Raw genomic sequence first — 144179 nt, forward strand, 5'->3', positions numbered from 1 at the left:
ATATTCAAATGAAAAGTTCATATAACCACAGTCATCATCACAATCGGGCAGGTGAGCCATGCAAGACTTTTCTCAGACTAATGACCAGGAATATAAAACAGAAGCCAGCAGTTAATCGGAAAGATGACCTGAAAGCAGCAGGAACAACAGTTACACAGAGAACAATAAACAATGAGCTTCATCACAATCATCTCCATTCTTCCAGAGATGCATGTGTGAAACTTGCACCGAAGTATGTAGTTAAGGGGTGTTTAATTACAATTCAATAAGGTTCAGTTAGAGAAAATGTCCTCAAGCAAAGGTCCAGAACATCATAATGTCTAACTTGCGTCATGATTCAGTGCCATAGACTGTTTACTGAAGTAGCCTAGTAGGTATATCAACATCTTATACAGTCAACAACTGAATGTCACATCAAATGAAGTACAGTTCAGTCATATTTCAACAACATTTATTGTCAGTTTTCTCTTTTAGAGCGCGCCATGTGAAATAACTTCCCTCTGACTCACTTTCTTCTCTGACTGCTACGTCTCGCCTCGTCCCTCCCCTGTGTGTGCGTCACTCACTGAAGTTAGGTTAGATCCATCATTTATGTTGAATAGACTCTCCCAAAATGTTATGCTGCTGCACTGATGTTGAACCGTGTGCTGCACTGGGTCGGTATGGCCAACAGGTCAAAACAAGCTCAAAACAAAGTGAGCGCTGTGCCCTGATTGGTGTTCTGGCTTTGCACTACTTTCATTTTGACATGTTATGTTTTTATACACACAGAAACCAAAGGGAACGACAGATTTCATAATGTGGAGTAAAAAGTGAGATATTAGACTTTGAAATGTAGTGGAGTGAAAGAAAAAAGTCACCCAAAATGGAAAAACTTCAGTAAAGTACAGATACACAAAAATAACTACTTAAGTACAGTAAAGAATTACATTTACTTACTGTCCACCACTGATGCAGGCAGTCTACAGAAGCTTGTCAGTTAGTCTGTATAGGTTTAACCATAGTAACCTGTGTGATACTGATTGTTTCTCAGGGTCTGTTTAGAGGAGTAAGCTCTGAATTATTCAGTAACTAAGGAATTAATCACTGTTGTTATTAGTGTCTGACTCTGCATTATTCTACAGCAGTGGTCACTAACCCTGGCCCTGGAGCTCCACCTTCCTCCAGTGTCTATCTGCCACACCTGCTTCAGCTAATTCGCTTCTTCAGAAGTCCCTGATTGGCTGGATCAGATGCATTAGTGTCAGGTAAGGACGAGACAGCATTTTAGATGCAGGTTGGAACTAAGCTCTGCAGGAAAGCAGCTCTCCAGGAGGAGGGTTGGGGTTACAACCATGACCTCTCAAAGGGCAGTTTGAGTGTTTTTTTGTCTGGTTAAATGTTTTTTCTCTAGATAAACTGTTGTTCTATATAGTACCAAAGTGTATAATATTGTGACGTGGGGGGTTCTCAGAAGAAACTTGGATGATTCGAGGTTCTGATCCATAACTCAGACAGAGAGGGGAAAACACAAGTCGAAGTCTAGCTCTTGGTTCTTACTGTTAACTGGCTCCCGTTCTAAGGCTAGCTCTCGGCATAGCCCTCACAGTTCCTAGCCCTGCCTTTACAATAAGAGACCACAGCAGAATAAACCCAGTGAATAAATGCAGCTGAACTAAACAAACTTAAGTTAACATGCACAAGCATTTCTGAATGAAGTACCCTATTATTTTTAGACTAAACAGAGCACAGCCGTCCTCTGACACCACTGTATAAATGGCCTATACGGATCAATCTGCTGGACTGGTTCAAAGTCAGAGTGGAAAACACTGGCTTTGTGTTTAACTGTTCTGGACTTTGGATTAAAATCCTTTTGCTTTCAGTGATGCTACAACTCATTTTACAACTTATGCTTATTTTATGTTTATTTTACTAAAACAAATGACTGAACTTTCCATTTGGTCACTAACAAAACAATCATAACTCTACCGACTTTCAGTAGTGATTGTTTTGGTGGCGACAATTTTAGCTCATTTTGAGCAGAACTCAAAAATGCAGCCAGTACATGACCAGCAAACACAGCTTTAAACAGCTGTTCACACAGAAAATCATGTTTTTCTTTAAAACACAAAAAAATGACTTAATTGCAGAAAATTCATGCTTCAGTGGTGACAGTTATTAATGTTCCACACTGACTTTCAGCCTTTGGGACACATTTACTTCAAAACAATGAGATCTAACTGCTCACCATAGTCCACTGTAGTCATGTGGTCATTTTGCAGTCGGCGCCATGTTCTTATGCCCATATTAGGAACTCCGGGTCTGAGCTCCATTTCTCTACGGCCAGAATGAATAGGATTTTTGAAAAATCGCCTCTAGCGCCCCCTGTGTTAAATAACGATGTTCAGAACCCGATACGTTTTGTCCTGTGAACATTCCTCTCTCGAATATCACTGGATCCTCCAAATTACGAGGTCGTTAAAGAGCTGAAATAGGAATATTGCTACATGTGAGCTAAAGCTACTGCACACTGAATTGACATCATTAGACTGGCAGCATGCTTTGTCAGTTTAGTAGCGTACTTCCATGTACAGACTGAAGGCAGATGAAAAGGAGTCAGAACAAAATCAGCAGGTTTCCCTGCAGTTCTCTGTTCTTCATCCGATGCTCAACATGATAGATCTTTCCTTTTAGCTGGATTTAAAAAGCTCTATAAACATACCTGAATTCGGGCTGATCCGGTACAGACTCAGCTTAATAATCACTGCTCAGCCCTGATAAACTGATTTAGGCTCTCAGAATATCATAATTATTATTTTAATGCTGGTAACATTTCTCTGAGGACATTTTCTCAGGACATTCGCCAGCTTTTTGTTCGACTTTTCCTATTCCACCTTAAATGGTGCAGCAATTACATTCTGAACTGCTGCACCATTTAAGGTGGAACGGAAAAATTCGAACAAGCAGCCGGCGAAAATGAAGCTGACTTCAGCTTCATGGAGGGTTGAAAGGCCTGATATAAGGAGGTTTCTCTATTTTCGCTTAACAGCCGAGTAACATTAACTTATTTTTGCTGTTTCACACCGACAGGTCAGTATTTTGTCTTGTTTACTAATGTTTGTGATAATTAAACACAACTGCTGCACCATTTAATGTGGAACGGGAACATCCAAACAAGAAGCTGCGAAAAACCAAGCTAAATTTAGCCTCATAGTTTTAATGCTGGTAGTACTTTTGATAAGGTGTTTTATCTTTTCAAAATATCTGACCCAGAGGTTTTATTTACAGGTATATCTGTAATTATGCACTACGGTAGAACATTTTGATAAGATAGCACAGCTCGTCAGAGCACCACCACAGCCCACCTTAGTTTCGTGTATCTTAATGACATCAAATTGATGGGCAGTAGTTTTAGCTCGCATGTAGCAATATTAGTATTAAGGATGTTTAACAACCTCGTAATTCAGAGGATTTTGATAGAGGAATGTTCTCAGGACAGGATGTATCAGGTTCTGAACATTTTTATTTAACACAGGGGGCACTAGAGGAGATTTCTCGAAAGCCCTATTCATTCTGGCCATAGAGAAATTGAGCTCAGACCCAGAGTTCCTAATATGGGCATAATGAGGACTACAGAATTACGCACGACTACAGTGGTCTATGAGGGACAGGGATGCACTCACTTCCTGCTCTAAAATGCTGGGGCGTGGTTTAAATAAGGCTCCGCCCACAGACTAAAACACTTTTTAAAAGCGTAACTTTAGACATACAATGCAACATAATAACATAAATATGTTAGTAAATATCTAGGATCCAAATACTTCATTTCCTTTTTTAAGTAAAATGTCATTGGAATAGAACAAGATGCAGAAAACATTGGGCATATAGGCAAAAGCTTATTGAACAGGTATTTCAACAGGCCTAGCGCTGCTAAATAACAGCTAGAATAGTGGTGAAGGGCACCAATAGCCATAAAACTTCGCTCCATGGTAAACAACAAACCCACACTGACTAACTAACACAATAAAACACGGTCAAAACATAAACACATCTTAAACAAACAAACGACAAGATTAACAACAACAAAAACAACAGCAGCCAACGTCTCTTTAACAGAGGTGGGAGGCGCGCAGTGCAGATTTGAACACCACACTCCTAAAGCCTCTTCTGACACGCAGAGCGCATGGCTGACGCCACGGTAGTTTTATTAATGTGGGACTGCAGTTTGAACTAATCCAGTATAATGCTCCATATATGGTGCTATATTGTCCCATATATGTTGTTCTATATAGTACCATAAAGGGCTCCACCACTGTTAGTCGAAGTCAGAGATCCTGTTGGAATTTGTCTGTTTTCATGATTTCATATGATTGGTCAATTTTACTGTCATTTGAAATTGGTCTCTCATTGAATTACTGTTGCTTGGCCTTCTGTAATGCTATAGCTGGACCACCAATCACCAGCATTGTTTCCAGCAACAGCAGATACAGCAAAATTCTGATAGGGGGAGACAGAGGGGCTTCTTTAATTTAACCCTTTACATTTCAGTACAAATTGAAGGTTTGAAGGATTTTGTTTGCATTAATTTGTATTGTTTAAATGTTGATTTTCAAAAATATGTTCAGATAAAATCCAAACTGCTCAATTTTAAAGTATTAATTGTAGAATATCTTAGGTCCTCTCTGAGGGCATAGAGGGCCCTGACGGTTCCCCTCTGAGTAATACGTGTTATGGTATTTGTAGCTTGTTGCTGACTACTCAAAGAACAGGATGTGGGTAATGTGGTAAAGAGTCTAACTTCTAGATCTTAAATTACTCCATCCATGACCTATAAAATACTGTGGTGGGGTCAGTGTATCCACATTTTCATTAAACTGAGTAACTGAGAGTCCAGTGCAGGATCTCTGTGAGAAATGGCTAAACTCCAGACCGTGTTTATCCTGCAGCTGCTGTTTGGTGAGTTATATTAGCATATTAATTGATTTAAAGAAGAAATAAATGTTTCTGGACAGTGTTGTGGCAATTGTTTTGGATTTAGCGTGAGATTAGCACATCTGAAAACTGAGAACTGTATGCGTACATGTGTAGCGTCATCATACCATCACTCAGATCTGTGGATAACAATGAATTGATGGTGGTATCTTCAAATATTGTTGGGTTGGATGAAGTTTTCAGTGAAGCAAGATATACTTTTGCGTTCTTCACCTGTTCACCAAAGCTAGTGAGATACTGAATGTATCTTCATAAACAAAAGAGAGAACTTTTTGGATTCAAGCCTCTTTAGTAGAAGATCTAAACCTACGTTCTTCTCCCTCTTGCAGGAACCTTCAGACTGTGTATCCTTCAGAGAACTTCACCTGACCTCAGATCTGTCCATCCTGGACAAAACATCACCCTGCACTGTGACATCACTGCAGATTATGAGATATCGTGGTATCACCAGAACTCAGAGGAGATGAAGCTGCTGGTTTCTGCTGGAAAAGATAAACTGAATAAATCATTTTCCCTCAATCATAATGTGGATGAAGATCACTATGATGGAGTAGAAAACTCAGGTTCAGTCAGTTTAGTGGTTATTGGTGTTAATGAGACTGATTTGGGGCTGTATTACTGCGGAGGCCGAGGACAAAAGTCACTGCTGCAGTTTGGAAGAGCCATCAGACTGACCTTCGCAGGTTAGTGCTAATACGTTATTCAGTTTTTTTTATTTAGGCTGCTTTTACTTATTTATATATGTATTTATAGACTTACTCAATCATAAATCTATAGATTCCTCTGCATTTTTCAGTCAGAACTAAACCTGGCATCTTCAAAAAATAACTTTACAAGAGAAGAAGAAAATGTTGTTAACTTTCAGTGTAACTGAATGTAAAGAGATTTTATTTTATAGCATTTGGGAGCTTTTCATTGGTCTGTTCATCATAAAATTTGGACTAAACATAAGGGATAGCTGGCATTTTAAAATTATGTAAAAACAAATGGAGGTACAAGGTTTTATTTCAACAGTGGCAGTATAACATTTACTCATTTTCTAGCTCATTCCAAACTGATTCAAAGACCACGAGACAATAAGGCTTGTGGGTCTATTACACTTACTAATCAGTTATCAACCTTACAGCCTTTTATCCAATAACTAATTTGAATAATTCAGATTCTACTATAAATCAAATATGAAAGAGTTCTGCAGTTATGACTGTCCTTTGACTTTATCAGGTTAATGGGGACATACACAACAGACAACATTAAGTAGATGGTAGTAGCTCATTGTCACATCAGGTTAACTAATCTGGCTACTTTTAGGTGGAAATATCAGTGTTATTAATATCTTATGGTCAGTGGTGGACAAAGTACAAAAATCCCATACTTGAAAGAAAGTAGAGATGCCTTTCACAAAATATTACTTATATGAAAACGAAGTAGTCCTTACTTGTTTTTCCATATGCTTAAAGTATGGAGGCACTTTGTTTTATGCAGGCCTAAGTATCCGAAATGTGAAGTACAGTAAGTTATTAGAGTGATTATTGTAACCCTTTGTTTTGCAGTCCCCTACATACTAGACACTGACCAGAATTATAATATGGAAAGTTCCAAAACAGACTAAATGACATGAAAAGGGATGTGGAACACCAAATACAGTTAAAGGTGTTTTTATAAGTGGTACAGTGTGCTCTGTAGGTCTGCAGTTAAGTATATGTGAGAATTTACAGACACAAATCAACTTATGGTTAGAATGAAAAGTATTTGGTCAGGGCTCTACTTGGTGGTCTCACTTTATTTGGATAGCACACTGTCGATTATCTACGGTACTCAACTGTGGTGATTCTCGACAGTGTTAAGAGGTTAGGATTAGAATTTGGAAAAGCATTAGAGTTAGAACCAGGGTTAAGGTTAGATTTTGAGTTAAAGTTAACCCCTCAAACTCCCTTAAAATCCCAGGACCAATGAATCCCTTTAAACTCCCATAAAATCCCAGGACCAATTAATCCCTTCAAACGCCCTTAAAATCACAGGACCAATTAAACCTTGAAAGCCCAGGACCAATTAATCCCTTGAAATCCCTTAAAATCCTAGGGCCAATTAACCTCTTGAAATCCCTTAAAATCCTAGGGCCAATTAACCCTTAAAATTCCAGGGCCGAGTAACCTCTTAAAATCACTTTAAATCCTAGGGCCAATTAATCCCTTAAAATTCCAGGGCCGATTAACCCCTTGAAATCCCTTAAAATTCCAGGGCCAATTAACCCCTTAAAATTTCATGGCCAATTAAACCCTTAAAATCCCAGGACCCATTAACCCCTTGAAATCCCTTATTTCCAGAGCCAATTAATGTTAAAGCCAGGACTACGGTTGGGACAAATTAAGATGAATTTTGTTAAACAGTTAATTTAGCCCTATTAGAACTAGATTATTTGACCAGAGACAGCCCAGTAAGGTACTTTGTAAGAGATTCAACTGCCCAATTCATATGAGATGATCTGTGTAATTTCCCTAGATTGCCCCAGATAGCCTAAATCGAACTGTCATATCCCAGACACTATTTCAGCATTAAGATTAGAATAAAATGGATCCAAACACACTAACAAGCAACTAATATCCAGATCACACCAGATAGAGTAGCATTAGGCTAGTAAAGTTGGCTCATTTAACCTAACAAATGTTGCACAGCACTACAAAAATTACAAGATCTCTTGACCATCACTAAATTGTTGTAGATTACAGCCCTGTGTTTGAGGATAAAGAAACTGTGCCAAGAGCTCCATTTTAGCAACTAGCCTTGTTTCCCAATCACCAACTGAGATGCTGAGGTATATTAGCATGCTGTGCTATTACATTACTGTGAGGGTGAATAGTACTTCTATTACTAAAGGAGCTCTGAGTTTGACAAATTATAGAAAGTAATTCACTCTGAAATAATTTCTTGGCGGACTTTCCATTGCAGACATCACAGATTCATACTGGATTAAAAGTACTGATCTTATAAATAATCACTCAAATTGTAGAACCTCCCCAGATTCAACTAACCTCTTATGCTCGTGGGTATATTTTGGTTTTTCCAATTGAATTTTCATGACCAAATCGTAAGGCAAATTATTCAGTAACTGCATGAAATAAATGTAAATTTGTGTTGTATTTATTTATTTATTTATTTTTCGTAAAAGTTCCCCTCAGATTAACAGAAAATGTGTTTTATGATCACACATATTGCTATATGCTTACAATTTACTGCTGAAAGCCAAAAATCTTAGACGCTCTTTGTATTATTCTGAAGAGACGCCATCTGTTTATAGTTTATAGCCCAGATTTGTGGAAAAATGGGTCGACTTTCAGTACAAAAAAAAAGTTGTTTCTTTTATTCTAAGGGTTTAAAATTACATCACCCATCTATTTGACTGGAAAGAAGACAGTTACAGCTCTCATACAACCCCCACCTTTAGAATGTAGCTTATGAAATATGAAAGTTATGAAGAATATGAAGTGCGTTTTGGAACCACCGGCGGTGCCAAGGCATTTAAAAGGCTAATCTGGCTCCAATACAGCTTTAGTTGAAGTTAAATATAAGTGTCTATGAAATGTTTTAAGTGCAATATCTAAAAAAAAGTGCCACTGAGTTGGTACATTTTACAATTAAAATACAGTTAAAACAATGAAATTTGTTTACACATGGTTTAAAACATCTGCAGTATTTCACTTGTTAAAGCAGTCAACACTACAGTGCAGTCGGCTGTCAGAGGCTGAAATGGTTCATGATTACTGACTGCACACAAATAAAACATTACTTCAACACCACTGCTTTCTAAAATATGCTTTGAAAGAACCATGCTGATGTAACACGTTTTATTTGTGAGCAGCTACGTTCCACATTCCTACGTTTGTAAATTCAAAGTGCCATTTTTTTCAGGGTACAATATACACCTCAGTTCTCAGAAATGGCTCTAAAAGGGTCCCACAAATAACCCCGCTGTGGGCTGTTACCTGTTGTTAATACCATAAACATAAATAGAAAAAGAACATGCTCTCCTGTATGATTTCATGTGATCACATTTAAAAAAATGCATTAGAACTTAAAGTGAGCTACCAAATGTAAAGTTAATTGAGCTTCTAATAGTAAGTTAACAGAACAAGAATCTGTATTTTACTCTGTCTACTTAATATTTGCAGTTCAAATAACCGACATTTTTAAGGCAGCCTGTTGAGTTGGGTTGTACAGTACTTCAGTTAAAAGACCAGTTTTTTAGTGTAGACCTTCCTCAGCATCACTGTGATCTGTTTATCTGTGTTTGTGTGTCTCAGAGGGGGATTTTCAGAGTAACAGCTCTTCAGCACAGTTAGATTCTGAACCTTCTCCACATCCTGCACCTTACTGGATCATCATTATAGTCCTGACGTCTGTTTGTTTCATCTCTGTCCTGATGAACCTCATCTTCTCATGGGTGTTCTGTTACCGGGTGAAAGGTGAGAACTTGAAGGCCTCCATTTACCTAATTCAAAATCAGCTTAGCTCCCTCATCCCATTACTGTAGGTGATAACCAGTACAAAACATGATGAATAAAGTAGAAAGATCAGTTATTTCTGTTTTCTTTCTTTGCATTTGAGGTTTCTGTTAATGTTCTCAGTGAATCAAAGCATCTTTTGTTTCAGGAAAGAGCCACAGAGATGCCAACGCTGATGACTCCATCGAAAAGGTACCAGAAACTCTCGAAATACTGATACATTGATCTGGCTACTTTTAAGGTATTATCCTTTAAAAAGTGAGCCACATGGGAATTTTTAAAGGATGTCGTTTTCAGCTCCCTAAAGAACCATGTTTGAAAACATTTGTGTATATAACAATACAGGTTTAAAGATCCTTTATGTAATGTAAATGTTCTCCACCAGGGTTCTTACTTGAACTTGTACATGTACATTTACATTTATGGCATTTGGAAGGCACTGCAAGATGCAGCAGAATATAATCAATGATTAAGTAATAAACACAAACATAAAAAACAAAAAACCTCTAATGGGTTGTACAGTCCACCGCTGTTTGGCTATAGAGTCATCCTCTATTCTGTTGTAAAGTCTGCCTCTATTCAGTTGTAGAGTCCAGTTCTTTTGTAGAATCCACCTCTATTCATATGTAGAGTCTGCCTGTATTTGGTTGTAGAGTCCAGTTTTGTTGCAGAATATAGTTCTATTCATATATGGAGTCCACCTCTTTTCGATTGTAAAGTCCCCCTCTATTTGGTTTTAGAGTCCCCCCCTATTTGATTGTAAAGTCCATCTCTATTTGGTTGTAGAGTCCCCCTCTATTTGATCGTAAAGTCCATCTCTATTTGGTTGTAGAGTCCCCCTCTATTTGATTGTAAAGTCCATCTCTATTTGGTTGTAGAGTTCCTCTCTATTTGATTGTAGAGTCCACCTCTATTTGATTGTAGGGTCCCCCTCTATTTGATTGTAAAGTCCACCTCTATTTGGTTGTAGACTCCCCCTCTATTTGATTGTAAAGTCCACCTCTATTCGATTGTAAAGTCCCCCTCTATTCGATTGTAGAGTCCCCCTCTATTCGATTTTAAAGTCCACCTCTATTTGGTTGTAGAGTCCCCCTCTATTCGATTGTAAAGTCCCCCTCTATTCAATTGTAAAGTCCACCTCTATTTGGTTGTAGAGTCCCCCTCTATTCGACTGTAAAGTCTACCTCTATTTGATTGTAAAATCCACCTCTATTTGGTTGTAAAGTCCCCCTCTATTCAATTGTAAAGTCCACCTCTATTTGGTTGTAGAGTCCCCCTCTATTCGATTGTAGAGTCCCCCTCTATTCGATTGTAGAGTCCCCCTCTATTCGGTTGTAGAGTCCCCCTCTATTTGATTGTAGAGTACCCCTATATTTGGTTGTAGTCCCCCTCTATTTGATTGTAAAGTCCACCTCTATTTGGTTGTAGAGTCCCCCTCTATTTGATTATAAAGTCCACCTCTATTTGGTTGTACAGTCCCCCTCTATTCAGTTGTAAAGTCCACCTGTGTTTGGTTGTAGGCTCCCCCTCTATTTGACTGTAAAGTTCCCCTGTATTCTATTGTAAAGTCCCCCTCTATTCGATTCTAGAGTCCTCCTCTGTTCGATTATAAAGTCCACCTCTATTTGGTTGTAGAGTCCCCCTCTATTCGATTGTAAAGTCCACCTCTATTTGGTTGTAGAGTCCCCCTCTATTCGATTGTAGAGTCCCCCTCTATTCGATTGTAGAGTCCCCCTCTATTTGGTTGTAGAGTGCCCCTCTATTTGATTGTAAAGTCCACCTCTATTTGGTTGTAGAGTCCCCCTCTATTTGATTGTAAAGTCCACCTCTATTTGATTGTATTTTCCCCCTCTATTCTATTGTAGAGTCCACCTCTATTTGATTGTAAAGTCCACCTCTATTTGATTGTAGAGTCCACCTCTATTTGGTTGTAGAGTCCACCTCTATTCGATTGTAAAGTCCACCTCTATTTGGTTGTAGAGTCCCCCTCTATTCGACTGTAAAGTCCCCCTCTATTTGATTGTAAAGTCCACCTCTATTTGATTGTATTGTCCACCTCTATTTGATAGTATTGTCCACCTCTATTCGATTGTAGAGTCCCCCTCTATTCGATTCTAGAGTCCACCTCTATTCGAATGTAGAGTCCACCTCTATTTGATTGTAAAGTCCACCTCTATTCGATTGTAAAGTCCACCTCTATTTGGTTGTAGAGTCCCCCTCTATTCGACTGTAAAGTCCCCCTCTATTTGATTGTAAAATCCACCTCTATTTGGTTGTAGAGTCCCCCTCTATTCGATTGTAAAGTCCACCTCTATTTGGTTGTAGAGTCCCTTTCTATTTGGTTGTAGAGTCCCCCTCTATTTGATTGTAAAGTCTACCTCTATTTGATTGTAGAGTCCCCCTCTATTTGATTGTAAAGTCCACCTCTATTTGATTGCATTGTCCCCCTCTATTCTATTGTAGAGTCCACCTCTATTTGGTTGTAGAGTCCACCTCTATTCAATTGTAGGGTTTCCCTCTATATGGTTGTAGAGTCCCCCTCTATTTGATTGTAAAGTCGACCTCTATTTGATTGTCTTGTCCACCTCTATTTGATAGTATTGTCCACCACTATTCGATTGTAGAGTCCCCCTCTATTCGATTGTAAAGTCCACCTCTATTTGGTTGTAGAGTCCACCTCTATTTGATTGTAAAGTCCACCTCTATTTGATTGCATTGTCCCCCTCTATTCGATTGTAAAGTCCACCTCTATTTGGTTGTAGAGTCCCCCTCTATTCTATTGTAAAGTCCCCCTCTATTCGATTGTAGAGTCCATCTCTATTTGATTGTATTGTCCACCTCTATTTGGTTGTAGAGTCCCCCTCTATTTGATTGTAAAGTCCACCTCTATTTGGTTGTAGAGTCCCCTTATGTTTGGTTGTAGAGTCCCCCTCTATTTGATTGTAAAGTCCACCTCTATTTGATTGTAGAGTCCCCCTCTATTTGATTGTAAAGTCCACCTCTATTTGATTGTATTGTCCCCCTCTATTCTATTGTAGAGTCCACCTCTATTTGGTTGTAGAGTCCACCTCTATTCGATTGTAAAGTCCACCTCCATTTGGTTGTAGAGTCCCCCTCTATTTGATTGTAAAATCCACCTCTATTTGATTGTAGAGTCCACCTCTATTTGATTGTATTGTCCACCTCTATTCGATTGTAGAGTCCCCCTCTATTCGATTGTAGAGTCCACCTCTATTTGGTTGTAGAGTCCCCCTCTATTTGATTGTAAAGTCCATCTCTTTTTGATTGGAGAGTGCCCATCTATTCGACTGTAAATTCTACCTCCATTTGATTGTAAAGTCCACCTCTATTTGGTTGTAGAGTCCCCTTCTATTTGGTTGTAGAGTCCCCCTCTATTTGATTGTAAAGTCCACCTCTATTTGATTGTAGAGTCCCCCTCTATTTGATTGTAAAGTCCACCTCTATTTGATTGTATTTTCCCCCTCTATTCTATTGTAGACTCCACCTCTTTTTGATTGTAAAGTCCACCTCTATTTGATTGTAGAGTCCCCCTCTATTCGATTGTAGAGTCCCCCTCTATTTGGTTGTAGAGTCCCCCTCTATTTGATTGTAAAGTCCACCTCTATTTGGTTGTAGAGTCCCCCTCTATTTGATTGTAAAGTCCACCTCTATTTGATTGTATTTTCCCCCTCTATTCTATTGTAGAGTCCACCTCTATTTGATTGTAAAGTCCACCTCTATTTGATTGTAGAGTCCACCTCTATTTGGTTGTAGAGTCCCCCTCTATTCGATTGTAAAGTCCACCTCTATTTGGTTGTAGAGTCCCCCTCTATTCGACTGTAAAGTCCCCCTCTATTTGATTGTAAAGTCCACCTCTATTTGATAGTATTGTCCACCTCTATTTGATAGTATTGTCCACCTCTATTCGATTGTAGAGTCCCCCTCTATTCGATTCTAGAGTCCACCTCTATTCGATTGTAGAGTCCACCTCTATTCTATTGTAAAGTCCACCTCTATTCGATTGTAAAGTCCACCTCTATTTGGTTGTAGAGTCCCCCTCTATTCGACTGTAAAGTCTACCTCTATTTGATTGTAAAGTCCATCTCTTTTTGATTGGAGAGTCCCCATCTATTCGACTGTAAATTCTACCTCCATTTGATTGTGAAGTCCACCTCTATTTGGTTGTAGAGTCCCCTTCTATTTGGTTGTAGAGTCCCCCTCTATTTGATTGTAAAGTCCACCTCTATTTGATTGTAGAGTCCCCCTCTATTTGATTGTAAAGTCCACCTCTATTTGATTGTATTTTCCCCCTCTATTCTATTGTAGACTCCACCTCTTTTTGATTGTAAAGTCCACCTCTATTTGATTGTAGAGTCCCCCTCTATTCGATTGTAGAGTCCCCCTCTATTTGGTTGTAGAGTCCCCCTCTATTTGATTGTAAAGTCCACCTCTATTTGATTGTATTTTCCCCCTCTATTCTATTGTAGAGTCCACCTCTATTTGATTGTAAAGTCCACCTCTATTTGATTGTAGAGTCCACCTCTATTTGGTTGTAGAGTCCCCCTCTATTCGACTGTAAAGTCCCCCTCTATTTGATTGTAAAGTCCACCTCTATTTGATAGTATTGTCCACCTCTATTTGATAGTATTGTCCACCTCTATTCGATTGTAGAGTCCCCCTCTATTCGATTCTAGAGTCCACCTCTATTCGATTGTAGAGTCCACCTCTATTCTATTGTAAAGTCCACCTCTATTCGATTGTAAAGTCCACCTCTATTTGGTTGTAGAGTCCCCCTCTATTCGACTGTAAAGTCTACCTCTATTTGATTGAAAAATCCACCTCTATTTGGTTGTAGAGTCCCCCTCTATTTGGTTGTAGAGTCCCCCTCTATTCGATTGTAAAGTCCACCTCTATTTGGTTGTAGAGTCCCCTTCTATTTGGTTGTAGAGTCCCCCTCTATTTGATTGTAAAGTCCACCTCTATTTGATTGCATTGTCCCCCTCTATTCTATTGTAGAGTCCCCCTTTATTTGGTTGTAGAGTCCACCTCTATTCAATTGTAGAGTCTCCCTCTATATGGTTGTAGAGTCCCCCTCTATTTGATTGTAAAGTCGACCTTTATTTGATTGTCTTGTCCACCTCTATTTGATAGTATTGTCCACCACTATTCGATTGTAGAGTCCCCCTCTATTCGATTGTAAAGTCCACCTCTATTTGGTTGTAGAGTCCCCCTCTATTTGATTGTAAAGTCCATCTCTTTTTGGTTGGAGAGTCCCCCTCTATTCGATTGTAAAGTCCACCTCTATTTGGTTGTAGAGTCCCCCTCTATTCTATTGTAAAGTCCCCCTCTATTCGATTGTAGAGTCCATCTCTATTTGATTGTATTGTCCACCTCTATTCGATTGTAAAGTCCACCTCCATTTGGTTGTAGAGTCCCCCTCTATTTGATTGTAAAATCCACCTCTATTTGATTGTAGAGTCCACCTCTATTTGATTGTATTGTCCACCTCTATTCGATTGTAGAGTCCCCCTCTATTCGATTGTAGAGTCCCCCTCTATTCGATTGTAAAGTCCACCTCTATTTGGTTGTAGAGTCCCCCTCTATTTGATTGTAAAGTCCATCTCTTTTTGATTGGAGAGTCCCCATCTATTCGATTGTAAAGTCCACCTCTATTTGGTTGTAGAGTCCCCCTCTATTCGACTGTAAATTCTACCTCCATTTGATTGTAAAGTCCACCTCTATTTGGTTGTAGAGTCCCCTTCTATTTGGTTGTAGAGTCCCCCTCTATTTGATTGTAAAGTCCACCTCTATTTGATTGTAGAGTCCCCCTCTATTTGATTGTAAAGTCCACCTCTATTTGATTGTATTTTCCCCCTCTATTCTATTGTAGACTCCACCTCTTTTCGATTGTAAAGTCCCCCTCTATTTGATTGTAGAGTCCACCTCTATTTGGTTGTAGAGTCCACCTCTATTCGATTGTAAAGTCCACCTCTATTTGGTTGTAGAGTCCCCCTCTATTCGACTGTAAAGTCTACCTCTATTTGATTGTAAAATCCACCTCTATTTGGTTGTAGAGTCCCCCTCTATTTGGTTGTAGAGTCCCCCTCTATTCGATTGTAAAGTCCACCTCTATTTGGTTGTAGAGTCCCGTTCTATTTGGTTGTAGAGTCCCCCTCTATTTGATTGTAAAGTCCACCTCTATTTGACTTTATTGTCCCCCTCTATTCTATTGTAGAGTCCACCTCTATTTGGTTGTAGAGTCCACCTCTATTCGATTGTAGAGTCTCCCTCTATTTGATTGTAAAGTCCACCTCTATTTGATTGTATTGTCCACCTCTATTTGATAGTATTGTCCACCTTTATTCGATTGTAGTGTCCCCCTCTATTCGATTGTAGAGTCCACCTCTATTCGATTGTGAAGTCCATCTCTTTTTGATTGGAGAGTCCCCCTCTATTCGATTGTAAAGTCCACCTCTATTTGGTTGTAGAGTCCCCCTCTATTTGATTGTGAAGTCCATCTCTTTTTGATTGGAGAGTCCCCCTCTATTCGATTGTAAAGTCCACCTCTATTTGGTTGTAGAGTCCCCCTCTATTCGACTGTAAAGTCAACCTCCATTTGATTGTAAAGTCCACCTCTATTTGTTTGTAGAGTCCCCTTCTATTTGGTTGTAGAGTCCCCCTCTATTTGATTGTAAAGTCCACCTCTATTTGATTGTATTGTCCCCCTCTATTCTATTGTAGAGTCCCCCTCTATTTGATTGTAAAGTCCACCTCTATTTGGTTGTAGAGTCCACCTCTATTTGATTGTAAAGTCCACCTCTATTTGGTTGTAGAGTCTCCCTCTATTCGACTGTAAAGTCCACCTCTATTCGATTGTAAAGTCCACCTCTATTTGGTTGTAGAGTCCCCCTCTATTCGATTGGAAAGTCCACCTCTATTTGATTGTATTGTCCCCCTCTATTTGATTGTAGAGTCTCCCTCTATTTAGTTGTAGAGTCCACCTCTATTCGATTGTAAAGTCCACCTCTATTCGATTGTAAAGTCCACCTCTATTTGGTTGTAGAGTCCCCCTCTATTCGACTGTAAAGTCTACCTCTATTTGATTGTAAAATCCACTTCTATTTGGTTGAAGAGTCTCCCTCTATTTGGTTGTAGATTCCCCCTCTATTCGATTGTAAAGTCCAACTTTATTTGGTTGGAGAGTCCCCTTCTATTTGGTTGTAGAGTCCCCCTCTATTTGATTGTAAAGTCCAACTCTATTTGATTGTATTGTCCCCCTCTATTCGATTGTAGAGTCCCCCTCTATTCGATTGTAGAGTCCACCTCTATTCGGTTGTAAAGTCCACCTCTATTTGGTTGTAGAGTCCCCCTCTATTTGATTGTGAAGTCCATCTCTTTTTGATTGGAGAGTCCCCCTCTATTCGATTGTAAAGTCCATCTCTCTTTGGTTGGAGAGTCCCCCTCTTTTCGATTGTAAAGTCCACCTCTATTTGGTTGTAGAGTCCCCCTCTATTCGATTGTAAAGTCCCCCTCTATTCGATTGTAGAGTCCATCTCTATTTGATTGTATTGTCCACCTCTATTTGGTTGTAGAGTCCCCCTCTATTTGATTGTAAAGTCCTCCTCTATTCAGTTGTAGAGTCCACCTCTATTTGATTGTAAAGTCCACCTCTATTTGATTGTAAAGTCCCCCTCTATTTGATTGTAAAATCCACCTCTATTCGGTTGTAGAGTCCTCCTCTATTCTATTATAAAGTCTCCCTCTATTTGGTTGTAGAGTCCCCCTCTATTTGGTTGTAGAGTCCCCCTCTATTTGGTTGTAGAGTCCCCCTCTATTTGATTGTAAAGTCCACCTCTATTTGATTATAGAGTCCCCCTCTATTTGATTGTAAAGTCCACCTCTATTTGATTGTAAAGTCCACCTCTATTTGGTTATAGAGTCCCCCTCTATTTGATTGTAAAGTCCACCTCTATTTGATTGTAGATTCCCCCTCTACTCGACTGTAAAGTCTACCTCTATTTGATTGTAAAATCCACCTCTATTTGGTTGTAAAGTCCCCCTCTATTCGATTATAAAGTCCACCTCCTTTTGGTTGTAGAGTCCCCCTCTATTTGATTGTAAAGTCCACCTCTATTTGGTTGTAGAGTCCCCCTCTATTTGATTGTAAAGTCCACCTCTATTTGATTGTATTGTCCCCCTCTATTTGATTGTATTGTCCCCCTCTATTTGATTGTAAAGTCCACCTCTATTTGGTTGTAGAGTCCACCTCTATTCGATTGTAAAGTCCACCTCTATTCGATTGTATTGTCCACCTCTATTTGATTGTAGAGTCCCCCTCTATTTGATTGTATTGTCCCCCTCTATTTGGTTGTAGTCCCCCTCTATTTGATTGTAAAGTCCACCTCTATTTGGTTGTAGAGTCCCCCTCTATTTGATTATAAAGTCCACCTCAATTTGGTTGTAGAGTCCCCCTCTATTTGATTGTAAAGTCCACCACTGTTTGGTTGTATGCTCCCCCTCTATTTGACTGTAAAGTTCCCCTGTATTCGATTGTAGAATCCCTCTCTATTCAATTGTAAAGTCCACCTCTATTTGATTGTAAAGTCCACCTCTATTTGGTTGTAGAGTCACCCTCTATTCGACTGTAAATTCCACCTCTATTTGGTTGTAGAGTCCCCCTCTATTCTATTGTAGAGTCCCCCTATATTCAATTGTAGAGTCCCCCTCTATTTGATTGTAAAGTCCACCTCTATTTGATTGTTTTGTCCCCCTCTATTTGATTGTTTTGTCCCCCTCTATTCTAGTGTAGAGTCTCCCTCTATTTGGTTGTAGAGTCCACCTCTATTTGGTTGTAGAGTCCACCTCTATTTAGTTGTAGAGTCCCCCTCTATTTGGTTATAGAGTCCCCCTCTATTTGATTGTATTGTCCCCCTCTATTCGATTGTAGAGTCCCCCTCTATTCGATTGTAGAGTCCACCTCTATTTGGTTGTAGAGTCCCCCTCTATTTGATTGTAAAGTCCATCTCTTTTTGGTTGGAGAGTCCCCCTCTATTCGATTGTAAAGTGCACCTCTATTTGGTTGTAGAGTCCCTCTCTACTCGATTGTAAAGTCCTCTTCTCTTCGATTGTAGAGTCCACCTCTATTCGATTGGAAAGTCCACCTCTATCTGATTGTAGAGTGCCCTTCTATTTGATTGTAAAGTCTACCTCTATTTGATTGTAAAGTCCCCCTCTATTCGATTGTAGAGTCCACCTCTATTTGGTTGTAGAGTCCCCCTCTACTTCATTGTAAAGTCTACCTCTATTTGGTTTTAGAGTCCCTTTCTATTTGGTTGTAGAGTCCCCCTCTATTTGATTGTAAATTCCACCTCTATTTGATTGTAAAATCCCCCTCTATTCGATTGTAAAGTCCCCCTCTACTTGATTGTAAAGTCTACCTCTATTTGGTTTTAGAGTCCCCCTCTATTTGATTGTAGAGTCCCCCTCTATTCAGTTGTAGAGTCCACCTCTATTTGATTGTAAAGTCCACCTCTATTTGGTTGTAGAGTCCCCCTCTATTTGATTGAAAAGTCCACCTCTATTTGATTGTAAAATCCACCTCTATTCGATTGTAGAGTCCACCTCTATTTCGTTGTAGAGTCCTCCTCTATTCTATTGTAAAGTCCTCCTCTATTCTATTGTAAAGTCCTCCTCTATTCTGTTGTAGAGTCCCCCTCTATTTGGTTGTAGAGTCCCCCTCTATTCTGTTGTAGAGTCCCCCTCTATTTGATTGTAAAGTCCACCTCTATTTGGTTATAGAGCCCCCCTCTATTTGATTGTAAAGTCCACCTCTATTTGATTGAAGAGTCCCCCTCTATTTGATTGTAGTCCCCCTCTATTTGATTGTAGAGTCCACCTCTATTTGATTGTAGAGTCCACCTCTATTCGATTGTAAAGTCCACCTCTATTCGATTGTAAAGTCCACCTCTATTTGATTGTAGAGTCCACCTCTATTCGATTGTAAAGTCCACCTCTATTTGATTGTAGAGTCCCCCCTCTATTTGGTTTTAGAGTCCCCCTCTATTCTATTGTAGAGTCCCTCTCTATTCGATTGCAAAACCCACATCTATTTGGTTGTAGAGTCCCCCTCTATTCGATTGCCAAGTCCACCTCTATTTGGTTGTAGAGTCCCCCCTCTATTTGGTTGTAGAGTCCCCCCTCTATTTGGTTGTAGAGTCCCCCTCTATTCTATTGTAGAGTCCCTCTCTATTCTATTGTAAAAACCCACCCCTATTTGGTTGTAGAGTGTACCTCCATTTGGTTGTAGATTCCACCTCTATTTGATTGTAGAGTCCACCTCTATTTGGTTGTAGATTCCACCTCTATTTGGTTGTAGATTCCACCTCTATTTGATTGTAGAGTCCGCCTCTATTTGGTTGTAGAGTCCACCTCTGTTTGATTGTAGAGTCCACCTCTATTTGGTTGTAGCATCTTCCTCTATTGGATGGCAGACCCAAGAAAATGATTTTGCCTGTTATCCCAATTACAAGCACTGCTGCTTTTTATAGACAGCAGTTTGAAAAAATGTATAAATGTAAAATGAAAATGTTATTAAGGAAAAGTTACATTAGAATTTGCTTTTTAGTTCTGTATCAAAAATGTACCACGTTTTGATGCAGAAATGACAACACATATCGTAAAAAATGTTACACACCTAGAAGACACATTTGTCCAGAGCAACTTATAGTAGTGCTTCATTGTCCACTGAGAGAATGTATCCTATCCCGTACAAATAGTTTACAGTCCAAACTACCGTTGATCTCAGACACTACTAGAAAACAAAAGCCAGTGCTGATTTTTTCAAGGATACAAATACAGAATTAAGACACAATACGTGCAAATACAAGATGTTTCAAAAGGTGCTAGATTAGTGTTCATTTAAATACTTCACAACATTCTTTAAACTTTAAAAAGGTTCCTCACACTCACACATCTTATTTACAAAAAGTATAGACATTTAATGCTGAATCATTAACGCATTTGAAATTAAGCAGTTTTAATTGGACTTTACCCAATGGTCTACTAACTGGGGTGAACTGTCATTCTTTCAGTGTTCATGTAAGAGCAGAAAGAGTTAAAGACTGTCTAGATTTGGGGTTGCCAAACCTTTCTAGACCAAACACACAAAACAATATACGAATAAGGAAGGTAGACAGGTTTCAAATCCACTGTACTATTCTATCTATTTTATAACATAATACACTAAACAGAACATAATACATTATACTTTCTTACTAAAATATTTCAAAAAGACGACTTTAAGGTGAGACACCACAGGCAGAAATGAAGTGGATTCATCAATCATTTTTTAGATTTGGTGTGTCTTTTCTTCAACTGTAATCATAAAAATTTCAAAGCTCAGTAGAAATGTACTCATTTCCGTATGCTTAGTTAATTCATGTCCACTGAATTAACTATTAATCTAAATGTATTTTCCAAAAGAGGCTGATAACTGATAGCTTTAATGAAGGTTTAGCTCTGCCGGCACTTGGCACAACCACGTTATATCATACCTCACCGAAAAGCTTGTTTTCTGTAAAATCCAAATCTTCCAAAGGTCGCAAAGGCTAGATTTTTGTTTTTTTAAAATGTATGCATATTTAAGTACACTGCTAAAAGAGATGGTTTTTCAAGGGTGTAAAGACAATGGTTCTGTATAGAACACTCAAAGAACCATTTACATGCTTTTAAGAGTTCTTTGCATGGTGAAAAGTTTCTTCAGATTGATGGAAAATGTATTGTATGTGGTTCTACTTAAAAGGTTCTACAAAAAGGGTTCTGCTATTGCGACAAGCTTGACATTGTAAACAATAGCAGAACCCTTTTTTGGTGCTGTATAGAATCCTTTCAAAAATGTTCTATATGGAACCATCTACAATACATTCTTCATCAATCTGAAGAACAATGTCACCATGAAAAGAACCGTTTAATCATGCAGTGACAGTTCATGGTTCTATATAGAACCACTGTCTTTACTAAAGAACCCCTGAAGAGTGTATATAACTCATCTTATTTGCATATCTACTGCATATGTTCTTTTTCATGGCAAACCTCACCTGGCAGTGATTCACTGTGATATATAACACCCATTCATCTCTCGCCTTAATAGAAAATAAGTATTTTCTCACAGTCTTGTGCAAAAATTTAGGCACCTGGGTCAAATTTCATTGCAGTGTAAATAAGTTAACATCCTCTACAGAGAGCACACTTCTTTTAAAGCACAATAGCTGTTTAATTTAACATGTTGGGGGAAAAAATTAAAATATAAAATTTGGCCCGTGCAAAAGGTATGGCACCTTTTATATTTTGTTTTGTTTTTCCCCAATTTGTTAACCTAAGAAAAACAGGCTGTTTAATTCTAAGGAATGAAGAGAGGCTCAAAAATGGTCATGTAAAAATGAATTATGTTTTTGGCACATAAAATCTCAAAAACAAAAATAAAATCCAAGAAGAATGTAGGATTGAGCTCTTTGAATAATATAATATTCAAAATGAGAAATATTAGATATATCAACTAAATTTGCATTCCTTTCTAATGAGTGATATTTTTCTTTTAGAGTGGACATTAATTATTTTACCATCTTGTTTATGCATGTTTACATTGTTTCCATAACATTTATTGACTCTGAGTGTTGAATATACCTGACGCGCCCTCTGACCACTAATAAGCACTGTGGTGTTTATAGCGTTACTGACTGCTGAAACAACAGGATGTGGGGCATGCGGTCAAGCGTCTAACTCTTCTCTAGAAATTGAGCAGTCCACCTATGTGTGATCTATAAAATGTTGTGGTGTATCCACATTTTCCTTTAGGTCAGAGAGAGTCCGGTTCCTGTCAGAGTGATTATTGTTCTGCAAACATGGATAGAAAAGTTTGAGAAAATTACACTTAGAGAGCTGTTTATCTGGTCAATAAATGTTTATTTGCTCAGAAAAACACTGACATTTGAATAAATACAAGTAATATAAACCCTTAAAATCCCAGGCTTATTACATACTACGGCTTACTTCGGTACAAACTGGCATAGCTTTTCTTAGGCTATAGACGTGTGTAATAAGGCCCTGGCCTTTTGCAGGGTTAATGCAATAAGTAATGATTTTATCTTGGTGTGTTTGTTTAACGATTTTCTCTTCTCTTCTCAAGGAACCCAGTATTAACTGTAGTTATCTGTTCATAAATCTATGTGTTTTCGAAAATAACTCAAAAGATCTCTAACTAGAAAATCATGTTAGTTTTTACTAGTTACTTTTGATCTTGTAATGACTTAAAGAAGTGTTAACTCTAATAAATGTTATGAACATTCGCACTTAACTCGGTCAGAAATGTTATAAAAATTAATAATGTAATAATTTGTCCGATAATTTAATACACGTCTATACTGACAATATAATACGATTTTTACTGAAAACATAATACCTAATTGGGAATTTATTACATTTTCAGACTGACCATATGTAATGTCTTATTACACTATTGGGAATGCTTTCAATTTAATATGAAATTAAGTTTTAATTTTAGGTTAAATTTTTAAAAAGTTTAAATTAAGTTTTGATCAAAGTTTTGCTGAAATTTGTGTTCAGAATAGAGGATTTAATAATAAGAGCAGTTACCAGAAGTCTTGCCTAACTTGCCTAAAGTCTTTTGAAAATAAGATGGAAAAAATGATATTATGATGGAGAAAAAACAGTAAATCAGTCAAATTTGACCAGGACACAGGCAGAGGGCTAACACTGGTGGCCTCTGTTCTTCTCAATAATGTAATAGCGTATTAAGAGATTAGATCTAATAATGTGAATAAAATCTTATTACATTATCAGTTAAGACACTGTATTCCATTATCAGGCAAGTTATTACATTATTAGGTCTTATTACATTTTTGACCAAGTTAACTGTAAAACCTTATTATATTTGTTTCTATTATTCTATTTGTAGGTAATTATTACATTTTTAGGTTCTACAGTGATTTTAAACAACATGGTGCCTAAAACGTTTGCTCAGTATCTATTTAGATATTTGCTATAAGAGGTAGTAACAGGGGAGTCCAGACTTCCATTACTCGTTCTTATGAACAGCACAGCCAGTTTCTTGTCTATTTACTAGTTACTGAATATTCAGACTTAGCTTGGGATTTGAAGGGTTAGACTGCTGTTATGACTCAGATATCTGCTGGTGTTTGTCTCCTCAGGACGTGGACCTACAGTACGCCAGTCTCCAGCACACTGCAGTGACCAGAGGAGCAACACAGAGAAACACAGCGTCTGATCTGGACAGTGTGACCTATTCAGGAATCATCTCACGGCCCACTGGAGAGCGTGAGGTTTCTCTAAATAAACATAAACGAGATAAACACAAGTAAACAAAAAGGTACCTGATTTCAGGTGAGATGTTCAGAAGATTCTTGTAATTCATCCACAACCCAGGGCATGAACTGGACTGTTGTAAAGTGGAAGAGAATGGACAACATGCCTAGCACTGACCTATTCAGAGTGTATAAAGAACATAAACATGATATAAAGGAGTATACCATCAAGACAATAACTGCTAATTAACTGGCTGCTTATTACAGCTTTCTTAAGCAGTAACTAGAGTGAATTAAGCATTTCCAGAGCACATATACATCATGATTATGTGCTTACCAGCTTTTAAGTCCTATCAATAATAAATTCACCACTGAGCTCTAAATACAGAAACACTGACCAGTCTTCAGATCTGGAGCTTGAATCCAGTTATTGGTCCTGGATTGTGTAATCACTGTTATGACTTCAGGTGGCCAGTCAGTTACTATAAGAGATTTCAAGCTGCTCTATTCTGAAATGAAGATTTGTAGTTGTACTGAGAACGTGTTTCACTTCTGGTGAAAAACCTTGTTTTATTTGTACTTAAATAATCAAGTTATAATTAGTTATTTTCCTGTAATTAGTTGCTATCATTTAATCCATGCAAGTTGTTTGAACTGTCTGGTTATAAATTCAAGTGTACTTATTTTAGTGAATAAAACAAACACAGAAAGACTAATACTAGAATGTACAGGGTGGACTTACCCAGAATTCCTAGCAGGTTAGTTGATTTCTGTAATTAGCTTTTATTTTTTCTTCAGATGTTCTTTTCACACAAATAACACATTCATATGCTTAATATATATATATATATATATATATATATATATATATATATATATATATATATATATAAATCAAGGCATGAAGTGACAATCTGGACAATTGAATCCGACAATTTCCTCAGGCCAATCATAGACACGTAGACCAGTTGTAGAAGGTCCCCAGCCTACTTTTAAAATGTTTGTACCTACCAGCATTACATTTCTATTCCCTACAGCAAGGAGTTAATGTAGAACTGTTAATTCACCCTTTAACCCTGAAGATCAGCACAGACTGCTGGTTACCATAGCAACACAGACAACAGTCTCGCCTAGCTAGCAGCTAACGAAACAGCAAAGAGAGAGATTTAAGATGAAGATCAATAATTTGGTGATGAATGGACTCATTTGTGTTTATAGTCACTCCAGCTGGTTTCCTCATATGTTTAATCTGCAGTGAGAAACTGACAAACACTTTAAAAAGTCCTGAAGCTGAAGTCAGTTTCTCGTTCACCAGCCTCTTGTTTGAATTCTCCCGTTCCACCTTAAATGGTGCAGCAGCTACATTCTGGCGCCTCAGGCACCGTTTAAGGTAGAACGGGGAGACCAGCTATCAGGCATCAATCAATGTTCCAGTTCATCCCAAATATGTTCAGTGGGGTTGAGATCACGAATTTGTGCAGGACACTGGAGTCCCTCCACACCAAACTCATCAAACCATGTCTTTATGGAGCTGCTTTGTGCTCAGGGTCTCAGTCATGCTGGAACAGGAAAGGCTCTTCCCCAAACTGCTGACACAAAGCTGGAAGAACGTAACTGTGTAAAATATCTTTGTGCTGCAGCATCAACATCACCCTTCACTGGAACTGAGGGGCCCAAACCCTGAAAAACAGCCCAGCCCATCATCCCTCCTCCACCAAACTCTACTGCTGGCACCGTGCATTCTCTTGGCATCCGCTCTGTGAGTTTGTGTGGTCTGCCGCTTTGTGGATGAGCTGCTGTTACTCTGAGACACTTGCATTTCACAATAATAGCTCTTACAGTTGACCAGGACAGACCGAACAGGGCAGACATTTCACAAACTGACAAGGTATTTATGCCAAAGCCATCTATATAGTGTTAAGATTAAATTAAAAATGTAATGTTTTGTCATTTTGGGGTTGCACAGGTCTGTATATATGCTTTTATATATTATCTGGAAATTATTTTCTATGCATATTAGCAAAAAATTATTGGAACATTCCAGTCAACATTAATCCTTCTACACCCACAGGCGTCAACACTAGCAGCCTTGAACACCATTGTAAGAGACAATGTTTTCGACATTAGCGACTTGTTGCCAGCTAATAATAACATTTTCTTTAGGTTTTAAGTGTTACGTTTTGATTTTTAAATGATATCTCCTTTACTTTGCGTCAAATGCAGTATAAATATTTCTAATTCTAATCGTAAAGTTTTTCCAATAGGAAATAAACTATGCTAACAACGTTTTAAAAGTGGCTATTTGAACATAATTTCCATGGTTTAAATAGATTAAGGCTATATTAGTTATTTAGTTCAACATTATTTAGTGTAAACGCACCCAAGACGCATTCAAAACAGATACAAATATGATCACCTAAGTCACTTCAGGAGGTGGACGAGACGCAAAACCCCTCCGAATGCAACCAAAACCCCTCCCAGTACAACCAAAACCCCTCCCAGGTTGTCACTGGGTGCGTGATCCGTAACACAGATCAAACAGAATTGACTAATCACTGCTTTCTGTTTTTATTAACATTTCACACACTGTCCCAACTTTCCTGGAAACATTACTAATGATAACAAAAGACACATCAACACAAGGCATAAGAAAATAAAACAATATTAAACAAAATACGAAAATATATAAAAATGATTAAAACAAGTGCAGTCATTACAATGTCTTTGATTAGGCCACAAGTATCAGGATTCTGTCCTTGCAGGCTAAAACTCTGCAGACTTCAGCACGCTGTCTCATTAATCACACCTGACTCAGCTCATCAGCTCATTAGCAAGACCTTCATGAACTGAATTCAGAGCGTTAGATGAGGGTAAATGCTGATCTCCACAGCACTTCAGCCCAGAAGATCCCCAGTTTGACATCTGCTGGGAGAGGTACTGAACAAAGGAACAGAGGAACAAAGGAATGTGATCACTGCATACAAACAAAGAGAAGAATAGAAACACCTGCCACCTGTAGCAAATTACACATGCAATTGTGACAGTTTTTTAAATGTGCTCCATATATTTCATATTTGTACATATAGACACATACATATATAGACGTGGATTAATATCAAAGTAGCATGTGACAGAAAAAGAACTGGTGCAAACATTGTCAACTGTACAGAAAGATGTCCTGTCTAGGATTTATTGTGTGGTGTGTTTATTGTTTGATGTATTATTTGGGTAACACTTTATTTGGATAGTCCACTTAAGATGCGTTGGAGATACTTAATTTACTTTCAAGTTACATTCAACTAAATATCTACTGAATTGACCATAACGTTCTTTAACTCTAAACCTGCTCTAATCCTAACCCCAACCTTAATCTCAACCCAAAACCTAAACCCAACCCTCACCCTGGTCCAAATCCGAACCCCAACCCCACCACTGTTTAGAATGAGAGTTTCTACAGACAGTTCGTTAACAGTTTAAACATCTGTAGATAATCTATAGAGGGCTACAGTGGACTAACCAAATAAAGTGACATCATTTATTGCTTTGTGCATTTTATGTCTGGTGTATTTATTGTTCTGAGACCAGCTCAGGTTTATTTATATTTATAAGTCTCAATGGCAAGATGTTAAGTTTTGGGGAAATGTAGCGAGTATGCTCTAAATAGTAAACAAAATCAACCAATGATTAGACAACTATATAATCTGAATATAAAATGAAACAAAAATACACAAAGCTACCCTAACTACCAGGAGAAAAAAGTAAGCAAAACAAGTCCCATTCGTCCCCTACTTTCCCCAAATTCACAGTTTCAATAAATTAAAAAAATCTTCGCGAATTTAACATGGCAAACAAAGTGAAGTGTCGGGCAGGCCTGAGACTCACACACACGTTATCTAAGCTGCTTATCCTTCTGGGTCACGGGATGCTGGAGCTTATTCCAGCACTTATTGGGCAGAATGCAGGAAACACAGGTTGGCAGTCCATCGTAGGGAAGGTCTGAGACTTTTTTTATAAGGGAAGGTGCCCCCATGTGGCCAATTTTGGAGCTGCTCATAAAGCATCTGAAACACACAAAGCGGCAGACTGCAGCCAACACAAATTAGAAATATTACAGCTGAAGGTTGTAACACTTGTGTTTGAGTGATACTCCCCCAAAGTGACCAGCAGTTGTTGAGGACAGTGATCTATGAAAATACAGTGCTAACTTAATGCACGACTACTGCAGGCTTTGAAAATACATGCATGAAACATACAAACTCATTACTAATCTCAGATTATTATAAAGTTCAGTGCACACTAGTTGAAAAGAGTCTGATAATGGGGTGTAGAACCCAATACTGTAATTCCTCAATAACCTAATATCGCCCAGAAATGTTATAAAATTTGCACATAATTGGGTCAAGATTGTAATAAAACCCCAAAATGCAATACAGTGTCTCAACTGAAATTACAATAACATTTTTAATAATAATGTAATATGTTATTACATTACTGGTAATTTATTATGTTTTCATGTTCATTTATATTTTTTCAAAGTTGATGATGTAATACTTTTAAGAGCAGTTGCCAAAGATCTCTTGCAATGCTTTAGTACATTGAGCAAAATGGAGAATGTGGACTCAACATGAACATAGTATTACACTTTCAAACAATGTACAACCCCATTTCCGAAAACGTTGGGACGCTGTGCAGAATGTAAATAAAAATAGATTGCAATGATATACAAATCATATAAACCATATTTTTAAAGGGAAATACTACAGAAACAACATATCAAATGTTGAAACTGAAAAAGTTTATTGTGTTTTTGAAAAATGTATGCCCATGTTGAATTTGATGACTACAACATGTTCCAAAAAAGTTGGGACGGGGGCCTGTTTACCACTGTGTTTCATCACCTCTTCTTTAATCAACACTCTGTAAGTGTTTGAGAACTGAGAAGACACTGCTGTAGTTTAGGAAGTGAAATGTTTTCCTGTTCTTGTTTGATACAAGATTTGAGCTCCTCAGTTCTGGGTCTCCTTTGTCACATTTTTCATTTCATAATGTGACAAATGTTTTCAGTGGTGACAGGTCTGGACTGCAGGCAGAATGTGGTTTTACATTATCTTGCTGAAATAATCAAGGCCTTCCCTGAAAAAGACGTCGTCTGGATGGCAGCATATGTTACCAAAACATGTATATATCATTCAGCATTAATGGTGCCTTCACAGATGTGCACATCACCCATACCATGTGCACTAATGCCCCCCTATACCATCATGAATACTGGCTGTTGAACTGTACACTGATAACAAGCTGAGTGGTCTTCAGCCCGGAGGACACAGTGTCCGTGATTTCCAAAAAGAATTTCAAATGTTGATTCGTCAGACCACAGGACACTTTTCCACTGTCCACTCATTCCATTTTAAATGAGCTCAGGCCCAGAGAAGGTGGCAGCGTTTCTGGATCCTGTTTATATTTGGTTTCTTCTTTGCGTTTTAGAATTTTAACTTGCATTTGTAGATGCAGTGATGAACTGTTTTCACAGACAGTGGTTTTCAGAAGTGTTTCTGAGCTCATGCAGTGATTTCCACCACAGAATCATGTCTGTTTTTAATGCAGTGCTGCCTGAGGGCCCAAAGATCACAGCCAATTTTCTTTTTCAGCTTTGTCCCTTACATACAGAGATTTCTCCATATTCTCTGAAGCTTTTAATGATATTATGTACTGTAGCTGATTAAAACAAAGGTTCTTTGCTATTTTACGTTGAGAAACGTTGTTCTTGAATTGTTGCACTATTTGATCGTGCAGTCTTTCACAGAGTGGTGAACCCCTCCTCATCTTTACTTCTGAAAGACTCTGAGATGCTCTTTTTATACCCAATCATGTTACTGACCTGTTGTCAATCAACCACCAAGTGTTAGTATTACACAACTTTACCAGTCTTTTGTTGCCCCCGTCCCAACTTTTTTGGAACATGTTATTGGCATCAAATTCAAAATGGGCAAATATTTTTCAAAAAACAATAAAATTTCTCAATTTCAACATTTAATATGTTGTCTTTTTTTATTTTACTCCCAAATTTAATCATCTCTAATTCCACCCTTAGGACTCCCCCAATCACACAATACTACCAATGCTAGGAGGGTGGAGGCTAACACAGGCTTCCTCCGAGACCTGTGTAGCTCCACCGCTTCTTTTCGAACTGCCGCTCACGCATTGGATAGCTGATCTGTTACATCAGCTAACAGATGCTTATGCTGACTAGCATTGCGTTGAGTGATGGGGGGAGAAGGGGGGAGGGCATCCTACCCACCCAGAGAGAGCGAGGCCAGTTGTGCTCTCTTGGACTCCCGGCTACGGACGGCTATAGCATCACCAGGGATCGAACTCCCGATCTCTTGATGACAGGACCAACGCTTAGACGGCTGCACCACTTTAAATTAAATATAGGGTTTAAATGATTTGCACATCATTGTATTTTGTTTTTATTTACATTTTGTACAGCATCTCAACTTTTTTGGAAATGGGGTTGTGTTAATTATATCATTCATTTATCAGCTTGTACATATAATAAATTCATATGATTAGCCCGAAAATGTAACAACTTCCAAATAATATAATCAAGTAGTACTTTATCAGTTTAGATTGTATTACATTATTGGGCAAGTTTTGACATTATTGGGTTCCACAGTGGGTTAGTTTGATCTTTTAACACTTTATTGATATAGTAAACATGTTGCACACATTCTGCTGTTTATATATATATATATATATATATGAGTTCCTCCACACCACACTTGTCAAACCACGGAGTTGCTTTGTGCACAGGGGCTGAGTCATGCTGGAACAGGAAAGGCTCTTCCACAAACTGTTCCCACAAAGCTGGAAGCATCTTTGTCTAAAATGTGTTTGTATGCAGTAGCATTAACATCACCCTTCACTGCATAGTCTAATGAAAGCCTTTTCCACTGAGCAGACTGTAGGTCCCACCCTGATGAGATGACTGGCAGGTTGGGAAGTCTGTGAAATTGAAAATGCAATCTGGTCGAATGGATTCTCAAAGGCTTTTTGACACAGAATGAGTGCAGCAGGTGAGAACATGTATGTGCAATGAGGAGAGGCGCTGTTTCACTTCTACGTTTGAAGTTTGATATCTTTCTAGCTTGGTGTTCTCTTTGAGAATGATAATGCAATTTCAAAAACATTGCTATAAATTATCAAACATTATTAGAAAGTGCAAGTGCAATGCATGAATATGCAGTTCTAGCAATGCATTTTACTTTAAATAAAGCAAAAGCATCTAAATTTCATTTACACAAAAATTTCAATACTAGTGTACCAAATGGCAAATGTACATGGAATTATTGAATTTGAATTTTCAATTAGAGCCCAAACTTGCATGTATGAGAGGAACAATTTCAAATTGAGGATTACACTGCTGTTTTACACATTCAGTTTTCATGTTAATTTTGATACTGATATGCTTCCCTAGTGTTTGTCTATGGAGTCTACAGGTCTATGTGTTTGATTTTATTCACCTGTTAGAAATGGGTGTGGCTGAAACATCTGAACTCAATAATTAGTAGGGGTGTCCACATACTTTTGGCCATTATTACGATCCTGGGGGTGTATGGTGTTTTGTTTTGTACTCTTTTTTTTCTTGTAATCACTGCTCCCCTAGGGTTGGTGTGTGGAGGGCTCTGATTAGGTACAGCAGGGGGCGCTCCAGTTACTTAAGGAGCGGTGAGGCACTGCAGAAGAGGAGAGGGGCTGTTCCAGTGGTCACACCTGTGCCATCAGCCTCCATCTGACCAGTCCAAGCACCTGAACCTTTTGTTTGTGCACTCATGTGTTATTGTTGTATGAGTTTGTCTAAATACTTATAAAGCTCTCTCTTTTTAAGTCAGGGGGGTGAGGGCCCCGTGTTTTTTGTATATTATTTTCTTTTGGGCCTTAACACTGTAATTTTGTTTTGAGTTAGATGAGTTTATTTATCTGTTTCTAGTTTGTTTTTGGCCTTATCTGACCCCCTGAAGTTTTTCTTTTCTGTAAGCTCATCTACATTTGACCAGTTTAAAACTAGACTTATCAGCTTTTATAAGATGGTGCCTTTAACTTGTACAAGTGAAGAGAACTAAATGCTGATAATTGGTCAGTTATTTGCAGGTGGTGGTGTCTTGGTCTGGCAGTTGGATAGCATTGGCTCATTTTTTTTTTATGTACGGCCTTAAAATTTCCCCTAGACATTGGAGGTCATAACATAAATTGGGGGCTCATCCGGGATCTAAAGGAGAACTCATTTCAGCTTGATTAGGCATTAAAAATGAGGACAAGTCAACTGTGTCTTCAAATTTGCGTGCATATATACATCAACAAGTATCAAAGATTGGGCTGCTCCAGTATCTTGCAAAATTCTAACCTGCTGCTTGTCATCACCGCCCTCAGAGAGAGAAACAAAGCCCTCCAAAACGAAAGGGTCATAGACACAATCAGGCTTCCGCCGCACAAAACTAAAACCCAAATCATTCCCATTGAAACCGGTTTGAACCAGGGCTACACTTTTACGAGGCGGAGACAACTTCCTCCACTCCTTCTTTGCCAAGGCGGGACAACCTGCAATCAAATGTCCTACTTCACGGCAATAATAGCCCTGACTTGACTCCTCAGAGCCAGACTGAATAGGACAAACACCAAAACCCTGGGACAGTTTCACAAATTTAGAACGCCGGTCAGCAGAGAGGGATGTCACAACAGGGTCACTGTGTGCTGACAGTGGAAAAAATGAGTCAGTGGATTTATGAGTCAAAACAAATTCGTCATATAATACAAAAATATAAAGATGCATTATAAACACTTATTTATACCTTTCATTAACATGCTTTCTTTATATCTTATACTTACTATGTAATATTATATATAATATGTATATATATAATATGTACATATATATACATATTTCACTGTATACTGTAAATTATATGATGGAAGCGTCAATAACAAGTGCATTATGTACGGGCATGTAATAAATGTTTTTATATTTGTTGTAAAAATTTGTGATATGCTGTATACACCATTACATTACAACACAGTTGTGATAAGCATGGGTCAAAGTCTTGCATGTATGTTTCACTGTAGAAAACTTTTTTTTCTCTTCATTGATTTCTAAATCAAATATTTAGTAACAAATGATTAGTAGAAAACTTGACTATACAGTAGAAATACGTGATGACACAGGAACACGTACAGCACTTACATATACAGTATAAAAATAACTGATTCTAAAGTGCATATATTCTGAGAGACATTCATTGGTTTGCCATGTGCCTTAAGCATGACTTAGATCAGTCCACTTGCAGGACACAGTATCAGCTTGTCTGACTTGTCCTCTTACACCATCTCTCAGCCAGGGGTTAAATTAGTTGAGTCTCTGTGCGCCCAAGTGGCGCAACTCGTGGCTCATGGCTGTCATCAGTGCCTGGGGGTCAGGAGCCTGGCACCCAGGATTATGGGAGTCTGACCCTCTATCCTTTTTCCTGATTTCTCCTGATAACAACTGTTTCAGAAACATACATACATACAGAGGAATGTTCTCAAATAAAATTCACTAGAATTCAGTTGGAGGCTGCATGTTTAAACAGTCTGCACAGGATTTCAGGATAAAATGTAGAAAACGTGTAGAATGCCGATGTTTTGAATCATCCTGCTGTTTTTACTCCCTTCTCAGAAGAAGAGTGGCCATGAAAGGAAGTAGCGCTATGATCTTTGGGGGAGGATAGTTCATTCTGGCATCATCTGGGGAGAGGAATAAAAGAGAAATAACGTTCCACTGAAAACAGACACAGCATCACGCAGTATTAAACTGGAAACAGACACGGCATTATTACACAGAAGTGTAAGAAGTTTAGACAAGTGGGGGTCTGAGATGACTGCCCAGAATTATCCTGGTTGGTCAGATGTTTTTTTGAAATCTTAGTTTCAGATTTGAGACTTTCAGTACATTAAAAAGCTGACATCAGGTCAGTAAAACGGAGACAGATGGCCCCCTGTTCTCTCCTCACCAAACAATGGCTCCAGATCTTAGCTTATTGACTGAATGGCTAAAGTCTGTAGATTAATCTACAGACTAATTTGAGAATTTCCTCTTGATGACTGCACCTTATTCCCAATGAACCTTTTTTAAAGCCATTAGATCTCATTTTTTGTCATTAAAAACATTGATATCAAAAACAACAATACTACTACTAATAGTAATGATAACCTTATATATGTGTATTTTGTTGTATTTTACATGACATATCACTGCTGTGAGAATACAACCTTGTAAAGGTTGGTCTCCAAAATGGTAACTTTACAGGAGAAGGAAAAAACATACTTTACTTTTAATGTAAGTCAATGGAACCAGCGTTTTTTCTAAGTCATTTTGGGCCGTTTCTTTTGGTCCATCCTCCATGAATTTTACACACAGTACAAAGAGCAACAGGCATTTTCAAGTCATGTCAAAAACTAAAAAATGACAAGGTATTGTTCTGACAACAGCGCTATATATATATATATATATATATATATATATATATTTGTAAAAGTCAAAGAACTGTTGATACATGTCCTCTTTTGTGTAGGTAGTCATCTCATCTCACCCTGTTTTTATAACTACAAATCTACAAAATTGTCCAGTTTACCAAGAATACATGAGTAGACGGGAATAACACAGTGCCGTCTGTATTCTGCCTGTGAATTCCATCACTTTCTCATTTTTATGTTCAGGCTTGTTGTTACTGTGTTCTGAGATCATCTCCGATTCACGTCTCATGTTATTGTCTGAGTCACTCAAGGTTACAGACGCAGTACTGATACTACTGACGCACACTCAGAGGCATTGTTGTTGTTGTTGTTGCCAAACTTGTACAACACTTCCATTTTCAACCAGTATAAGTTTCTTAGGTATACAAAGAAATTGAAAAAGCTAGACATCCACTCACTTGTTGCTGCTGGACTGTCATCTGAACTGGATGAACTTTTTTCAGGTGTTTCTTTAGGAGAACAGAAATAAACAAACACAATCTTAAAATACTGTAATTGTATTGTGTAAAAGTCATGAAGATTCAACCCAGTGTGGTCATTCAGTTGGTAATGAAGATACTACTCAATTTACAAAATTCATAATCGGGTAGATTCAAGTGTTTTGGGACTGTTTAATAAACTCCTGTTCATGCAGAGTTTAGCTGATGCTTTCTAAATGAGAGAAAGAAGATGATGTGAATTCAATAAAGCTTAACAGAGAGCTATTTAAATACGCTGATTCGAGTAAAATAATGTCTTTGACCTTCAGGGCCTCTGACCTTTGTGTACCATATAAGCTGACACACCATTTTACCTGAACCCTAATATGATAAAACAGAAACGGCACATCTGCAATTTAAGAGTTAAAAAAGTATGAATGTCAGTTTGATTGTACAAACAACACAGTTCTTTGCTACTTGCTTTTGTGACAACAATCACCTATGTCTTTAATCTGCCCAGACAGCATAGATTATCAGTGAGATAAAAACTGTTACACATTGAACATGACGCAAATAAACACAGAAATGCAAAATATTTGAATTTTTTACGTTAAAACTATGTGATTACTTTTGAGCGTTGCCATGTTTGCGCAGCGAAATAACAAACAAATGAGCAGAAGGTCTTCAAGTGCAAAAGCATGTCCTTTGCTGTGCGAAAACAGACTGCGGTACTGAAAATAAGCGAGCAGCGTCGCCGCGAGACGTGGCAAAACACTTTCGGAATGTCACTGAAACCAAATACATGCTTGACGAAATGAAGGACTGGTAAAGTGGCTCGATGTTTAAAAAAAAGCCGCAGCATGAAGTTTGAGTTTTACATTACATTTACGTCACATCTTCATCTGTGAGTTTATTGGCTGGCTGTAAAGCAGAAATCTGATTCTGACTCATCTAAATTCAGAGTTTCTTGTTTTCTGATTACTCTAGTGCATGTAAATGTGTTGATCGGATTACTGATACAATCTGATCTTCTGCAGTTATCAGATTATGCATGTAAATGCACTCAATAAGTCCCCCCTCTCTTTCAGAAGCTGAGACTCAAATCATTTAAAGCGATTTCAGCCTGGAGATGCAGTGAATCAAATTTATTCAATTGAATTTATTGTTTTGTTATTGTTATTGGATATAATTCCAGTGCACATTTTCACTTCAAATTTACAAAAAAGAAAAATCTCTAAACATCTTAAAGTCTTGTTTGTTGTGCAAGATATCAAAAGTTATATGTGTGTTTGAACTCACTGACTGATGTCTGAATACACTGCGCAAATATATTATGCATGGCACCTACTCAGACATGATCTGATCTGGCCTGGGCTGTACCTGTTCTGACATTACACTTACCATCTACTGAGAGCTCCACACTCTGGAGGAAGACTCTTTTAGAACGGAGGGATCTCTTCATTCTTCTCACCAGCAGGAAGCTTTCATAAACTCCTGCATCCTCGGGTCTGACGTTCTTCAGCACCAGTGAACAGTCCCCCTTCAGCAGGTGATCTTCAGGAACGTCCACACGGTCTTCATACCCCTCACCCTGATACAGCTCCCCACCCTTTCGCTCAAACACCGTCTCAGCATAAGTTCGCCACTCAACATGAGGACTTTCACTGGACACGTTTCTCCAGTCACAAGGCAGAACAGCTGAGGAACCCACTCTGGCAGACATGAAGACCTGAGAGTGTGCAGGGATGGAGCCTGGAGGGGAAACATTACACTGAATGTGCATTTTGGCACTTTTTGTGATGTATTGGGGGGGCATTAAAATCAATTGTTGATACTAGGATACTAGAAAACCCTTTTAACTGTTTCAAATGTTTTGAAGAAAGATGGTGACTCACTGACACAGGTGGCAAGCCAAAAGATGGAACCATAAAGAACAGAAAACATGATCATGATTGCAGGAGTGCTGGAGATTCTGAAAAGCAAATGAGATGAGGCTTTAACAGTGTGCAAACATTCGTGCACATGTAAGAGTAACATGCATGAACTGTGACACACAGGAGGAACTCAAAGATATATTATATCTATTAAACAATGCACATGGAAACATCCAGGAACAAGGATACACCTTATAATTTCACATTAGCCCAATGAACAGGGTACTTCCATGAATGGGTGCTTAGATACCTGTAAATGTAAGTCAAAAATGCAAGCCACATAGAAGTTATTAGGCGGAAATAAGCTGAAAAAAATAAGTCATTTTTGAGAAAATACAGCACCAAAAGGCCTCTCAATTTTATTTATGGAACTCATAGTTTAGCTTCCAAGACTACATGCAAACAATGATTTTCCAAATAAAAGAACAGTTACATTAAATAATTTAACAAAAGTAACATGAAAAAGAAAACCTTCCAATAGATTAATGCGTTGAATATATAAAAACACACACACACACACACACACACCTTACTTTGTCCTTTGGGAAGGGAGCTTATTGGGTTGCCACCAGTGTCGGCTCACATCTGCTTAAGTATTACACGAATGTGGTTCCTCAGAAACTTATATGGGCTCATTTACACGCCCTTGCATAGAAGAACAGGAAGTAAAAGCAGAGACAATTACCTTTAACAAAACTGAAAGTGACAGTAAAATATGGATGAGTAATCTGAGTGGAGGTACGGGGCAGTTTTCTAACTAGAATTTTAAACATGATATCCTGAATATAGGCTGGTATGGTGGCGCAGTGGGCAGTGCTGCTGCCTCACAGCAAGAAGGGCCTGGGTTCAATTCCTTTCTGTGTGGAGTTTGCATGTTCTCCCCATGTCTGCATTTTCTCCAGATGCTCCAGTGTCCTCCCACAGTTCAAAGACATGCAGTCAGGCCGGTTGGACACGCTAAAATTGGCCCTACTCAGTAAGCCCTTCCAGTAATCAGTGCTTTCATCTGTTTCAGGTTCAGTGTATTTGGATAGAGCTTGTAGGATGTCCCATTCCAAAGTCATGGCCATCAATATGGAGTTGCCCCCCCTTTGTCCTTTCCACAAGATTTTGGAGAGAGTCTGTGGGAATTTCTGCTCATTCATCCAGAAGAGCATTTGTGAAGTCAGACTCTGATGTTGGACGAGAGGGTCTGACTCACAATCTCTGTTATAGTTCGTCCCAAAGGTGTTGGATGGGGTTGAGGTCAGGGCTCTTTGCAGGCCACTGGAGTTCCATGTCTTTATGGAGATGCTAGAACAGGAAAGGGTCATCGTCAAACTGCTGCCACAAAGCAATGTGATTTTATGCTGTAGCATTAGCATCACCCTTCCCTGGAATGAAGGGGCCCAAAAACAGCCCCAGCCCATCATCCCACCTCCACCAAACCTTACTGTTGGCACTGTGCATTCTCCCGACATCCACCAAACTCTGATACATCCATCAGACTGCTGGATAATGAAGTGTGATTCATCAGTCCAGGGAACACGTTTCCACTCCACCAGAGTCCAGTGGCGGCACTTTACACCACTCCAGCCGACGCTTGCCATTGCACATAGTGATCTTAGGCTTGTGTGCAGCTGCTCAGCCATGGAAACCCATTTTATGAAGCTCCTGACACACAATTCTTGTGCCAATTCCAATTGCAATTTTATGCACAACAAATCTTAGTACTCTGGTCTACCACTTCGTGACTGAGCTGTTGTTGCTCCTAGATGCTTCCATTTCACAATAACAGTTGACCAGAGCTGATCTTGCATGACACAGATTTCACAAACTGACTTGTGGCATCCTATGACAGCGCCAGGTCTTAGGTTAATGTTAATGAGTTCTTTGGTATGACCCATTCTACTGCCAGTGTTTGTTTAGATTGTATGGTTATGTGGTTGCTTTTATACACCAGTTAGCAATGGGGTGTGTCTGAAACACTTCGATTTATTTATTAGGAGGGGTGTCCTGCTTGTGAACTAAAAGAATTCTTAAAAACAGTTTTGCTGCCTTTGGCACCCTAAATTGCCTTCTAGAAGGGAGCTTTTCAAATTTATTAAAAAGAAGATGTGAAGAGATTCAAAATCTGCTGGATTTTCTGTCTATTTTAAGGCTTAACCAGCTCACACAGCTGTCACCATGATTTTCTTATGATGTTCTCTGCCATATGTACAATTCTAGACAATGTCTTCCTCTTCCCTACTCCATTAATACTATCCTAATTACATACTTTATAGGTCAAAAGCTCTTAAACTCAATCTAGATCTAGATGCTGTGCCTAGAAATTTAAGATCATCCACGATTTCCACAGTTTGGTCACTGATTTTTACCTCTTTGTTGGCCATTGCTCCCTGTCCTGGAGGTATTTCACAAACCAAGATTACATCAGCATCACCATGTTACATCAGCTCATCACCTCATACAATCTAACCATGAAATTTAAAAATGTTTAAACAGGTAAATTGCAATAATCCTACAAAAAAATCCCTTGAAACAGATATGGATTAATCAAGCAACACAGCAAAAGTAACTGGGGGGACAACTACCACGACCCAAAGGACAGCTGGCCATATAGACCTATCCATTTTATAACAGATCACTACACGAAGGCTGTAGTTCTTCAAGTACAATTACTGCAATGATATACACTGTAAAATGTAACAGTTGCACTAACTTACTTTTTTGTGTTTACTCATCTGTTACACTTACTAATGCAAATCTAGTAACACACACTATTTCTTGTATAATCCTTAGTTACTTAGGTAGTTAGTTCAGATCAGCTCATTTGCATAAGTCCTACAGACCGAAGAGTATTTTGCCAAACTTAACATAAATACAACAGAACGTTGGAGTAACTTAATCTGACAAATTCAAATCAGCTCAAATGAATTGTTGAGATAGAAACTCAGTCATTTTGAGTAAAATCATTTGTTAGCATATTTTGAGTTAAGGTAACTTTATTCAAGTGTTTTATGTTCCCTATTTTTATTTAAGTTGACTTTACAGGAGGGTACAGGCAGGGTTGGGTTTACATTCAAACGATTTGGACTTTCAACTTTGGACATTCAAATGGGATCTTTGATTTGAATCAACCTCCTGCAGTTTAGTTTGGTTTGTTAAGACTTCTCAGCTTTACTTGATGAAAGCTTGGTCAATGCAACCTTGCGTAAAGCTTGCATCATTCTTATTGGCTCTTGGTGGCATTTATTTGCATACTGTGCATGTCTTTCCACCTTGTTTAACCTGCCATCTCTGTGTTGTCATTCTCCCCAGCCTACCTTTCCATTGGGCTCTGACTTATTTTCTTAAATGTGGGAGCTCTGACTGCAGATCAGTGCTGAGTAAGCTGAGCTGCCGTGACTCCACCTGCTGAGCGTGGTTCTGAAAACTTCAGACCACTTCTGCATTGTCAGTATTGGGTCAGATGGTCCAGAGCAGTATTAAGTTAAACTGTTTAAGGTGTTCTTGTCAAAAATGTTCTGCAATATATTTCTTAAAATTGTAGCCTAGTGTAGTTTTTAATGGAAAGTCAGCTGAACTTGAGTGGCTAGACTTGTGTAAAGGCAGTAAATATAAGTTAGAATGACTTAAGCAGTAATATAGGTTAGAATTGCTAGAGTTAGTACCCTTATTATATAAGTCCAAAATACTAAATCATTTTAAGATTAAAGGAGTGATATACTCAGTTTACTTAAGTGCATACAACAGTAAACTAATGTGTTCTTCATACTCAGTTCAGAGAATTACTCAGGGTCAAATGATTTGAGTAACCTAAGCTTAAATGGTTCAAGGCAATCGGTTTCCTCAAACCACTTAAGTTCACTGAACTCATTAGGTTTTACAGTGCAGAGTTCAGTAGTTTATAGTTATTATAGCCTACTAAACAAAGGTTAAAGTTAGATGTGCATTTCCAGAAGGACATAAAGTGCAAGGCAAGACTTTCTGCAAAGGGAGAGAAGTGTCAGGGCTGTCCTGTGATTGGCTCCACACACTCTTACAGTATTTTGTCAGTATTATTTTTACATCATATCATCTCTGCTATGGACAATAACACCTTAACACTAAGCCACTTTAAGAACAATAACACTGAGTCACTTAGTCACTTTAAAATGTATATTGCCTGTATATTTGTGTACATTTCTCTCTATATATATTTGTGTATATTTTATCTGTATGTTCTCTATATTTTGTGTATATTGAATATATTTCAGTTTGTTTTTCTAGTAATTTTATTTTTACTTATTTACTTTCTGATTATCTGAGCCTCACCACAAGCATTTCAATGCATAAATGTCCTGACATGTTGTGCAAATGACAAATAAACTTGAAACTATTCTCTCACACTTTTCTCAGTACTCTTTTTAAATTTGCTCAGTTTTTACTTTCTGTTTGCGAAGTCCCTGAATTGTGAAAAATGTGAAGTCAGCGCAACCTAAAATGATGTGGTAACTGATCACACAGCTTTTCCTAGATTATTTCAACTTGAGGACACCAGAGTTCACCCAACTCAAACTTCTTAGTTTAGTAAAGTTCTCTTTACTCTGATTTCTAGTTTTTCAGTTAGGTAAACAATATAGAGTTTGTTTTTTACTCAGTTTCTCTACCAGTTGGGACTCCTTCTGATCTGGGTCTGTCTCCTGTAAGCGTGACAAAAAGAAAGCAAGCAAGAAAGAATGAATGAATGAATGAAAGACATACAAATGAAAAACATGAAATAAACAGATGAAAATATTCTATAGCATGATCTTTAAAGGAAATCAGATGAATTTATTTTTTATAAATAATGAAATCATTGAAATTAAAAAATGTGAAAATAGACAGATAATGAACAATACGGCAACAGATCATAGACTTTACTCTGATAGCAAGAGGATAGTGGACCACTGTCGGCCTGCTGATGGCAAAGCTGACGGCTCACTGATGTTTTGCTCAGTGCTTTCCGGGTGGCCCACCGGTGGTCACGCAGAGTATTAGACAAAATTCCACTTATCATCGCTCATTTTCCACTCACAGTCCAATTACCTCATTTTTTCCTTCTTTCCTTTTCTTTAGTTATGCTGTGTAAATTAGATTAGTAAATAAGTTTAATCCAGTACAGCGTCAGCAACAACACTCTCTATAAAATCATTTTATATCTGGCCTAGTCATTATTTTTTCCCTCTGAGTTGTTTGTAATATTTGTTTTTTATTTTCCAAAATAAAAGTCTGTGCATTTAAAATCTGTTTGAGAAGATTAAACTAGTTAGAGCTTGTATGCAGGACAGTAATGTTGAGTGGTCCAAGGGTGGATCAGTGGAGTGTGGTCCACTTTTTGTAAGTTGCTCTGGATAAGAGCGTCTGCTAAATGATGTGAATGTAAATGTAAATGAGTGTTGACCTTATCAAGCCAGCGGACTGATATATGCTGGCTGTCTGGGACACATGATATGCAGTCGACCCAGAACAATCAGGAAATTCACTGAGAACGCCATTTAAAAAGCAGACGTGTAGAACAATATTGTGACAGGCTTTCCGAGAAAACTCATACAAACTTGTGCAACGTGTTCCCCCACCCACCTTCACTGCAGTTTAAAGCACAGATTTGAAAGGTGATTTAACACCTCAGCTCAATAAGCCTTTCAGAGAAATCGAAAACAAAACCTTTGTCACACTTGCGCAGCGTGTTAAACTACATTTCCTCCCTGACATGCCTCCGCAAGTGTTTTCTTTTCATAGCTGCACTTATAAAACATTGATCCTAATCACTGTAACAACTACAGAAATACAGAGCTATTATAAAATGTTCAATCACATCCAAACCTTCAGTCATATCAAGACTCATTTCAGGAGTTACAGTTCACATCAGTTTCACTGATAATAATCATAGATCCAAATAATGTCTGTCTGAAAGGCAGATCTGCATCTCGTTCTCTTTTATGTGGCATATTTTATATGTTTCAGGTTGGGGGTGTTTCAAAATTTCATACAGCCTAGAATGATTCAGTGTAGATTTTTAAGGTCACTGTGTTGTTTTTTCTCACCTAACTGTTGGTCAGTGAAGTGTTGGTTGTGTTTGTCAGTGAAGGGCATTCCAGCTCTTTTGGTGAGTCAGATCGATCTGCTCTTTTGGCTCCTAAATGGCTCTTCATTCTGTAGCATTGCCAGTATTTTGATCCCAACATTAGCCAAGTTAACCATATTACCTAATATCTAATTTACGACAAACTAATTAACTAATCAACAAAAATGCCATGTTTGTTCAAGAGTAGGTAAAAGTATAAAATCAGAAAACATATAATCAGATTTTTAAACAGATTTTTTCCTGGTGTTCATTTACATAATTTCTGTGGTTTTGTGTATCAGTAATAATTCATTTCTATATAATTTTCCATTCTCTCTATGTCCCTTAGAATGAAACATGCTGTGATTGTATGTTTAAGAGTAGTACATCACCACTCAAAACTCTGGAATCACAGTTTTCAATACTATAATACAGTGATGACTGCGGCTCATTGGACCCTCTAAAAGAACAGGATGCAGTGACATTGCAGTGCAGCATCTAAAACATATTTGAAACTGAAAGGTTTTTATCTGACCAGGTGTCAAAAGCAAGTACCACGCTGCAGTGACGGTAATTAGTATAACAATAACTACAGCCACACCACTGGATCCAGTACTAGACCACTGGAGGATCTGTGAGAAATGACCAGGCTCCTGTTTGTGTTTCCTCTACAGCTTCTGTGTGGTGAGTATTAGTGAGCGGCTGTTAGTGAAGATTCTCACTGGGGGGTTTGAACAGGGCTCAGGATGTCTCTGAAGGTGTTAGCGTATTGGAGGCTAGGAGGCACACAGTACATCTGCAATACTGTCATCTGCATTAATGGAACCTATTTGATCTATTTAAGGTGCAACTTTATTTGGTGTCTCCAAAAATATTTGTTTTACAAAAAATCATGAAGCAAAGTAATTTATCAGCCAGGAGTCAATTTTTCATGAAATTAGTAGTTTATAGACTAGTTGACTTCTTGACTAATCAATTCACTAGTTGGCGCTATGGGCAACAGTCGACTAGTCGAAGACTATGTCTGAACAAAAAGCAGGGCTTTTCAGAGTGGTGGGGTGATTATTTAAGTCCGTACGTACTGACAGCACAGGCACAACCTCAAAAAGAAGGTCCGGCTTGATGTTTTGGTCTCAGGTGATCTTAAAATCAACATTATACTGATGAAGATGTGATTACAGTAGTAGATAATTCACTCACATTCTCAGATACGCTCCTTCACCAAGTTTAGACTCTGAATGCTAGAAGTAACCATAATATAAAGGTACTGGTATTTCATTTGTCCACTCTTTACTTTTGTGCACCTATTGCCACTTTACTCTGCATCCTCAGAAAAAAAAAATTATGAAAGGTTATGATTACAAATATACACCCTTTCTCCTGAGAAAGTGAATAGAGACTTTCAAAACTTAAAGATACACAGTCAGACCCTGGTTGTACCTTTGAGGGTACATTCCCACTCTTTGCACCTTGTACCTGTACTCACCTCAGCCACCTTCCACATTTTTATAATATGTTCATCTAAAATGGCTAAATTGGGGAAATGGGACTCCTATCTCCTACTCTTTTTGGTGGCAGTATGACCTGCATAAATTCAGAAATGTGTTTATTTATTCATCAGTTCAGTAAGACTGAAGGAAATACTGACTGTGTCTTCCTGGAGGAAATGCTGGAGGCATGTACTGGCTGATGGGTTTATAATAGGGATGAATTTTTATGTACGATTTCTTTAGCCAAACTGGATGATGGCGGAAATTTTCTTTAGCTGATTTTTATTAGTTTTTGAGTTTTTTATTCTGAAGCTCACACTGTGTGAGCTAAATGAACACATGAAACATTTTAGCACATTTCCAGTACTTTCCATTAGCCAAAGTCCCAATATGAATAACACTATTTGCTCATTAATGGGCCAGACAGGCATGAATTAACAATCTGCTGCCTGAAAATGATTTACATAAAATGCTCCAATGAAAGAGTCAACAGAGTCGATATAATGTGTAATTATGCTAAGTAGTACAGATGCATTCAAGTACAGTGTGAATGCACTTTACAGTCTAGTGTAAAAGTTATTATATTTATTTGCTGAGTTTAGCAAACTTTGAAATGTGCTACAACTTTAGGCCCCGTTTTATGTTTTAATTTTTTCCAATATGTTCAGTCAATAAACAGTGATGGTGTGTTAAAGTGTGCAGAGGTGTGTTCCCTGTAGAGAATGTGTTAACTTATTACACTTAACATTAGAACATCAACCACACAAGGAATTTGATTAGGATACCAAAACTTTTTTGGTGTACCTGCTGCACATTATTTACCTCACAAAATCCTTGTTTGGAGCTTAACTTTGCAGAGCCCCATCTTGGCCGATGCAGCCCTGGTTTGAAGAGTGATTGACCTGCTTTCTTCTCCCTCTTTCAGGAACCTTCAGACTGTGTCTCCTTCAAACAACTTCATCTGACCTCAGGTCTGTCCATCCTGGAGAAAACATCACCCTGTACTGTGACATCACTGCAGATTATGAGATATTGTGGTATCACCAGAGCTCAGAGGAGATGAAACTGCTGGTTTCTGCTGGAAAAGAAAGACTGAAAAAGTCATTTTCCCTCAGTCATAATGTGGATGAGGGTCACTATGAGGGAACTGAAAACACCAGATCAGTCAGTTTAGTGATTATTGGTGTTGATGAGACTGATATGGGTCTGTATTACTGCGGAGGACGAAATGGTTCAAATCCTGTTCATTTTGGAAAAGCCATCAGACTGTCTTTCGCAGGTTTGTGCTAACACTATGTTTAATATACTAATTAAGTAGTTTTGAAAAAAGCATTTCATGTTCATTATGGCCAAAACTTTGCTAGAACCTTGAAACAAGGATAGTAGCATCTATACCCAAATAGGTGTTTTGTACCGATTCAATGGTGTTCCTACAGCGCTTGCTCAAACCCAATATTTTTTCCGTATGAATGAATGTTCAATAACCTGAGTCATTTCACTTAAATCAAATATAATGCTTATACCTTTACCTGTTTACTCCACCACAGTCTACATTCTATAGCCAAATGATTTCAGACACTCCTCTTATGTCCTCATTATACATGTATGCAAGCAACGCTGTAGCAACCACCTGGAACACCATAGCAAAAGCCAACAACATCTTAGCAACCACAGGGGATAGCATTGCAATGGCCTTACAACACCCTAGCAAACAACTGAGATACCATAGCAATGGCCTAGCAACACCTAAGCAACCTCCTATGATATCACAGCAACAACCTGACCATTGAACAATAACAAGCAACATGCGGTAGATTGGAGGGAGACTGACTCTTACATTAAACTGACTTGTGTATGATTTATGGAAAAATGTAGTGTGTTAACTGACTACCCACCTCTGCTATCTTCCAAAACCCATGTGGTTAAATGTAGGCAAAAGCTGTTCATAACAGTTTCCTTTTTGACTATACAGAGCGGACGGTCATCACTGCCACATTCATATCTCCATCTGTCTGCGGTTTTGTGTTTCAGATGATGGAATTCCTGAGTTTGACGTACCTGTTAACGTGTCTGAGCGTTCCAGGATCTCTGCAGGATGTGGACTCTCCTGGATTATGATTGTAATCCTAATGTGTGTCTGCATGTTCTGTGTCCTGATGAACATCGTCTGCATCTGTGTGTTCTGTAGCGGAACACAAGGTGAGAACTATTAACACAGGCCTAGAACCCTCTCATTTCCAAAAAATATAAAATAAATTAAAATAAAAATAAAATAAGATAAAAATAATATTAAAACAAAATGCTATCACTCCTCATTCTGTGTTTTGCTTCTCTAAAAAGATCTACATCGAAACCAGCATCTTCATTCACTTCCTTTCAGAATCAGATGTTTCTCTTTCATTCCAGTCAATGCACACTGGAATTAATCCAGCCGTTCAAAACTGCTGATATTTAAAGAGACATATTGTTTGATTGAATAGGAATTGAATTTTGAGCATATGGAAGAAATTATTTTAGATTTTGATATTTTATGTAACTTGGGGCAACTGAATTCTCTTTCAGGGAAGTTAGCGTCAGCAAGCAGCTGCTGCAGTAACAGCAGAGACTCGACTGAGGTACCAGAAACACTCACATCAACTGAACTTGGATTCATTATGAAGATGTATCAGAACTGTTTGTGTGCTTGAATATTTTGTGTGCCACATATATGTTAAAGTAGATATAGAGCATAAACGATAACTAAGATATAGTGATACTAAGATATAGTCAACTGTACAGGGCCTTTGTTGTCATATTTTGAGCCTAATAATGCAACATGTTTTCAAATGGAGTTGGTTCTGGACTGCAGGCAGGCTAGTCTAGCGCCCACATTCTCTGATTATGCAGCAATGCTGTTGTAACGTGAAGAATGTGGTGTTGTCATGTTGAAATGAGTAGGACGTTCCTGAAAAAGATGGCAGCTAGAAGGCAGAATATGTTGCTTGAAAACTTTTTCAGCATTAATGGTCTTTTCGGAGATGTGCAAAAACAAATAGACCCCCATTTCCTGACAGATCCTGGCTTTGGAAATTTACGCTGGTAACAAGTGAGCCCAAGCAGTGATATCCATCACAGAAGCTGGCTGGTTTTTAATGCAGTACCAAGTTCATTGGGCATTCAGTTGTGGTTTCTGATTTCCTCACTCATAAAGGACTAGATGTTAATCTTTTCTCAACATCTCAGTGTTCCTCGACTTTGGTTCTCCCTGTCCTGCTTTTTTGGAATGTGTTGCAGGCATCAATGCCAGAATGAGTGTTTTATTGCAAAAACATGTAATTTGTAATTTACTAATCACTGTTTACTTTTTTGTGTTAACATTTTACATACTGTCTGAACATTTTTGGAACTGAGGTTTGTATGTGCTGGTCCTTCATCTCTCCACAGGAAGAAGACCTGCATTACGCCAGCTTTGGACATGAAACAGAGCCCACAGCATCCACTGCGAAAAACTCAGCGTCTCCTTTGGACAGTGTGACCTATGCAAAAGTCACAGTTCAGACCAGCAAACATTTACCATGTTACAATTAATCTATTTATGCTCACAAATTTTCTTTTGTCTCTAATGTTGAGAAGTTGGACAAGATTAACATAACACTGGTTAAAGTCTGATTAAACCTAATGAACCTAAATCAGTTTTTGTTGCAATACCTATATTTAGAGTCGGTTATTCATTCAGCCTAATGAGAAACTGTAGAACAGACTCAGTTTATATCACAATACCTACATTTAGAGTCAGTTATTCATTCAGCCTAATGAGAAACTGTAGAACAGACTCAGTTTATATCACAATACCTACATTTAGAGTCGGTTATTCATTCAACCTAATGAGAAACTGTAGAACAGACTCAGTTTATATCACAATACCTACATTTAGAGTCGGTTATTCATTCAGCCTAATGAGAAACAGTAGAACAGACTCAGTTTATATCACAATACCTACATTTAGAGTCGGTTATTCATTCAACCTAATGAGAAACTGTAGAACAGACTCAGTTTATATCACAATACCTACATTTAGAGTCAGTTATTCATTCAACCTAATGAGAAACTTTAGAACGTGCCAACACTCTACAGAGACAGTTACCTGTTCAGCTCCTTACTGAAATGAAAGTGAAAGTCTCTTGTCTTTCATCTCCAGCGTCGTGATGTCATCACTTTCCATTCACACATGCGCACATAAGTAGACAGAACAGCAGACCTGTTGACTTAGATGGTGAGGGGGTTGAGGAGGACCCTTTGTGTTTTACTAAAAACAACCATGAGAAATTTCCATGACAGCAGCTCTTTGGACTTTTAAGACCTTTGAGTTTATGACCTCATGTACTTCTCAAGCACTCTGGGTATATGTGTAAAAGCTATTTTAGAGCTTTTAATGTCACACAACAGCCAAAAAAACAAACAAAAAAAAACACTAAACATAAAAGAAGGGATGAGGCTAAGATCTGTAGATGAGCATGGTTCATTCCAGCGTCATCTAGAGAGAGAGAGAGAGAGAGAGAGAGAGAGAGAGAGAGAGAGGGGATTTAATCAGTCTTATGTCTAAAAAGCTGCTACATACGATTCACAAAGACACAATATGACTAGATCTGTTTGAAATTCTGAAATTAGGCTGGATGTTCACTCACCTGTCACAAATAACTTCTCACTGACGTTTTCAAAAAGAAAACAATTGTTAACATTCTGTTTTTCTGTTTTCTGTTTCTGCTGGTTCCTGATGGTTTTGCAATAAGTTTTGGCTTTTTTAATGGGTTGATATTGCAATGCAAATTATCAGTAACAGGTGACCAGTGGCTGATTCTAAATGCATTTGATGGTTTCCTAATGGGATCTAAATGTGTTCTACAGGTCTCTCTACTGGGTCTCTACTGGAAACAATTAAGCTACTTCCCATTTGAAAGCAAAACCATTAGGTTTTCTAATGATCCTTTTTCAGCAAACAGTGTCTCAGTCATCAGGCAGTGAATTCATAACCATTTCATGTAGTAACTTTCTGTGAGGGAGCTTTTAGAGGTGGACGTCTGGTTCCTATCACCACCACTGTGAACAGTTCTGACTCAGTAAGTTTCTCTAGAACAGAGTGTTTCACACCAAACCACTCTGAATGACTCTGTTTACATCTTAACCACTTCATTTGCAGGGATTTTTGAAAATTAGGTGGAAATGCCCTTTAGTTCACACGCCCAGAGTGTAACCTCTGTAAAGTGACATCGTCTATTTCATGTTATCACAGACATGAAGGCAGAAGATTTAATGACAGAGGAATTTGAAAATGACTAAATATTCATATTTTACCAACAGACACAGCAAAAAAGACGTGCTGCCACAAAGGACGGAGCCCTTCTCTCACACTTTCTCAGAGAAATCCACTTTTACGGAAGGACATTATCCGAGAATTACGGTTCTCTCTGATGCTAGTCAGCGGTAGCTCCGGACACACACACAGGAGCAGCAGCATGCTAGCAGCTAACGCGTTTCTCGCTCGTGAAAACTCCGGTTTAGTCCCGAAAACAGTCACGTTTCTAAAATAACACGCTTCTCTGAAAGCCACCTTCACCACAGCAAGCAGACTAAACCCCTCCGTGAAGACTCGAGTCGTGTTTAAAGGGTTTGCTAACGAAGTCGAGGGCTGAATCCCAAATCCCGCCGTCCTCCCTATATAGTGCACTACGTAGGTCATGAAATGAAGACTTCTACATACAAACAGTGCATTAAATGTCCAAGAGGTCCATCTGGGATTGACTGAAGTCAGTAGGCTATTAAAAACCGCTGCTGTCGGGACAAAACCTCATATCTCCATTTTTGTGGTTTCTCAGCTTTTGAAATAGTTTGAAAATGCCTGTTACCCTTTACATTGTGTGTGAATTTAATGATGAATAGACCATGGCCAAAATGGCCAAAAAAGTCTGGTTCCATTGACTTACATTAAAAGTTGAGTAAAGTTACCATTTTGGAGATGAGATTTTGTTCAGACAACAGCAAAATGTTTCCCAGTCACATCTTGCACAGCTCTTACAGCTCTTAGCACAACTGGATTGGGAAACAATTGTTTTACTAGGTAACTAACATTTAAGTCATTATTAAAAATGTTTCCCAGCCCAGTTGTTTATGAGCAGGATCTGGACTGGGAAACATTTCTGCTGAATCTGACTGAAAGCTTCTCATAAGGAAAAGGATGAGAGCTCACATTCCCTAAGCTGGAATATGAACACTGCAGAACTGGAAATATTCCAAACAGGATGCAAGGAAAACCTTACAAACTATACTGTATGTGATTATCTGATTTATAGCAGCAGAGAAGAGTTTTCCTTTGAAGTATTTAACGGAATATCCAAAGCAGGCCTTAAAGCCCACAAGTGGAGCCCTAAACTAGAAGGCACTATTACTACTCATAAAAGCCTGAATTATGCAGCAGGACGTTCTTCTGAAGATAATATCTCCTCTGTGGTGGTTCTATGGTCATCCTTTTCCACTGACTGGTTTTGTTGGAAAACTGGAAACTGCAGCAACAGATGGGCTACAGTCAGTAACCGCCAGTGTACCTGTGTGGTAGGTGTTTGTGATAAATGGCCAGTGAGTGTAGGTAGAAGGTAAGGGGGGGGGGCAGGGAGTAATATCTGGGCTTCTTGCAAGCGACTGCTTTTGCTTGCAAAAAGCCCAGATATTATTATCAAAGTGGAATTGTGAATTAATAGAAAAACTAAATGCCTTTTAGAAATGGATTAAAAAGCAATGTGTGGCAAATGCAGCATTGCAGAATGCAAGGAAAACAGAAATGATTGCTGTGCTTTAAGGCTTTACAGCAGGGGTGCACGACTCTGGACCCTGGAGGACCGGTGTTCTCCAGTTTGGTAGTTCTCCTGCTGAAACACACCCACTAAACCCGGCAATTAACAGATGGCCTGAATCAGCTGTGTTTGAACAGGAACGTCGGCCTTACAGTGTCGCAGCAAATGTAAATATCAGGCTGACGCTCTACAACCAGTAAACCTGTACCTCTGTGTAAGATCCTCACCTTCCAACTCAGAAAGCCAAAACACACAAACAGTATTATTATATAAAGCTGCCAATCAACGGAGTGAAACGCACACTGCAAAGCGGCAGCGTAAACCCATCTTACCTTATGTTTGTAGACTGAGGTGCCTCAAGAAACACCAGATGTAGCCTTTGTCTCGGGTTGGGGCTAACAGGAACTGCTTTTTCCATGCCATCTTGGTCAAATCTCCTAACCAAGTCCACTGCTTTACAAGCCTCATGTTGCCAGCTAACCTGCTGCTGTTTGCTATTGCCTTCAGTTCTGCTGTGGGACAATATCAGACTGAAGGTTTGTTCAGTTCTCTGTCTCAGCATCAGTCCAGCTATAAATACATTGTGTAGGTTGTTCCCAACATAATACTCACACCAGTAAAGCAGCATCTTTGGAGACGTTTAGTCGGGAGATTAAGCCTAACAAACATAACTTTGATCAAAAATGTATTCATTTATTCAGATATACACCATATGCAGACAGCACCCTCATCTCACCAGGTATATGGTTAAAAAAAAGAATTAGGTTAAGCTGAGTACAATTTATTATTTTAACACCTCTTAAAATGAACACATCTCTAGCCTATGAAGGAGCCATCACATTTACACAGTAACTACAAGAATGTCATGTCCAGGCGTGAAACAGAGCACATCGTTCTTTCAGCAGTACTTAGTTAGTATAGAATAGTATTCCTGATAGCGGTACAACCAGCCGTCAAATTCTGGCCCAGTTCCTGCCAGCCAGAGCCTGCCACAACTGGTCCAGTGTCAGCAGAATGTGATATCATTTCCTGTTCTTCTCTACTCTCACATGCTTTACAGTGATTTTACCCACATTGTTTTATTATGTCTTCCCACATCCATGAGAGTCGTCCAGATGATGTTCAGAGGACCTCACACCACCTCTCCAGCGTGTCTGTACGGACATATTTTACGTACTTTACGTAATTTATAAAAAAGAAAGCATAAAATCAGAATGAATGCTGTGATCCCTGTTAAATTCAATGCCCATTCTGGTGCAGTGTCATCTGGAGAGAGAGAGAGAGAATTTAACCATTGTCCTGTAAAGAGGTGCACATGGTAATTGATATTCAGTCATTATGAACAATACATGCAACAGAGGTTCAGTTCTGAGACAACCGGAGTTCCACACTGAACAAAAATTAGAAGTTAGTTACCAGGCTGGCTTAAAATCATGAGGTCACTGAAGTTCTAGTAGTGAGTTAACAGGACTGTCTGTGTATTACATGCTGTTGACTTATCATTTGAAGTTTAATAAACTCACAGTTTTATGGCAACCAGTTTACTAATGTTTTCATGTTTAAAGTAAACCTTTATATATATATATATATATATATATAATATATATATATATATATATATATATATATTATGTATGTATATATATGTGTGTATATATATATATATATATATATATATATATATATATTATTTATTCACTCACCTTCAAGAAACCTTTTGATGAATTCTTCAGGTGTTTCTTTGGGGAACAACAAAGGGAAATAAATGTTAGCATTCTGTTCAGCACCATGACAGATATACCCAGTGTGTTCCTCATGAAGATGTGCTATACTTGATCTAGTCCTCTGGTTTCCAGTCTTGGTCCTGGAGTGCTTAGTGTGATGATCACTTTGCAATTGAACTAAGAGCTAAGCTTCAGTGATCATGTAAATTTAGACAAACTACTATCGTCTGTAGAATTATCATAATAAACAATATCATCATTGTCCAAATTCAGTTACGACAGTCCAGTTCAGTTACCAAAAGAGAGCATTACAGAGGCTCACCCTGTAGCATTTTCACTGAGGGCAATACGGGGTGATTCAAAAAGATTCATCTGATTTTAAAATGATTTATTTCACTTGTAAATCAGATCAATGCAGTAAACTGTAAATGGTTTAAATGAGCATAAACTTTATTATATAATTTTACAAGTGCTCAATATGAACCTCCTCCAGCTTTACGGACAACATCAACACCATAGTCAAATTCATCCCATACTCAATTGAGCATGTCGGGTGTCGCTGCACTCACGGCTCTTTCAGTGCGATTTAGGAGATCATCCAGTGTTGTGGAACCAATGCTGAACACTCTGAGCTGCTGGAGGTTCACTGCCCACGTTATGACGGATTCACTCTTATTGAAGTGGAGAACGCAGAACGCTTTCTGCTCAGGGGTCTCATCTCCTCTCAGACTGAAGGGAGCCATCTTCCACTGACAGTCAGAAACTCTGTGACCCCCTCTTTCAATTGGATTGTGATTGGCTCCTAGGCACTTCACGGTTGTAAAATTATGGCGCTTTGAAATCGGATGAATCTTTTAAAATCACCCTGTTTAATGAAACACTGGTCTAGCTTGTAATATTACCTAATAATCTATACTGATGAGTAAATTTCTGTGTTTGGTTGGAAGTTGGCAAAATGGCCAAACTGGCACATAGGCACCCTCCTTCTGGACAAGCTTGTCCATCTTTCTCTCAGATCTCATGTAACGTAACATCTTTGTTTCACTTGCTTATTCCCTACTGGCTTATTTCTCCAACAAAAACTCCATTATAATCTTTCCAAGTCGGTTCAAAGTATGTGTGTATAGTTAATTATTTGGGTTTCATGTCTTTTTTGTTGTATACATTTTTTATACACTTACCATATACTTGAATGACTGTACAGAGGGTGTAGTTAAATAAAGACAAAGCATTAAAAACAACTTTAACAATAGCTGTGAAGTTGTATTGATTGTAAACCACTGAACCGTAAACACTGCAACTTTCCAAACTGTAAAATATCATTTTTATTGTGGTCAGTTCCGCCTCTGCAGCGCCCCCTCTGGTTCAACTCTGCTATAGGAGCAGATGACATGTCTGTACCGAAGTACACGGACATGTCACAGTATGCAAATCGGTCAACCAACATTGCCGCCCCCTGATGACACCCTACTCGTACTGCACTCATAAATATGAATTCTGTTCAGTGAGTTCAGGCACCAAGGGTTCGGTTTATGAAGGGGAAAGTGAATTTGAGGGGGCACAGAATTGAATGTAACACCAGTAAGTGCCATGAACAGCTTGCAGAACGTAAGGATTTAGGGCCACTGCAGCAAACCCAGACTGACCGGTGATGTAAAAATGAAAGAAAATTAGACAGAGTTCAAAGAAATCTACTTTATTCATGCGGAAGTCAGTGCATCTAATGCCAGCCTTACACCAAACGACTTTTCAAGCGATTTCACCGTCGCAGACAAACATACAATGTTGGAATAAAATCACGAGGGTCTTGTTAGAGTCGCGTCGCGCTCCCGTCATCTCGATTGTTTAGTGTGAGGTGGTCAAGATGGCGGTCTTATGTCAGTCTTTTTCTCATCTTATAAACTGACTGCTTTAACATTCCAGGCTCACTAAGCGTAACAGTGATGTAAGGAAATGTGCAGAGGACTTTAAGAATGGCATTATTAAAGAATCATCTATGTTTTTTCCCTTTTTTTTCCTTCTGTTACACTGTTAGTTTTTTGTGGTTTAGTTCATGACACCCAATCGACATTGGTGATTCGCTGCATGTAGTGTTGATGAGTAAATCTTTATATCAAATTTAAAAAGTAGCACATTTTACAGGTTAATTAAAGATTCTGGGTGATGATCCGCCAGAGAATACAGCTCTACAGTGAACCATGAGCCTCAGATCTTTACAGGCTCAGCCAACGTATCTTCCCATCTGTCCCACTAGAGTCCCACTAGAGTGGAAGGAAAAGGGTTTATCTGCTTGTAAATTTCCACCAGGTGCATGATGGGGAACAATCTCAAAAATCTAGCTGCAGTCTTGTAAACAGTGACACTGCGAGATTCCCAGTCTTTGAAAAATCATAGTCTGTGACTAGAAACCGTGACACTGTCTTTAGATGTGAGAGGGCGTCAGACTTTAGCCTTTCAAAAGTCTTTTCAAAGTCTTCTAGTGTGTGTTTAGAATAAGAAATCAGGACTCGGGCTATATGGAATATGGACCTGCTGAACAGATTATTAGAAGCTAGCTGTGGCAATTTTAGTGAATGTTCTACCGTTCGGCGCCTCTGCTGATCGCTGCTAATCATTTTCTGGTACTATGTTAACTCTTCGGCAGCTTGAGTCAGTGGCTCATACTGAATGCTGAAGATGCCCTGCCTGAACAGAAACACCTTCCCTCGTCGAAGATTGGGATGGTAGTAGAGAAAAATCGTCTGCCTCGTAAGACTCTCAGTTGCAAAAGTGCCATTTGATTCTGCCTCTCTCCATATTTTCTGGTAGCTATGTACACTAGCTCTAAAAACACAGCAGCCCAGCCCACCCAGTTTCCTTCACAGCCCCACCTCCTAACCTGTAGATCACTGCAGGGCCCTTCCCAGTGTGCCCCTCCCATTTTTGAGCATTTTTAAAGTTGGGCCAGGTGCAGTCAGCTGAAAATAGTGGGGTGTAGTTACTCTTTAAGTTAAATAATCTTATCCTAAGCTTACAACCATCTCAATATGAGAAAGTTATTTTGAATATATTTAAGATAATTTCTCTTGCCAGGATATCATTTTTTGCAGTGCATGGCAGGTACACTCCACAACGAGGGCTAACGCAGCTAATTGATAATGAACAGCTTTTGCTACGCAACCTTTACAATCATGCGTTACCTTTTACATTATTTTATATCTGGCGTGTTCAGTGCCTGTTCTACTGATCTTATTCTTACCATCAACTGAGAGCTCCACACTCTGGAGGGAAACCCATTTAGAATGGACACCTTCCTTCACAGACAGGAAGCTTTTATAGACTCCTGCATCATCAGGTCTGACGTTCTTCAACACCAGTGAACAGTCCCCCTTCAGCAGGTTATCTTCAGGAATGTCCACACGGTCTTCATACCCCTCACCCTGATACGGATCCTGCCCAAAACGCTCAGACACCCTTTCAGAAGTGGTTCGCCACTCAACATGAGGAGATTCAGCGGGCATGTTTTTCAACTGACACGGCAGAACAACCGAGGAACCCACTCTGGCAGACATGAAGATCTGAGAGTCTGCAGAGAGGAAGCCTGGAGGGAAAACATTACAATGTAAATACATTTTAGCTCCTGTAACACGAAACATCTTATTTTAGAAGGATCATGAGTAAACCAGTATATAGAAACAGTCCAGTTGTCCACTCACAGACACAGACGGCAGGCCACAAAATGGCTACAGTGTACAGGAGTGAGGTCATGACGTTCAGGGTCATCTCTGAAGTGTGTGCAGGTCGTCGAAAACAAAAGCCTGTAACAGACGTGATGTAACAGTTAACAGTTCAACCAGCTGTCGGTGCATGTGCAGTAGTGACTTACATACACTACCAAAGTTTGTATATATATATATATACACACACTATATTGCCGAAAGTATGCACAATGCAGTCAGACAAGTACCGTCTCCTGGTAACTGCCAAACCCAGACTCGTCCATCAGATCGCCAGATGGAGAAGCGTGATTGGTCACTCCAGAGAACACGTCTCCACTGCTTTAGAGTCCAGTGGCGGCGCTTTACACCACTGCATTCGACGCTTTGCATTGCGCTTGGTGATGTAAGGCTTGGATGCAGCTGCTCAGCCATGGAAACCCATTCCATGAAGCTCTCTACGCTGTTCTTGAGCTGATCTGAAGTTGCTGTCGTTCCTAATCGCCTCCACTTTGTTATAATACCACTGACAGTTGACTGTGGAATATTTAGTAGTGAGGAAATTTCACGACTGGACTTGCTGCACAGGTGGCATCCTATCACAGTACCACGCTGGAGTTCACTGAGTTCCTGAGAGCGACCCATTCTTTCACTAATGTCTGTAGAAGCAGTCTGCAGGCCTAGGTGCTTGGTTTTTACACCTGTGGCCGTGGAAGTGATTGGAACACCTGAATTCAATGATTTGGATGGGTGAGTGAATACTTTTGGCAGTATAGTGTACATATGAGACACAGCTACCACACAAGTCATGGTGCTTTATTCTGTCAGCTGCAGAACAATGATCTCTAAAATGATAACAGCTGACTGGCTCCCACCCAGTTCTGTCAACTTCAGGGATTCACATTTACTCACATGAATCTGCAGATACGAGCTTTAAGCAGTTCACTTCTGGCACGTAAAACTGAAGTTGTATTTACCTTTTCCCGCTCTGAGCTCTCCTCACTGCAAGGAACGCCTCACCGGAAGAACACACTTCATGTACGGCTGCATCCTAAAACCCTTTCCATATTGTCATCCATAAATTAGGTTTCTAATTATAATATCAGACAGGTAAAGCCCATGGAGTGCTCTCACTCACAGCCTCAGCTGACTGGCAGGGAGAGACTACTGTAGGCTTCAAGTGCTGCTGACATTATTTGAAAGGACTTCCTTGTTCCTGTAAGGCATGTTTGAGTGTGTCTGTACTGAATTTTTTTCCGAGCGTTCAAATTGTTCAAAACAGATCTTGGTGGAAGTTCTGACCAGCAGGGACGGGTCGTGGTCTCGAGAGGCCCCAAACTCAAAAATACATACAAGCCGAGTCATAATGCAAAAACAGAAATACATGCATCGAAGGTCAAACGCTGAAACGTCTGTCAGGCTCTGTGTAGAACCTCCATTTAATCAGCAGCTACAGAATCCCACGAGTCAGTAATGTTAAACTTGAGGGGCTGAGAACAGATAACCTGTCTTTGTTTATTTCACTTATTTGGACACATTCAGTGGCTGCATTTGCATCTGATTTGTACATTTGCAAGACATTGTTCCAAGTATTTGAGCCCCCTGGGGCCGTGTGGTCTGAGGCCCCATTTTGTGTAAGCAAGCATTTCTGTAATTTGTTGTTGTTTGTGTGTCTGTCTCTCTTTCCTGCTGTCTCCAGTCCCCTCTACAGATATACCTGCTCTCTGTCATCAATCCTGTAATGAGGACCTCTGACCAATCAGAATCCTGCCTGGTGTGAATTGATCCTTAAAGGAAGGCATTCAAAATGACGTTCATTCATTCTTTAAATTCTATTGAAAAAGGCTTCACTACTCGAAGCTTTTAAAACCAGCGCACATTACTGACCTCTGGTGGTTAAAAACATGAACAGCAGCTGTAAATCTACTAGGGATTCTTTATTATAAAAGTGCAAAGCTTTATCTAACGCTTGCTTTAACATAAGCACTAAAGGTAATTAGTAACATATTGATTTTGTCAGATCAAAACCTCGTATCTCCAAAATGGTAACTTTACAGGAGAAGGAAAAAACCTACCTTTCTTTTAATGTAAGTCAATGGAACCAGACTTTTTCCCAAGTCATTTTGGGCTGCTTCTTTTAGTCCATTGGTCATGAAATTTCTAAAGAACAACAGGCATTTTCAAATTATGCTAAAAACTGAAAAACGAAAAAAAAAAGGAGATACAAGCAGCGATGAACATGATGCAGGGGTGTGTACAGGGGTCAAGATAGTTTACAGCAGGTGTTCATAGCAAGTCTCCTCATAAACTCATACATAACCTTATTCACATGTAGGTTTGCCCTGACTTTCACATGTTCTTTCATAGTCAATGGTTTTGGGCTTCACATAGGAAATCAAGTCAAGACATAAATGTTTAATGAAACTCACACCAGTTCACTTCTTTTTTATCAGTTTCCAAAGCAGTCAAGTCACTGTGGCTCAACGAAGCTTCAGACATCATTGATCATGTGTGTTTTTGGAAACTGAAGCAAGCATGGATGCAGCGGTTTGAAGTGAAGGGAGCTGGTTCCCTGACACATGCTCCAGAGCTTCAGTATCAAGGGTACCATCACTACAGTTCAGGTGTTTCACCAGCACACTTCCTAACTAGGTTTACAGGGGACTGTCTCACTTGTGTTAGGGGTGTCCTTTGGCTTTGGTTAATCGACCGGCACTTTCTACCTTGGTTTTACAACAGACAGCAGCTCTTGTGTTGGGAGTGAGCCTATGTCAGGTGTTTATGTTACCTGTTTGTCAAACAGGTAAGAGGGGCACGCCTTTATATTCGCACCACGTAGCTCTTCGTTCCCTAGGCCAGAGGTCAGGCACCGCCCCTGTACTTCTGATTATTAGCCAGTGAAGTGTTGAGTAGTTAATTTTATTTTTGTGACTAAGTACTAGTTGGTAAGCTAAGACACAGCAGCCCTCAGGCAGACAAGAGCACCAGGAACATCTCATTAGCCTGATTGAGATAAGAGGCTACACTACTAACTCTGCCACTGAGTAATCTGCTCACTGTGGACTTGGGTGTAAATGTACAATCTAACAGTTCAGTCATGAATAAGACATACAGTACTGTTGTTATCCACTTGATGGCGCTCAGGATCCATCAATAAAGAGCTCGGCAAACCCACTTTAATAGAAATGATAATCAAAAGTAGCCATTACTGTAACCTTCTTCTGTATTTACATTTACTTAACATACAGCTCTTAGCAAAATCACTGTAGATTCTAGATTTCTACAGTGCTGCTAAATAATACTTCATAGAATTATCTGTATCTTCCCCTTCCTGTAGTACTGGACTACCTATAATAGTTTTTCCACTGTATGATATTGCTGTAATTTTGTCTAATAGCACTGTGTAATACAGTCAGTTTGCACTTATTAGCTAACTGGTCTCATGTTTGTTATTCTGTATTCTCCAATCTCATCAAGCATCATAGGAGAAGACTCAGTTCTGTTCTGTCTTAATCCCTTGATTATCACCATTTTATTTTACAGTACTGCTTCACCCCTCAGTTTTCTTTCACAATGTATCCTTCATCATTGTATCTCCTCTCTGATTAATACACAGTGCAATGACACTTTCACTGTGCACTTTACACTGTAATATTGATGAAACTCTGAGTTAGTTGTGTCTATAATATGTGCTTTTAGTTTACCTCACACCACTCAGTGCCTGCTGTCATGAAAATACAACAAATCTGTCTCAAATGCCATGTAAATATGCAAATAGATATACTTTTATTTTATTTCTCGTACTTTAACTTATGTCTAGATTTATTTCAGTTTTTCTGCATAGTATATGTGAGTTTATGTGCAATTGTATTGTAGTGTGGCTACTGAAACACTGCAATTTCCCTTCGGGATCCAAAAAGTTCTGTCTGTCTGTCTGTCTGTATGTCTTAACGTGTAAATCATTAAATGGCCCCGCAGGATCTCAGTGAATTAATTGAGTCATATGAACCCACACGTACGCTCTGCTCACAGAATACCGGCCTGCTGACGGTTCCTAGAGTTAGGAAAACCACAGCAGGGGGTCGAGCTTTTTCCTATATAGCCCCAAAATTGTGGAATCATCTCCCGACCTCTGTCCGGGACTCAGACTCACTCTCTACATTTAAAACTACACTCAAAACTGATCTGTTCACACAAGCATTTTGCTAATATCAGTTGCTGCACTATTAACTCACTAATATCTCTCCATAAACGGACCTGTCCTGTTAATCAATCAATCTCTTTCTCTCTCTCTCTCTCTCTCTCTCTCTCTTTATTTAAGCTCCTGAGCGACGTCTGCCTGAGTCGCCACATGGGAGCCACTAGAGCTGCTGGATTCACCAGAGCTCCATCTCTGTGACTGTTCTGCACTGGTTTGACCACCATGGAGTTTCATGCTATACAAAGCTCTGCAAACCTCATTCTCATGAACTGACCCTCCTGATGCTGCTTCTTAATAGTAAACTCAGACTATCTAATTAACTGTTGCTTCACCTGTTTTTCCCCGTTTTGTATTCTAATATTTTATTCTAACACTGTTTGCCATCCGGTGTTGACCAGAGGAGGATGGGTTCCACTTTAGAGTCTTGGTTCCTCTCAAGGTTTCTTCCTGTTGCTCTTAGGGAGTTTTTCCCTGCCACTGTCTCCATTGGCGACACTCATGGGGGCTCAGACCTGGATTCTTCTGTAAAGCTGCTTTGTGACAAAACCTGTTGTAAAAAGCGCTACATAAATAAACTTTGACTTGACTTGACTTGAATGTGTTGTTCTCCAATCTAGCCCCAGGACCTCACAGATCCAGTGGGCATGAGGGTCTTTTCCTATCAGGAGTTTAGATATATATATTTTCTTGTCAAAAAGCTCTATTTTTCTCACATCTGTTTACAGAACACCCTACCAGTCAAGGTTCCAGTAGTGTCTAGTGAAATCCGGGTACTTACTTTTGTGGTTAAATGGAAGATAAGGCTTTCTTCTGGCACACTTTCCAAGTTTGGTAACCATGGAGGAGGCGTCTAATTGAACCATCATCTGCAAATCTCCAACTGTGATCCTTGGACAAATTGTTGCCTCTGTGACTAGTCCTCTTTTTCTGTGGGGGTAAAATAAACAGACATCCTCTTTCAGGAAAGTTCACTACAGCTCTGGTTGTTTTTTCTTCTTAACTGTTGTGCTAACAGGGATTTTTAACGTGTGTAGGTAAATTTTATTTTATAGCCATTTAATGGTTTATGAAGGTCAGGGCACTTTTGTCTCATTTCATTTGGTGTTATGTAACCTTTATGTCACCTCATGTTTATGTCAAACTGAAACAGGAAGTTATGGATGACCACTTAAGAGCTCCTGATGGGCCTAAAAGGGTGAGATATAAATCAAAAGTTCAAGTTCAGTTCAATTTTGTACATAATGATTTCTAGGGATGCCAATAATTGTACCGTGGTTTACAATTGTTTGAAAAATATATGCCCATATGAATTTGATGCCAACAACATGTTCCAAAAATGTTGGGACGGGGGCCTGTTTACCACTGTGTTTCATCACCTCTTCTTTTAACAGCACTCTGTAAGGGTTTGGGAACTGAGGAGACACTGCTGTAGTTTAGGAAGTGAAATGTTTTCCCATTTTTGCTAAACATAAGATTTCAGCTGATCATCAGTTCAGGGTCTCCTTTGTCGTATTTTTCATTTCATAATGTGCAAAATGTTATCAGTGGTGACAGGTCTGGACTGCAGGCAGGTCAGTTTAGTACCCGGACTCTTTTAGTACGGATGCTGTTGTAATACATGCAGAATGTAGTTTGTCATTGTCTTGCTGAAATGATCAAGGCCTTCCCTGAAAAAGACGTTATCTGGATGGCAGCATATGTTGAAACATGTTTATCTTGTTCAGCATTAATGGTGCCTTCACAGATGTGAACGTCACTCATGCTATGTGCTCTAATGCCCCCCTACACCATCATGAATACTGGCTTTTGTGCACTGATAAACAGTTAATCACTGCATCCACAAGTGCAAGTTAAAACTCTAAACCACAAAAAAGAAACACTCTCTCTCTACACACACACATATATATATATATATATATATATATATATATATATATATATATATATATATACACACATAATGGCATGCTGAATTATTTGACTGAAAATCCTGATTATATGGAATGGAACTCTAAATATATGGAATGAAAGTCGGAATATGAGGAATCAAAAATCAAACTTGAATATATTCCGCACTCTATAGTTATGTCTTTGTCATTGAACTGATACAACAGCAACAGCTGGTCATACTCCAAATGGCATGAACAGTTTGGAGTTGATATCGCATCAACTTGAGGATCATATTTCCATTGTGGCGCCATTCTTAGTGGTTATGAGTAACCATGTTCAACAAAACGCTGCTGAAAGAACATCATGCGTAATTCTTGAAGGAATTTATGAGATGTTGGCTGAAATAACACGTCGGTTAGAAGCTGATAGACAAGCGTATGATACGAGCACACCTTCTGCATCTCAGAAAGGAAGACCTAGGTAAGTGATAGAAATGGTTTTGGATGGCAAAAATACGCTATGTCTGCCATGCATCTCTATTTTGTGTGATGAATCTGGGGGCAAGTGAAGAGACAAAAAGAAACCCACATCACACAGTGGTCTACTTTCAGACTATTTACATGTATTTAGAACAATGATAGAATTGATACAACTAATCATGATGTCAACCAATCTGCTATCTCTCCAGGGGTAAGCAAAGGCCAAAATAACAAACAAAACCCAACGCTAACTCCCAACCCAAATCTAACTTACCTCAACCTCAACCAGAACATGAAAAAGAATACACAGTTAACTTCCCTGACTCACTAACTACCACAAAACCAGGAGAAAAAGAAGTCTATGAATAAAATGGCACTTACTCCTTTTCCAGCATAACAATTGCAAGAGGAGGGAACCTAGGAGGCCTGTAACACTAGTATTACTGAACACGTTCTCTCCTTGCTGCCTGCCCAGGCTCTTTGGAGCTGAAAAAGGCACAGTTATCAGCTTTCTTTTTCTTATTATGCATATTCTTATACTGATGAATAAAACAAAATCAAGTGGTTTATAAATGTTGTATCTGTCGTTTCCGTCCACAGAAAAGTGGAAAAAGTGAGCCATTGATACAGGCCTGGTACAGCCAAGAAGTTACAACCAAGATTATCAATACAAGCTGTTAGGGAAAATTATTCACACAATGTGAATTAACACTAACAAATTTGTTTGTTTTTTTTTCCCCCCTGTAGAGTACAACATACCGGCTGCTCAACTGACCCAGAGGCGAGACTTAGGATTTAGCTGGATGGCCATCTCTCGAATGTTGTCTGTAAACATTAGAACACTGTACAACCACAGGACACAACTTGGTTTAGTAGACTATGGGAATTTCACTAACTTCTATTCTACTAACTACTAATTTCACATTGTTTCAGTGTTTTCAGTTTCAAGGAACTGCTTTACCCGTTTTGCTGTGTGACAGGGCACATTGTCCTGCATAAACATTGCTGGCTGATTGAGTGATGAACGCAAGGAACGAACCACGTGTTGTTGAAGAAGGTTCTGATACACACTTGAATTCACTCTGCCATGTAGCTGTATGAGAGGTCCAACTCCTGCTGCTGAAAACATTCCCCAAACCATGACACTTCCTCCTCCACCTTTCACTGACTTCTTTACACACTTTGGGTTCTGTCTTTCCCCAGTTTGTCGACGAACATAATGTTTCCCATCAGACCCAAATAAATTAAACTTGCTTTCATCACTAAAGTGAACTCTGGACCACTTCTCCTCTGACCACACAACATGCTCCTCAGCAAAGGTTAGTCTAGCCTTTTGATTCTTTCTGCTAATGAGAGGTTTGGTCACTGCAGAGTGGTCTTTCAGTCCAAATGTTCTTAAACGCCGAGCCACTGTATGACGAGACAGTTCCTTACTCTGTTCAGTGCTGAACTGGCGAGCAATTCCAGCTGCAGTGTTGAACCGATTACCCATGGAGATTCTCCGCATTATCCTGTCCTCTCTTGGTGGACTTGAATGAGTTTGTGATGTTGTAAAGATGCAATACTCTAGAAATCACAGACTTGGAATGACCAACTTCTCTTGCTATGGCTGATAGGGTCACCCCTTTGGCCTTCATCTGGACAACCTGCTGCCGGAGGGTTTCAGTCACCATCTTGCAAAGTCAGTGAAAACTGGAAGGTTAGGTTGCCAGTTAAATAGGGTTTGTCAGATAATTACGGAAATTAGCACCAGGTTCCAGATTAACATCAATAACTTGCAGGTATCTGAAAGTGTTCTCTAAATTTGATCAGTGTTCTTTTTCAATTATCTCATTTAAGTTTTTCATACTGTGCTTTAGAATATATACAACTCATGAAATAAGTTCAGAATACTGCTCTTTAACTCCTGTTAGGACAAATTCACATAGGACTACACAGTGACCTGGACATTTAGGAAATTGTGTGTTGTTATCTAATTTTGATCTCCAGCGTAGTTTGTCATTACAGAAAAATGTAGTTATACATGTATGTGCATTGTACATTATTATTATTGGGCGATAAAACGATAACGATAATTATCACGATATAACTTTTCCTCGATAGAGCGATACGACATGTTCGATAAATGTTCAGTATAATACACCACTCTCACACTTCCACGTTCAGCGAAAGCCTTGGTGGCATTTTCTACTGCGAGGAAAGCGACACTACTCTGCTGTCGCCAGGAGAGGGCGCACTTCCAAGTTTTTCTACATGATTAGAGAGGAAGGGGGCCATGAGTAAGATGAGTCTTTAGTCTTTAGATGAGTCATTACACATTCCCTGTTTGAGTGGAGCGACCGGCGGTCTGCTCTCCTGTGACCGAGTGTGAGTGATGAGACCAGTGGTGTAACTGTACTGACCTACAGTGAACTCACCTCTTTATAAACATCCTAACCAGCTTTAGCAGCGTTAAATCGCATCAGCTAAAAATAATCTGTTTTCATTCTTAAATTATGACTATTACAAAATAGCCATGCTTTTCCAGCTGGTAAAAACAGCTCACCAGACGCTTTCTCCCACTCTCCCATGACAGATCTGTGAAATGTTCCACTGTTTGGTGAGCGTTTATCATGTTCAGACCATGAAGGAGAGTTTAAAACAGTAATTAACCACCCAACATGAAAGAAATAATGATTTGACATTTATCGCAATATGTATCGATATCGAACAATATGAATTTTGTTTATCGTTAACATTTTTGGCCATATCGCCCAGCTCTAATTATACATAATGTATTAATTTAACCATATTGATGGAGATGAGCCCTATATTTTATAAATTCTGAAATACAGTTTTTTTAACAATCTAAATGACATTTAAAGTCTGGGATGCACATATTAAGCCACAATCAATACTAAATGGACAAATAAACAAAGTAGGAACATAGAACCATTTATTTGTAGAAAGGCCATACCACAACCTATAGAGAGGTAACTATCTGCCATAGCACAGCAAAAGAGTGGGCAACACTGACACAATCATTTATTACAAAGAACCTGTCGTTTTGCCGGAATTTTTGTTTCAGGAAATAACAAAATGAACACACACACACACACACACACACACACACACACACACACACACACTTTCTAAGCCGCTTATCCTCATGAGTCACGGGGGTGCTGGAGCCTATCCAAGCTGTCATTCGGCAAAAGGCAGGATACAGCCTGGAAAGGTCACCAGTCCATCACAGGGGCTAAATGAATAGCAATTATTTATATTTAAAAAAAAAAAAAAAATTCAATCCTGATCATGACTCAAGCTCTTTCTTCATGTCTTACAGTACAATACAGAATTTTTGCCTCAAGGAATAACAAAATGAACAGCAATTATATATAAACACATCTCAAGCTCTTGAGTGGTAATATTATGTTGCGCATGGCAACATATAAAAGTGGTGTATTGTGAATTAACTAGTATGCAATGAATATTTTCACAAATATTGGCCACTTGAAATCGGGAATGGGTGATGCACTTAAGGCTTGGCTTTGGTAAGAAACCCAGGGCAGGAATGCTGTCACATCCAGTGAAGAAAACAAGAACGTCCTCCAGAGAGACATCATTTTGAACTGTAAAACCTAAAACAAGAGTAAAACACTCAGATCACTATGTCTACTGGTATTTTAATAGAGTTACTGAGGATTATACCCCAGAGTAGTGATAAAAAAGTGATGTTACAGAGGTGAGTAGTTAAATTCCATTAAACCTGCATCAGGCATCTCTTTTTCAACTGACACCAAGTTGAAATGTCTGTGTCATTTGTCATTTGAAAGCTAACAACAGTCTGATGTACATAAACATTTAGCAGCAAAAAAGACAGGATTTGGTGTAGACCGGTACATATAAACTGTATTACACAGTGGAGAAATTAATCTAAAACTATATTTTTTACCAATGTCCTGTACCCCTATAATGCAGCCAAAAAAATTAGAGAATAATGTCTTTTGTTGAAACATTGTACCAAATGCCAAACTTACATTCATCATCCTGAAGATAATCTTACCAGAAAGCCAGGGTCCGACACTCCTGTTGAAATGCATTACTCCCTCTATCGGAGTGAATGATCTGGAATAGATTCTTCAACATCCGTTGCTGTTAAAGCCTTTTCACTCTTCACGAAAAGGCACTTGGACTGTAGAGGGCGTCTCTGGAGAGCATCTAGGACGAGGCACTTGGACTGTAGAGGGCGTCTCTGGAGAGCATCTAGGACGAGGCACTTGGACTGTAGAGGGCGTCTCTGGAGAGCATCTAGGACGAGGCACTTGGACTGTAGAGGGCGTCTCTGGAGAGCATCTAGGACGAGGCACTTGGACTGTAGAGGGCGTCTCTGGAGAGCATCTAGGATGAGGCACTTCAACTGTAGAGGGCGTCTCTGGAGAGCATCTAGGACACCTAGAGACATTAAGCCATCTCTGAACCTAGCAAAAGCCTACAAACCTACAAATTCTTGTGTAGTTCATGTGATTTGGATCCTGGGGTGCAAACTATAGTTTTTTTCCATGTGAGGGAGAAGCAGGATCTGAAGAACCATGACAGATATACTATAAAATGCAACTCTGCATTTATTTTTTTTTGCATACTGTGATAACAGTTTGTATGGTAGCAATTCAAAAGTAAGCTTTTCTCTTGTATCTGCTTTCCTCTTTTATCTCTTACATTTAACCACAAAACAAGCCTAGATTTTTTGGCCAAGGTATTATAGTATGTGTTCAAACAAAATATACCTTTCATACATTTCTTCTTATGATATTGAAGCGTACAGTGCTGTTATTAGTAAGTCTAGAAGCAATCTGTTCTATTATTCTCTCCAAGGTCATCTTTAAATCACTGAAACAATAATAAAAAAATAAACAAATACATCATAGTTAGGGTCAACAGTAATAATTTGACCACAGAACTTTTTTTCTTGCTTTTTCCAGAACCTAACCTACTCATGTTGGGTATTGTTTATATATCACACAAAGTGGAAAGAGCAACAGAATTATTTTAAACACTGAGAACCACCCTTCACCCAGAAATACATTGACAAACCACAAAATAACACACCCATAAAATATAATGCGTTATAGCATTATGGGTAATCTTCACTCTGAAAATTTTACCCCATGATTTTTAAAAAGATATTGTTGCGAAAATACTAGATATCAGATTTAAAAATCTATATTGTTGACACATAAATATAGATATTTCTGTTCCATTCAGGAACTTGCAGCTTGTTTATTAATCTTGCTACAAGTCTACAAGTTACTGCTATCTGGCATTACAATTTAAATAGATAGATTTTATGTAATCTCTTCAACTCACTTCTCATTGGAATCTGAGGACCTTGAAATGGCTTCCTGGAGATCAGGGTCATCAGAGAGGTACTGTTCATCAAATAGGTCAAGGTATGTACTACAAAATAAAATATGCAATATTTCATATTGGACATTGTTAAGGTTCAAATATATGATGTTGACACAAACAATTGTATTATCACTGGACTAAGAACTTCCTTGATGGTCTAATGACTTCCATGTTCTTGAATGGACAATGCATAAGGGTCTAAAAATTAGGGACACAATCGTCTAGTACCAAGTAAATCTATTCTAATACAAAATTTATTGTAAACAAGACCCACTGATATAGAAACCGAACCATGAAAATACTGTATGTAAAGAGACAGAAATGTACAAACCTGTAGGATGTGCTGGATGAATTATTGCCAGATGCACTAGATTGGGAGTGACCATGAGACACACCAGAGGCCTTATTAGCAGAAAAGCAATGCGTGTCAGCTCTAGCACTGACAGCAGGACCAGTCAACAGGCATGGGCGTTGCCACCGAAGATGGTAGATGTGCCACTGGACAAGGTGACAGACGCATCAATAGTGATAACGTGCACTAGTGGACATGGTGAGGGGATCAGCTGAGATGGCAGGTGCATCAGTGCAAACATCTTGGGTGGCAACAGGCCAGACAACTTGATCACCACCAGATATGGAAGGGGTTTTACTGTTGAGGGGCTGGGCTTCAACAGTGGAGATGGCTGAGACAACCTCTTTTGAAATATCAGGCTCACTACCAGGGACTGTTAGAAAATGGAAAAATAGCAGCGTAATGTTTAACTTTTGAATAACATATAACTTATATGAGAATGAGCATCAGAACAGATGTTGGGCTTGTACAATGCATTACGTTGTAGATTTAAACAAGTATAGTTTATATTTTTTCAGCACAAAGAATTTTTTGAAATAAATTTGAGTGTGGTTTAAAAAGTCTTAACATAGCTAAACAGTGTAAACACAGAAACAAACAGGAAACCAACATGGTTAAAGTTTAAGTTTCTTTGTAGATGCACGTAGACAAAAATACTTACCACATGTGTCACTGTCTGACATTTCTGCAAAATCACAGCTGCTTGTGTTGCTACTGTATCCATTTGAAGATGACTGTCAAAAGGAGCAGACAAAATGAACTTCATGGAGCCAGTAGACTATACAGTATGTCAAAGCAAACTGCAAGTAACAGTGTTTAAAGACAGCCAGTGTAAAATACAGTACTGCCATTGTTGCTTTTTCCAGAACCTAACCTACTCATGTTGGGTACTGTTTATATATCACACATAAAGGGAAAAAACTTGAAGGAATGAGCAGCACACTGTATATGAGAACATTATAAGAGCCCTGGAAGGAAAATTAGAGTGCTCCGGCAGCTTACATACACAAAAAATACTAAAATAAATAAAATCCAAACTAAAATAAAAATTATGTATTTGTGAAATGATTATAAAACAATGGAAAAAATAAAAACATAATACTAATAAATAATCATTATGTGTGTGTGTGTGTATATATATATATATATATATATATATATATATATATATATATTATTATTATTTCAGCAGTGCCGCTGGAGTTTTTAAACACTGTGTCCACTCACTGTCCACTCTATTAGACACTCCTACCTTGTCAGTCCACCTTGTAGATGTAAAGTCAGAGACGATAGCTCATCTGCTGCTGCACAGTTTGTGTTGGTCATCCTCTAGTCCTTCATCAGTGGTCACAGGACGCTGCCCACAGGACACTGTTGGCTGGACATTTTTGGTTGGTGGACTATTCTCAGTCCAGCAGTGACACTGAGGTGTTTAAAACTCCAGCAGCACTGCTGTGTCTGATCCACTCAGACCAGCACAACGCACACTAACACACCACCACCACGTCAGTGTCACTGCAGTGCTGAGAATGATCCACCACCCAAACAGTACCTGCTCTGTGGGGGTCTATGGGGGTCCTGACCACTGAAGAACAGGGTAAAAGGGGGCTAACAAAGTATCAGAGAAACAGATGGACTACAGTCTGTAACTGTAGAACTACAAAGTGCACCTATATAGTAAGTGGAGCTGATAAAATGGACAATGAGTGTAGAAACAAGGAGGTGCTCAGAATGAAGTGGCCAGTGAGTATATCTTTAAACCAGATTTGATATATTTAGTTCAGTGATTTGAACAATAGATGGTCAGCAATTTCAGCCTCTAAAGAACAAAAGATGCAAGTATCGACTTCAAATTTAAATCTTTTATGTAAAAAATCACTATCAGGATATAGTGCTGATACTATTTTAAAATGAGTTTCCACTTTCAGAGCAATAGAACATGTCATATAAAAGGAAGAGGACTTTCCCCTTAAAGGAACCACTATGTTGTCCCTTACAAAGCATGGATTAAAGTTCCCCAAAACTTGCTCTTTAAAAAACAAACTTTTTTATTATCACATATTTTGTCCAACAAAATAACATCACCAACTCTTAGCGTAGACAGAGAAGGTACAATTGCAGAAAAACATACTGCTTTGTATCATTGCATGTTTCGTCATACCCTTTTCTTGAAATAGTAATTTTATGCTTTCCGATAAATATTCAAAAGATAATAAGGGGTCATCTGAATTCGATAAATCATGAACAAAAGTTACTCCATTGTCATACCAATCAGCCTTAAAAAATGGATTGTAATGGATGGTAATAACCCTGTTGTTTTACAATAAATAATTGGTGAAAAGTTGTGAATAAATATAATTTTACCATAAAATAAAGCTTGTTTGTGGAAAACAGACAGCTTTACAGAAATTTTAGACATCTCTAAATCGCATTTCAGCAACAAGTCAATCCCTCCAACCTTAATAAATATTTTGTTTGGGATATAGTACCACATAGGCTGAGGTTGGGAAATACATTAATTTAACCATATGATTCTAAAAGCCGCAATAATAGATTCGAACTCCGTGGCTCTTAAACCCCCCACCAACATAATCCCTGACTAATTGTGATCTACGTCGTATACCTCGTTTAAGAGAGATACACCACTGTTAATATCATTATAAAGCATCTGAATAACCTTACAAAAGCTTGAACCAAAACCAAATATTTTCAATGCTTTAAACAGAAAAGAGTGTTCTATTGTATCAAGACCTTTGAAGAAATCTGAGAATAAAATGAAGCTATCATGTGGGATCAGTGAATTATAGTCAAGCTAATCGAATATGATTATAAATATGATAAAGACAGACTGTGTTTGATCAATTACTTTGCTTAACACTTTCTTGAGTCTATTAGCATAAATGTGTGCTAAAGGCTTGGAATCGCTACAGAGGAGTGTAATAGGCGTCCAAGGAAGATTTATCTTTGTTCCGTTTTGGTATAAGCATGATTATACCTTGTTCCATAGTTGTTGACAATATAGAGTTGCCAATACACTCTTCAAAAGCATCAAAAATTAGGTCTCTAATTTCAGCACAGGAATGTTTGTAGAACTCTATTGTGAGACTGTCTGGGCCTGGCGACTTTCTATTAGGCATCTGTCAAATGGCAGCATCCAGCTCAGCCTTAGTGAATTCAGCTTCTGTTAAAACGTTGAAGTTCTCATCCATTTTAGAGGTCAAATCCTTACACTTTTAATGCCATACTTGTAAAGGGCAACCAAGGCCGTGGGGTGCCTGTGGCTTTTTTCATTGTTAATAAGGAAACCAGCAACATCGTAGCACTATTTTTGGTGAAAGCTTCAACAGGAGGCAGGAGAATTTCAGCCCAGGTACAGTTTTGGTCAAATTTTGTCCCATGACTGAAGTTTATGCTGGTATTGCAGGTGTTTCATGACTGACCGTGACCTAAAAGAAGTGAATCCAGTGCGTTCTGTGTTCCCTCATGCCAGGATTTTGCTGTGCTGGTTTCATGTGTTACAGGTAGGCCTACTTTATAAGAGTGTAAGCAGATTTATCCTCTTCAAACAGTTAATTAGATTGTATAGAAAGTTAGTGCTAGATCTACCTTGGGTTTTTCTCAATTCGTTATCCAGACCTTTCATATTTCAGGCAGTACACAGGTGGACTGTAAAAACCTGTGCCACTGGAGACAAAAAAGAAAACACTGAACTCAGAAATTAAGTTACCCAAGCCATGTTTTCCCTAAAAAACTGCAAAACTAAGCAAAAAATAACAAATACAAAATATATTTTTCCACATACACTCACCACTTTTTGTTACACCTGCACTGTTTGTTACACCTACCGTTACACAGTATGTGGATCTGATGAAATGGACATGAGTGTGGAGGGGTACACTCGTGTCCATTTCATCAGATCCACATACTAAGTACTACTTTCTATATTAGTACAATTACATGTTGTAGTCCATCTGTTTCTCTGCATACTTTGTTAGCCCCCTTTTACCCTGTTCTTCAGTGGTCAGGACCCCCATGGACCCTCACAGAGCAGGTATTATTTGGGTGGTGGATCATTCTCAGCACTGCAGTAACACTGACTGGTGGTGTGTTAGTGTGTGTTGTGCTGGTCTGAGTGGATCAGACACAGCAGTGCTGCTGGAGTTTTTAAACACTGTGTCCACTCACTGTCCACTCTATTAGACACTCCCACCTTGTAGATGTAAAGTCAGAGACGATAGCTCATCTGCTGCTGCACAGTTTGTGTTGGTCATCCTCCAGTCCTTCATCAGTGGTCACAGGACGCTGCCCACAGGACGCTGTTGGCTGGATGTCTTTGGTGGAGGACTGATAATAGTTATTATGGAGTTATAATGGAGTATAGATACAAGGGGATGTATTTAATAAAGTGGCTGGTCATTGTATATAAAGTGCAACTCTGTTCATCAATCTGGACACATCTGAAATTCCCTTTCCTCCTAGTTTCCTAGTAATTATCCCAAACTTTTGAACAGTCATTCCAAACTTTTAACTGTAGATTTTGATTGCTCAAATTTCCCCTACAGACTTCTGAGTTTTATCAGATCACTTTGGAGGTCTCCACCAACCTTGACAAGATTTCCCAGTACCTCAAGGATCATTGGCTGAAATGTGGGCTGATCTGGGCAAATTTTAGAAGGGGAGTTTACTACAGCAATAGTGATAAAGGCAATCTTGCAGAGGTGAGGCATTAATAAAATAGTTCAACGTTGCTAATCAGATTCTTCAGCTCAAACCAGATTTTACATAAAAAAGTGAAGTACATTAAATGAACATGAAATATTTTATTAAAGATTCTTTTACAGTCTGAAGGATCAGTTCCTGGGAGGCTATGGAAACAGAAGAATTGATGAACTCCTCAAACTTCTCAGGGGAAAAGTTGTCAGTTACTACAGGTGTGTTTGTTTCACATTATTCTGTTTAGATGGGAACTTTTCTTTGTTTTTTCCACATTTTAGGGCAAAGGATTGGTGTGTCTTTTTGCCACTGTCATCCAGATGCCACTGACAAATACTCATTCTAATAGGATTGCCAGACTGAAACCATAGAGAGAGAGAAATTACATGTACATTTTGAGTTTTAGATGCTTGTAGAAGGATAAGGACCCACTTGCTCTGCAATGTTTAATGTTTTCCTCTCTTCTAACTAACCTGGACTATGTTCACATGTAAAAGTAAATACAAAAAGATATTAACAGATCAGTTGTGTGTTCTGCATGATCTGCATCATTAAAGCTCTTACAGGAAGATGTTTACATGTAATTTCTCTCCATGGTTTCAATCTGGCAGTCTCATTAGAATGGGTATCTGCTCCATACACATTTTATTCTGCCTAGCCTGTGTTCTCAGATTCATTATGGTGGCAATCTGGATGACAGTGACAATAAGACACACCAATACTTTGCTCTAAAAAGGGGACAAAAATAAAACACATTTCTGTTTTAGTTCTTGGGAGTGTCACGGACCCCCTAGAACCCAGAACCCCCCTCCCGATCACATGACTACTGATCACTCTCACCTGTTGCTTGTTATGGTTCCCTGTTAGTTCAGTATATAAGCCTGGGTTTTAGCTTAGCTCATTGTCAAGTGTTGCCTTTGTTCTCAGAGCCTTACTGAGCCTTCCATTCTGTCTGTTTAGCATTTCATGTATGAACCTTGCTTTGTTTTCTTTGACCTTGCCTTTTTGCCTTGCCCCCTCAGTATTGTTCTGATTTCTGGTTTGACCCTGTTCCTGTTTTGTGGACATTGCTTTTTGGACCTCATAGTTCCTATTTTGTTGATAAACCCTTTTTACCTAAGTGTGGTCTGAAAGCGTCTGAATTCTGTCTGAGCCTGACGGAGCTTCAGACCTTTTTGAAGTGTTGTTTGGCGTGTTAAAGAGTTTGAGATCTGTCATTTGATTTACTTTAAAATGTTTCACATATAAAAAGTCAGTATTATCAATAATGAGAAACCTGCAGACTACTTTTGACTGTCACTTTAAATCATATTTTTGTTTACTTCCTCTATTTATGACTTGCTTCTACTCTTGTTTAGATATTTGGAGGAGCTCCATGATGTGAAGATGACAAGTGATGCCAAAATAAAACAACTTGAAGAGGCTGCACTTATCATGAGAGAAAGGAGACTTGGACAACATTTAGAGCACTCTGATGGTCAGTGCCATGTCCCTCAGAAACTGATCCAAAATTCATACTTGAGGAACAAGCACAGACGGCATTCGCCAAGAGATTGAAAGCTCGCTGTATTCACAGCAGAACTTTGAGAGGGATGGTTACAATTTATTTGTGCTTTATGATGGAGCTACAGAAGTTGTCCACATGCAAGAAAACCACTGTACATGTCTGGCTCACAGCCTTGGAGAAGTCTACAATTGTCTATGACTGTAGGGATCAAGGGATCAAGGCCAATTATGCTTTTGTACTCCTGACCATAGAATTACTACCACATTCCAAAGTAAAACAACCCTGCTGAAAAATCCCATAGAAATCATTCAGTGTTTCTCTCGGTTCCTCATGGCTTTGTAGGCTTTTTCAGTGGGTTGATATCACAGTGTAAAGGACCCTAATGGTTTAACAGGTGCTGCAGGTAAATGATCAAATGGTTTCCTTGATGTAATCTACAGGTGTTCTACAGGAAACCAGTGGTCTTCTTTGGAAATCATTAAGCCAGCTCCTTTTAGAAAGCACAACCATTTTGGTGTTACGTCCTTTTTCAGCAGGGCGAGTAACACTGGAGGGGTCTAAAAACCACCTGGGATATTTGGGTGACCACCCAAAGTGGTGGGGCGAAACATAATGTTTCCAAAAAAAAATAAAAAATAGCGACTGGTTGAGTGACAAAATGCAAATAGGCCACTGACTAAAACTGCCTTTCATGCTAAGAACATGTCTTTATAAACCTACTCAGAGCTGGGGAGTAACTAGTGACCTTTACCCAGGTACATGTACTTCAGTACAGTACTGATGAAGTTTTACTCTCCTGAGTTTTTTAAATTAATAGTACTTTTACTTCAGTTAAAGTGATTAAAGGGTTTTTACTCTCTTATGTTGTAGCCATTCATATTTAGAGACTACTATTTTTTCTGCATGCTCAGTTTGTTTTGATGGTGTCTATATCTGTCCTGCTTTGTGATTGGTCACATCTCGGACTTTGGAGCTTCTGTATTTAAGACCAAAAAAGGAGAAGAACAGCTGCACAGTGTTCAGTTCCTGTCCTGATAACTGCTGGGTGGGTGTACACGAGGGTGTTTGTTCTGCAGGGACGCACGCGCTCTGTTCCTCCCACATTCACCACCATGAAAACAGAAACTAGAAAACAGAGACGCTTATCGTCTGTGTGGATACCAGTTTCAGTGTAACCGATCAGGTCACTGAGGCTTGGCTAAAAAGACGCTCCACAGTCCAGGAGCCAAAATCTAACGCATATCATTATTTCAGTGCTTCTGTCTCGGTCTTTACAGCAGCTGTCGGTGCAAGAGCGACATGAGCGCCTGTGAAGAGTGAAGTGTTGAAGCAGGTTTGCAGACAGTGCAGTAGTGTGCAGTGGAAAAAAACGCGCTCTGGTACAGAGCCCCGCTGGTGACATCCTGTATAAATAAAAATAATGCGTAGCGACGACTTCGTAAGGCGAGGGAACAAGATAATTGTATCGTGGACACGACTTATTAAGTCATGGGAATGAGATCCTAATGCGTGGCCACGGCTTAGTAAGGCATGACTTAATTTTATTTATATGTGTCACATGCGGAGCTCCGTACTCTGGCGCTGAATTCCTCCATAAACCAGCGCGGTTCAGCTGTTTGGTGCAGGTCTGAATTCGAGTGGAGTTGAATGTCCAAACCGAACTGCAGAAAAGGTTGGACAGGTCCGCACCAACCACAGCAGATCTGACAGCTCCTCCCATGAAACTGAGGTTCTGATTGGCTCTGCCGTTCTGTCTGTTCGTGCTGGTCAGCGCGGAGGTTTTTATCTGCCCGTCCTGGACTCTAAAAGTAGTGGCCACGGTACTCTGAACAGTGGTGGGGCGAATGCCCGCTCGCCACTGTGGCTCTGGCCTTGTGAAGTGTTCATGCTTTTTCTGTAAGGGTCAGAACTCAGTGGCTCTTCATTCAGAAGCGGTGGATTTTCTCCTTAAAATCAGCCAGTTTATCATTTCATTTTCAGTACACGTTTAGTCTGCCAGCTGATTCGCTCACTGACAGTGTGTATATTAGTTTTGAGCCCAGCGTCACAGAAATGTATTCCGTATTATCAGCTATTTAAATATATATACAAAGTTAGACTTTGACATCGCATTCAATAATTTTGCGTGCTCTTGCAAATTCAAAGGATTTTGCAAAGGAACGCAAAAATTTCGCAAGTGAACGCAATGTTTTTGCAAATGTTTTTTTTTTTGGCAAAAATAAGTATGTTTTATAGCAGAAGTGTCAAACTCAACCATTAAAAGGGCCATATTAAAAAAATCTCAACAAATCCGTGGGCCAGAGAAAAAGTGTCTAATTTTTAATTAATGTTGCTTTATAACCCAAATGGGCCACTGTTACTTATTAATGATTCTAGGAGGCTAGACAGCGTACAGTCAACGTAGTACCGATTACTGTTGCTGTCTTGTCAACGTCGTCACAACCTCCTAGAAAGTTGTCCGATGTTGTCGTAACTTTCTGAGGAATTACATTTCAACGTAGTGACAATGTAGAGAGCACCACGCAGACGACGCTGTGGGCACCGAAACAGTACAACGTCACAACATAACTGTGTTTGCAGGGCTGTTAGGGATAAAACCTGATGGTTTTGCTTCCTAATGGGAATTGACCTGATGGTTGCTGTTAGAGACCATTAGGAAACAATCAAATGTATGTGGAATCAGTCCCAAAAGACCTGATTAAACGATCAGAATCCTTTCCACTGTGATATCAACCCATCAGGAAAACACAGAAGACCATTAGTGACTACTGAAAACCACCAGCAGACACTTTTAATGGGTTCTATGACTTTTTTAACAGGGAGGTACATTAAATGTAACTCTCTAGCTGAGTTATGGATGAAAAATGGATTAAGTGATGTTGCTGAGCAGCAGCAGCCTAAAGTTCCCGTGCTGTTGGGCGGCAGTCTTCCCGTTAGGAAGCAAAACCATCAGGTTGGTGCATGTGCACGTGACGTCACTGGGGCTGAGAGTGCATCTGGCTGAGAGTGTATGGGAAAAGACGGATGTGGGGGGGTTGCGCTCCAGAGCGGGGAAATCCCGCCCCTTTCATTTTCATTTCCTGCTGGTTAAAACCTCCCACAGCTGAAACTCATAGCTCAGTCGGTGTGACGTGGGATAAAGCTTCCTCCAGACCCCCACACACTGAAAACTCTACTCTCCGGGTAAGAACGACAGCGAGGGTATCAGATTCTGTCAGACAGGACAGGAAGAGAGAACATCACCTCTGTTTATGCTTTAAATATGACTCAGTCTTAAAGCTCTGAGGGGGTGTGGCCTTTCTGAAAAAAACAAACAAAAAAACCCCAACTTATTTAGTGGTTTTTGATGGTTTCTGATGGTTTTATAACATATTCTGCCTTTTTAATGGGTTGATATTACAGAGTGGATGATCATAATGGTTTAACAGGTGACCAGTGGCTGATTTTAAATGCATTTGATTGTTTCCTAATGGGATTTAAAGGTGTTCTCCAGAAAACCATGAAAACCTTTAAGCAAATTCCCATTAGAAAGAAACCCAACTGAAAAAACCCATAGAAACCATTAAGTGTATGTGTCGGTTAGTGTGTAATCATAACAGTTTCTAATGGCCGTTTTCAGCACAGAAACCATTAGGTTGTAATTGGAGTTCATCAGCATTAATATCAGTATTTCAGTGTAACAGCAGGGAGTTTTCCCAGCTTGATTAAGCTGTTTGGTCATGCTGGTCGGCCAGTTTGGTGAAGTAAGTCATGCTGGTAGAGCAGCTGAACCATTAAACTCAAAAGCTAAGCTAAGCTGACCGAGCTGCTGTTTTCTGCAGGGTGACCATGGCTAAAATGGTATGAGGAAACCAGCTGGAGTGATTGTTACTGCAAATAAGTCCGTTCATCTCCAAATTATCGATGTTCATTTTAAATCTCTCTCTTTGCTGTTTCTTTATCTGTGTTGCTATGGTGTCCAGCAGTCTGCGCTGATCTTCAGAGTTAAAGGGTGAATTAGCTGTTCTACATTAACTCCAGAGTTTATCATTTTATTGTTAAACTGTGTTAGAACTGTGTTATAATGATTTTACAGTAAAGGAGGATTATTTTATGTTATTTTACCTGAAGATCAAGTTCTGCTGTGGAGCCGCAGCAGCACTGCAACAGTGGAGAGATTATTCAGGCCTGATTCACCCCAAATAGAGTCAGAGTCACTGATCAGGATTCTGAGGCTGAAGTGTTGCTGAAGTTTAATAAGGACTCTGAATGTCTGTCTGTACAGATCAGACTGAAATGTTTAAATTGGAGCAGTTTTATTTCAATAGTTGACAAAGCTTTGCACAAAGTTGTTTGCTTTGTATTCAGTTATTTTTGTTGATTTTTGTTAGAAAAGCCTGGAATGATTGACTTTGCCTTTAGTCTAAAGTTCTGTTGGATATCACGCCTTTGGGTGTGTAAGTTTGAGTGTTGTTTACACTTAAACTCACTATTTGGAGAGCTTTTCAATTGTACGTTTCTTTCTGGCTCATGATTAAGTGCAGTGTCTTGTTCATGCTATCATTTGGGCTTGTTTGGTGTGTTGGGTGGAGATTGACAAACATTCTGACAGTTGTGCTCTGAAAGTAGCTAAAAAGTAGCCACTACTTTTCAAAAAGTAGCTAAATAGTAGCCACTACTCTTTCTGGACAAGAAAAAAAATTGGGAAAGTAGCTACAAAGTAGCTAACTACTAATTTTTCAGTAGCTATCCCAACCCTGGATGTTTGTATTCGACAACTGGAACGGCTGACCGAGAACTCGAGCACCTGTGAAGATCCCTGAACATATTTAACTTTAGTCATTTATTGAATTTAAGAATACAAATGTTGAACTGGTTCATGTCTATTATCGACAGTAGTAGATCTCTCAATGTCATCAGAATATTCTGATGTAACATAAAGCAATGGGAACTAAGTACAACTACAATCAAGTACTCAAGTACATATAAACAACATGCACAGCTCAAAGAACTGAGCAGCTAATTATTTATATTTATAAATAGGTAGTCAGTGAACATACACTGAGAGTGCAGTGAACATACACTAGGAGTACAGTGAACATACACAGTTTAAGAGTGCAGTGAACATACACTAGGAGTACAGTGAACATACACTAAGAGTACAGTGAACATACACACTTTAAGAGTACAGTGAACATACACTAAGAGTACAGTGAACATACACAGCTTAAGAGTGCAGTGAACATACACTAAGAGTGCAGTGAACATACACTAGGAGTACAGTGAACATACACAGTTTAAGAGTGCAGTGAACATACACTAAGATTGCAGTGAACATACACTAGGAGTACAGTGAACATACACTAGGAGTACAGTGAACATACACACTTTGAGTGCAATGAACATACACTAGGAGTACAGGAGTAATGGAGTTTTACTCTCCTGAGTTTTTTAAATTAATAGTACTTTTACTTCAGTTAAAGTGATTAAAGGGTTTTTACTCTCTTATGTTGTAGCCATTCATATTTAGAGACTACTATTTTTTCTGCATGCTCAGTTTGTTTTGATGGTGTCTATATCTGTCCTGCTTTGTGATTGGTCACATCTCGGACTTTGGAGCTTCTGTATTTAAGACCAAAAAAGGAGAAGAACAGCTGCACAGTGTTCAGTTCCTGTCCTGATAACTGCTGGGTGGGTGTACACGAGGGTGTTTGTTCTGCAGGGACGCACGCGCTCTGTTCCTCCCACATTCACCACCATGAAAACAGAAACTAGAAAACAGAGACGCTTATCGTCTGTGTGGATACCAGTTTCAGTGTAACCGATCAGGTCACTGAGGCTTGGCTAAAAAGACGCTCCACAGTCCAGGAGCCAAAATCTAACGCATATCATTATTTCAGTGCTTCTGTCTCGGTCTTTACAGCAGCTGTCGGTGCAAGAGCGACATGAGCGCCTGTGAAGAGTGAAGTGTTGAAGCAGGTTTGCAGACAGTGCAGTAGTGTGCAGTGGAAAAAAACGCGCTCTGGTACAGAGCCCCGCTGGTGACATCCTGTATAAATAAAAATAATGCGTAGCGACGACTTCGTAAGGCGAGGGAACAAGATAATTGTATCGTGGACACGACTTATTAAGTCATGGGAATGAGATCCTAATGCGTGGCCACGGCTTAGTAAGGCATGACTTAATTTTATTTATATGTGTCACATGCGGAGCTCCGTACTCTGGCGCTGAATTCCTCCATAAACCAGCGCGGTTCAGCTGTTTGGTGCAGGTCTGAATTCGAGTGGAGTTGAATGTCCAAACCGAACTGCAGAAAAGGTTGGACAGGTCCGCACCAACCACAGCAGATCTGACAGCTCCTCCCATGAAACTGAGGTTCTGATTGGCTCTGCCGTTCTGTCTGTTCGTGCTGGTCAGCGCGGAGGTTTTTATCTGCCCGTCCTGGACTCTAAAAGTAGTGGCCACGGTACTCTGAACAGTGGTGGGGCGAATGCCCGCTCGCCACTGTGGCTCTGGCCTTGTGAAGTGTTCATGCTTTTTCTGTAAGGGTCAGAACTCAGTGGCTCTTCATTCAGAAGCGGTGGATTTTCTCCTTAAAATCAGCCAGTTTATCATTTCATTTTCAGTACACGTTTAGTCTGCCAGCTGATTCGCTCACTGACAGTGTGTATATTAGTTTTGAGCCCAGCGTCACAGAAATGTATTCCGTATTATCAGCTATTTAAATATATATACAAAGTTAGACTTTGACATCGCATTCAATAATTTTGCGTGCTCTTGCAAATTCAAAGGATTTTGCAAAGGAACGCAAAAATTTCGCAAGTGAACGCAATGTTTTTGCAAATGTTTTTTTTTGGCAAAAATAAGTATGTTTTATAGCAGAAGTGTCAAACTCAACCATTAAAAGGGCCATATTAAAAAAATCTCAACAAATCCGTGGGCCAGAGAAAAAGTGTCTAATTTTTAATTAATGTTGCTTTATAACCCAAATGGGCCACTGTTACTTATTAATGATTCTAGGAGGCTAGACAGCGTACAGTCAACGTAGTACCGATTACTGTTGCTGTCTTGTCAACGTCGTCACAACCTCCTAGAAAGGTGTCTGATGTTGTCGTAACTTTCTGAGGAATTACATTTCAACGTAGTGACAATGTAGAGAGCACCACGCAGACGACGCTGTGGGCACTGAAACAGTACAACGTCACAACGTAACTGTGTTTGCAGGGCTGTTAGGAATAAAACCTGATGGTTTTGCTTCCTAATGGGAATTGGCCTGATGGTTGCTGTTAGAGACCATTAGGAAACAATCAAATGTATGTGGAATCAGTCCCAAAAGACCTGATTAAACAATCAGAATCCACTGTGATATCAACCCATCAGGAAAACACAGAACACCATTAGTGACTACTGAAAACCACCAGCAGACACTTTTAATGGGTCTATGACTTTTTTAACAGGGAGGTACATTAAGTGTAACTCTCTAGTCGTGTTATGGGTGAAAAAAGGAATTAAGTGATGATGTCCCTGAGCAGCAGCAGCGAAAAGTCACCATGCCGTTGGGCTGCTTCTGCCATTGTGGCTGAGTGTGCGTGTGCATGAGACGTCACTGGGGCTGAGAGTGCATCTGGCTAAGAGTGCATCTGGCTGAGTGCGCATCTGTCAGAGAGTGCATCTATCCGAGAGTGCATCTGGCCGAGAGTGCATCTGGCCTAGAGTGCATCTGGCCGAGTGCGCATTTGGCCGAGAGTGTATCTGGCCGAGAGTGTATCTGGCCGAGAGTGCATCTGGCCGAGAGTGCATCTGTCTGCAGCCAGACTCTACTGGGAAAACACAGAGGTGGCGGGGGAGAGGGGTGGGGGTGGTTTGCGGTCCCGCCTCTTTCATTTTCATTTTCTGCTGGTTAAAACCTCCCACGGCTGAAACTCGTAGCTCAGTCGGTGTGACATGTGGGATAACACTTCTTCCAGACCTCCACACACGGAAAACTCTACTCTCCGGGTAAGAACGACAGCGAGGGTATCAGATTCTGTCAGACAGGACAGGAAGAGTGTAAATTACCATTCACTCAGTATATCTGCATAATTGTTACTGCTCCTTTAGGAAAGGAGCAGATGTGGTGCCACAGCAGCGTGGGGAAACTAGTAGCTTCACTTTTCCTACCTTGGTTTTCATTTTAATAGAAAATGTTTTTCCTTATGTTCATTCAAGTAGATGTCGAAGCTCTTAGGGTTTCTATACTCATCGTTTGTGTTTACGTGTGCTAGTTCCACAAATGCTTTCTCTGTAGAGAAGTTTTGCGAGTCGTCTTATGTATTATAGCATCTGTGAACATACACTAAGAGTACAGTGAACATACGCACTTTAAGATTACAGTGAACATACACACTTTAAGAGTACAGTGAACATACACTAAGAAGAGTACAGTGAACACACACTAAGAGTACAGTGAACATACGCACTTTAAGAGTACAGTGAACATACACTAAGAGTACAGTGAGCATAGACTAAGAGTACAGTGAACATACACTAAGAGTACAGTGAACATACGCACTTTAAGAGTACAGTGAACATACACTAAGAGTACAGTGAACATACACACTTTAAGAGTACAGTGAACATACACACTTTAAGAGTACAGTGAACATACACACTAAGAGTGCAGTGAACATACACACTTTAAGAGTACAGTGAACATACGCACTTTAAGAGTGCAGTGAACATTCACTAATAGTATAGTGAACATACACTAAGAGTACAGTGAACATTCACTAATAGTACAGTGAACATACACACTTTAAGAGTACAGTAAACATACACTAATAGTACAGTGAACATACACAATTTAATAGTACAGTGAACATACACACTTTAAGAGTACAGTGAACATACACACTAAGAGTGCAGTGAACATGCACACTTTAAGAGTGCAGTGAACATACGCACTTTAAGAGTACAGTGAACATACACACTAAGAGTGCAGTGAACATGCACACTTTAAGAGTGCAGTGAACATACACACTTTAAGAGTACAGTGAACATATGCACTTTAAGAGTGCAGTGAACATACACACTTTAAGAGTACAGTGAACATACACACTTTAAGAGTACAGTAAACATACACTAATAGTACAGTGAACATACACAATTTAATAGTACAGTGAACATACACACTTAATAGTACAGTGAACATACACACTTTAAGAGTACAGTAAACATACACTAATAGTACAGTGAACATACACAATTTAATAGTACAGTGAACATACACACTTTAATAGTACAGTGAACATACACACTTTAAGAGTACAGTAAACATACACTAATAGTACAGTGAACATACACAATTTAATAGTACAGTGAACATACACACTTTAAGAGTACAGTGAACATACACACTTTAAGAGTACAGTGAACATACACTAAGAGTGCAGTAAACATACACTAAGAGTACAGTGGGAGAGGTTCTTATTGAACATTCTTATTGTACATTATGTACATATAGAGGTTATGTCTCTCAGAGGTTATGTACATTGCAGTGTGTGTAATAAAGTGTGTGCAGCAGTTTGAAGCAGAGGGATGTGAGGAGCTCCTTGTTGAGGAGGATGATGTTCTGGGGAAAGAAGATGTGGAGGTAGAGATAGTCTTTAAAGCTCTTACTGGAGGAAGTGATGATGGACTATGTTATGGCTGTGTAGAACTGGACCAGCAGTGCTTGAGGTAGCACAAACTTCTTGAGCTGTCGTAGTAAATACAGGCACTGCTGGGCCTTCTTTATAACTGTCCATCCCATTTGAGGTCCTGCTGACTGTGGAGCTCTGCAGATCCAGTGGAGGCAGTGAGGTGTGTTTCTGAAATCTATACAGCTTTCTGTGTGTTCAACTTTAGTTTCACACCATGAAACCAGCCTTGTAACGTCCTCCCAGTAACATGGATTCAACATGGAGATCAGGGCCGTGTCACTGGTGTCACTGGTTCTGGAGCAGCATCAGCTCAGACTGCAGCTCTGCCTCAGAGGAGATTCAGCATGAGAGCGGAGAGCAGGACAGCAGAGACACAGAGAGATGGACTGTTCACCCTGACACTGCCTACAGAGAGAGAGAGAGAGAGAGAGAGAGAGAGAAACAGGGGGAGAGAAAGAGAGAGAGAGACAGAGAGAAACAGAGAGAGAGAGAGAAAGAGAGAGAGAGAGAGACAGAGAGAGACAGAGAGAGAGAGGAGCAGCGAAAGAGAGAGAGAACAGATTCAGGTTAAATTCTTCTTTCTATCTTGAATATTTGGCAATCAATGATTTGTCAACTGTAACAAACAAGCACTATAAACAAAACACTAACATCTGTTATAACACTGTAACAATACTTTAACACCAAAATCAGGTGGCTCTGTGAAAAGTTATATATTATGGTTAACTGTAACAAATAAAACTCTAAAAACAAGATCTAGTTCCTTTTAGTGGGGTCCATTTTGCTAAAAGTTACCTACATCTGATAGTGAATAAAGTAACTCCTGAATATGAGAATCACACACATTAAACATGTTATAAAAGGCTGTATCTATCAAACCTTAGCTAACCGGAAAGGCAGCTGTTCATACAGTTAATGAGAAAATATACAGTCTAATGTAGCTGCTGGTTTCTTAATGATGTCAGCTACATGATACTGTACCATCACTATGCTGGTTAACAGTGGATTTTCTCATGCTGGCTGTAGTTTGTTATGAGTAGGTAACACAGTACAGCTTTCATTTCTCTCTTAATCACTGATACAGCCAACTATGGAGCCTAAACTGAGCAGCTTCTGGATGCTGATTTAGCCAGAAATGTTGTGAATGCTCCAAATAAAGAAATTAATAATGGAGCTTGCATTTTACATTAATATGGAAAAATGTACATTAATATGTACATTTATTATATTAATATAAACTATTATAAGCTATTTATAATAATATTAAATTAATATAAACCTTTACATGTTTACCATAGTGATGCTATATGTTAGCCTATAGCATGTGAGCTGCATACCTGAACATCTCAAGAGGTGTTCAGGTAGAGAAGAACACTCTGGTTCTCAGGGCAGCATAGCGTCTCATACAGAGATAATCAGAGTGGACAGTTAAGTCCAGGGATGAACCACAGCTGTTCTGAGGTCAGAGAACCTCTCACTGCTCACTGTGTGGTTCCGTCACTTTTTCCACACTGAATCCAATAAAACTCTTTAGAAGCTTCAAGGACCTCAGAGTCCCAATGCTAGTTACAAAGACTATCTTACTGAAGCAAGTGCAGATAGTAACTGTTGCTAAGCAGTGATTGGAGAGTTTAGAAATAATGGCAGATTTTGACTGGCCATAATAGTGACAATGCACTGATCTGTAATAATTAAATATACCAGCCTTGCTTAAAATGTGATCACATCTTTCCAAACTGTAAAAATATAATTTTTATCATGGTCAGTTCTGCATCTGCAGCGCCCCCTCTGGTTCATCTCTGCTATGGGCACGTGTCTTCATACCAAAGTACCATGAAACTTCACAGTATGCAAATCAGTCAGCCAGCGTTTCCGCCCCCTGATGACGCCCTACTCGCGCCGCAGTCATAAATATGAAAGCACAGGAGCCGAGAGTGAGGAGAGGACCACCCTCACGTGCTGAGCTAAACACCCCAGCACCTCCTCACAGGGCTGTGATCTGCCAGCTGTCTGTACCAGCTGTAAATAACCCAGTTAATCTGAGCTTAGTTTGGAGTAAAGATGATCACATTGCATCCTCACACCCTCTGAACAGACATCAACAAAAAACAACTAACAACGGCAAGGAACTACGGAAGGCGAAACGGTTCAGGAAATTTAGCGCATGAGAGAGAGAGAGAGAGAGAGAGAGAGAGAGAGAGAGAGAGAGAGAGAGAGAGAAAGAGAGAGAGAGAGAATGCGCTCATCACTGAACTCTAATGCAGCTCTCTCAACTGCGCTCCTCTCTCTCCACTGGTGTGCATAGAGAGGCGGAGCTGCAGCCAAAGTCAGCTGAACAGGATGCGAATATGAACCAATCACACAAAAACACATAAACCAGTCTTGGTTTCGGTTTTATTCTGAGCGTGCTGGTTGGTGGAGCTCTGAGCCCCTACAGTGCCGCTGAAGGACACTGCACTGCGCACAGCCCATTACATTTGTGTAGCGGGGGATCTTGCCCACCTAGTACGGGTAGTATTAAATAGCTTTTATCCTGGACGACTGGAAAGCGAAAGGATCTGGGTCCCCACCCCTCAGTACAACTGGTCTCTGTACCTAGATGAACAGGTATGTTGATGCCTATCCTGTTGTGTAGAGTGGTGGGAAAAACACTAATACTCTTGTGCAGATGTAAAAGTGAGCCACTAGCAGATGTGGTGAAGTGGGCTTCGGAAAGCTTTAACACGGCAGCCACCCGAAGCGCAAACAGTACTATTATGTTTGTGTAAATACAGTCCTAACAGCTCTTCCGGTCTTTTATCTCGAGGTCAGTTAGGAATCAGAAACCTGTAGAAGCCCGTTCTGCCATCTGCTGGACAATAAATGTAGTTCTTCTTCTCTCTCTTTCTCTTTCTCCACTTCTGCCAGCTGTGTGTTAAAATACTGACTTATATGACAGCTTTTCTCCAAATATTGACCTGGTACCTCAAAATGACTTCTTTTTTTGAAATATTGACTTAATATCTCAGAATAAAGACTTTTTTATTGAGATTTTGACCTGTTTAACAATAACTACATTACAGAAAATGAAGTATAAATTTCAGCATTATTAATCATTATTACAGGACAGGTCATAGTCATTATTTCAACAGACAAGTCAATATTTTGAGAAAACAAATCATTATTCTGGCCTAGTAAGTTATTTTTTTGAGATACTAAGAATTAAAGTAAGTCATTATTTTGAGATCCTAAGTCTGAATTTTCTCAGTTCAGAATATCCTGCATGCAGTAGTTCCTCCAAACTCTCCAAATGAATCAGTTCCACATTTTGTCAGATTTGACTACACTGAGCTTATTGGTTGTGATCAGTGGAGCTGAGTTCATTATTAGTTTTAAAGTATTTACTTATTGGTCTTAGAATGAAAGTTAATTTCAGTGTTAAAGAAACGGTTCATCAAAAAATCCCCCAGTTTTTCCCTTGTTTTCTGCTGGGATGTGGATCCACCAGACTGTGTGTTGAATCATTATAATAGTTAATAACTCATCATTTTTCTTCTCACTTCATCAGTGAATCCTCCAGTTTTGATCATGAGCTCCTACCTTTGGGTTTTCATCCTGTCGCTGGCCACCTGTGCAGGTGAGTGACCAACTACACTCAAAAAGTGATTTATGGCCATCATAAACATTAAGCAAATATTTTACATAAAGCTTATTTAAAAAACATAGAAATATACTTTACTTATTTATATTCTTTAGAATCAACCCAATTAGGACAAATGCAAAACTGATTTAATTGAATTGTATAAGACCTGTTAGATTTGTCCACTAAAGCTTATTAGGAGGCAGTGCGGATGTGCAATAGTAACAGGAAACGCATCTACAACCAGGAAACTGCTTCAGCTGTCATGGTGGACATGAAACGGCTCTTTTTATTTTTTATCTCCTGCCTTCCTTTGTTATTCAGTGTAACTGATAGTGTTAGCTGGCTAACTGGCATGATGGTCAGCATGAGAGCTGCACCTCAGTAGGAATGTTCTGCACATAAACATCTGCTTTAAAAAGTAGTTCAGTTGGGAATGAATAGAAATTCTAAAGCAGGGAATTTGATCACAGCTGAAATATATAAATATATGTTTATTTCTTTCACATTAGACTGTAAAGTTTACATGTGTCTCCAATGTGACTCAGCAAATACTGTTTAATACAGTTTAGACTACAGTTAATGTTTGTGAATTTAACATGTTTTGTCATTCAATACATTTACACAGTTAAGTTACTGTGCTGTGAATACAGATGGTGCTATTAACTCTTTAGAAATACATAAATGTTGTGTTGAAGAATTGCATAAATCCTACAAGCACTTCTAATTTAAACATTATTTGATTCATTCAGGTTTATTGAACATGATGGAGAAACATACATTATAATACCATTATTTACATTGGAGTTATGTATTTAAATTGAATGGAAAATTGACGTGTATTTAAAATACATAAGTTTTAACTTTTGGGCTTAAATATTTTTTTGATTGTACTGGATGTTCTATAAAACAGACCACAGTCTAAAATTCATCTAGATTGTCCTTTAACATATTTATAGCAGTACTGTAAATACTTACCACGTCTCCCATAAAGCTGTACAAAAGCCAGAGACCAGTCGAGACAGCCAGTAAGTACAAATCACTAAACTTTCAGAATCACAAAAGGCAGAAAACACAACGACTAACTATATGTTAATATATATACTAATATAATATACTAATGTAAATATCCTTTAAATGTTTTGTGTTTTATATGTTATCCAGGCTCTGTAGCTGCACAATCCACAGTCTTCATGTCTGCTACAGTGGGTTCCTCAGCTCTTCTTCCATGTGACTGGATTAATATAGCCACCAAAGAGTCAGCCAGCCAAACTCTCCATGTTTTGTGGCGAACTTTTGCTGGGACAGTGTTTGAGCGAATGGGTCCAGACTGGTATCAGGGTGAGGGGTATGAAGACCGTGTGGACGTTCCTGAAGATCACCTGCTGGAGGGGGACTGTTCACTGGAGTTGAAGAACGTCAAACCTGCTGATGAAGGAATCTATGAAAGCTTCCTTTTTGTGAGAGAAATGAAGAGATCTCTGAGTTCTAAAAGGGTTCTAGTCCAGAGTGTGGAGCTCTCAGTAGAAAGTAAGGAGATTAAACTGCAGTCAGAGTTATACAGTGAATCATTTGTGCCTTCATGGAATTTGATATTGTAATTCAGGTTAAGATGAACCAAACCTTTAATTGGGGTCTTTTTCTTATTTCCACACAGATGTTCCAGAGGAGAGTCACAGTGAAAGTGAAGCAGCAGGTGAGTGAATGTCTTGTCTAATTCAAGTCATTGTTGTTGTTGATTTCTGTACAACATTTATTCATTCATCCACCGCCCCTCTGATTACCTTCGTGTGTTAATGTTGATGATGAAATATTACAGTGATGGTGGTGAATAATGAGGAGACGGAGCTGAACGTGTGTCTGTTTATTAGGAGGAGTAACGTTAGCGCGCTCGGCTAAAGCGCTTGGGAAATGGAGACTGAAACTGGGGAGCGGCGACGCTCTGATAAACAGCAGGGGGCGCTCTCACAGTATTCACTACTTACAGTTTATCACACTTTAGTTTAGTTTGAGCTTTTTTACATCAGTAATGGTAGCTAACGTTAGCTGTCTGGCTAACTAACTTGATTATTTTGATGATGTGTTTATGTTTCAGCTGTGTGCTTTAGTGGGTTGCTAGTTAACAGATCGAGTAGTCAGTACTTCGTATGTACTGCATTAATTTATTTGTGTTTTTTATTAAAAATTACTAGACTATAAACATTTTGTGAGAATTTTTTTTTTTTTCTGCAGAATCGGTTTGGCTATGGTTGGCTGGCTCTAAACTATGAAATGTTCCAGCGCCTCCAGGCTGTTAGCGATCTGATTTCAGCATTTCATAGAAAAAGAAAAACACAGGCCTGAATTATTGTAGTTGACATTTTATTGGTCTTTTTATAACAGACGACATTAACAAACCATTAGGCAGCACAGACACATGGGTCCACGGTAGCTTTTTAAATTCCCAAACGTTTAATGTAGAGCAGCCTAACGAATGGATCCTCGACCAAAACAACCTCTCACTGGAAACCCAGACAACCGAACTGAAACTCTTCTTTTGGACACGTTCTGAGAAGAACCAACTCACTGGAAAAGACAGTAATGCTTGGAACAGTTAAAGGTAAAAGAGGAGCAGGACCAGCTACAAGATGGGTGGATACAGTCAGAGGAATCAGGAAACAGCCAATCAGAAGCCTGAAGACTTAATAATGCTGTATTTACATGTTGGCAGTAGAAAACCTTGCTTATAGTACTGGACCATTGTAGGCAGTGAGGATTTGCACACTGATCATATTTAACCTTTCAGGAACTGATCAGCTGAAGAGCCACAGAAAGGACAGATAAACAAAAGAAGAAGGGAAACCAAGAGATAAACAAGGACCAACACAGAGGAAGACAAACCTACAAAGGGCTGAATATAAACTAGAGGTTCAAATGGCAGAAATATTCGGACACATAGGCGACGCAGGATAAGACTCCGAACAGCCACAGGGGAATAAATACACAGGCTGAAGTGAGAAGATATGATGGAGACAGAGTGGAGACAGAAACCCAAACTAGACTGGGGCAGTAAGAGAACGAGGCAGAGACTGACCAGGGAAACGCTGAGTGTGTATACATGCACTTAATAATCCGATAACTGCAGAAAATCAGATTTTATCAGTAATCTGATCAACACATTTATATGCACTTAATAATCCGATAACTGCAGAAAATCAGATTTTATCAGTAATCTGATCAACACATTTATATGCACTTGAGTAATCAGATAATGGGAAACTCCAGGTCTACATGAATCAGACAGTAATCAGACTTCTGCTTTATAACCAGCCAATAAACTCACAAAGAAGACGTGACGTAAACATAACGTAAAACTCAAACTTCATACTGCGGCTTTTTTTAAACATCGAGTCACTTTACCTGAAAATATGATCATACATCATCTAGAAGATTCAAAGAGTTAAAACCGGTCCAGTAGAGGCGGCCGTGTTTCTTTTGTTCTTCTGTTTAACTACCATGAGGAAAATGGTCAGTTCGCCTGGTCACTTTCTCTAGTAAGACTGTAAGTGCTGAGGGTGCATTGATGCTGTTGATGCTTCGCTTGTCTCCGGCTTATTGAGGCGAACTTGAGCTCTAAAGGCTTCGCTCGTCTTCTGAGTAGAAGAACAGTGACAGACGTCTGACGACGCTGCTGTTTATTCAGTTTACAGTAGGAAACGAATCCATTTACATGAATAGTAACCGACTGTGTGGCATCTGCAGTCTGACTCCCTCCATGTTCTTGCACTTTCTCAAGTCTTTCTGAGTCTTAAGTCTGAAGTCCGAGTCATTGGCGTTAAAGTGAAAGTTGAGTCACAAGTCTTTCCAAGTCACATGATTCAAGTCCACACCTCTGCCTAACTTCCTCAAATGATTCAGAATCATTGATCATTTCTCTCTCTGTCTCTACAGGTATGCAAGAAAGCAATGCAGGAACGATCCAGACTCCCTCTCAGATCACAGCGTTTATCGTCACAAACATGTTATTTCATTCCATCTGAAGAAACACAAAGCATGGACCTCCTACTTCTGGTAGGCTGGGGCAGAGAATATAGTTGGGGAACACAGAAAACTACCCAGGGTTGCAACCTAACAGAAGGTTTTGTATAAAGCTTTAAAGACCCTCTCTGTGGATCACCACCTTGACGTGGTAGAGAGGCTTGCGCGATCCTAAGAACCCACGAGCTAAACTGTCTGGAGCTCAAACTCCTGGAGTCGCTTCAAAATTTGCCTCCTTCACTTCACGGCAGTTTCATGTGGCGTCACTCCAACAACCACGGGGCTCTGCAGTGGAAAACAAAGTAGCTGGTACCAAAAACGAGTCGAGTCGAGGCGAGTTGAGCTGTACCATGCAGTGGAAAAGTAGACTCCTTTAACAATACTTTCCTTAAAGGATCATTTCTTTAATAAATAAGGTGAGTAATTTGAAGAGAAACCCTAATTTGTGACTCTCACTGTCTGTGGATTATGAATGTGTTAGAATTTAACCCCAACAAAGAGACTGAACTGTTCAGTGTTTCTCATTAATGGTAAACCCCCAATATGTCAACACTGGAGTTATGAGGAAGAAGGTTTCAGCCAGTGTAGGCTGTTCTAGTGCAGTGTCTTTAGACACGTCCCAGCGATTATTTCCAGGGCACAATGTTTCCCACACCAGCCAGGAGGACTGGAAGACAGGCTGCAAAGTTTAGGTTTGCTCTACACTTTGTGCAATGTTTCCTTGGAAGGTCAGATGACCAGATGAAGCTCAGACTGCAGTTCTCCAAAGCAATGTTAAAAATCGTTTTTCCTCCTCACAAACATGTTACTGAATACCATCTGAAGAAACACAAAGCATGGACCTCCTTCAGAAATGCAGGCTGATACTTCTGGTAGGCTGGGGCAGAGAATATGGCTATATAATATATAATAAAACTACCCAGGGTCGCAACCTAACAGAAGATCTTGTGTAAAGCTTTGAAGACCCTCTCTGTGGATCACCACCTTGATATGGTAGAGAGGCTTGAATGATCCTAAGAACCCACAAGCTAAACTGTCTGGAGCTCAAACTCCTGATAGAGTCACTCATGACAGAAAGGTCGGGGGGGGGGGGATCCAGACTAAGAGTGGTCCAGAATCTTGTGACTTGTTGAACTTGTTGGACTTTTTCGATAAATGTCAAACTTAGTTGTCATCCTTTCAAAACTGTTAAAAATGATCAATTTAAGCTGCATCTCCACTGCAGTACTCAAATGTCCAAAAAAGAATAAAAAAGGAAGAAAAACAAATCATATTTAATAATTTAAAAAGCTTCTCAAAGAGGCCGTGTCCTCTTGTGTGACACCTGTGATGTGGACAATTTCTGTCACACCAAAGGACGTTTCAGTCTTTTGTGTTGGTTAATGACCAAATCATTCCCTGCTAACCTGTCATTAGCAGTTAGCAAGACTCATTTGTGTAATTTTTCATAAAAAAGTATTTCAACAACCAGTTTTAGTAAAAAAATATGTATATAATTGAGAAGTGTCACACTAAAGGACAACAAAACTGAACACTTGGTGGTCTTAAAAAGGTTCAATATTTGAACAAAACTGTAACCTGTGCCTGTCATGGGCTTCACAGGGGGCTTCAGTAACATGACCTTGATTAAGGTCTTTAAACTGAATAAAGTTGTCCATAGAATTGGCAGATTTAAAATCAGGATATGATGTCACACTGGAGGACACGGTTGTCAGTGACTAACTGTCCTGAGTTCCTATGCTTTTAGAAATACATGGCTGAAAAAATTAATGCCTAAATGATTTAATTTTACTAAAAACGACAGTTTAAAATTATGCCTGGAGTATTTATCAGTATTTTTATGCTTTTTTATTTACTTAAAGTTATAAAAAGTTATTAAAAGTTATAACTTTTTGAACCATGTTTGAGACAGTCACACCACAGGACAATTTGAGATAACAGGTCCCTGTAAAGCAAATACATGACTAACTTACTGCATTTTAAATGATGTTTGTGCTAACTATATGTAAGTGATTTATGATTGTGAAATATATATATATATATATATATATATATATATATATATATATATATATATATATTTTGGACTACTGGAGTTCAGTTTGAACTGCTCCTGTAAATATCTGATGTGTCATTGTGTTTTAGCATGATTTTTATAAGGAAATAAAGGAAATCCTCCATATCTGCCCTCATGCTTTGTTCTTTGCTATGCTTTTTAGTCCATCATGGTCTCTGATCTTGTTCACTGCACTGTAGGCAGTTGTGTTCATGCAGTTCAGACAGTCTGACCTGAATCAGAAGACGTTCTCACAAGATGGACAAAGATACTGGAGTACAGGGTGACTTCACTTTGACCAACCTGCCTGCAGATCCAGGAGAACTTATTCAGTCAAATCAAATCAAATCAGCAGCTTTTATACCCTCTTGTGTCGCTTTTGAGCAACTAGAATCGTCTTGTTGAAATGTTAACCCCAACAAAGAGACTGAACTGTTCAGTGTTTCTCATTAATGGTAAATCCACACACTGATTCTATAGAGAGGTGAACATGTAGCTTTGAGCCATTTCTTTCCACTGGTGGAGTCGTTAGATATCAGATTCTGGTTTATTTAGCCTACAGAGAGCAAACCTTTGAGGTAGAACAGCAGCTCTGAGGTTATAAACTGAAACCAGATGAAGCTCAACAGCTGTTATGTTTCTTATAAGCTGCTGTAAAAATGTGTGAGCAGAACATTTTTGAAGCTGATACCAAGAAGGAACTGAGTGAACTCTAGAAGACCAAGGCTGACAAAGCTGTCACTATCTGGAAACTTACACATTTGGAAACATGGATGATCCACCTTTCTGCTTCATTTCACTGCAGAATGGAGCTACACATCACTCTCTTTACTGCAAGTGGTCAGGCTGTCCAGGTAGCTACTCAGGAAGACTGTCAGAGATCTATCAGGAGGCTGTGTTATGAAGCTCAGGTCACGTTTTGTCCACACTGTCATTATGAGTTATGAGGAAGGAGGTTTCAGCTAATGAAGGCTGTTCTAATACGGAGTCCCTAATGACATTGCGTTCCCTCTCAAATGCTTTGCATTACAATGCAAACGGTTTGCATTTGCTTGCAAAATTCGCTCTACAAAGACAAAATACAAACATTAACAGTTTTGTCTTATTTAGGTATAAAGCCAAGTGACATGCTTGCCAAGAAAATCAGGATTAAAGGCATGGAATACTTACCATTTATGTACTACAACACTTACAATTAGTTCATACACATCCTGGTCTTGTGAAATCCTTAATATAACTGTACAACAGCGAAATGACTGTACCTTGTGCCTTTTCATGTCGTCTGTGTCCTCCTCAGGAACTTCTCTAGACCTGAGGAAACTTTCATGGTCCTCCTCCATGTCTAGACCACAAAATAATATGATTAATTACAAAATAATGTTAGCGTCATGTTTATTCAATTCCAGCTCTCATCACTTGCGCTCTCAGTCAAAAGCTGTATAATCGTATTTGCTTGCAGAAGCATATTTAACTGTTAAATGAGTACACAGTCTTTCCCCATGTGACACTGCCCATATGAAACTAAGCAGCTATTCAGATAAAGTTTTGTGTAACTGCGCAGCATCAGACAGCATATCTAGCCGAATTTTGTGTGTGTACAAATGTGCTAGGTGACGAGTAACAGCTATACTTGCACATTTCGTAGGGAAGGGTGGTTATAAAGACTAAATCTATTCCAGATTGCTCTTGACTTGTACATTCAGAAATGTATGCACTACACTTCGCTATGTTAAAACAGATCTTAGCTGGAGCTTACCTGAAATTAACGTGCGTTACAGCTGCAGTGTCCTCGTACAGTAATAGCTACTTTTACAGAGACTGCAGAGAACAGTTGCTGAATAAACTTAGCACAGACTGGCGAAACTAGGAAACAGCTTTTAACGATTGTTATGCTAAAAACAAAGCTCTAATGTAGGCAATGTCGTTGGGCACCTCTGGTCCTATGTTTGCTTGCTGTCTGATGAACATATATTTTGCGAGGGAACACATTTTTTTTTTTGAGGGAATGCAAAACATTTGTGAGGGAACACAATGTCAATAACTTTTTTTTTTTTTAACCACGGCCCCTTAGGGGCTCCATACAGACTGTGTTCGCCGAAAGATTACAAGCTCACTGTATTCACAGCAGAACTTCGAGAGGGATGGTTACAATTTATTTGTGCTTTATGATGGAGCTACAGAAGTTGTTCACATGCAAGAAATCCACTGTACATGACTGACTCACAGCCTTGGGGAAATCTGCATCTGTCTACGATTGGCAGAGATGATTCGAGAGCAGGTGAAAGTAACTGAAGCTGCCTCAGTGGAATCTGAGAGCCATGATCACATCCACAACACAAGTACTTCTGACACAAATTATGAACTAAGTGTGCGAGATATGATCTGTCAGTATAAAGAATGGACAGAGGGCAGTGAATATGAGGAAAACTTATAAACTTAAACTTTACTGCTTACTTTACTGCTGCCATTAAACATACATACGATACTGCATTTGGGCATTTTATAAACATCCAGTTCCCACTCTGGGACATGCCAGTTTATTACTACCAGACTTTTTTTCTCCCCAGTTAAGTCATGTCCAATTCCACACGCTAACTAGTTCTCATCCAATCACACGATACTACCAGCGCTAGAATGGTGAATGCTAGTGATGGGAAATTTTGAATAAATACACCCTTTATCAATAAGTAAATAGATTAGACATGTAATCAATAATCAAATAGTTGAGCATTGGCTAAAAGGGAATATGAATGTCTCACTAAGAGGCACTAAGAATGCATTAGGCCTTAGTCTGCCCGGATTTCCGAAAGCAGGTGACCTTAGATGACCTTACTTGCAGGTGCACTCTCAGTGAACTCACAGTGAGTCCCTATGATATGTGGACAGTAGGACCTTGTAGGATCAGATAAACTGGCTGAAACCAGCTTTTTATTAAAAAGAAGTGTTGTACGCAGTGATGGCCAGGTAATGGGAAAGTTTTGAATGGGGTCTAATGGAACATCAAGTTTGAGGTGACATCATAACACCCCAGATAATGGTCTCCGGAGACCTGTGTGCCATCTGAAATAAAGAAGAGGCCTTTTTCCCTCTTCCACAAACTCAGTGTCTGAAGACTCTTTCCTTTTTGACATCCTTTGAGCACTTACACTTGAATCGGTTATTAGTGAAAGTGTTTAGCCGGTATTAAAAGATTTATTTTTTAATAATATTATGTTGGAGGCCTGGGGTTGAAGGCCTTGGCCCAGACACTAGCACATGCTTCCTCCGAGTCATGTGAAGCCAGCCACCAAACTCCTGTTAATGCAGCATCGTTGAACAGCTTGCCGCTATACGTTAAGTGATGTAAGATTTATTAATCGTGTGACAGATACAGTCAATATGTGTATATTTCATTCTGATGTTTAAAAGGTGAAATGCCTACATGTGTCTGAATAAGCAGCTTGTGTTTTAGGTCTGAACAGTATGTCCACTCAAGTTTCTTAAGTTAAACTTTACAATGCTGGAGTAGCCAACCAACATGGGACCCCCCCGAGTACCAGGGGTATTCACACACTGCTGACACCACAGTAAGATTGTGGTGTAAGCATAGAACAATGCAATAAAGCACATATATATCAAAAGCTGACCAACAACAGTTTATTTACACATTAAAGTCTCTTGCACACCAGGAGCAACAACACCCAAGAGCCTGTGCACACTGCCACTGTGCGTGGCCACGCCTCCCGAGCATCCACAGTCGAACAAGCCAGTAGTGGGACACTATTATATGAAACCAATTTGGTTGTATAAAATGATTCTAATATGATGCTGACATTGATAGATACATAAACTTCAACTAATTTCTAGAAAGCTGTAAAAATGGAGAAATGTTAGATGTGTCCAGAATAATGAAGAGAGCTGTAAGTGATGTAAACGGGAAAAAAAGCTGTAGAACATCAAGAATGTTAATCAACTCTCAAGGCAGATAACTTTATTCTAGGTTATTCGTCCTACAGCATTTAGTAGGTGGCTTATTCTGAGAAGGACTCTTATTGTGAGGGTGTGACTAGCTTTTCCCTGTGGGATATGTGTTACAACAGGAAGAACACCGAGGCAGTCAGAGCTGGGAGCTGAAGGAGTCAGATATGAGCTGAGAGCTGAGGCTTGGAGCGAACTGTTAGTGAAAATCTATTTATGTATGGTGTAGCCGTGGTCAACAACAGCTGGTTAATAAAGCACTATGATTGTGCAAAAGCTCCTATCATCATAATGGGAGAGTTCAACCACACCGACCTGAGTGCTGAATTACCAAAATATAAACAATTGATTGGCTGACCCACCAGAGAAGACAAAACACTTAACCACCATCAAGGATGCATTCTAGGATACCAACTGTGCCCTGTTTGGAAACTCTAATCACTCCTTCATCCATCTCATCCTCTCATATAGGCCAAAAAGCTTGAACGCCTAAAACCACAAAGCCAGAGGTGAAGTGAGAGTGGTCTCCAGATTCCACAGAGGATTTGAAGGAATCTCTGGACTCAACCAACTGGGACTCCTTTAAATCTGCAAATAACAACCTGGATAACGATTGAGATGCAGTGATCTTATCTGTAAGCTTCTGTGAGGAGACTTGCATCCTGACAAAGACTATATGCAATGCAGTAACAAACCCTGGTTCTCCAGTGAGCTTGGTAAACTGTGCTTAGCCAAGGAAGAGGAGCGGTGACAATGGCACATGCAAAAGGGCAAACTACGCTCTGAAAAAAGGAGTCAAAACTGCCATACAGAGAAAACTGTTCCTCCATTTAGAGAGGACTCCAAACCATCGCAAACTACAAGCCTAAAGCATCAAATGTAGCAGCAGACCCCCTAATCCCAAACCATCACGATTATTTTTAAGATTTGAAATACAAAGACACCCCATCTCCTCACTCTAGTTTCAGTCTGTCTTCTACAGACTGTCTGCAGCCTCTTCACACCCCACCCCTACCTGCTTTTATCTCCACAACACCTACAACCCCATCACCATCACCATCACCAAACAGCACATCAGTCGTTTTCTTAAGAAACAGAAGATCAGGAAAGCTGCTGGCCCTGTTGATGTCTCACCTGCAACACTCAGGCACTGCTCTGAACAGCTTTCTACCATCCTTGCTGATTTCTTCAATCAATCCCTGACCCAGTCTGTTGTGCCTGCATGCTTTAAGACCTCTGTCATCATTTCAATTCCTAAAAACCAGAAGACCACCTGCCAGAATGACTACAGACCAGCTGCCCTAACATCTGTAGCCCTAAAGTGTTTTGAGAGACTTTTACTTCAGCATCTCAAAGTCATGACTGATGCCCTCTGCAGTTTGCATAGACAGCCAACAGGTCTGTAGATGATCCCTTTAATTTGACTCTTTCCTGCGTCCTGCAACTCCTGGACGGCCAAAACACTCACATCCGCATGCTGTTTGTAGTCTTTCGCTCCGCTTTCAACATTGTCATTCCTGACCATCTACTGAATAAACTGTGGCAGCTCAATGTTCCCCTATCTGTCTGCTACTGGATCCATAAATTCTTGTCTAACAAGCAACATTTCGGACCCTCTATGTCTCAACAGTGGTGCTCCACAGGGCTGTGTGCTTTCTCCCCTGTTCTACTCTCTCTACGTCAAAGACAGTACTTCTAGCAGTGAGTCCACATACTGAGAGATAGTAACATGGCTGGTGTCATGGTGTGGAGCTAACAACCTGGAGTTAAACACACAAAAGTTGTGTAGATGACCATTGATTTCAGAAAGAAACCCACCTTACTACCTCCACTGGAAAGACACAGCTCCGCAGTCAGCAGAGCAGAGTCTTACAAATTTCTAGATACCATCATTGAGGAGGACTTCAAATGGGACAGACACAGCACTGCAGTTATTAAGAAGGCCGAGCAGCACCTGTGTTTTCTGCGACAGCGCAAGAAATAAGTGCTGCCTTAAGCACTGCTGGTTTAGTTCTACACTGCCACAATACAGTCCAGCACTACATCCTCCATCTCCATCTGGTTTCAGCTCTGCATCTTCACACGCCAAGCATAAGCTACAGCAGATGGTGAGATGTGCAGAGAAAGTCATCAGCTGTCGAACATCTCTACTCATCTAGGATTAAGAAGGGGGGGGGGAGATCATGGCTGACCCCTCACACCCAGGTCACTCTCTCTTCCAGATGTTTCCATCTCAGAGGACAGCAAGAGTGAGAGTTCTAAAGACTCTATCTCCACCTCCACAGCTTCTTTCCCCAGAACATCATCCTCCTCCTCAACAAGGAGCTCCTCATATCCCTCTGCTTCAAACTGCTGCACACACTTTATTACACACACTGCAATGTACATAACCTCTGGATATAAAAGGCCATAATCCTTCTGAATGAGAACCATTCCCACTTTCCTCTGACGTGTTGCAGTACACATGTTTTATATCCATATTTGCTGCTCAGTTCTCTTAGCTGTACATAGTCTATGAATGTATGCCTGTACTATGGTACTTAATTGTATCTGTACTGTATCTCCTATTGCACATCTTTTACTTGTAGTTTGTTTGTGTACTGTCTATTTTATGTTTATAGATAGTATATCTTTTTCTATGTTTATTTTATATAATATAATATACACATTTATTTATTTTATAAAATTATTTTATTTAATTTTATGTTGACACTTGCACCAAGAGAAATTCCTTGTATCCTTGGTACTTGGCAAATAAAGGTTCCAGTTCTGATTCTGTTGTTTTCTTAATTAATTTAGCTGTTTTTTTGGTTATTGTTATCATTTATGTCTCCTCATTAGTCTTCATTTCTGATTTAGAACTTCAAAAATCACAGCAGTGAAAGGCTCGCTGGTACAGTGTGGGTATGTTTGAGTCATGATGTCCAGATCAGATGCTGTGTGTCCTTCAGAAGCTCCTGTGGTCACTGCTGTGTGGTGAAGGCTGTACTGCAGGACTCCCTGAGGAGACAAAGACCATCAGAACTGCTACAGCAGTTTAAACGAAATAGACACCATAGAGAAGAGCTCTGCTGCCACCTACTGGACTTTAAACGTATAATTTCTATGGAAATACATGCATTTCTGATACCTTCTCCATGGAGTGCAGTTCACTGCAGCACTTGGCTGAAAGAGATAAAAAGAAAAAATATTTTACAAAAACATGAAAACATGTACATACACACAGAAACTACGCTCAGAAATGCAATGAAGAGTAACCAAAATAAGTTTTCTTTCATACACTACAAAATGTGCTAACAAATTAAATTTACATATATACAGAGAAAGTCATCAGCTGTCGAACATCTCTACTCATCTAGGATGATGAAGAGGGAGGGGAAGATCATGGCTGACCCCTCACACCCTGGTCACTCTCTCTTCCAGAGGTTTCCATCTCAGAGGAGAGCAAGAGTGCAATCTCCACCTCCACAGCTTCTTTCCCCAGAACATCATTCTCATCAACAAGGAGCTCCTCACTTGTCTCTGCTTCAACATATATATATATATATATATATATATATATATATATATATATATTATATATATATATATACCAAAGTCAGTTCCGTTAAAGTGAACCAGCTATAACTGACCTCAGTCCTTTATTGTGTAAGTGAACTTTAAAGGAGACTTGATTCTTTTTCTGGTCCTCTTTAGCACAGATCAAATCTCAGACCACTTCTTGTTCACACCACAACTTCAACCACGATAAAATCACTCAGTCTCTTGTGATTTATTGTCTCATAATGCTGCCGCTGGGTGAGATTGCGGTTGCCTTGAGGTCCTTTAACCATAAATCAAAATCTGAACATTTTGTTTTTGCAATGCAGAAATCATTTGAAAACCACAAATTTGAGGCCACATGAATTGATGAAACAGCCCAGGTGTGGAAAAAGCCAAAGGCAAGTCCTGCATGAAACAGCATATGAGTCATGTACAAACCGGTGGAGGGCGACTCAGGTCAGTCACCAGCAGTGGAGACAGGGCCCCATTGTGCACAGGCAGCACAAGCCAGCGTCAATGACTCAGTGGGCAGCAGAGAGAATAGATGGTGGCCAGGTGGAGTGCCATTGTTGCTGCCATTGCCCACAGCGTTGCTGGACTTGACACAGCGAGTTGTGGGGAGTTCCACCACATACAGGAGGAGCTGCAAGGACATGGCCCTGGTCATGGACTGGGGCACTCGCCGATGAGGAGCAAGTGCCCAAAGGCATTTGTCCTGGTTGGGACTGGTGTGCACCTAGAGACTTGGCTCGAGCTGGTAAGTTGCTGGGGACGGTCGGCCTTTAATAGGTTGGGGTTACCTAGTGACCTGCTACTGGCTAGTGCTTGTTCCAAGGAGCCATGGCCACATTAGCAGCCATGCGCAAAGGCTCGTGGTAGGTGTGTCCTCCAAAAAGGAGCTAAATGTTTAATGTTCTTTGTTCTTTATTTAGGGCATGTTTATGTGTTTATTGTGGCATTCTGTATTCTAGGTGTTGGTGGCTAGTGTTGACCTCCCTTGCGAGTACAGTGCTGTGTATGTGCCCTTCTGCTGGTGATTCTAATAAAGAGCAATCTGTGTCTACGAAGCCACTCTGTTGTAGCAGGTGCAGAACGAGGCCTGACATTGTCTTGCTGAAATAACCATGGACTTCCTGGGAAATAACATTGTCTTGATGGAGGCATAGATCTCTCTAAAATCCCAGTAGATGCCTATGCATCAATGGTACCTTCACAAATATACAAAGCCACCCATGTCATCCATCCATGGGCATTGGTGCACCTGTGCAACGACTGGCAAGACCTACGAAAGGCTGAGAGAGGATGGAACCCAGGGGTAATATGAACTCCCTCTGGCTGTCTGAACAGTAGACTCTCTCACAGTCTTTAAATGCAGACTGAAGACATCACTTTTTATAGCACTTAAGTGAACCCTGACATAAGTACTTATTTAAATGTATTCTATTTTTAATTCTGCTTTCTTTCTCTAGGTATCAACATAGGCTTCTGTTTCTAGCAATATCTGAGCATCTTAGTGTAGTGGAATAGTGGAGACATGATATCCAAATGGCGAGCTGTTGGGTGATCATGATAATATTTCAAAAGCAAGCCCCTAATCGATTCTGGTGCATACAGCTTGAGCTCTCTCAATCCAATCTGCAGCTGAAACCTGAGGAAATTCCAATTTTTGGTTTTATACACCTGTGGCCATAGAAGTGATTGGAACACCTGAATTCAATGATTTGGATGGGTGAGTGAACACTTTTGACAATATAGTGTATTTACAGACATGACATTCAGAGTCCTTTAAACTTAAATAACACTTTAGCCTCTAAATCCTCATCAGTGACCCTGACTCTGTGCAGTACTATTAGTAATAGTCTATTACGAAAATGTTTTTCCCGCTTTAGTTAACCCAAGGGTCGCCAACACACGGCTCTTCTGCTTTTCCTGCAGAACTGCCCTGTTGCTGCTCCACTAGATTTTTAGGTAAAATAACATAATCCTCCTTTGCTGTAAAATTGTTATAACACACAGTTTAAACACAGTTTTCACAATAAATGGTCTTAAACACTGGAGTTAACGCATAACGGCTAATTCACCAACCTTTGATGCTGAAGATTGATGCGCAGACTGCTGGTCACAGTCTTGCCTAGCACGTAGTTAAAGAAACAGCAAAGAGAAAGATTTAAGACGAACATCGATATTTTGGAGACGAATTGACTTTTTATATTTATAAGCAGCTGGTTTCCTGACGCATTCAATCTGCAATGAGAAACTGTCAAACGCGAGGCTGAAGTCAGCTTCTCTTTTGCCAGCTTCTCGTTCGAATTGTCCCCTTCCACCTCAAACGGCGCAGCAGTACATTCTGGCACCTCGGGCACCATTTAAGGTGGAACGGGAAAATTCAAACACGAAGCTGGAGAATGAGAAGCGACTTCAGCCTCCTAAAAAGTCGAACCTTGAGAGAAATTTTACAAGAAACTTTTTACTCTACTTTCGCGGAAAGTTTCCTGACTGAGGTGCAAGAAAAGCAGCTCTAGCTGAGCTAAAGCTTAAAGTAGAGCAAATTAAAGTCTTTGTTTTCATTTATATTATGTTTTTCACCTATACTAGTACATCAGCACATGCTGAGACTTATTTACAGCCAAGATGGTAAAACGGACATTAAATGTTGTGGGTCCCAAGGTGGTTTGATTTTTTGTTGAAAGGACGAAATGGCTCTTCTTAACATTTCAGTTCCGACCCCTGAGTTAAGCCCGCTAGTAAGGAGTGATCAGCGTGACCGTTTGCTCGAGCTGTCCGCAGCTTAGTCAGGATTGCACAGTCGCCACCAGCCCAGTTAACAACCACGCTCTGTGGTTCAGATTTGCGTGGATTGCCTGAAGCCTATAGCGAAATTGCAGCAAAAATTATTGCAATAGCTACACAAAATTTTTTAGGTGATACAAATTAGCTACATTTCATAAAACTGTAATGGCTACAGCTATTAGCTACAAAAATTTGTAGTTAGCTACAAAAAGTAGCGAGCTACCTGAAACCAGTGACTGGGCTTACCTCTAAGGAATCAGGGCAGCTCTGAAAAGATTTGTGTATCTGACAGACTAAAAAAAATGTTAAGCTTCTATCACGTACTAGTTCAGATTCACAATCTGATAAAACTGGTGTTAGCAGTCAGTGGCTAGAAGCAATGAGGCTGGATACTAGTGTCCAAATCCCAAGAAGAAAAAGTTTGGGAGCCAATTTGTAACGTGGGATGCAGGGAGGAGTGAGAGGAAAACTAACACTTATATCCATCTTCTCCAAACACACAGGGCATCCTTGATGTGGTGTAGTAGAGATAGTTTGTGCACTTAAACAGAATTTAAGTGCACAGGCTACAAACTCTACAAGAGACACCAGGCTTGCATAGCGAGCCACAACTCAGCTTTTTTGTATCATGTAACAGAACATAGCCTTATATCAACGCTTGCTTCAACGTCATGTGGGGATAATGAATATATTACCATTATAATCAATAAGAAATCCATAATCATATACTAAAAGTTCAGTGACAAAACTGTATTAATCCTCTCACTAAGGAAAGGCCATGCTGTGTGTAAGATAGGGGATTTTCTCATGAGAAAGTCCTGAAGTTTAGAAGCATCAAGAAACTAGTGTGCTTTGTTGCAAGAACAAGCTGGCCTGTGAGAGGGGAGGTAAAGCTGATAGGAAACTAAACAGTATCAGTGTTAGAACCAGTTTAAAAAGATACAATTTAATTAAAAACCTTGAGAAGAGGGCAGCTTAGGATAGCTGAGCATGCAAGTTTTTAAAAAATCAAGGACACGTGTGGAGTTTCCAACTGAAGTGTAGGGATGGGAAACAATGGGAACCAGAGTAAAATAAGGAAAGGTGAGAGGGAGGGGCCGATTGCTTCATCGCCCCAAACAGGGTATAAAAAATGATGTCTCTGTAATGTACATTGCATTTGGCTGTCCGGGAGCCATCTTGCCACCTGAAGCTCAATAAAGAAGAGGGCCTTTTCCTTCCTTCCAAAAGAACTCAACGGCTGAAGTCTTTTATTCAACTTTCTTTTATTTTTGACTGAACTTTATTTTATTTTGCGTTTATGATGAGAACCAGCAATTAGATTAATTGAAGAACGGAAATATAGTTATGGAACAGATTAGTATAATTTTATCCATATGTTGGGGCTCTGAGCGAGCGGGAATCGCACTTAGTCCCGACAGTCACAGGACAGTTTCATAAATTAGATCTATTAATAAAAGTCAGTGTTTTCATTTCATGGATTTTTAATTGTGAAACCAGACTTCAACATCTACTGATGAGTTGGCTGAGTGTAGATCTTTAAGCGGGACGTTCTCACCTTTCACCCTGTAACAGACGGCACATAAGGAGATGATGCTCATTTGGACCAAACAGACAGACGTCAGGACCATATTAATTATCCAGTAAGGTACAGGATCTGGACAAGCGAGAAAATCTGAGTTTTATTTCTCAGGAGCAGAATTTCAGAAACAGAGTCTCACTCTGATTTCAAAGTGGACTTAACCACGTCTAGGAGAAGAGCCTGAGATCAAGAGGAGATCTCATTAGGAATATTTCTTTCCTCTGGGTTGTGCACTAAATGTTGCAGAAAAATGTCATATTTAAGTGTTTTCTCTGTAGAGGATGTGAAAACCCATAAACAAACAAGAGTAAAATATCCTACATTAACTCATTAAAATCCCAGCTTATTACACAGTGAAAATCACTGTATTTCACCGAGTTGGTATGTTAGGAATTAGTCTTAGTGAGTCACACATACTGAACAGACTACACAAGCACATAGACTGTTAACAAGTATTTAGGTAGAGGACAAATAAATAAAAAATACAATAAAAAGAATAAAGAAAAAGGAATATTAAAGAGCCATGGAAAGGAGCTACAGAGAAGTGTGAATATCTGTACATATGCAGTAAAAAATAGCGGTAACACTTTCTTTTTTTGTGATTCATTTTTTATTATTTTTCCATTTAAAGAACAACACCCCCATTCCAGCCCCGACCCACACACACATGGGACTTACAAGAGGTAAAAAAAAATAAAATAAAAAAAACCCAACAAACATTGGACACGGGAGAATTACATCATTCACAACTAGCGGTAACACTTTCTATGAATGTCGCGTTTGTAAGCATCTATAAACACATTTATAACATGTTATAATGCATATTTAAGGCATTATAAACATGGCTATAAAAACTTATAAAAATGCATTACACATTATAGCCCTGAAGATGCAGCCCGAACAGCACCAGCGCTGAGAAATAAAATACTGGAAATTCCATAAATTACTTTATGCTGACTTCTTTGGCACTGACAGTATAACATGTTATTAACACTATTTATAATGCATTATATTAATCATTCATAATGTATAATAAACATGGCTATAAAGTGTAATTCAGTGTAACTCATTTGTATAAATATTTATAACTATGTTTGTAATGCCTTATTAATGCATTATAACATGTTAGAAATGTGTTACAGATGCTTACAAACATGATGTTCATAGAAAGTGTTACCACAATACCTATACATATGAAGATCTGATGATAAGTTAGAAAAACAATTATATATAAAATATTAAAGAATGGTACGAATATTACAGAAATGTTATATAGTATTATAATATAGTATATGTTATATATACTATATTCTAATGCTGTATAACATGTTATATAGTATTGTAATATAGTAAGGGAGGTGATGGTTTAGTTTCAGTGTAAAGTGTGAGTGTCCACTGTGGTTAATGATCACCAGCTCTGTGGAAAAAGCTGTTAGCATGTCTGGCTGTGCTGGTTTTGATGGTCTTGAATCTTTTACCAGAGGTGAGTGTCTGGAAAAGGTGATGTCCAGGATGAGAGGGGTCAGCTGTAATTGTGCCAGCGTGCTTAATCACTCTGCTGTTGTAAACGTCCTGAAACATTGACAGATACATCCAATGATCCTCTCCGCTGTCCTGATTGTGCGCTGGAGTTTGGCTTGTTCTTACTGTATTTCACCCGTGCTGTAGTTGAAATGCAGCTGTCCTCGCAGAAACTGATGTCATGGCACCCATGTAGTCGTCTAGTCCGTCTGTCGCCTCTTCAAAAACAGCCCAGTTTGTGGATTCAAAGCTACTGACCCGCTTTTTAACTCTTGTGATGACAAGCTTGTTGGTTTTGAGTTTCTGCCTGTATGTGGGGATGAGCTGAACAAGACAGGGGTTGGAGTGACAGAGAGCTGCAAGTGTGACAGCGCGATAGGCAGATTTAACAGTGGTGTAACAATGATGCAAAATATTTCCTTCTCTCATGACACAAATGGCTTGCTTGGGCACTTCTTCCATTAAATTTGCACTGTTAAAGTCTCTCATAATGATGAATAATGAATCTGGATTCCCTCTTTTTACTTTCATTCTCTGGTTTGCAGTTGATGAAAATGACTCTAAAATGAGAAGTGCATGATTTTAACAGCACTGTGATGTCTCTAAATCAGCATCGGTGGACATAGAAGCAGATTCCTCCTCCCCTGGTCTTGCCGCCGAGCTCAGCGTCTCTGTCCGCTCTGTGCAGCCGGAAGCAGGTTATATGCAGCGCGTTGTCTGGGGTCATCTCAGAAAGTCACATCTCTGTGAAGCAGAGTGCTGATGTGGTTGAATAGTCCTTGTTGGTTTTGTTGAGCAGAAGTAGTTTTTCCAATTTGCTGTGTAGAGATTGCAGATCAGAGAGGAATAAAGACAGTAAAGGTGTATGAAACCCACGCTGTCTCAGCCTTTCGAGTGTGCCGGCCCTTCTGCTTCTCTTTCGCTTCTTCGCCAGGTTGAGCAGGGCCAGTGCACCCATTGTTAGGATTTCCAAGAAAGTTTTTGAATAAATTCTGGAACAATACCGGGAGAAACGATTTCTCTGTAACTACAAGGACCTCAATGCAAACTAGCTGAGCTTAGGTAATAGAAGTGTGTAATAAAACTTGGGCCCACTGGTGGGCCCTGGTTACTTAAGGGGTTAAATCAAGTATAAGCACTAACCTGCAAAGGTCAGCCTGATGGCTTTTCCAAACTGCCCGAGTGATCTGTGATCTCGGCCTCCACAGTAATACAGCCCCAAATCAGTCTTACTAACACCAATAATCACTAAACTGACTGAACTGGAGTTTTCTATTCCATCATAGTGACCTTCATCCACATTATAATTGAAGAAAAAGCGTTTATCCTTGTTTGCTCTTCCAGCAGAAACCAGCAGCTTCATCTCCTCTGAGCTCTGGTGATACCACAATATCTCATAATCCGCAGTGATGTCACAGTGCAGGGTGATGTTTTCTCCAGGATGGACGGATCTGAGATTAGATGAAGTTCTCTGAAGGAGACACAGTGTGAAGGTTCCTGAAAGAGGGAGAGAACAAGAAGATAATAGAAGAGGTCAAAAACAACCTAAATTTCCTTTTCATTCATGGATACGAGTTCAGTATCTCACCCATGCTGGACCTGCTGTCTTGTTGAACAGGTGAAGAACACAAAGGCATTTCTGACTCTGCTGAGCACTGTTAAAGCTGCACTGCGTAAGATTTTGGTGTTAAAATTTAAAACGCTGCTGTGAGTCGACCTGTAAAGCCTGAAATAATCATTTAAAAGTCAGTGGCATCAGTTCGGCTCAAAAAGAAGGTCCGGCTTGATGTTCAGGTCTCAGATGATCTCAAAATCAATATTATACTGATGAAGATGTAATGACAGTAGTAGATAATTCACTCACATCATCAGAAGACGCTCCTTCACCAAGTTTAGACTGAGTTCTCTTTGAATTCTCTTTCAGTCAGCAGATTCATCCACTCAGGGAAGGAGACCGAAACACAACCCGCATTAGAAAATGTTCTTCCGCTCCTTGTGTACAATTACACATTTCCCTCAGAGAGGTCTCCAAATCCACAAATCTTACATAGTGCAGCTTAAAGTAATTCAAAACACAAAGGGACACTCAGAATTTAGATTTTTTTGTGGTTTACTGACTAGGAAATCCCCCTGAGCTGGCTAAAGCAGAAGGAGGCCAGATAGCTAACATAACTGTTAGGAAGCAGAATATCACATCTGTAGTTATTAGCCTCTGCATCAATGGCTAAGCTAGCAGTCAGGATGTCTTTATTATCATCAGAGGGATTCGTGAACGGTGACAGAATGGTCTGTGTAAACAGACTAGCGAATCTAGCATCCATATTCAATGCAGGAGGCCCAAAACAGGACCATTTATTGGATGTGGAGGAGAGGTTCATTCACACCAGAGATCCTGCACCTACAAACACCACAGTGCTGTGGGTGGCTGTCCAGACGGCTCAACATCCCTCCAGATGACTTCTGTCCAGATATATACACTCACTGAGCACTTCATTAGGGCACCTAATGAAAATTGTTTCTACGCTCATTGTCCATTTTATCAGCTGCACTGACCATATAGTTTCACTCAGGTACTATTTGGGTGGTGGATCATTCTCAGCACTGCAGTAACACTGACGTGGTGGTGGTGTGTTAGTGAGTGTTGTGCTGGTCTGAGTGGATCAGACACAGCAGTGCTGCTGGAGTTTTTAAACACCTCAGTGTCACTGCTGTACTGAGAATAGTCCACCAACCAAAAATATCCAGTCAACAGCGTCCTGTGGGCAGCGTCCTGTGACCACTGATGAAGGACTAGAGGATGACCAACACAAACTGTGCAGCAGCAGATGAGCTATCATCTCTGACCTTACATCTAGCCATTTAGGAGGGAGGGGGTTTTACATCTAGCCATTTAGGAGGGAGGGGGTTTTACATCTAGCCATTTAGGAGGGAGGGGGGGTTTTCATCTAGCCCTTTAGGAGGGAGGGGGTTTTACTGCTCTGGAGATTTTCCGTCTGAAGAAAATACTGACCAAACTTAACAAAGCAAGCAATGAGGATGATCTCTAAACTGTTCAGCCTTTCCAGGACTGGGCTGGCGTTTATCATTGGTTTGTGTACCTTTTAATGTGTGATTTTAAGAGTCTTAAACATAAACAGCGTAAGAGACTGAAAAAAGCACAAAGTTTTATGAGCTAGTAAAACAGAAACATGTTACCATTGTTTTTATGAAGGTAGTGATGTTAGCAATGCTGATGACTGGGCTAAAGAGTGGTGGGGCGTTGGGTGTGGCTTGCTATTTTAAGTCACAATGCACCTCTCAGTTGTGGTGTTGCTCTTTTTTCCTCTCAGAATTTTATTTCTTGCTCTTCTACGGTGGAAGAAGTTTTACATGGGAGGCTTTTAAAAGTGAGAGCTTGTTTTGGCATTTTAACTGTACAGCAGACAGCATGGATAGAAACCATGTGGAACCACATGCTGCTTCCCACAAGTGCTTGTGTGAAATGCTGGAAGCCCATGACTTGTGTGATATCTGGAGAAACTTTGACGGTGGGAAAAGGAAGTACACATGGGCTCATTCCCAGGACAATGTGCTCTTGCTGGCAAGGCAGGATCGTTTCTATGGTTTAAGTTATCAACTGTCTATTTTTACACATTGTTTTATCTTCCCAGTTGGTATTTCAGACCACTGTATGGTCCAGTGCACAGTTATGAAACATAGCATTAAGGCACAGAATGCATACTGGCATTTTAACACTGTGATTGTAGATGATGCAAATTTTACAGAGTCATTTACTTTTTTACAGTCTTTTACTTTTTTTTAGATCACAGAAAACATCATTTACCTCACCTCAGCAATGGTGGGATGTGACCACTGTGCAAGTTAAAATATTCTGTCAGCAGTACCCCCTCAATGTCACTAGGGACATTACCAGATCTTTTAGAGCTCTGGAGACTGAAATAGTGGAGCTCCAGTGCTTCGCAGAGACCACAGGAAATCAAGGGCATCTTGAAGCCTTTAAAAGAAAAAAGCTGCATTGGCTGACCTGCTTGGTGTAACAGCTCAGGGGACACTGATCCGCTCACACTTTCAGAGTGCGATGGGAATGGATGCTCCATTTAAAGTTCTTCTTTGGTCTTGACCGTAGAAATGGACAGAAAAGAAAATTCGCAACAGACAGTCAGCTTTTTCTCAAAGCTCTATGAGAGCGAGTGGTCAGAGGCAAAAGAGATGGAGGAAAGATTCTTTCAGAACTCAACCAAGCTCCCACAACGGTCCGCTGCTTTGCTGAGCACTGAGCTTTCCCTACAGGACTTATACAAGACTTTCCAGGGTATGGAGAATGGCCAGGTGCCCAGCACAGATGGCCGAGTTTTATAAAGCTTTTTGGTGAATGTTGGGGCAGGAAGTGTTGGATGTTCTCCAGAGCAGCGTGCAGGAAGGGAAGCTTCCTATGAGCTGTTGAAGAGCTATATTGTCCTTGCTGCCTGAAAAGGGAGACCTCTCAGCTCTGAAAAACTGCTGCCCGTCTCAGTGTTACAGACTGTAAGCTGAGTCGAGAATGATTTTAAGGTTCTATCATCTGCTAAAGTTAACCGGAACAAGAGAGAAGCTGGTTTAGTTGGATGGTGGAGAATCCACACTTCCAGATGGTTTGACATGGAAGACGGGTGTATTTGAAGGACAGTTACAGTATCATGAAAAACTGGGATAATATACTGGAAAAAGTGAAGGGGCATCTCAGCAGGTGGAAATGGTTAATCCACCAAATGTCCTACTGAGGGTGAGTATTGTTTATTAACAAATTTGCTGCATCCTCTTTGTGGCATAAGCTATGCACAGTTTTAGGCTGTGTCCCTTATGTGATGTCTTACGTAATGTTTTAGTGTCTTTTAATATGATTTTCACTGCTTAACCTTTTGTGTTTGGTTTTAAATATGTCAGGAGAGGAAGGTCCAAGTGCCAACTGATTAATTCTTGGTCAGGCTAAAATTGCAATACATGAGAAAAAACAAGGTGGCAGGGAATGTTGATTATGAGACAACACAGACTTTCTGTAGACTGATGAAATCAAGGACCTTAATTGATTTTAATTTCTACCAGAGCATAAAAGACCTGGAAACATTTAAAGACGTGTGGTGCTTTGGGGAGGGTGTGTTTCAGGTAATTGATGATGAGCTTTGCTTTGCACCAGAGCTCATCTAATATACACTGCTGTACTCAAGGTTCAGATTTTTTCTTCTTAAGTGTTGTCTTAACCTAACCTTAGCGTGACTGCTGAGTGCAATCAAAAGTCAGTGAGTCTCTCTCTCTCTCTCTGTACAGATAATATTATGTCAGAGACTTTTGTTTGTCTCTCTCTCTCACCATGCAAATAATAATATTACATCATCAGAGACTTTTGCCTGGTGTGGCCATCCAAAGCTGCCCTCAGGAGGTGCCGCTGTTCTGGGTTATAAAGGCGCTATTGAGCGATGTTTTGGTAGGCTGTATTCCTGAATAGCTCCCACAAGTTTAAGCTAAAATGTGTATGTAAAACACAAGACCATGACAATTATTCATGAGCACCGATGTTGAATTAGTAATAGAGAGGATTTAGAACTGGTTTGTAAACACCATGGACATGAAGTCAAATGTGAGAGTGCAAACAGTGAGAAACTGAAAAATGTAGGCATGACAGCATCAGGCCACTCTGAGTTAGGGTCAAGTGAATTCACCTCCCAGCTACTAAAAAAGTGATACCATTATTGGTCATGACTTGAACTAACTTGAACTTTTTCCCTCAAAGCTAGCAGTCTTCTGATAGGCCCAGGAGAGTAAGTTTTTATAATGCCATGTTTAGCTACACCAGTATTTGTGCTCCTCTTCCCATCCTTGTTCTATGTTTCAAATCTGTGTCAAGTTGAATTAGATGGGCTAATTGTAGAATGTAAGGAATCTATTCAAGTTACCATGATTTTAAGTAGGAGTGCGCTGATACGATACTCAGTATCGGTATCGGTCTGATACTGGCCAGAATCACTGGATTGGATATCTGAAGAACTAAACAAGTATAATCAATATAATCACTCTAAACTTTGTTTTAAATGTCTGTATGGTGCTGACCAATCAAAAATGCTGCTAAAAGTTGTGTGTGTGTGAAAAAGTGTAAATAAAACGAAAGCAGTACTGTACAACTGAGCCATGCTGTGGGCTACTGATTTCTCCCTTTAGAGGGGTTGAATATTTATTTTGTACAAAATGCAGCAGCATCCTAACAAAAACAACACAGAGAGATCAGATCACTCCCATTTTTAAAGAGCTACACTGGCTGCCTGTATCACTCAGGATAGATTTCAAGCTACTGTTATTGATGAATTCGAGCTGGACAAAGATGTTTTTGCCAATATATAAAGCTTTTTTTCCTCTGTCTCTTTAGTACAGCATTTTTAATACATGAAATAGTACAGAATATGTAAGGTAAATACAAATATATTTGGATCATGTAGAACAGGTACAGCAAATGTGTAGATACTAATATAATAACTGAATACCAAACACTCAATTTCGTGTCTAAGACCATGTTCAAAACATGAAATTCTGTGTCTCACTAATGTTTCATGATATCACATAATGTTAAGAGCTAATAATCTAATCGAATACAAGTCTTTTAAAGTATTGATCTATGAAATTTGCTCAAGTCTCCTAGGTTAAGTGTGTTCTAGTGTGTATGAATGTGGCCATAATGAGAAAAGAAATAACAATGACTCGTGTTGAACATATAAACACCACTGAATATCGTTCTATGTGAGTTAAATTAGGAAGACACTTGCTAACCGTATAAGAATCACACAGTATTTTTGGGCGGATGCAGTGCTGCCCTACAGAACATTACAAAACACAAATGCTAGTTTTAGGCTGGTATACTTCTTTGATTCAACCAAATACAGGATACCACTTTATTTTAAATCCATGCAGAGTTTATGCAGCTCCTCTGATGTGCTAATTACTATCAAAGGCTTTTGGGGAAAGAGTGTCCGGAAACATCTATTGCAGCTTTATAACTAATTAATGTGTTATTAGATGCGAACTCACCGAGCAGCAGCTGCAGGATAAACGCAGTCTGGAGTTTAGCCATTTCTCTCAGAGATCCTGCACTGGAATCTCAGTTTAATGGAAATATAGATACACTGACCCCACCATTGTACTCTATAGGTCATGCATGGACGGAGTAGCAGAAGATCTCGAACAAAGTTAAATTCTGACCACAAACCCCACATCCTGTTCCGCAGTCTGAACACCTTACAAACACAATGCTTGTTACTGGTCAGAAGGCACACTAGGTACGTTCAAAGCTGAGAAAGAGTTAATGAAACGGAAACAAACAAGATGTTAAAAGAATCATGCCCTCGCTAACTGAGACCTATCACACTTCAAAGCACTTGACTATTAATGTGCCTCGTTCTCCAATATCTTCCTAAGTGTGTTCTTAAATGTGTTCTTGAGAAAGACCCTAAGAAAAAGTCTGTGTCAGATTCATGTCGTGTTCTAAAGCGCAGAACTGTTCTCACCTTTGTGCTCTTTAGTGTGTGTAGATTCTGTTCTTACCTCAGAACAAACCCCAAATAAAACACTGGTGAATCTCAGAATCTTCCTGAAAGCTGTTTTTTGCTGCTGTCGGAACAAAACTTCATATCTCTAAAATGGAAACTTTACAGGAGAAGGAAAAACATACTTTACTTTTAATGTAAGTCAATGGAACCAGACTTTTTTCCAAGTCATTTTGGGCCGTTTCTTTTAGTCCATTCATCATGAAATTTACATACAATGTAAAGAACAACAGGCATTTTCAAATGATGTGAAAAACTGAAAAACGACAAAAATGGAGAAATGAGGTTTTCTCCCGACAGCGGTGATATGTAGGTTTTAAAAAGCAATTTCTCCTTAACCCATTAAAATGCCAGGGCCTGTTTTAGTACACACTTCTATAACCTAAGAATAGCTCAGCCAGTTTGCATTGAAGCTCCTGTAGTTACTGAATAATAAGGCTTAGTATGAAATAAGCCTGAGATTTTAAGGGGTTTAGAGCAGTTGGTGAATGAGGCCCAATATTAGGGTTAATTACAGATAAACACTCAATTCACCTCTCAGGAACAAATGTGCATAGAGTCAGGTGCTAACTACAGCACTGAGACGAAAGACTAACACAGAGGACGTTAGAACAGGATGAAGAGAAAGCCACTGTGACATACTCACTGACATGCTTTTTGGGGTTATCTGCTTTAAAGGTGCTGTACATAAGATGTTAAAAATCAAAGAAACATTACTGCATCAACAGTAATAAGCTAAAACACAGAGTGTGCTTTGAGTTACACTGTAAAGCCTAAAACATTCGTTCAAATTCAGTGATGTTGTGTTGCTCTGCCCTGGTCAAGTTTAAGTGTTATTTTTGTAAAATAGAAACATCCAAGAGCAACAGCTCAGCCAGGAAGCGGTAGACCACACAATTTCACAGACTGCAAAGTACTGAAGCAGGTAGCACATAACAATGGCCTATCCTCTGTTGCATCACGGACTACAGAGCTCCAAACAACATCAGCACAAGGACTGTGTGTCGGGAGCTTCATGAAATGGGTTTCCATGACAGCTGCACACAGATCTAAGATCACTGTGCACAATGTCAAGTGTCGGCTGGAGGGGTGTAAAGCGTGTCCACTGGACTCTGAGCAGTGGAAACGTGTTCTCTGGACTGATGAATCAGCTTCTCTATCTGTCAGTCTGATGGTGAATCTGGGTTTGATGAATGCCAGGAGAACGCTACCTACTGGAATGCAGAGCCAACAGTAGAGTTTGGTGGAGGAGGGATGATGGGCTGGGGCTGTTTTTCAGGACCTGATTGGCAACATTCTGTCAAAAAAATGACCCAAGCCAACTCATCATGACCCAAAGTGGCAAATGATACCTGACAGGACAGCACCAGTTACAGAGTGTAGTGTCCTAAGTTTAAATCCCACTTTAACAAGTGTATTTGTCAAATAGTGCTTTTAAACAGCATCTTAAAGGTTTACTCTGAATATTCTTCCCATACTGTTCTCGCACTGTGCAGTGCTGATATAGTGAGATGTTCCCTTTACTCACTACAGGACACTACAGCTCAGCTCGCTGGGTCACTCGGTCATTTATAATTCTACTCTCTAACCACCTCCACTCTGCCTCACACTGTTTTACCTGATTTTTACCTTTACAATTTTATTTTAATTACTTTATTATTTATTTTTTTAGATTATTTATTATTATTCATATTCTTATTTTAATTATGATTATTTTATTATTTTAGTCATTTTAATATTTTTGTTGTTTACTTTTTGATTTATTCTTATTCTTTTATTTTATTTTGATTTGATCTGATTTTATTAACCTTTACATTTTAGCTGTTTTAATTATTGTTTTATATTGTTTTATTTTATTTCTATGTGTTTTTATTATTAATGTTTCACTTTTTTTATACTTACCTGATCCGAGTCTTAATTTATTAAATTTTACTTTTATTATTTTATATGTTTTTACACATCATCAATCCCTTGCTCTGTATTTACTCGGCAACCTTGTAAATGAGGGCTGATTGATTGATAAGTAGAGCTTCAGGATTGGACAAGATTTTACTGAACTGGGAAAATCTGCTTTTAGTTCCAGAGCACCACTGAGCTGGACCCTCAGTACCTGGCATGTGATCCAGCCACTGGAGCGAGTCTGATAAATACCATTATTTACAGACATCATTGAAGTAATACATGCTGGCATACGGCAGAGAGTGTTTTATAGATAAAAATAAACCAGTGTGTTTCCTGCCGTGCTGCTAGTGAAGGCCATCCAACTTTTTCATCCAGTCTGCAGTGATGAGTGCAGTAATGAACCAGTCCAGCGGTTTGAGGGAACTGACAGATACACACACAACACATAATAATGACAGGAACAGTGATGTGCACATACAACACATACAAAACAAAATATTTCTGGCCAAGCAAAGTAAACATTCATACTTAAGATGGCTTAAGGAGTTATTATCTGTAAAACGGGGAAATTTTCCTTGAATTTTTCAGAAACGGCTCACTTCAGTGCCAAAAATTCTAGTTTCATTGCACTATAATTGTTCATATTTCTTTCATTTGCATGCGATTCTCGGCTCCACTTGACAACGTTTTCCAGATTCATCATCCTAGGATAACACTGCTCCCAGTTCTCCATGACTCGTGTCAATTTCTAAATAAAACTGCTTATTAAAGTCAGTGAATGCTAACACCAGGGCTGTAGTAATACATGTAATAACTGACAAACCCCAGGAACGACTTCAACGCCGTCGTATTACTTGGCTTTCTCCATGCTGGCACTGCTCACCATAGACCCTGCATCTAATAGACACCTTACATTTACTCGATCCATATTCACACTCACCACTAGACTTTGTCCCACTAATTGTTCATAATTCAAAGGTTTCTTTACATCATATGAGTGAATTTGTCCCTGTCCTGCCATTTGACTGACCAACCCACACACACCTATAATTTATATACTCTTTTCTGGGCAAGGAGGGGTCATCACCTGGCTCCTCTTTGCCCCTCTCAAATATTTCAAACCTGTTGATTTACACACCATCTCCAAATTTCACGATCACCTTGAACACCATTATTTCTAAACCTTCCATGGTTTCATCTTTCACATCACTATTCCTGTCATTATTATTATCATTTTTTCTTGTCAGGAACTCCACCATTATTTCCAAACTGAGAAGTCAGGCCTAGGCCTCTAACATTTCCTTTATTTTATTTTTACTTTAATTCAATCTGGTTACAATTAAGTCTTTCTACATATGTGCTTTTCTCTTTCAAAGACATTTTAATACTTATGGAACAAACAGGTTTTTCTCTGCGTGTGTGTGACTCTTACATGAGGCCTACTTGGCACACACCACTACAATTTGCAACATACTGACGGTCACCCACAGACACACACACAGGGAGAAAGCTGCACATACACACAGAGAGCCATGCAGTATAATATACAGTGACATGCCAAAAGTCTAGTATCATGTAGGACCCCCTCTAGCCTGGTCAAATGCAGCAACTCAATGTGGCATCGACTCCTCATGTGGACAGAAGCCGTCTGGACAGCCACCCACAGCACTGTGGTGTTTGTAGGTGCAGGATCTCTGGTGTGAATGAACCTCTCCACCACATGCCATAAATACTTGATGGGGGCAAACATGCAGGCCATATAATTCATTGGAACTCTCAAGAATGCTCTTCAAACCAATTCTGGAACAACTTGAGCCTGATGGCATGGTGCATTATTCTACACAAAGTCCATGAAGGGCTGCAAATGGTCACCAAGCAGTGAAACGGTCAATGACGTGTTCAGGTGGACCAGTGGACCCAACTCATGCCATGAGAACACACCCCACACCAGTATGGAACCACCACCGGTCTGCACAGTGCATTGTTGACAACTGGGGTCCATGGCTTCATGGGGTCTGCACCACACACAAACCCTGCCATCAGCCTAAAACAATTGGTACCATGACTCTTCGGACCTCACCACATGTAGCCAGACACCGCACAACTTATACAAGTGTGGACGTTCCCTAGATGTCCACTGAGGTAACGCCACTTCATAATCATTTTACATACTGCTACCCTGTGACTTTTGGCATGTCACTGTAATATAATTAGTTAGGATTGAAATCATTCATTACTATTAATTAACCTAAAAAATCTTCCATATTATCTAAAATTCACCCCCAAGCTTTTGCTAAATCAGCCAACACTGACCCCCCCATTATGTTTCACTACTATAGCATCGCACGCTGTAAAAGGAGAATCATAAGTAGGGCATGAAAAAATTTGCACCCGGCCCACTCCACTACTCTCTTCGGCCCATTGCACTGCCTCTTTCCTCCAAGTGGAAAAGCTAATGTCTAATTCCGGCACTACACCAAACGACTTTTCAAGTGATTTCAGTGTTGCAGACAAATTTCCATGTCGCGATAAAATCCTGAAAGTCTTGTTAGAGTCACGCCGCGCTCGCGTCATCTCGATCGTTTATTGTAAGGTGGTCAAGATGGCGGTCTTAAGTCAATCCTTTTCTTGTCTTGACGCTGCGACAAAATCAACCGTGTTTAATATTATGGTAAGTTTTAAGTCTTGGCTCATGTAAATAGTGACGTGCCAGGGGCGCGCATGGGTGTGATAGAGGGAGAGAGAGAAAGAGGGAGAGAGAGAGAGAGAGAATGCAGGTGATAGAGCCTGAAATCTCTGTAAAAACAGCAAATCTGCTCCACTTCAATACGATATTCATATTAACTTAAAATGTAAACTGACAGCTTTAATATTCCAGGTTCACTGAGCCTGTAACACGTAAGGAAATGTGCAGAGGACTTCAAGAACGCTGTTACTAAAGAATCATTTTTTTTCTGTTTTCTGTTACACTCGTTTCTTATTTTGTTTGTTTGTTTCTTATGGTTTAGTTCATGACACCCAATCAACAATGCTGAATCGCTGCATGTAGTGTTGATGAGTAAATCTTTATATCAAATTTAAAAAGTAGCACATTTTACAGGTTAATTAAAGATTCTGGGTGATGATCCGCCAGAGAATACAGCTCTACAGTGAACCATGAGCCTCAGATCTTTACAGGCTCAGCCAACGTATCTTCCCATCTGTCCCACTAGAGTGGAAGGAAAAGTGTTTCTCTGCTTGTAAATTTCCACCAGGTGCATGATGGGGAATAATCTCAAAAATCTAGCTGCAGTCTTGTAAACAGTGACACTGCGAGATTCCCAGTCTTTGAAAAATCATAGTCTGTGACTAAAAACCGTGACACTGTCTTTAGATCTGAGAGGAAGTCAGCCTTTCAAAAGTCTTCTGAAAGTCTTCCAGTGCATGGTCAGCATAACGATTCTCTTTAGTTCCTGATTTGGGTCATGAATCGGTACCACAGACTAGTCTCTGAGAACACAATCCTTATCAGGCACTTCCCCAGGGCTCCAGTGAATCGCATTCTCCAATAAACCCCTTTAGAGCATTTGAAAAATCTATATAACAATATAACACAATTAACATTTGTTCACTTTAAAACATTAACATACACAAACAATACATACAATGTGACAGTGCCTACCCACTCAAGAGTACTTCCCAACCTCAGTACTTCCCAATCTCCTTCAGTGTCCCAGATGGACTCCAGCTGGTCTCCAGCCTCTACTTTTAAAAGCTCATCATATTAGATAAAAGCCCTATACACTCTGAACTTGCCACCGCCACAAGTTTGAGTGAGGTGTCTACCTATTACAGGGGTTTCTACCCTTAAGTGCATGGGCCTCGCAGGTGGGCATTGCCCCAAGTCACTCACTTTACCCCACCCTCACTCACTTTCACTTTACCACACACGATGCAGGTTCGAGGATGCTTTGGCCTAAAAACGTAATTCTTATAATCCATTCAGGGTTTTGTGAGGAAAAATAGGCCCCAAAGTAAAGTTTTATTCAGATTTACCACTATTTTACCATCATCAACATGACATATAAAAACTGACTGAATGACGTTGTTTACATCACAGCCGCTGAATAATGCTGATATTTAAGAAATGGTGGAATTCTGCTTTAAGAACACGAGAGAAAACTGGAACATGTAGAATTTAATAGTCTGTACTGGCTATACTTATAGGTTACCTGCTCTTTGTCTCTTGGCTGCAGTTCTCTGCTAATTACTGAGCTCTTCGTGAGTACACTGGATGTAGACGAGCTCAGCAAACTGGAAAAGCTGCTCAACAAAAAAATGGTTGGATGAGTGAAGGAGTTTGACTAGAGAACTGTTTGTGATGAACATTGAAACTAAGAGGCTCGTGACTCTGAGCTCTAATCTATTTTCCGTTTTGTAACTGAGAACGTCTGAGGCTGGAAAGTCAACTTGCACTGCTCTCCATATCAGTCATTCTCACTGGGAGAGTCAGAGCTTTCAAGAACTCCGATGTGTCTGTGATGTAATGGCATGTTTTAAAGGGCCCGTATCCTACATTTCTTCTTTTATTGTTTTTTCCCTGATATCAACTTATAATGTTTGTGTGCTTATATAAGACAGTAATAACTAATTTCAACATGACCAGTTAAACGGTCTGTTTTTGTTACTGTACCTTCAAGACCATATATGTAATATATATGATTATATGTAAATGAGCTCTGTTCTGATTGGCTGTGCCTCATTCACTGGGCTGTTTCTATACATGTACAAGCATGTGGACATTTAAAACAAGCATGGGAAATTTCCATGACAAGGGCTCTTTATTTAAGATTTTGAGTATATGACCATGTACTTTTCAAGTACTCGTGGTTAATGTGGAAAAGCTACTTTAGAGCCTTTAATGTCACACACAAGCACCAGCACTATTTTTTCCCAACCTCAAACATAGATGGCTGTGTCAGAATCAGAATCCCTTTATTTCACCAACATCTGTAGAGGAGTGCAAATAAGCATTATTGTTACGATGTCAGGCTTGTTACAATAGAGGACAAAACCTATATAGGACCTTCAAAAAGGTCTTATATAGAACCATCTACAGCACATTCTCCATCAGTCTGAAGAGCCATTTCATGACGGAAAGAACCACTGAATCATACAAAGGTCAAGTCAAAGTCAAGTCAAAGTTTATTTATGTAGCGCTTTTTACAACAGGTTTTGTCACAAAGCAGCTTTACAGAAGAATCCAGGTCTGAGCCCCCATGAGTGTCGCCAATGGAGACAGTGGCAGGGAAAAACTCCCTAAGAGCAACAGGAAGAAACACTGAGAGGAACCAAGACTCTAAAGTGGACCCCATCCTCCTCTGATCAACACCGGATGGCAAACAGCATTAAAATAAAATATTAGAATACAAAACGGGGAAAAACAGGTGGAGCACTGGTTAATTAGATAGTCTGAGTTTATGCAGCAGCAGCAGGAGGGTGAGGTTTGCACAGAGTTGAACAGCATGAAGCTCAATGGTGGTCAAGCCGGTCCAGAAGGCTGGTGAGCAGTGGCACCCGATCAAGGCAGAAGAGGTAGCAGCATCAGACGCACAGGATGGGCAGCTGTTCAACTCGGCAAAGAAAGGAAACACACAGAGAGTCAGTTCTGTACAGAGCAGCAGAGACTCCAGCAGGTCTAGTTATTACCACCTCACTAAAAGGGAGGAACCAGAAGGTAACAGAGTCATGAGGCTCCCTGAGATGTCGGCGCCCCTCCTCTCCACCGTCAGCTAACCTGAGTGAACGCGTGAGGCAGCAGGACGACGGAACCAACATTCCCAGTTTACCATAATACTCTATGACCATGAACCCCCAGATCTGCACCTTTTATCTAACAGAGAAAACTAATTACCAAAGGATCCACTAAACTAGTGGGTTTTTAGCCTAGACTTACAGACAAAGCTGGTGGGCTTTGTATAAGGAAGGGTCCCCCCTGACGTAACTTTATTAATTCTAGGTACTAACAGTGAGCAGCACCTTGTGATCTAAGTAGGCGTGATGGTTCATAGTGGGAGAGAAGTTCACTCAGGTACAGCGGGGCGAGTACGTTTAGTGCTTTATAAGTCAGCAAGAGAATTTTATAATCAATGTGAAATTTAACTGGTAACCAGTGTAAGGCTGATAAAACTGGGCTGATATGGTCAAACTTTCGGGTTCTAGTAAGATCTCTGGCTGCAGTGTTCTGGACCAACTGAAGCTTGTTAAGGCTTTTGCTGGGACATCCAGCCAGCAGGGCATTACAGTAATCTAGCCTTGAAGTAATAAATGCATGAGCTAACTTTTCTGCATCCTGTAGAGAGAATGCATTTCTCAATTTAGCAATATTGCGGAGATGCAGGAAGGCTGTTCTAGTAATATTACTTATGTGTGCATTGAAGGACAGATCAGGGTCTATAATGACACCAAGGCTTTTTACAGATGAACCTAACACTGAAAAACTATTAAGTTTAAGTGTTAAATCAGACAGTTTGTTTCTAGCTGCTTTTGGACCAAGCAGAACCTCTGTTTTATCCGAGTTAAGTAGGAGAAGGTTACTCAACATCCAGTCTTTTATGTCTTTTATACAGTCTTCAATCTTGCTAAGTTGAATTTTGTCATCTGGTTTGCTTGATATATATAACTGAGTGTCATCAGCATAGCAGTGGAAACTGATGCAGTGTTTACTGATAATGGTGCCCAGATGGTTTCTCTCCTGTTGAGTCCGCAGGACTCGCCATCTGTGGTTTCCAAAAAGAATTTAAATTTTGATTAATCTGACCACAGAACAGTTTTACATTTTACATTTTGCATCATTCCATTTTAAATGAGCTTTGGCCCAGAGAAGACGGCGGCGTTTCTGGATCATTTTGACATATGGCTTCTTGTTCGCATGACACAGCTTTAACTTGCGTTTGTGGATTGCACAGCAAACTGTGTTCAAGGACAATGATTTCTGGACGTGTTTCTGAGCCCATGCAGTGATTTCCAGTACAGAATCATGCCTGTTTTTAATGCAGTGCCGCCTGAGGGGCCAAAGATCACGGACATCCAATACTGACCGTCGGCCTTGTCTCTTGTGTACAGGGATTGCTCCAGATTCTCTGAATCTTTTGATGATATTATGTACTGTAGATGATAGGATTTCCAAAGTCTTCACAATTTGTGTCTTCCACACATTTTTCTGAAATTGTTCCACAATTTTTAGATGCAGCTTTTCGCAGATTGGTGAACCTCTGTCCATCTTTGCTTCTGAGAGACTCTGCTTCTCTAAAATGCTCTTGTTATATCCATTCATATGCGTTAGTTGCAAATTGGTCCTCCAGCTGTTTTTTTATCAGTACCACTTACTTTTCCAGCCTTTTGTTGCCCTGTCCCAACTTTTTTGAGATGCATTGCGGCCATCAAGTTCTAAATGATTTAATGTTTTTCATGAAATGGTAAAATGTCTCACTTTCAACATCTGATGTGTGTAATTGGGGTTGTATTGTTATTTTTAGCAGCTGCAGCCCCCTCAGTACCTCCACCTTCCTCATCCCTGTCTGTCTGTTTGTCTGTCTGTCTGTCTGCAGTGAGCTGTGCTGTCAGATGCAACAGTACAGGTATGATTAAAAGGGAACATCCTCTGATAATGTCATTTTTGGGTATATAGCATCCATGATTACTCCTTCCTTTTTATCTGTTTTGCAAAGGCGTAAGCACAAAGCCCGCCCGAGCTGGAGGGACCCTGAAGGGGATATTTTTATAGTGCCCCACAGTTTATAAATATCTGTGTCTGCTCCTCGATCCCTAAAACAAAACGAAACTTTAGTGTAAGTTTTGCTTCAGACACTACCATATCTGAGTTACCGCTGTGCTGAGAATAAACCACCACAAATAAAATAATATCCGGTCAGAAAGTGGCCAGAAACTGACCATTGATGAATGGAGTAGTGGAGGCTGATAAACTGTACAGCAACAGACAGTCTGTAACTGTACACCTACATAGTGGAGATATAAGATGGGTGTTTCTAATAAAATGGCCAGTGAGTGTAAAAGTTGCCAGTTCTATTTTTTTCCGGTGTATAAACTGACCAGCAGGTGGCAGAATTGAACCAAAAATAAATGTAGCTTCCAAAGACTGTGTTTCATACAACTGAAAAACTGAGGCATGATGGTTTTAAGACATTATTCTGTTTAACATTAATATCTATGAGTAAGTATCTATTAGTAATAATAATATGCCCAGTATATATTATTTGTACATAGGTTTATATGAAATAATATATCCATATGCATACAATACTATATTCCATACATATTGCATACATGAAAAGTATTATATGTATTAATTTAGCCTATTAATATTATATATGTGAGAATCTATATGTAATGATAACATGTCCCATATGTAATATATATATATATATATATATATATATATATATATATATATATATATATATATATATATACATATATATATATATACACACACACACACAAGTATATCCATGTAATAACAAGCCCTGTTTGTATTATATAAAGGAGTCAAACAGAGATTTTTGTTCTTTCAGTTTTAAGACATGAAGTTTTTGTGATAAGAACTCAGGATTTCAGTCAGGAGCTTTTTTTTTGTTTTTACTGCACGGTCACTGTGATGACTTTCTAAAATGTACAAAAACAAACACACATGGTCACCACATGACATGAGTTACACTGCTCTAGTGGTGAACAGGACCTCAGGAGAAACGCGCATGACCATGAATAATCAAATACGACAAACACAAACAAAACAACAGGAGCTGGTCTCTCACACACAGCGCAGCATCTCTCTGTTCAGTCTGCTGGATCAGAGTGATGCATGATCAGCTGAGCTCACTGTAAACAACACATCCTGGCAAAACCCCAGTGAGTCCATTTACAGTCTATTTACAGATAAAACACTTTGTGTTGTTTTTAAAGGGCCCACATTCCACTCTATCCTATTCTACTCTCTTCTATTCAACGCTATTCTACTTTATTCTATTCTAATCTATTCTATTCTACTCTACCTTTGTCAATTCTACTCCACTCTATTGTAGTCTACTCTATTCTACTATACTCTATGCTATTCTATTCTATTTTGCTCTATTCTATTCTACTCTACTCCATTCTATTCTACTCTACTCTACCCTGGTCAATTCTACTCTATTGTACTCTCTTCTATTCTATTCTATTGTTTTTGTGTTGTGGTTTTATGTATGCAAAAATGATCATTTGTTTTTCAACCTCTCCTTTTCCCTGACAGTTAAATAGGCTGTTTTTGTTATTGTGCTTTTAAAACTGATATATGTAAATGAGTTCTGTTCTGATTGGTTGCCTCATTCAAAAACCAGTCATAGCTGAAACCTTCCTTACATTTTTTTGTGATCATTCAGGGCTAAACTGTTGCACTTGTGTGTACATGCATTGTTTTTAGTGACATCATAAAAAAACAACACATTTCCATATTTGGACAGCTGAGTGACCGGTACATTTTGAAACTTTAATGCAATGTTTACATTATCCAATTCCAACCTTTATTTAAGAAAACCGAGGATTATTTTGTTTTCCATCAAATGTACCCTTTCACACTAATTAATTGTATTATTATGTTATGATGCTTCAGGTATTAAACACAGGCATTTTTTCAGTGGTTTCAGTTTGTTTTAAGTATTTTTCAGATATTGTTTTTTTTTTTTGCAAAAAAACCTCTAAGAATAGCTCAAGACATAGACAGACTCAGTCAACTCACAAGGTTCAGTTCAGTTTAACATCACTAGAATATGGCGTTCACATCACAGCTGTCCACAGTAATGTGAAAACAGCATGATGTTAATTACTCACTGTTCTGTTCTGAGTGTCTGAGGTTGATGAGTCTCTCAGATTAATCGGGAAAACATTTCCTCTCAGATCAAAACCTCACATTTCATTCTGTTAACCTCTCACTCAGTTTGAAAATGCCAGCTGCTGTTTTTATACTGTCTGAACATTCGATGATGAAAGAACCAACAGAATTGATCCAAAATTAAATACAATACAAATACAATACAATTTTATTACATTAACATCCATTAAAATGAAGAGAATTGTTTCCTGTAAAGTTACCATTTCAGAGATTTGAGGATTTGTTCTAACAGCTCTGAAATTCAGATGTTTTGTTGTTTGACCCTCAGAAACTAGGAGTGCTGGACACCAGACCACATTATGTACAGATATACACACATATATATATCATCTAAACCACTTATCCTTCTGGGTCGCAGTGGGGTGCTGGAGCCTATCCCAGCTGTCATTGGGCGGAAGGCAGGATACACCCTGGACAGGTCGCCAGTCCATCACAGGGCAGACAGACAGACATACACATTCACACCTAGGGACAATTTAGCATGTCCAGTCAGCCTGACTGCATGTTTTTGGACTGTGGGAGGAAACCGGAGTACCCGGAGGAAACCCACGCAGACACGGGGAGAACAGGCAAACTCCACACAGAAACGACCCTGGTCACCCGGCCGGGAATCGAACCCAGGACTTCTTGCTGTGAGGCGACAGCACTACCCACTGCGCCACCGTGATGCCCGATATACACACAGACTTGTAGAAATTATTTTTGTACTTTCAGTTTTTAAAACAATGAAGCGTGCAGTAAAGACCACCCTTCATTTATTTCCCATCAAAACTGCCAAGTAGGTCCAAATAGTTCATTTTTCAGCAGCAGGATAAAAGCAGGAAACACTTTGTGACACACCTGTGTTCTATTTAAGTGTTTAGTGAGTCACTCTTTACTTTTATTTCAGCTTCCATTCTTTTCTTTGTTTGATGTGTCCGTCTCCTTTTCTCAGTGAGGTTCTTCTTGACAGCTACACATCCTTTCAGACCCACAGCGCTGAGTTGTCTTCTCACAGTGGAAGGATGGACAGAAACACCTGTGGATGTTTTCAGATCTGAAGCAGCTTGATTTTCTCCTCTCTCTCAGAGATGAAAGCTTTAAGTGCTGTTTATCTGATGGGGGCAGTTTTGGGGTCGACCAGGTGGTTGTTAGGAGCCCCACGTGGTTGTTAGGAGCCCCATGTTCTCTGTAGCTTTCAACTCAAGATTTGGAAACTTCTGTTTTTTTTCACTTTCTCCTCCTGCTTTATACAAGTGGGGGTCCCACTTTCTTTGGATAGTCCACTATAGTTTCCTATAGTTGTTCACATTGTTAACAAACTATCTGTAGAAACTCAGTTGATTCTAAACAGTGGTGGGGTTTAGGGTTAGGATTTGGACCAGGGTGAGGGTTGGGTTTAGGAGGTTAATGTTAGGGTTAAGATTAGAACAGGTTTAGAGTTAAAGAATATTATGGGCAGTTTAGTAGGTATTTAGTTAAATGTAACATTAAAGTATCTACAAAGCATCTAAAGTGGACTATCCAAATAAAGTGTTACCCAGGTGAGCTGTATTATATCTTACATCCTCAGAAATATCTCCTAATAATCAGTAACATGAGAGGAATTATGTCTGGTGGTCCATCCCATTTGACAGCGAGCTCTGTAGTGGTCCAGAAAAAATACAGAAACAGATACCAAAAGAATGAATATTGCTGAGCTTAACAACCACACCAAACCTCAGACACTCAGACAGAAACCCACCAAAACCAACACTGAAAGTCTGAGAGGCTGTAGTAGATCATTATCTGTGTTTTGATTTTTTGAAATTTTCATATTTCCAATTTACTTTTATGAGTATTTATATTTTACCTGTTTACATAATAATATTGATAATATTCCAACGATATATATTTCACTTTGTTCACACTGATTTGAAATGTTGTAATAAATGTAGCTTAAAAGCTAAAATGCTTTCACATCAAGCCTTAATGACTTTGTTTATCTCTGGACCAGTGAGTGCAGAAATATAGTAAAATCAGTGGAATTCCCCTTTAACGGGTCTGAGGCTTGTTTGGAACTTTCCTGTCAAAAAGTCCAAAACTGACCCAGTTCAGTACAGAAGTAGTTTAAGTTTTTGTTCATGTGCCAGTTTAGCCGTTAGTCATGTAAGTGGATAGAAGCACATCGGATAACTAAAAACAGTAGCAGCAGAAACTTCAGAGCCTGGAGTTATAAAGAGCATCAGACAGTCCTCTCATTTATCAGACTCTGTTTTCTCACATTAATCCATCTCTTACTCTTTTACTTTCACTTTCACTCTATGTTTGTTTCCTTCACTTTCATTTTGAAATTCGGTCTATTTCTTTCACTTTTTCTTTACTAAAATTTTTATCATGATATTTTGTATTATTCAGAAAACAGAACATATATATATATATATACAATATTCTAAAAGGGATAAAATGGCACATATTATTATTATTGTTATTATTGTTGCTGTTATATTGCAGTAATAATAGTAAAGTAATTGTAAAGTCATAACTTTCACAGTCATTTAAAGTCTCCGCAAAGTAAATGCTATAACATATAAATGAAAACACGTATAAAAAAACTATTACCATAAATGTGATTACACATTCAGTGTGTCACAATAGCATGAGCTATTGTGTTTACAGAAACTCTAAGTCATAAGTTAGTCATGAGTCTGAGGTGAAATAGAGGACACTTTATTTCCACTGTATGATATTTGTCTGTGTATCTCAAATAGTGTTTGTGTCCTTTTTATACTGCACAAGCACAGAAAGACGCTCGCAGATCTTAGAAAAAGGAAGTGGTTTACTGAGAAAATAGTAAGATGGTCAAACAGTTTCAGGGCAAATCCAAAATCAGAGTCCAAAAGCCTAGCAAAAAGTCAAAAAACCACCTTCCTTGAATTGAAAGAGAGAAAACCGGCAAGAACTCACACCAGCAGGATCTGACGAGCAGCTTACCAATGCTAATTATTTCAGGCCAAAATTGACATTTGGCACAGACTTAGCTGAAAAACAAAAACAATAACAGAAAAAGCTGACAACAAATAAAATCAGTTGAATGTTTCAGATCATCAAACTACTTTTAATAATAAAGATAATCCAATTGAACACAAAATGCTTTTTTAAATGATGATTTTCTTTATTGAAGGAAAAATGCTGTTCAGCCCTACCTGGCCCTATGTGAAAATGTAATCAACCCCCAGCTGCATCTAAACATAACTTAAATAGAGCCTGTCTGCCAATGTGAAGCAGCTAGAAGGGCTCAAAAAGCAGCAGATGATGCCACGTTTTAAAGAGATTCAAACACAGATGTGAAACAGTGTCATTGGAAAAGGTTACAAAGCCATCGCTGAGGCTCTGAGACTCCAGCAAAACACAGTGAGAGTCATTATCCACAAATAGAGAAAACATGGAACAGTGGTGAACCTTCCCAAGGAGTGACTGTCCTACTAAAAATCAGCCAAGAGTGTATTGACAACTCATCCCCGAGGTCCCAAAAGAACCCAGATATCTCTGTTTTGCAGGCATCAGTTACTTTCACTTTCAGATCCCCAGTCAGCTGCTTAAAGGAGCAGTCTTATGTCTTTAGTAGTTAAAAAGTTACTTCTTTTCACTTCAAAAATCAACAAAATGTCATTTGACCAGGGGTACCAAAACTTTTGCGTGCAACTGTGCACATGCAGATAATACCCAGTGATTAGAACCTTATCTCAGTGTTCTCATTGTGTTTTTAGCTCAGTTAAAAGTGGCTTATTGTTCCTAAAATACAGCTCTGACCAAACCACTCTAATCTGAAAATGAAAGTGACTTGTGGAGTGTTTCTAAAAATGTGTCACTGAGAGACTATCAGTCTCTGGCAGCTGCTCAATGCCAGTGGGTGCTGTTATATGAGCACACAGTGGAATTCACTTTCCCTTTTATGCTCTGGTTTCCTCCCCGGAGTTTCTGCTGATAATCAACTGAACTTACACGCAAGGCCAAGCCAAATATGTTTGAGTCATGTTCCCCTCCTATTCCCCTCACATACTGCTGCTGCATCATTGGGTAGGGATTTCAGCATGGATTGAGGCAGCTTGTGTGATCAGATATGACCTTGATTTCTTGGAAACCACACTATATTGTTACAGGACAGGGGGTGGTGGACCCAAGTGTGGAGTTGTAATTTATATTTATTTATTTATTTAGTTATTTATTTATTTATTTAGTTAGTTAGTTGGTTAGTTAGTTAGTTACAAGGGTTTTGTGCTAATAAGGGCAGAAAGTGTATGTGGGAAAAAAAGGACTAATTGTGTTTTTCAGTTGAGAAAACTGCACATGTAGTAGCAACATTAGAGGAAACCCAAACTGTGTAACTTCTAGTCCTCCTGACTCTGGTGTGGGACACACTTTGGACCGTATAGTATTTTTTTACCGGCATAGTTTGCAGAACTATAGTACTAAAGTAATCATGTGGAACGTGTCTGGAGACTACAGCATTACAACAGCCTACATCAGCTGACAGACTTCTTTCTTAACTGTATTACGACAGCCTACATAAAAGGCTGTGGCTGAAACATGGTAAACACTGTCTTCTCATACAGTATTCTGAGGCACGAAGGCAGCCAGTCCTGTCTATATATATAATGTTTGTATGTAACGCTGCTTGTTTAAGATCCTCAGTTTGGCTGTATTTTGAAGGCAGCGTAAATGTATCCTTCCATATTTCCGTCATGAGTGACTCTACCATGAGTTTGAGCTCCAGACAGTTCAGCTCTTGGGTTCCTAGGACCAGGCAGGTCTCTCCTAGATAGCGATCCTTAGAGAGGGCCTTCAAAAGCATTAGTCAAGACCTTCTCCGCCCATCTCTCAGAAAACTTACATACATTCTTAACAATAAAGAGGGTTCTCTGTGTAATGCCATAGAAGACTACTTTTGGTTCCCCAAGGAACATTTCAGTAGATTGAACCATTTCTGTACATGAGATATGTGAGTCCGAAGAACCTTTTAAAATAAGTTTAAAATAAAAAATACAGAGCTTACTGCCCCTCCTTCCCTTATGCTGTGAGTGGACTGCATTTTAGGTGTGCCTTATGGTGAGTCAAAGTTGATGGGGTCATGTTTGAAAAAGTGTAGTAATGTTGCCAGTACAGTTTACTGGATCACATCTGCTCTCTGTGGCTGCACATCTGCAAGACTTCATCTGAGCTCCCACTGTGTGGACACAAGAGTACTTCTCTTTCCCAGCGCCAGACGTTATGAGTAAAGCATGAGTAAATCATCCAGAGCTGTCTCTGTGTTCTCTGAAATGTGCGGGAGTTCATAAAGCTATTGTGGAACCATGTGTTAGTCAGTACTCACTGCCTAAAGGTCTGTAAATGGCATGTGTGATTAAAAGGTCAATAAAGGTTAAGTAGCAATAGTTGAGGACTGTGCTTTTGTTTTTTCAGAAATGCTGGAAACAGATGACTGGAAGGGACTGGAGCTAAAAAAAATAATTTCATAGTTTAGAGGCAGCCAACATCAGCCAATCCAGTTCTGCAGAAAAAATAACTTATTTTTTCACCAAATGTTGTTTATAATCTGGTCATTAAAAATAAATAAATAAATAAATAATGAGGAGCTGACTCACTTTATGAATATTGACTCAACGTCGTTCTCTTCTAAGCGACTGCTGTGGAAAAAGTAGAAACATACAAATGATGAATTTTAAATCTGAAAATGACAAATTATATTCAGCTTTATAAAATGAATAAATACACATGAAGGTACCACAAGAAAAACTTGAATTAGACTCTCATGTTCTGCGGCTTTATTTTCACTGTGAACCTCCTCCGGTGCATCTTTGTGGAATTAAAGAAAAAAAAAGACCATAAACAAAGATTTGGTGAATCTTAAATTGAAGGTCAATATGATGGTGGTGATGACAGTTTGGGAATTTAGTGTGAGGAGCTGGAGAACGAACTGCCGGCTGTGCAGCGAGTGGGCGGAGCTCGATACTCTGACGTAGCAACAAGCTGCTTGTTAAGGAACTATAATTTGGTGAAGGAACTGCAAACATTAAAACATATTAAACGCGGCGTTCACAGCCCAGTTTATTAATTTATTACTGTATTTATTTAACTGCTGTATTAAAGCAGTAGAACACTCGAGGAGTGTGTTATCGCCAATAACATCATGGCTGTGATGATCTACGGCCACCAAATCACAGCCGTGATGTTATTTCGCGATGATACACTCCCTCTGTGTTCTACTGCTTAATTATAATAATGTATAACACGGTCTGGTGGAGCCCCACATTTTCTGGTGGAGCAGTCATCCTGCCTGTTACCACTGCTGTCATCCTTCGACCTCTCCCTCAACCAGACTTCTCCGACGCACAGAGCAGGCAACACTTTGGACCTGATTTTCACCAGACCTACCTCCGAGCTGGATGTCACAGTAACTCCCCTTCACTGCTCTGATCACCACTTCCTATCTTTCTCACTTCTCCTACCTGCTGCTCCTGTCCATTCCACTCCTTCACACTCCTCTCGACGCAACCTGCACTCCACTCCTCCCTCCTCTTTCGTCTCAACTATCCTGACCACTCTTCCCCATCCTGATTCATTTTCTTCTTTCTCACTGGACACAGCTACAGATGCTTTCCTTTCTTCACTCTCATCTGCAATTAATTTTCTGTGTCCTCTCTCCTCCAGGCCAGCAAGATCTTCCCCACCTGCCCCCTGGCTGACAGGTGTCCTGCGCAGCAACCGGCAAGAACTAAGGAAGGCTGAGAGAAGGTGGCGGAAATCCCAGCTCGACTCGGATCTTCACTCCTACCGATCTCTACTTTCCAAGTTCTCACTCGAAGTTACTGCTGCAAAGTCATCCTTCTACAGAGGGAAACTGGAAGCATCAGCATCTGATCCACGCAAGCTCTTCAGCATTTTCTCCTCTCTCCTCAACCCTCCTCCTCCCCCTCCACCCTCTTCTCTCACTCCTGAGGATTTTGTCACCTTCTTTGAGGAGAAGGTTGATAGAATCCGCCAGTCTTTTCCCTCTGTCCCCACTCCTTTCACTAGACCTCACTCTCTCGCTCTCGATCTTTCCACAATCTCTTTCCACAGATGCTGTCCTTCAACTGATCAAATCCAGTAACCCAACCACCTGCCCACTGGATCCCATTCCATCTGCATTGTTCCAGTCAATCTCCAAGGATCTACTGCCCTTCATCACTTTTCTCATTAACAAGTCCTTGTCATCAGGTGAAGTACCATCAACTTTGAAGACTGCAAGAGTACTTCCCATCCTGAAGAAGCCCTCGCTTGACAGCTCTGATGTCAACAACTACAGACCGGTATCACTCCCTTCTTTCCTTTCAAAAATTCCTGAACGTGCAGTCTATAATCAACTGTCTCTCTTTCTCACGCAGAACCAGCTCCAGGACCCCAACCAGTCTGGCTTCAAACCAGTGCACTCAACAGAAACTGCTCTTATAGCAGTGACAGAGAAGCTCCAGTCAGCAAGATCAGCCAGTATGTCATCTGTCCTGATTCTTCTTGACCTCTCAGCAGCTTTTGACACGGTCAACCACACAATCCTTCTGGACGTCCTCACCAACCTTGGAATCACTGGCTCTGCGTGGAAGTGGTTCAAGTCCTATCTGGAGGATCGCTCTTATCAGGTAACATGGAGAGGGTCCACATCCTCTCCATGCAGGCTCTCCACTGGTGTCCCACAAGGCTCGGTGCTAGGTCCTCTTCTCTTTTCTCTTTACACTAGCTCTCTTGGCAATGTAATATCATCTCATGGCTTCTCTTATCACTGTTATGCTGATGACACTCAACTAATGCTTTCTTTCTCACCCTCTGACACCCAGGTTTCCAGTCGGATCTCGGCATGTCTGTCTGACATCTCTTCATGGATGGCAGCTCACCACCTGAAGCTCAATCCTAGCAAGACTGAGCTACTATTCATCCCTGCAACTACAGGTCCTCATCAAGATCTTGCCATCTCATTCGAGAACTCTCTGATTGTCCCGTCAGCAGAGGCAAGAAGTCTTGGTGTGGTTTTGGATGGCCAGTTATCGTTCTCGACTCACATTGCGAACCTAACTCGGTCATGCAGATTTCTGCTGTTCAACATCCGGAGGATCCGACCCTTTCTCTCTCGAGAGGCCACCCAGGTGCTAGTGCAGTCTTTTGTCATCTCAAGGCTTGACTACTGCAACTCGCTCTTGGCTGGTCTTCCGACGCAGGCCATCAGGCCTCTGCAACTCATCCAGAATGCAGCAGGACGGCTCGTCTTCAATCTCCCCAAGTTCAGCCACGTCACCCCACTGCTGTGCTCCCTTCACTGGCTTCCTGTAGCTGCACGCATCAGATTTAAAACCCTCATGCTTGCCTACAAGGCCAAAAATGGACCAGCCCCTCCCTACTTGATGGCAATGGTCAAATCTCGAACTGTACCACGAGCCTTTCGAGCTTCGAGCACAGCTTGGCCTGACCCGCCATCCTTCAAGGCGCGTGGAAGGCAAGCATCTAGACTGTTCTCTGTGCTGGCACCCAGGTGGTGGAACGAACTCCCACTGGCTGTCGAGTCTCTCGCTGTCTTCAAACGCAGACTGAAGACACACCTGTTTATTCAGCACTTAAATGAGCACTAAATTAAGTATTGATTGTAATATATTGTACAGCACTCATGTATTGTATTGTATTGTATTGTATTGCACTGTTCTGTGTTTAACTCTGTCCCTTTTTCTGTAGGTGTCAATGACCTTCTGATTCTACCAGTATCTGAGCTTAGGACTGACTTTCTCTCTTACCTATTGGTAGCTAGCGAAGATTCTTTCTCTGGATAGACAAAGCACTTTTTTGTAAGTCGCTCTGGATAAGAGCGTCTGCTAAATGATGTAAATGTAAATGTAAATGTAAATTTTAGCATGTTTTTTACTCTTCTGATGCAGTGATGCTACTTCTTCAATTTTAACTACACAATCTTACAAAGTGCTGCTAACATGCATAACAATCACACTTTCTCAATAAATCACACTTTATTGTATTGATGTTTATTTGTATTAATTCAAGTTTATATCAAATTAACTTATTCGTAAATTTGTAATGCTTCAAATAATGTATTGACTATTGATTAGTGTATACTGGAGTTACTTGACATAGACACAGTGGACAGATGAATATGCTTGGACACAACTGAAAACTGCCAAACTGAGCCCTGTCGTGCTTAGCTTGCTACAAGTAGGTATAACATAGCTGACCACTCAACAATCAAGCAATGGCTTGATAATAAGTGACTTATAACTGTGACATTTTAAAGAGGCGAGAGTTAAATATCTAAAATTCACAGTAAAAAAATTTAAATCGTGAATTCCGGTTCATGTTCAGGTGACGCTGATTTAACCCCATAAATACTGGTTTTGTTTACAGAGCTCTGACACACTATTTGCATTTGATAACTACAGGATGTGCCTCTTTTCTGTTTACAGCTCCAGTAGATTTATGACTTCATGACTCAACTTTACCTCCAACAAAGTACAACAAACTTTACCTCCAAGTTTTCGTTTATGCTGAAGATTAAACTGCTAGGTTTAAAACTCTGATTTGCCCAAAGCAAAGGCAGCAAAGAAAACCCCAAACTAACTCAGAAAGATGCTTAAAACCAAACAACAAAACATACAGTATATAAACAGTAAATGAACACAGCAGTGTGGCAGGGAAGAGTGCATCTAGAAGATGTGGAGTGGAGTGTGGATTGGAGTGAGCAGAGCAGAGCAGAGCACAAGACCCGAACAAGACTAGGACACAAACAGGTTAACCCCTTAAAATCTCTTATTGTGTACTAAGGCTTATTATTCAGTAACTACAGGGACGTCGATGCAAACTGGATGAGTTATTCTTAGATTATAGAAGTGTTTTAATGAAACTTTGGGCCTTTAAGGGGTTAAACAGCATAAGCTTCCCAGAAGACAGGAGCTGATTTGCACATCAGCACTTTCAGTTGGTACTGAATTTGCTTATTTTGCAAGTACAACCACCATGGAAAATTCACCGCAGTCAGTCTCTTTTCCTTTCATTATCCAGGTGAAGAGAGATTATTATCTTGACCTACAGGAATTTCCACTGGAAATGTTGTTTTTTCTCCCTGTTGCAATTCCAGAACACTTCAACGTGGCAGAGACTCTGTTTATATACAACCTTCTCTGGACTAAACAGACAGAAAACTCAGACCAAAACACATGATGCACACTCTAAACTGCTCTCTATTCTATTTATAACACCATTTGTATGCTCAAAGATTCTGAACCATCCTTAATATTACACAGTTAGTAATAAAGGTTCTGTACAGGTACATTTCTGTTCATCAAGGTACAAACAGTGTAAATGTTCCCTCAAAGGTACAACAGTGGTTTTAAGGTCTGATTGTGAACCTTAAATCAGTTTTTCCAGGTGAAAAGTTCGTATTTGTACCTTTTCATAACCGAATGTTTTAAAACAGAACAGTAAAATAAAAGCCTGGAGACGAGACGGGGTGTGTGGAGTCAGTACAGCTTAGAACATATCATTTCAGTGGATTATGGTTCAGTTATGTTCCCTGACTAAAGGTACTGAGATGGAGCCTTGAGGGTCCCACTCCAGTGACAGGAGAGGCACTGCCCTAGTGACAGTTTACGACCTTTATTTCTGAGAGTGTGAGGTCTTCTTTTAAGATTTGGATTAGTTCGACCTGAATGTTGTACTTGAATGCTGTATTACATAATCCAGGAGGACTACAGCTGAGAATAAGTGTGTAGTTATTGGGTGTATCTTGGGCCCTGAACTTGAAAGGCTAATTAGGTCAATTGAGAGCTCTAGAATGCGGAATGAGACACAGCCCAGGTTAATTTTTGATGGCGCCTTGTTTCCTCTCCTGTATTTTCCAGTACTTTGAACTTTGAATATTCCCAAGTAAAAAAAGGCAAACATTCCAGGGTGAGATCTCATGTCTTGCCTTTGTTTTAATGCCTCACCTACCAATGAAGTTGTGCCTCTTTTACTAAAGTAAAGTTGTTTTCTTGGCTGCTAGTCCAGAAGATACAATCATTTTGGCAAATACTCAACTGAGAGGTGTCACCTAAAACCATCAGTGTTGAAGATTACACTCAGCCAGAAAGGTGTTACATACAGTTAAGACCCTAACATTTGGACAAGTGACCCTTTTTCTCATATCGCCAACATATATTTGTCCATAAGCATGTAATTTTTGTGGAGTACAGTACATTCTGTGTAATATTTTCATTTGAAAAAGATCTTCATACTTGGAGCGAGACATTTTACATTCATCCACATTAAATTCCTGGATTTAATGATCATCAGAATTGCACAAAACTCTCAAAGTGATGCTTTAAAAGTGGGATGATGACAATCTCTAATTTTCATATAAAATTTGGATACAATTTTTTCTGCGATTTTCAAAATCAAAGCCATTTCTAAAGAGGAAAAGTGTAAAATCAACATTTGTGTCATAGTTCTTCTAAGACAGAAATATAAATAAGAAATAGAAGAATTTCTTTTTTAAAGTGTGTAAAGTTGGTGGTTTACCATCTTCAGGTCTTCCACCATGTTTACACTCTTGGAGCTCCTTTCTTCACTATGTAATGGTGTCCTGTTGAGGGTTTAGGACTGTCCCAGAGTCCCACACAATGTAGAAAAAGTTTGTTCATGTTTACTTATCCAAATAGCTCATGTGTCCATAAGGAAGTAATGGTGTGGCTCATCACCACAGTAAAATAAAGCTGGTGGGGGTTTGCCCAGGTTTGTGTACATTCCTATATGATGCCAGTAACTGATCGGCTGTGTTTGCATAACGTCTAAAATTTCACTCACTTCCTTCTTGTAAAAGCCTAAACGTCCTGTTCCCACATGTTTACAGAAGAAAGGAATGTAACCTATCAGATTACTGCTGTTTACCTCTGCGTTTGGCATCTGTAGGCTAGTTAAACCACCTGCCACCTAATGCCACCTGTAGAAAGAAATAACACTAATGCTGCATCTTCACCGCATCATAAAGTCAATACATAGGAGATTTATGACAAGCACTGAACAGTCAGTTAGGCTGTTCATAGAAGGCTGTAAATCAAGGGTACAAGTTAACAAGGTTCAAATTTGAACGTATGCATAAAAAGATGTGCCACTTTATTATACAGCAAAATTGTTACATGAGAAATACTGTTATAAGAAAACTGAAAATGTGGATCGTTTCTTTCAGAACACATGTGCTGTAACTTATTTTGAGTACATTCTCATAGCTCTGAGGGCAGGTTGGCCAAAATAAGGTAAAATGTCAGCGTCTTCAGAAAACATCTGCTTTCAGATCACATGGTCAGAGTTCATTAATGAACAGCTCATAACTGCCTACAATCCAATAACATGATCACAGAGCAAAGCACAGCACAGAAACATGGATGAGACCAGAGAAGCTCTTTATTTCATGATAAACAGACAAAACAATTTTATAAAAAAAAAAAATTACACAAACAGCATATTTGTATTATACAATCTAATACCCCATAAATTCACATCCTCACCTTCCGTTCCCGTGATTGTTTACAATCCCCACCACCATCCCATCTCCTCCCTGCTCCTCAGTCCTCTATCAGTCCTACTACAGCTATGAGGGGGGGATCTGGCCTTCTAGCTACAGCAGACAGTCTAAGGCCGACCTTTTGTGAGATAATTAATATTCTCTGTTAGGCAATACTTCCTATTTGGTTACTGATTACAATATCTAATCTATTAGATTACTGATTAAGGGAATATTTATTCAAAATCTCTGTCATTTCCCCTCTTTTTACCGTTTACCATGAACCTTATAATTGATTAATATGTTTAACATACCAAACAGTGCGTAATGCTGAATAAAATTTATAAATGTTGAATGAGTAAAATAGTATCAAAATAAGTGAAGAAAAATGAATAAAACCAAAGAGAAAACAAACCAAAAATCAAATCAATTAGCAAAGTAGTTCAAAGTAAAAGAAAAACCTAAATAGTCATTTCCCTCCTTAAATGATTATTGATTATTGGAACCTGTCAGGCAGTGTAAATTATACTGCTAAACTCACTACAAATTTGTTATCAGTCTGGTGAACTTTTTGTATAGGGGGTGAGCATAGCTGCATAAGGCACGGCAAATCCGGGTCTTCCTGGTTATAAAGCTCCTCAGAGCTACTATACAGGCTCTTTAAGTCCCACATATCAGGTGTCCCAAGAAAGCCAATAAGCCCAAAAAGCCACAATTGGACCATTCCAGTCCCAGCTCTCAACCCCAAATAGGCAACTGGTGTCTCGAACCCAACTTCTTGGATGTCAGTAGCCAGCATCAGCCTGAAAGCAAACCAGACCCTTGAAATAGTTAACAAACATATTTACTTGCCAATGTATTATAACATTCCCCAAAACACAAACTAATGTCACTAAAGGAAAGAACGAAACACCAAAATAAAAAGAAAGCATAAAAAGGATTAAATGGATTACTAGGCCATCGCTCAGTCCTAATTAATTCCTTGAGCTGGTGCAACACGGCAAGTCACATGAAAGTTGTTACTGGCTGTAGGAGTTTCGACTTGTAATACAGGAAAGTACCCCATAATATTCCCCACAATTTTGATAATCATGCTGCGTAAAACCACAGGAATAACCAACAGAATCATCCCCATTCTTAATAAGATAGCTGTCCACTGACTAGAGAATAACCTTTTAAAATATCCCCCCAGCAAACAGAGAAGGACCTTTAGTATTTTCCACATGGTCATTCCTACGTGCCCCTAATTGATCCATTAGGTTTGTGAAATTACCTTTTACTGCTGTATGTATTGGAGTGTAACCACAGCATTCATCCCCAAAAGGAACATATACGCCCTAATAGGAACTCTCATAATGTCAATTACAAACTGATTTTGTAGTGCTACACTACACGAGAAGTAGCATCTAGTTGCTGACCCAGCGATTCTAAAGCTTTGATGGTGTAATTAATTTGTTGATTATACCAAATATAATTTAACCACTTGGCATTTTGTGATGTTTGAATACTTGGTAAAAACACAGATAAACCTCCTTTGCTCTCGTCTGACATGGCTTTAAACTCTGGTGGCACATTAACAGGAACACCTGCCCAACTTAGTGTTGGTTTGTTTTCTTGCCAAGTGATGTCTTTCTTATGTCTAGTTGTTATTTCTCCCCATGCAAATATAAGAACAATCCCACTAAGAGTAAATGGAGCTTAATTATCTGATAAGCATTGTAGTTCTTTTCCTTCTTTACAAATCCTAAATATGTCTGCTACAGGGTGAGATCCTACAGTAAAGCCTATGTCAAAGGTAACATTCCCTTTATTGTTTATTTGAATATTGGCATTTAACTTTCTATCATATCTGGTAGCAAAGTTATTAATCTCATTACCTTCTTCTAGACAAAAACAAAATGGGTAATTTAATCTACCATCCTTAATTACCAGAGGTGGAGCTGTAACAGGTTTGCTCATAGCTGTACAATTGTCTAAACCCTTGTTTCTAACAACCTCTGGGCTTAAACTATCCAGCAAACAGAGTAAAGGCAGATTGTAACACTTTCCCAACACTCTTCTAATCCTATAGCCACCATAGTTGGTACATGTTTGGAATGGCAGGTTATACAATCCTCATGTTGATTTCAGCAGTATAGCGTGAGTAATGATACAGTATATTTTGGGAAGCATATTCTGGACAACCATCCCTTTTTCTTCAGATTAGTCTCATCTAATGTGTCTTCTATAACTTTTTGTCCTATTTTCATCTCATGTGCCTTCCATTTTTGAACAACAACTTCTTTGGAATTATTTCTATTAATTGTCTTATAACAGATGATTGGTTCACACTTCTATCCTTGACAGAGGACTAACTCACACCTTGTTCCTACTGTCATTCTTATTGAAACTTTACCTCGATCAGCTTTTAAAATCCCTATTCCTCTTATTTTCACTTTAATGTCTTTTACATATGCTTTGGTACCTGTGCTCCTATATGTTACATAGGAATCACCTGCTGGCTGTGAGTGATTATTAGTAAGGAGTAACATAAGAGATAACACACGTTATAGCCCATTGTTTTACTGCTAGGTGTAACACTTGGTCCAACACGATTAGGCTCTGTGTACAACTGGAAATACCTGGAAACCACTGACAACAGCAAGACTGATTTGCATTTGCATGTCCCTTATGTCTCTGTCCTTTCATGCAACACCTTGAACTCATTCGGAGTCCCACGCAATCCTTGGCAAACTTTTTGGCTGGTAATTGGACAGTACTGTTCACAGTGCATGCCATTAGTCAAGTTCCAGGTTTGGCGCACAAGAAAGTATTCTGGTTCCGCTCTTTTCATCTGCTCATGAGAGTTCTGGATCTGACTGTGTGCATGTGAGTCATTTTTCAGACAGAGTGGAGGGTTGTGTCTCATGTAGATCATGCACACTGTCAGTCTCAGCAGAGCACAAGTGATGAAAAAAGCAAATGACAACAGCAGGAGGTTGACGATTGTGTTTTCATGTTTCCTCAGTTCAGTCATCCATGTCCGAGTCCATGTCATGTTTCCATAATATATTTATTTTCCTTTAATTAGTAAAATAATCTGCGTTGTAGCCTCTGTGTGCAGACTGGGAGCGGTCTGTGTGTGTGTGTGTTCCAACTGTGCTAGATTAATTGCTGTCCTTGAAGTGCTCGTGTGTGTGTGTGTGTTTGTGTGTGTGTTATCTCATGGTCCGCTGCTAAGAGCCCCCCCTTTCTTCCTTCTCTCTCTCTCTGCTGCAATTTTTTACCTGCCAAGATGACAGGTTAATACTTATGCATTGATAATTTCCCTTATTTCCAAAAAATCCTCTCAATTTCATTTACTTTCTTTTACTTTTACATATCAATCGCTATTTGAATTCCATCTCGTTTTCCTTCCTTCTCTCTCTTTTCTTCTTTCCATTTTTCCTTCTCCTTATCTCTGTTTCTCTCTCATTCTATCTCAGTCTCTTCTTCTTTCACTTTTCTGTCTTCTATTTCTATCTCTTTCTCTCTCTCTCATTCTCTTTCCATGTTCTCGAATTCTTCACCAACCATGCTTCACACACATCAATCTCCAAAGGGAAAACTTTAAAGTAATCTCCTTTAAACAGCTCATCTCTTGAACTTCTAAATACATGTTGCACTGGCGTTGAGTTAGGCCATGAACTCTTACGCAAGGGGTCAGTTTCTCGTAATTTAATCTAGAGTAGAGGAGCGTACCACCCTAAAGTAGCTGCCTTTTCTCTTCCTTTTTTTTTTTTCTCTTGCCTGTTTTTCTTCCTTTGGACCTCTCTTTTTTCGACAGTAAGGTGTATCTCAAGCTCTCTGCACTGCTCAAACTTATTTTCAGCCACTAAGGGGGTTTGACTGTTTAATATTGTATTTAACAATGGAGCTGGATGTTTTTGTTCCAAATCAGTTTAATTCTCCCTTTCAAACTATGGTGAGGAACACAGTCTGCACTTCATCCCAATTAAGCCATTTGGGTCAGCTGCCATCATTTTTCACCAATCAACACTGATGATTTCCAACTCTCTCTGCCTTCTGCATCTTTTTAAGTTTTTTCAAGCCAAAATTGAGTTTGAACACCTTGTGTCTCCATTACAAGTCCATAAAATCACTGTGGACAATATTTTAATTCAGTCACTCTACTCTCTATCGAGGAACCGAGAGCTTTTTCATATACGCTTTATTTATGTAAATTAAATCAGGTCTTATCCATATCTCAATTAACTTCCATTTTCGTTTTATTAAATTCTCTATCACTGTTTACATTTACACTCATCACTGATACAGCTGTTACTGTCAGTTGCTTATATTTGACCTTACTTTTAAGTTTCATCTGTATTTTTAAGTTCTGTATTTCAGTCATTTAGTAGTTTACAGTTTCCTTTTCTTTCCCAACAGCAATTTTTTTATAGCTTTGAATGACAGCACTGGCACGTACTCACGC

At 39.5% G+C, this 144179-nt stretch overlaps 1 protein-coding gene across 6 annotated transcripts in view; it reads right to left on the reverse strand.

The window, feature by feature from the left end:
• Positions 1-140242: 140242 nt before the first annotated feature.
• Positions 140243-144179, reverse strand: part of LOC118800140 (programmed cell death 1 ligand 1-like) — a 17927-nt gene continuing 13990 nt past the window's right edge. For 5 of the 6 annotated variants that reach the window (XM_036560303.1, XM_036560301.1, XM_036560302.1 and 2 more), the window contains one exon: positions 143300-144179. This exon is cut by the window's right edge and continues 1516 nt beyond it. The gene's annotated coding sequence lies outside the window, so the exon portion shown is untranslated. Of the gene's footprint in view, positions 140530-143299 lie in introns of those variants that run through there. The other variant, XM_036560300.1, reaches the window with a different exon arrangement.

The sequence above is a fragment of the Colossoma macropomum genome, unplaced genomic scaffold (assembly GCF_904425465.1).
Source record: "Colossoma macropomum unplaced genomic scaffold, Colossoma_macropomum, whole genome shotgun sequence".
Classification (NCBI taxonomy): Eukaryota; Metazoa; Chordata; class Actinopteri; order Characiformes; family Serrasalmidae; genus Colossoma; species Colossoma macropomum.